Source organism: Sphaeramia orbicularis, chromosome 24, assembly GCF_902148855.1.
Source record: "Sphaeramia orbicularis chromosome 24, fSphaOr1.1, whole genome shotgun sequence".
Lineage (NCBI taxonomy): Eukaryota > Metazoa > Chordata > Actinopteri > Kurtiformes > Apogonidae > Sphaeramia > Sphaeramia orbicularis.
Window position 1 is genome coordinate 20,825,909 of NC_043979.1, and position 144,179 is coordinate 20,970,087.

At 34.5% G+C, this 144,179-nt stretch overlaps 4 protein-coding genes across 7 annotated transcripts; 2 read left to right on the forward strand and 2 right to left on the reverse strand.

The window, feature by feature from the left end:
- Positions 1 to 2,801: 2,801 nt before the first annotated feature.
- wdr21 (WD repeat domain 21) lies at positions 2,802 to 11,706 on the reverse strand. The gene is made up of 13 exons (XM_030128553.1): positions 11,297 to 11,706; positions 11,048 to 11,169; positions 10,802 to 10,959; positions 10,460 to 10,542; positions 9,029 to 9,131; positions 8,731 to 8,874; positions 7,482 to 7,531; positions 7,263 to 7,342; positions 7,000 to 7,092; positions 6,714 to 6,811; positions 5,317 to 5,493; positions 3,968 to 4,082; positions 2,802 to 3,526 (listed from the first exon to the last, which is right to left on the reverse strand). Exons 1-13 carry the CDS (start codon positions 11,395 to 11,397, stop codon positions 3,291 to 3,293), a joined length of 1,560 nt encoding a protein of 519 aa, XP_029984413.1. The 5' UTR covers positions 11,398 to 11,706; the 3' UTR covers positions 2,802 to 3,290.
- Positions 11,707 to 12,043: 337 nt separating this feature from the next.
- Positions 12,044 to 55,643, forward strand: dpf3 (double PHD fingers 3). Of its 4 annotated transcripts, none has more exons than XM_030128554.1 (12): positions 12,044 to 12,296; positions 30,334 to 30,494; positions 31,331 to 31,438; positions 33,549 to 33,682; positions 33,875 to 33,970; positions 34,091 to 34,163; positions 34,652 to 34,693; positions 36,405 to 36,560; positions 40,571 to 40,699; positions 48,210 to 48,322; positions 51,314 to 51,395; positions 55,125 to 55,643. In XM_030128554.1, exons 1-12 carry the CDS (start codon positions 12,265 to 12,267, stop codon positions 55,190 to 55,192), a joined length of 1,194 nt encoding a protein of 397 aa, XP_029984414.1. In that variant the 5' UTR covers positions 12,044 to 12,264; the 3' UTR covers positions 55,193 to 55,643. The 4 variants fall into 4 exon arrangements, with proteins under 4 accessions (XP_029984414.1, XP_029984416.1, XP_029984415.1 ...); XM_030128555.1 differs by having other exon boundaries at positions 12,050 to 12,296; positions 36,405 to 36,542; XM_030128556.1 differs by lacking the exon at positions 34,652 to 34,693 and having other exon boundaries at positions 12,047 to 12,296.
- Positions 55,644 to 63,029: 7,386 nt separating this feature from the next.
- On the reverse strand, positions 63,030 to 72,571 carry leg1.1 (liver-enriched gene 1, tandem duplicate 1). The gene is made up of 8 exons (XM_030128559.1): positions 72,274 to 72,571; positions 72,057 to 72,143; positions 68,864 to 68,937; positions 68,681 to 68,782; positions 66,570 to 66,688; positions 65,100 to 65,241; positions 64,890 to 64,986; positions 63,030 to 63,181 (listed from the first exon to the last, which is right to left on the reverse strand). Exons 1-8 carry the CDS (start codon positions 72,569 to 72,571, stop codon positions 63,030 to 63,032), a joined length of 1,071 nt encoding a protein of 356 aa, XP_029984419.1.
- Positions 72,572 to 81,603: 9,032 nt separating this feature from the next.
- stx7l (syntaxin 7-like) lies at positions 81,604 to 109,021 on the forward strand. Its single transcript, XM_030129206.1, has 10 exons — positions 81,604 to 81,653; positions 85,813 to 85,906; positions 86,022 to 86,091; positions 88,406 to 88,496; positions 88,606 to 88,743; positions 92,809 to 92,855; positions 95,106 to 95,196; positions 95,330 to 95,402; positions 97,797 to 97,879; positions 108,436 to 109,021. The coding sequence occupies exons 2-10, from the start codon at positions 85,822 to 85,824 to the stop codon at positions 108,529 to 108,531; spliced, it is 774 nt and encodes a 257-aa protein (XP_029985066.1). The 5' UTR covers positions 81,604 to 81,653; positions 85,813 to 85,821; the 3' UTR covers positions 108,532 to 109,021.
- Positions 109,022 to 144,179: the final 35,158 nt, after the last annotated feature.

Sequence of the window (144,179 nt, forward strand, 5' to 3'; positions counted from 1 at the left end):
ATTTTACTTTTTTGCTCTAAAACATAGAGGAAAGTTTGGAGTTGACATTATTTATATATTATTATGTTATTATTTCACTGGTCTGGCTCACTTCAGACCAAATTTGGCTGAATTTGGCCTCTAAACTAAAATGAGTTTGACACCCATGTTTTAAAGGACAGTTTGGTAGATGTAAACATTTTCATTGGATAATTTTACTTTTTTCACTCTAAAACATAGAGGAAAGTTTGGAGTTGACATTATTTATATATTATTCTGTTATTATTTTGCTGGTCCGGCCCACTTCAGACCAAATTTGGCTGAATTTGGCCTCTGAACTAAAATGAGTTTGAACCCATGTTTTAAAGAAAAGTTGGTAGATGTAAACATTTTCATTGGATAATTTTACTTTTTTGCTCTAAAACATAGAGGAAAGTTTGGAGTTGACATTATTTATATATTATTATGTTATTATTTCACTGGTCTGGCCCACTTCAGACCAAATTTGGCTGAATTTGGCCTCTAAACTAAAATGAGTTTGACACCCATGTTTTAAAGGATAGTTGGTAGATGTAAACATTTTCATTGGATAATTTTACTTTTTTTGCTCTAAAACAAAGAAGAAAGTTTGGAGTTGACATTATTTATATATTATTAAGTTATTATTTTACTGGTCCGGCCCACTTCAGACCAAATTTGGCTGAATTTGGCCTCTGAACTAAAATGATTTTGAACACATATTTTAAGGGACAGTTTGGTAGATGTAAACATTTTCATTGGATAATTTTACTTTTTTGCTCTAAAACATAGAGGAAAGTTTGGAGTTGACATTATTTATATATTATTATGTTATTATTTCACTGGTCTGGCTCACTTCAGACCAAATTTGGCTGAATTTGGCCTCTAAACTAAAATGAGTTTGACACCCATGTTTTAAAGGATAGTTGGTAGATGTAAACATTTTCATTGGATAATTTTATTTTTTTTGCTCTAAAACAAAGAAGAAAGTTTGGAGTTGACATTATTTATATATTAAGTTATTATTTTACTGGTCCGGCCCACTTCAGACCAAATTTGGCTGAATTTGGCCTCTGAACTAAAATGAGTTTGAACACATATTTTAAGGGACAACTTGATAGATGTAAACATTTTCATTGGATAATTTGACTTTTTTTCACTCTAAAACAGAGGAAAGTTTGGAGTTGACATTATTTATATGTTATTATGTTATTATTTTACTGGTCCGGCTCACTTCAGATCAAATTCAGCTTCATGTGGCCCCTGAACTAAAATGAGTTTGACACCCATGTTTTAAAGGATAGTTAGTAGATGTAAACATTTTCATTGGATAATTTTACTTTTTTCACTCTAAAACATAGAGGAAAGTTTGGAGTTGACATTATTTATATATTATGTTATTATTTTGCTGGTCCGGCCCACTTCAGACCAAATTTGGCTGAATTTGGCCTCTGAACTAAAATGAGTTTGAACCCATGTTTTAAAGAAAAGTTGGTAGATGTAAACATTTTCATTGGATAATTTTACTTTTTTGCTGTAAAACATAGAGGAAAGTTTGGAGTTGACATTATTTATATATTATGTTATTATTTTACTGGTCCGGCCCACTTCAGACCAAATTCAGCTTCATGTGGCCCCTGAACTAAAATGAGTTTGACACCCCTGGTTTAGTCTCAAATATCTATATCACCTCTTTAAGGACAGCAGTTTAAGTCATTTGAACAGCTGAAGGAGCATTTTCAACTCCCCAACACAGACTTTTTTTTAGATTCCTACAATTGAGGAGTTTTTCAACAAAGCACAAAGAATGAAACAAAGTCCTGCAGTCCACTGGAATTGAAGATTTCCTGATAAGATTACAGAAAAGATGCAAAATTTAAAAACTTGTTTGCAGTTTTTATAAACTCTTTGTTGATACGAGCCAAGGAAATTCATTAAATATAAAGACGAGATGGGAAACTGAACTGAATTCAAACATTTCAGTGGATACTTGAGAAGAAATATGTACAGAGGCAAACTCTCTAAGTAATTAAAGCTTATGGAAAGAGTTTAAATGGAAGTTGGTCACAGGTTTCTTCCAAACACTAAATCTAATGTCAAAACTTAACCCAGGAAGTTCGAGTCGTTGCTGGAGAAATCGTGGTAATCTAAATGCCAATCATTCCCACATATTTTGGACTTGCCCTGAACTTAAAGTATTCTGGGACAACATTTTTGAGGCCCTTGATGTAGTGTTTCATCAAAAACACTACATCACACACACTTATCCTTTACATATTTTTATTTGATTTCTTTCCCCTAAAGTGTACTTTCTTTTTCTTCAATTTTCTTTTTTCTCCTCAATTTACTGTTTTATAAGCTGTTTCTTTTGACACTGCGACACTTGCTGACATCTTTATATGTTAGAAAGATTTGTCTTTGGAGAGATGTGAAAATGTATTTGAAATTGTAATGTAAACACAGACATGTACAGTTGTGGAAAAAAAATTATTAGACCACCTTTGTTTTCTTCAGTTTCTTGTTTATTTTAATGCCTGGTACAACTAAAGATTCATTTGTTTGGACAAATATAATGATAACAACAAAATTTGCTCACAAGAGTTTAATTTCAGAGCTGATATCTAGACGCGTTCCATGTTTTCTAGATAGTAACTAAAATAACTTCAGTTATTAAATCAATACCTATGGCACTGTACTGCCAAAAACAGTGCTTTTAGGCATTCCATGTTTTCTTTTCTGTCTGTTTCAGTCACATGATACACACAGGAGTTAGGACTTAACTTGCATAACCATTGTTTTTGATGACTTTTGATGGTCTAATAATTTTTTCCGCAACTGTATATATTGTATAAAATCCAAATAAACAAGTTAAAAAAAAATACACACAGACAAAACCTTTACTGAATTTTGTAATTTCACTTATATTGACAATAAAAATGTTTAAACAAGTCAAACGATTGCTTTTCATCACATTAAATAGAACGTCTATGTCCTGAATTAAAAAAACTCTATTCCGTCAAGTGCACTTCAAGGTGAGCTTTTAGAATGGTGTAACTGTGCCTCCATTTTATCTGGGTACAAAAAAGCAAATATTCACCTGAGACTTCACTGTAACTTTCTGAGGTCAGCGTTTTAGACATAAACTGCAGAGTGCTGCTGTTTCTTTAAAATCCATTACACTTTTACCAAACGTTTTCAATTATTAAACGCAGAGTTTATTTTCAATTCACTGCTGATATTCTGAATAAGGCAAAAAAAAAAAAAAAATTCAGTTTGTAGTTTTAGAACCTGTGTCAAAGTAGAATTCCCTGTTGTTCTCCTTCTTCCTGGTAGTCTGTGTTGTATGGGAAATAGTACAGGTCATGTTTGACAGCCATGAGCAAACCAGGAAGACCCCTGCAGCCCCCCAACTTGGAGGAGAAGACGATGCTGGGGATAGTATCGTTGGCTGCTGGGTGTGGTGATGGGATGGTCCTCAGCAAGTGGCCGTCCCTGAGGCTCCATATCCTCGTGTAGCAATCCTGACCCACTGTGGAAACGACACAGGAGGAATATGTTCAAGATTAGTCTGCTTCATTTTCTTTTCATGATAAAAGGGTGACTTTGAGAAAAGAGAATAGACTTTATTTGCCATTTGCACAGATACATAGCAGTATAGGCGCATTGGAATTCTTGTGCGTTTTCCCTCAGTCAGAAAAAGGGAGCTTGACAAAAAGTAAAGATATAACAAAAGAACAGAGCAGATACAAAATATAAAACTTAGCTAAAACCTACAAGAAAACAGTTATTGCACTTACAGCTAACAAGTTATTGCACATTTGAGTTAAAGAAAAAAGTACTGTAACGTATAGCCGGTTATTGCACATTAGATTTAAAATACTAGGGACAGATCTCTAAACCGCACTGGAATACAATATCATGGCTGTGATTTTTAAAAAAACAAGATGGAGCATGTTTTGTCCTCTCCTACCTGCCAAAACAAGCCCCTCTGGTTCACTGACGTGGACTGGAAGGTAAGCGTGTTCATTATTGTGCCCTTTGTACTGCTGCACTGGCTTGGTCACCCGCACATCCCACAGCTTTATCTATAATGAAGGAAACCACACAAGGTCAAATCAATAGTAGTATCTGTGGCTTAGGTTACAGTAAGATTTTGAGGGTTGGTTTGAGTTACTGGCTGTGAACATATAGTGCAGGAGTGTCAAACATGCGTCCCGGGGGCCAAAAACGGCCCTCCAAATGGTTCAATCCGGCTGACGGGATGAATTTGCAAAGTCCAAAAATCATACGAAAGACATTAACAGTCGAAGTTGTCATCGACTCTTGACAAGTTGTTTTGATCATAAAGTTAAATGCTATATTTGTCATTTCCAGATGCCTGTTAGTAAATATTTTGTTCCTTTGTCGACCCACTGCCGTCTGTAAGTTGTAATGCACAAGTGTAAATGATAAGCTGAGGCATAATATTGTGAAAATGGCACTTATTTTTCTTAAGAAATTTCAGGTTGATGATGATGAATATGTAATCAGTATCTGTTTTTGTCTCGTCGTACTTGTTGTCATATCTTTCACATGTTTGGTTATGTTTTCAACAGTAACCACTTAGCTGGCTTGTCCCACTGTCTTGTCTCGTCCTGTCCCTGTACACTTTCGTCTATATGTTGTTTTTAAATTGTACGGCTTTTAATCTATTCTTGTATTTTATCGTTTTTATTTGGGTTTTATTTATTCTTCTGTATAGCACTTTTTTTTGGTTTGTTTTTGTACAGTTTCTATGTGTTTAAATCTATTCTGTATTTTATACTTCTAGTTGGTTTTAATTTTTCTTCTGTACAGGACTTTGGTCCACTGCAGTAGTTTTAAAGTGCTTTACAAATAAAGTTGGATTGGACTGGATATGAGCCCCCCTCTATGTATGTGTATACAAGCAAGGAATGGATGAACATGTGAATATTAAGTTGGAGATTATTACCTAAACAAAAGCTGTAATTAAAATTAAAGATGTCCTCTGAAGAGGGGTATTGGTGGTGGGTAAAAAAAAAAAAAAAAAAAAAAAAAAAGAAATTTCAGGTTGTTCACATTTTTCGTTTGAGGACAGTGTGTAAATGTAAACATTTTCAAACAGTTATTTTCTTTTTTTTTTTTTTTTTAAACTAAAACAAAGAAAAAAAAATTGGAGTTGTCATTATTTCTTAGTTTTATGCTATTATTTTAATGGTCTGTCCCGCTTGAGGTCAAATTGGGCTGTATGTGGCCGAAGTACTAAAATGAGTTCGACACCCCTGGTCTAGTTTCTTGTTTTTATGCTATAATCCTGACCTGGCCCATCATGTCAGCAGCTAACAGGTAGTTCTCATCCTGGAGGACGCGGACCGAGGTGATGGCTGACTCTTGTTGGAAGCGACTGGTCTTCCAGGTTTGACTCCTACGGACACGCTGCCGTAGGTCGATGCTAAAAATCCCCCCTGAGCGGCAGCCGTTAAACAGCACAGGGACCTGGGAAAAGGGAGGTTGTTTACCGTCAATGATTGTCCTTTCTTTGGTTGCCCTTGGTTTCAAAATCCATTGTGTAGCTCACTTCCAGTGAACACAGGAAGTGACATTCATCCTTTAAGATCATTCCAACACCACATTTTTCCTCCATGATGAATAAGTTTGTTCAGGATTATGAATAGAATTCCCAAAATTAGGCTGGCCAGCATCATAAATATTCTGGGAAATCTTAGCTACATTTATGTCACTGACCCTGGTGAAATTGGGTCAACTGACCAGCTCCATCCAATTTCCGAGAAGTCTCTACTACAGGCATCAACCTGAGCCAGTTCTGGGAAATCTATAATTATTCTATCTGAACCATCATGCAGTTCCACACCCTAGTTCAAATATCTCAAGTATTATCATAACTTGTGCAATAATCAATGCCATTATACTGTTAAAAATGCCATTTACACCTACGTTTATATACAATTTGAAGAAAATATAGTCATGCAGTAAAAAAATTTTAAAAATAGAACCAGTTCTATCCCAAAGCTAAAATTTTGTGCACATCTTGAAACATATATGAAGACATGGTAAAAATTTCAAAATTTTCATTAAGTGGCCACATGGTAATTTGGGTGCTCAAATAAAGAGTATTTTTGTGAAAAATTGAAATCGACCCATTTTATTCATTTCCTTAGAGCAACACTTTTCATTGAAATGTAGTTTTTTTGCAGTATATTGTTGCATCTGGACCATAAGAATCCATGCAAAAAAAAATTAGGTCTCTACATTCATCCATTATGGCACAGTGCAAGCCTGAAGAGAGAGGACATTTGGAAGAATTAGCCTTTTCACCTGATTTCAAGGCCTCATGGACCAAACATGAAGACACCTACAATTGTTTTGATGGAAAATATGGTCTTTTCAGGGGGATTTCACCCCAGACAGTAAGTTTCAGCAGTGTGGCTTGAATACCTAAGGAGATATAGCTCCTCAAAGTTGGCCGAAAAGCAACTTTGCAAAATTAAAAAAATAAAAAAACATTAATTTTCAAAGGGCTGTATCTCCTAAACTATTACAGATATGACATTCAAATTTTGGATGTGTTCGTTTATCTGGTAGGTGAACAAGTGTGAATTTTTTCAGAATTTTCTGAGGGGGTCATGTGGGACACTTTCTGAAATCTGGTTGATTTGGGATGGAATGACCCTACTTTAGTGTAAAAGACGACTCACCCTCCGGGCAAAGTGCTGAGCCAAGACATCACTGCTGACGTTGTACGTCTGTGTTCGGCCAGTCTCTGCGTCTTTCAGTATTACCCTACGTGATAGGCCTGCCAACACATGGAAAAACAGAATTATCTTAAGTTTACTTACCAGATCTTGTGTCTAAATAAAAAATGTGGTTTAGATTTTTTTTTTTTTTTTTTTTTAACTAGTGAATAGCCATAGCCAATCAAGCTCTAACCTCAGCCTAAGCAATGATTTCTTTTGGATTTGATCTGAAAACCATTGGACTCACCAGAGCTGAAGGTTTTGTCAAACTGGGGGTTGAAGCACCAAGCACAAGACCAAGCAGTAGGTATTTTAAAGCTACACAGCATCCCTGGCTGATCTGAGGGAGAAATAAAGCAGAGAAAATATAATATATTAATCAAAAGACCAAGTATTTAGTTGAAGGTATTTCATAACAATCATAGTGACTTGTAGATCTAGAGTGATAAAATGCAATAGGATAATACAAATTTTGCAAAATGAAAAGAGAAAAAAGGTATTTAATTTAACCTGGGCTGGAATTACTGAAAAGAGATGCAGGAAGTAAACTAACGCAGCCTGGAGTGTCTGCCGCTCCCACCAGGCAAAGTCTGACAGACGCTCAGTCAAAGGAAACACAAGCAGTGACATTAAACATTCTTATGCAAAAATAGAAAAGTTTACGCAAACAAAACTTTTTCTTTCTAAAGAGTCTTCTTGTTTTGCTATACTTGCGCTGAAAAAGGATACAATACATGAGAGTCTGGATAGTTGACGGAGGCCCAGCAGATGGAGTTCACCTGAAACACATTTAGACATCCATCACAGTTAGCAATGTTTTTATGCAACACATTAATGGTGAAGTATGAAACATTTTAAAATACATGACTTAGATGGCAAAAAATTTAATATTTTTGTTCCAGTGTTATGGGTGATTTATAATTTTAGTCTATTGCTTTCTGGTTTCATGAACTGAAGCCAAAACATAATTTAAAAACACTCTTTCCTTATTAAAAGTATAGGCCATACAGGATCAGAAAAACACATTCACAATTAATACAAGAAAACAGGTTGTATCTTGATTTTTTGTTGTGACTGAGCTCTCTAAAACAATGACCTTTTATTTTTTAGATTTAGACATTTTTTGTGATTTTCAGGAAGCCAAAAACCTTGAATAATCAAATTCATTCGATTTACTGCCCAGTCCTAGTGTAGACTTATCCAGTGACGATGTGTCTGAATCCTCACCTTTGACCTTCTGTCAGTGTGAGGTGGCATATTTACCTACAGAGGCCTGCCTTCTGTCTGTTATTCTACTTTCCTCTTGTTTTACCGTGTTTGTGACGACCATGATAGTGTGAAGGTTAGCAAGTATATTTGTATAGACAGCTGAACAATATAAAAATTAACTGTCACTGGTCTCTTTCGGCTGCATAAAGGGTTCCTACAGGTTTCTACATGTTAAATTTAAGACTTTTTAAGACCTGTTTAAGACTACTTAGAACAGAATTTCATGCCCGTTTTAATGCCATACTGACAAAAATTTGTGACTCCTAGAATTTAGGAAAATGTATTTATTTACTCCAACGCCTTGATTCTCATAGTTCCGGGTCATTTCTGCAAAGTTAGTGATACTTGGTTCCTAATTTCAGTATCAATTATCGGGTTGGAACGGGTGGAACTGAGCAGACTAACGTTAGTTTCTTTGCAGCTTGAACATTTCCCAGACACATTTAAACACAATACAGTAAATCAGTTTATAGCAACATAACTTAAGACCTACCATATCAAATTTAATACTTTTTGAATACTTTTTTAAGGTATTAAGTGCAGATTTGTAAATTCAAGACTTTTAAGACCCCACGGGAACCCTGTATATATTGCCTCTAGTACACTCCTCAAGAATTTTGTGTAAGTTTGAACCGTATGTGTTTATTTGTGGTTTTACAATATAACTGCTGAGAGAGAATCAGGCCACAACATTTTGTTTTTCTCCCACCTTGCGGTTGGTGAAGTAGACATTGTCACACATTTCTGCAGACAGAGAGCCCTGACTGGTGCCACTGAAGTTCATGATGCCGTATTTACAGCCTCCATGTGAGACGTCATTTACTGTGAACACTCGCTCACAAGCTGAATCTCCCTGAGGACAAGCAAGAAGACAAGGAAGAAGGATTTTATGAGAAGGAAAACTTTCTGCTCTTTTTTCTTTGATTTTTCCGGTTTTAAAAGATGCGTTTCCACACAGCGTACATTAAAAACCACAGTAATCACAGGAAAGTGTGATGTGTTCTCACCACTATGACTCTGAAATTGTCAGTGTTAGGGCTGCTGTTGTCAGTGCTCTGGATTTCTAGTTTGTGGCGTCTCATTCCACTGACCTTCACTTCATGAACCAGCCTGGAGACAAATAGTAACCATGGTTACAATGAGAACCACTATATGTAGACAATGCACAAAATGTAAATCTAGCCAATCAGATTTATTGCAGGTTGGACTTTGCGAAGGCTGTCCTTTGTCACTGATTCTGTTGGTAGAATTTCTAGGCACAGCCAGGGGGCAGAGGGTGTCCACTTTGAAAGCCTCAGGGTGCATTTCTGCTTTTGGCAGATGATGTGGTGATGTGGTCTTGGTGGCTTCAACAAATACAAACCTCCAGCTTTCACTGGGGCAGTCTGCAGCCGAGTGTGAAGCAGCTGGGTTGAAGATCAGTACCAAATCTGAGGCCATGGCTCTCAGTCAGAAAAGTGTGAAGTGTGCTCTTTAGGTTGGGAAAGAGTTGCTGCCCCAAACAGAGGAGTAACTCTGAGTCTGGTTCACGAGTGAGGGAAGGATGGAGTTGGAGATAGACAGGGGGATACTGATGCAGACACTGCATCAATATCTGTTGTGGTGAAGAGTGGGTTAAGCCAGAAAGTAAAGCTCCTAATTTACTGTTTGATCTATGTTCCTTCCCTCACCTATGGTCACAAACTGTGGGTAGGATAACAAGATTGGGGATGTAAGTGATGGAAAATATTTTTTTTCCGCAGGGTGGCTAGGCCCTTAGAGATAGGGTGAGTGCCTTGACAGGAGCCAGTTGCGGTGGTTTGGGCATCTGGTAAGGATGCCTCCTGGATACCTCCCCAGTGAGGTGTTTTAGGAAAGTCCAACTGGGAGGAGACTCCAGGTGAGACTAAGAACATGCTGGAGGGATTGCCTGTGTACCCCAAGAAGAGCTGGAGATGGTGGCTGAGTAGAGAGGTCTGGGCTTAGGCTGCTGCCCTCAGACCTGAATAAACAGACGATGGATGGATGGATGGATAATAAATAAAGTGACACATCTGGTAATGTGGCTGAAGGGATTTGTAACTAGGTCTGTCACTGTAAGCATTTGTTTATTTATAGCCTATGCCATTAATGTTATTCTTTCAATTGCATGTAAATTAAATTCACATAGCTTAAATCTAATTGTCTACTGTCACCAGTCTTATAGTATGTGTTCATACTATATATAGTGGATGTTTTTGCAATGCCCTCCCGTCAAAACATATTAGCATCACTATTAGTGGCCGCAAACCAGCACTGTTTCAAAGGAAATTCACTCTACACATGCAGAACTGATTATCGTTACCGTTAGAGATTGTATTTCACTTGCGTTGTACTCTATAATGTGTTACAGCTGTTAGTATAGAAAAAAAAACCCTGTATGTTCATCTTTGCATGTGCAGGCAGCAGTGACACCGTACCTGCAGTAGGAGTTGTCAGGTAATAAACCAAGATGTCTTTTCTGTAGCAGCAATGACGTGTTCAATCCTGCTCTCGGTGCTTTCTGAGGAGACAGCAACATGAGTCTCTTTATCAAACAACCAAACCTCATGCCAAGACTTTAGCATCTCTCTGTAATTATTTTTTAACCATAGAGAATGATTGTTTCGTCTGCTGAAATAATGAAAACTAAACCCAGCTGTGTTGTTAGGTGCTGTGATTCTACAAAGTAAAGCTTTTTGTTCAAAGGCAACTCCAATTTAGCCATTTTAGTTGTTATTTATAATGCAAAAAAAATATGGAAAAAATGAGTTTCTACTTACTTTTCTGAGTTTTTCATCTTCTGCAAGCATCCTGGTTCTCTGCTTCTCCCTCTCTTTTTCCTGTAGCTGCTCTCTGGTCAGTGGATTACAGTTATTGTGCCCTGGCAAAAGTCTGAAATACCGATTTTTCTCTGGGTCAAAGTAGAAACCTGGCAACTCTGGCAACAGGACAAGGACAAGAGGGTTCTATAAATGACAGGTATGATGGTTACAAACTGAATAGGAAGCATTTACTAGGTGTAGTACCTGGTGCGGCACTGTTGGCAGTAGAGGAAGAAGAGGTAGATGAGGAGTATGAGGAAGAAGTGGAGGAGGAGGAAGCAGAATGGTGTCCATGTCTCCCCTCAGAGGCTTCATCCTGACCATACCTACAGCAAATTAAACAACACTTCATTACAAACCCAAGAAAAAATGGCAATTCATGAAGCAAGTTATGTCTGTCACAAAGCAATCGCACTGATTTCATTCATGGAGTTGAAAAGTAGGAAAACATACCACTGCTGCTCCTGTGTGGACCTGTGCCGGTTGCCTCTGTGCCATCCCTGGCGTTGTGTACCACCTTGTCTCCTGTACGGTTGCCATTTCCCCCTCTTCATCCTGTTGGTGAGAGTTTTGATAAGCTAAAGAGTCCTCTCACCACAATGTTCAGCGTTATTCACCTGTGTGTGAAGCTAGCAGAGCAGCCTGTTTACTAGTTAGCTTAGCTACCAAGTTATGTTTAGCGCTCATGAGCTTACATTCGCCTTCCCACACATTTTTAATTGCTAGAAATATTACGAATGTTTTAATGCCTAAACAAACACAGATTCCGTTATAGGTGACAGCCTTTACTGTCTTGTAATAATGATATGACGCTGTAGTTTTACGCCGTTTGAGCGAGCTTGTGGACACTGGCAGTCCGCCATGTTGTCCCGCCCCTACGTGATGCTCATTGGCTAATCGCTAACAATGCTTCATGACGCATCAGTCATTCATTGGCTTCTTTTATGTAAATTTATCAGACTCGCTTCAGAATGATAATGTAGGAATTTAATGTTTATTTTATGGATTCAACGACGCTGAGAATTAACTCAATATATATATTCGCAACACATCGTGCATTTTATTTGACAAACATTATGATTTTATAGGATGGTACGTTATTTCAGAACAGACAACAAACCCTATATCCTAAAACAGAGCCACGATCAGAGAATAAAAAATGACAGAGGTGTGTTGTTTTTACAACAAAGGCTGAGTCTATTTTTATTTTATGAGGTTATTGGCATTAAAGGTTATTGCTGATCTGAGGACCGGGACATTGATTTTGACAGTTTTCACTGAAGCCACGCCTAACTTCTTGCTCCTGGTGTTGTATTGGTAGGGAGCACAGTGCCCAGGACCGCATTGGCTGTTGTGTTTTTTTCATAAGGGTCCCAAACTACACCGAGATTTAGAATATTGCGTTACAGCCCTACAGGAAAATGGCGACTGTCATTCATAATCCTTTAAAATCGTAAGTAAAATTTTAATTTTTTTGAATTTTTTGTATAAACTGACTGCATGCATTGATTGTGCATATGATTTTACATAGAGAGATCAGCGCGTTATGATTAAAAAAAAAGCCTATATTCAACACTTTGCCATGCACGGACAATGTCTGTGTGTGTTTTCTGCAGGTAGGTTGTGTTGCCTACTTGCGGGGTTGTGTAATACTAATATAAAAGCATGCATTCATGCTTTTATTTATCTCCGTCCCGCGCGTAAATGTCTGCACTCACTCCCATGCACTTGGTTTTACGTGGACAAAAAGTTGCCATTGTCCACATCGTGCTTTGCAAACAGGGTATACAGAAGTTTGCATGCGGGACTCTTTGTCAGCGCTAGACGGCTGAATTTGCATAGATAAATTCATGCAATTAATGCCACAAAGCGCACATTGAGAGGACGAGCTGGCTCTGCGCAACTAATGCTGTTCCTGCAACTGTCAAACAGATAAACACAGACAACAGCAGAATTCATATTGTATATGAGTAAAAAATTTTCTTGTAGTCTACATGGAAGAAACCTACAAAGTAAGAAGGGGGATGGAATTCTCCTGAAGTTAATTAAGGTTAAGCAATGTAAGATCTTGACAGTTTAGTGTGTGATTTGCATCTCCAGAACCTTTTTCTGCTCTGCATTCATCACAACCAGAACTTTCACCTCAGACCGCAGACATCACTTGACCAGGCTATTGTTCAGATATCACAAATATACTGAAACAAAGTTTGCACTCAAGGCAGTTTTTCAGTGATGTCAATCTTTGTGTGTGCATGTACACACACACAAATGCTTCCAGCTGACCAGCTTTGTTATTAATTAAAGTTATATATGTTTTTCTCCTTCTGATTCATATAAATCCTGATGGAAATGGGGTTAAAATATTCATAATTTAGATGTGGCTCACTGTGTTCTTGTTGCTTTGGGAAACAGATAAACACACAGGATGCTTGAACATACAGTAGATGATTACTGTCTGGCATGAAATTGTCTGTGTGGCAAACATTGTTTTCCGGAGGGCAGATTAGACAGTAGAGAATGTAGATATATGTGTGTTTGTTTTGTGTGTGTATGCTTTTCTGTATGTAGAGCAGCAGATTATAAGCGTCCCAGTATTCTCTTGGGTCCATCTGTTGAGAGAAGAGGTACTAGGAGAGAAGGGATGATGATGATGATGATGATGATGATGGGGCACAAGGAGAGACTAAGGGAGGGAGCCCCATCTGCCCTCCATCTACAACAGCTATGACAACCCCCCCCCCCCCAGCCTATTTTACCATCCTCTGCTAAAAACCAAAGACAATGCGTGTACATGGTTGTGTATGAACAGCAGCCAGTTTTAATTTTTAACCACTGAAGTGAGTGAGTGAGTGACCCATAAAGTGAAGATATTTTGGACCGTCTTGCTTCAGATGGAACTTTGAAATGATTGTTTAGGGGTTAAGACTTCAGTATATCTTCAGTATGGTGTTCAGACTCTTAATAGTTAAGGTTAGTGTAATGGGACACTGAATGCTTACAATACTGAATGACTTGAACAAAATAAGAAGACACCACCTACAAAAAAAATACATACCAGAGGAAACGGCATGTGAAACGATCATGAGACGACTAAATATTTAAAAAACACAGGATTTATGAGCTAATGTCATTAGTTTTTATCATGGGAAGTCCACTTTCTAGGCAGCACAGTTGTCTTATTCTATCTGCTTGAACAATAGGGCTGACTTTGTCATCTGTCCTCAGGATGTGGCTGGTAAATCATATGCAGTCAATAAGGACGTGGTAATAATCTAGCTCACTCTCTTGGCTGTGTTGAGGTCTGAAAGATGAATTACAACCGTCAGCAGCTGGCAGTAAATACATCTTGCTTTCTAGAGTCATTCAGTCATGTTAAACTGTGCATATTTACTTGATTTATTTATTTTTTTTCTGAAAGGCTCCTTTGTGAGGCAGAGTGGAATGTGTTTTCAATGAAAAGCTGACATGAGAAGTATCCAAATGAGCAATGTATGTTCAAAGATGTGTTAAATGAGCATACCTTTACTTTTACTGCCTTTTATTTATTTATTTATTTATTTTAAATAATAATAATTATGTTTGGATTTATAATGATCCAGAGAGCTCAGGTGGGAGATCATTTGGCTGTGTTTGCATAAGGATTAAAAGGACTCGGGCTGAGATTTGGGGAAATGTAAGGGAGATTGGATTGGGGGGGGCAAGCGTTAGGGGTTGTGTATTTTTGTGTGTATTTATTGTACGCGTGGGTGGTTGTGTAGCCATGCGCCCTTCCCCCAATTTGCGTGAGAGGGAGCGTGAGTGAATGATGGAGGGGTAGGTAGGGTGGGGGGGGGATTGTCTGTCTGGGTGTATTTACTGCATACATTTATACTACACCCTCAGCGCAGGGGCGAACCCTGGCCTTTGTCTGTCCGAGCTCAGGCAATGGGAATGTCCGGGGTTTCCAGGCACGGGGAATTAAATGGCCAGAAACATTTTTTTTTTTTTTTTTTTTTAACAGAAAGCTCCATGCAGTGACTGCTTTTTTTTTTTTTTTTTTCTCTTTCACTGTTATGCACATGGAACTGGCACATGTTTTTGTCCTTATGTTTTCTTTTTCTGCTGTGTGTTTGAATAGGAGGGGAGTAGAAAGGTGAGATGTGAATAGTCTCCACACAGAAACAAACAGTGTATTATGCAAAGACAACACGCAATTCTGTATCCGAGACATGTTTTCTCAGTAATACCACGCTGAGTTGAAGTGACTTATCGTTCAGTCCACGTCTCCAGCTTCTTTACCTCCCCCTGAGCAAAACAACAGCGGCCGCATCTGAATCGGGGTTTCTCCTCTCTTGCACCCTTTCCTCTTTTGCTGCCCCTCCACCCCAAAACACACACACACACATACACACACACACACCCATGCACTCTGCACCTTTCCCTTTCATTCCCATTGTGTGTCTGTTTGCGCACGGGCAAATGTGTGTGAGAGTGCGCTCGTGCGTACACATATCCATGTGTTTGAGAGAAAATAATTGTGACAGGGTTTGAAAGGGAACACGTGTGCCCCGGGACATATCGGACCCCTCCTCTTCCCTCCCACTCTGCCTCCTTGACTCCTCCTCCTCCTCCTCCTCCTCCTCCTCCTCCTCTTGGTCTTCTTCTTCTTCATCTGCTTCACCCAGTGTGCCATGCCTACAAAATCCCACAAAGATGTCTATCAGTGTCCACATGCTGTAGCCCTGCACCTGCACTTGCATTATTATCTCTGCATATTTTCCAGCTACACTTCAACCCCAGTATCAGTGTTTGCCCAGTTTGCCATATAAACCTTAATTTTCTTTTTCACTCCCAGTCATGTTTGTGAAAGAACATCATATCTGGATGAGCTGAAGAGACATGTATTGTGACAGGCTTTTCCATTACCTCTGGCTCAGTGATGCATGAGATCCCCCGCTCAGAGGTGCTGCGCCTGTTAAGTTCATCATCTCATCTTTGTGATTTTTCAGTTTGTAGAAAATATGCATTTATCAAATTATTCATATTCACATATTTTGCAGTTAGAGATGTAACAATATGAAAATTTCATATCACGGTTATTGTGACCAAAATTATCATGTTATCATTATTATAATGGTATTGTTGAAATTGTGCTCAAAATGTTCAAAAAGTACTGATACACACACTGAAATAATTTAACCAAGTTGTATTTTGGAAAAAAAAAAAAAAAGCAACAACAAAAAAACCCAAATAAAATAATCTGCACAATGTACCTTCTGTTGCAGAAACATTCAAATATTAACCCTTTGTGGTCTGAGTCTATTTTGGCTGTTTTTCAGTCCTTTTGATTTTGCCTTTATATACTATATAAACAAATGTTTACTATACACATGTTTGGGATCTTTTTTTTCAGCACAACTTCATCTATCTCATCTGCCTATTATTTTTTTCAGTTTAACCTACTATATCAACACAAAAGGACAAAAAAAAAAAAAATCCAATTTGAAAAATGTATATAATTTATTGCATAAATAACACAAATATACTTAACAAACCTTCTCAAAGACTTTAAAAGTCAATATTGGTTCCAAATATTAGGTATACATAATTAAAATTGTAATAAATTAAAACTATACTCAAGTATTTGACATAAAAGCAGATCTTTACATAGGCGTTTTCTCTGGAAAGGTGCGGTAATCAAACACGGTTATCATGATAATTAGAATTTAAACGGTAATACTAACCGTCTGCAATTTTACTGCAGTTTATCATTATATCGGTAATCGTTACATCCCTAGTTGCAGTTAATATGCTACTCGCTGAAAGAGGCAGTACTTGTTTGTTGAAGTTGCTAGGCGCTGATATGTTATGTATCATCCACTTTTTAGAGCAATAATACCTCAACGACTGTTTTAAAGTAGCTCAAACCATAGCAACAACAGTGAAGGTGTCATTATGGCCAATGAAGGCAAATAGAGCAGATCTAACCCTTTCATGTATACCTCCAGGCAAACGCGACTTAAACAGAGGAAAGAAATGTGAATCACGTGCTAAATATAATACCTAGAGTAATGGAAGATGAAAATGTGAGAGGTATGACAGTGATTTATAATGTCAATGATGAGTTTTCAGTGATTAACTATTCACTGTAGGGAAAGAGGAAGAGAGAATGCTGTGAGTAATAAGTAACTGATAGAAAAGCGTAGCAGATAAGAGAAAGATCGATGAGGACAAATGACAGCAGACGCCCCAAAAAGAAAGGCTGATTAAAAGAGCTTCCATTCTCCCTCTGCTCTTCACAGGGAGGATTAAGCCTAAGTTTGAATATTCATCATGTCCATAAGCTCTTCTTTAGGGACTGACTGAACTGAGGCTTTGGTAGTACGTCTGACCCTCCTGGCTTACCCAAAATGCAGTGCAAATTAAAGTAGCACCTCAGCTGTCTACTGTTGTTCTCCTGTGGCTGTGATAAATCATTCATGTGCACCTGTGAGGGTGACAGCTATTGATGTCCAAACAAGAGAACACACTCTCCTCTCCTCTCCTCTCCTCTCCTCTCCTCTCCTCTCCTCTCCTCTCCTCTCCTCTCCTCTCCTCTCCTCTCCTCTCCTCTCCTCTCCTCTCCTCTCCTCTCCTCTCCTCTCCTCTCCTCTCCTCTCCTCTCCTCTCCTCTCCTCTCCTCTCCTCTCCTACATATGTTCATCTGTATACAGGGGTTGGACAAAATAATGGAAACACCTTAAAAAATCAACAAAATATAATTTAATATGGTGTAGGTCCGCCTTTTGCGGCAATTACAGCCTCAATTCTCCGAGGTATTGATTCATACAACTTGTGAATTGTTTCCAAAGGAATTTTAAGCCATTCTTCAGTTAGAATACCCTCCAACTCTTTTAGAGACGATGGCGGTGGAAATCGACGTCTTACTTGAATCTCTAAAACTGACCATAAATGCTCAATAATGTTGAGGTCTGGGGACTGTGCCGGCCATACGAGATGCTCAACTTCATTAGAATGTTCCTCATGCCATTCTTTAACAATTCTAGCTGTATGGATTGGGGCATTATCATCTTGAGGTGAAGGTGTTTCCATTATTTTGTCCAACCCCTGTATGTCAGCCCTCTGATGAACTGGTGACACGGCCATGATGTAGTCCACTTTCGCCCAGTCATAGGCACCCACACCCCCTGCAGGGGTATAAGAAAATATCAGTATCGCAATATATCGCAATATTTCACTTCACGATACTGTATTGATATTTTTAGGTATTTATTCAGATACAGACATGCCTGACGCTTATTTTTGTTTTTTGTTTGTCAAGCTGTCTTTTCTGTTGTTTGTTTACTACAAAAGTACTGTTGTGATATTGCAGGTCATAAATGTAGTTTTTTGAAATTGATAACGGTATTTGTTAAATAATGGATACTTCAAGCATCCTAAAAGCACTTTTTACCATCTGAAAGAAGCAAATGTTTGTTTTTTTTTATTGTGAATGCACAAAAATAATGTTCTGATGTTGGATGACTCAGGGACTGAACACTATGCATTTTTTTCCTCAATAGAATACGAACATTTAAGCAGGATCTTAAATTGTAATGTCTGTAAAACTTTATTTATTTATTTATCTATCTATTTATTTATTTGTGTGTGTGTTTTTTTGTACTGGTGAAGCTGCATGTTAAAACTTTATTTATCCAAATGCTGCACTATAAATTTTTCCAGGAAATAATCTTTAAAAAAAAAAAGAAACAAAACAAAAAATATCGCCTTGTTAACAAGATTGTGATATATCGCGATATATCGTATTGTGATTTGTATTGTATCGCGAGTCTTGCCAATACACACCCCAACCCCCTGACCCTCTCAAGGATTAAACTGGTCAGAAAATTCATGAATGTATTAATTACTTCTTCTAGGGATGCAAATTATATATTAATCCATTAATCATTAGTTGGTTAATCTTATAGATTAATTAGCGATTAATTGATAAGCAGAAATTTTCCTGAGAACCTGAATTTCTCTTTCGATAGGGTCTATAAGAATAAAAGCTAAATATTATTTATATACTTTATGAAAAAAGCATGTCACATTCCTTAATGATTGATTTATTGTACCATTGGGGATACAGTACAGGCAATGACATTTATGTAGCAGAACTAAATAAATTCTACAGAGAAATTCAATAAAATAAATGGATCTGAAGCAGTTTAGAAGAAATGGGGATTTCTGACTTTATATCACTACCTGACACGATGGAGCAAGATTTCAGCGGTTTTGAAGTTCCATATGGTTTGATGGATGCGATCCCAGTGCCAGTTCTGTTGTCAGACTATGTATATGTTTTTATTTAGCTAGTTACAGGACAGTGTGTACTGGCATCAGTTGCAAAGAACAACATCCATGCACCAGATTTAGCAGAAAAGCTAATTTCCGTCTGTTGTCCTGGACAAAGGACTAACATAATAAAACATCACATAGATTACGAAGCACTAATATATGTGCATGAATGTCCCAAAAAAATACCATTTATTTAAAAAATAACTAAATAAAAAATGCGCTCTGAGGTCTTGATTACCATCCATATTAGAAAGAAACTGATAGATAGTGTCATCAGCATGAATGTGATTTTGTTTGGAGCAACATCTGCCCCCATTTAAAAAAAAAACAAAAACAAAAGACTGAAATGTGAAACAAATAGTCCCCTCTCTCACAATGATGAAGTGAAAATGATTGTATAATCTAAATCCAGATTTGGACTATCTTTGAGAAGGGCTGTGATATAGGCTACTGTAGTAGAGACCTACAGACAGATCTAATTGCAGTTCTCTTGCATGGTGAGGCTAATGATGTGTTTGTTCAACCCCCCAGCATACTTAAACAGCCATTGTTATACTGATAATAGCCAATAAATAGACGCACTCGGAGAGCGCAGACCTCCGCCAAGGCAGATCAGTGCCCCGGATTTGGATGAAAATTTCAGGAAATGTTGATACTGGCACAAGGAACAAATGATTAAATTTTGGTGATGATCGGGGGTGGGGGGGACCACGGGGGCCCACTGACCTGCCTTGGCAGAGGTCTGCGCTGTCTTTTCTAGAAAAGCACTCGGAGAGCGCAGACCTCCGCCAAGGCAGGTCAGTGGGCCCCCGTGGCCCCCTGATCACCACCAAAATGTAATCATTTGTTCCTTGTGCCAGTATCAACATTTCCTGAAATTTTCATCCATATCCGTCCATAACTTTTTGAGTTATCTTGCACACAATCATACAGACAAACCAACGCCGACAAAAACATAACCTCCTTGGGGGAGGTAATGATAATAACCGTTATACCTTTGTAGCCCTAATGGGACTTTTACTTAAAGAGTACCTGTACTGGTCATGCTTACGACCTTAATTGTGCTTTGTGAGTATTATATGTGATCTTTGGAAATTACAGGTACTCCAGTTACCCTTTAACAATGGTTTTGTAAATCAAGCTCATTTCCACTACATGGTACAGACTCAACTCTGGTACCAGGTACTATTCCTGGAGGCCGTTTCTATTACAGCAGTGTTTTTCAACCTTGGGGTCGGGACCCCATGTGGGGTCACCTGGAATTCAAATGGGGTCACCTGAAATTTCTAGTAATTGATTTAAAAAAAAAAAAAAAAAATTTACTAATAAAAAATATATGGTGAGTTGAGAGAGACAATCACAATGCATAAAAGACATGACAAAGTGAAGCTGAAACTGAAGCACTGTGGTTCTGTTTATCTTTCAAATGTTCATTGTTATTATATACATTTTTCAAATCGGATTTTAATATTTTTTGTATTTTTTGTCCTTTTGTGTTGATCAAGTAGGTTAAAGTGAAAAAATGATATGCAGATGTTATAGATGAAGTTATGCTGAAAAGAAAGATAAAAACATGAGTATAGTAAACATTTCTTTATATATTATATAAAGGCAAAATCAAAAGTACTCAAAAATGGCCAAAATAGGCACAGATGCTGCAACTCTTTCATAATTCATCGTAAATCCATGCTCGACTGGCTGTACATATCCTGACCAAGGAAAATAAAATTCTCCCTTTGTGCAGTAATCTACACCTGGCTTTTCTGCCTCCGTCCATAATAATATACATTATATAGACTTAATGTCAACTAAAATTTGCATTTATTTGCAACATATTATAGCAAACTATTACATGATCAAAAGCAAATTAATTTTAACAAAAAAAGTCTCCATTTTGAATGTCTGGGGTCCGCCGGAATTTTTGATGTTAAAATGGGGTCACGAGCCAAAAAAGGTTGGGAACCACTGTATTAGAGGATAGTACTGATTTTAGAGTACCTGGTTGTTATAGCGATGCTTTTACATTTTTTCAGCTTCTCCCAGCATTGCATGAAAGTCCTTTGGTAACCCTGTGCTGTCATCTGCTCTGAGAGTCGCTAATAAACTTGTTTGTTGCGTGTTGACCCACAAAGCTCATGCTGAATCTTTTCATCGGCCGCCAAGGACAGAAATGTCTGAACCTCCTCAACTGACGATGGTGTCGTTTTGCGGGCTGTCATCATGGATGTATTTAGCCTACCGGTATATTAACTGTCAACTTCTGTATCTGGTTTGTTAAAAATGGTGGGCTGCACATTGATGAATCAGTGACAACTCTCTGACCAATCAGTGGTTTGCAGTGTTTACATGTCACATTTTGGTATCTCTTCACCTATTTTGGAACCTCGGTCGAGCAGATACTAAAAAACTAATACCAGGTACCAGATTCCAGGTACTTTTACGTAATGGAAACACAAAAAGGCCAAGACAAGTAGTTCAGGGGCCATATTTAGCCTGAATAAAGGTAAACGACACGCACATCCAAAATTAGAGGTGTGCAGGATCCCAAAAAGTAGACCGTGAGAAAATAAAGGAAGGTCCGCACAACCTGTGAGCTCCCAAACCATTTATTTAGTGACGTTTCGGGCCGAGGCCCTTCATCAGACTGAGGACAGAAACTTACACAGGTGTCTAATCACAATACGTGACCCGCGTTATACGTCATAACAGAAAAAAGTCTATTAAAACTTTTCAAACATATGATCAATTATACATGATCAAGAGTCAAACATTTCCAAGTGTCCACAAATACAAAATACACAGGTGTTTTATAGGCAGTGTCCGACCACAATAGCACGTGACATGCAATATATGTCATCTTAGAAGAGCAGAAAATAACTTATTAAGCCTTATCATACGTACAGTCAATCATAAATCATAAAGTGTTTCAAATGTCTACAAATATACATAATTTTTAGTGATCAAACTGCTTTGCACTCATATTTATAAACAGATATTAATCAAATTTCTACAGGTCCATGTAGTTATACTGTCCATCTGAATGTGGTGACAAACACCACAGCATGTGTGCACAGTTCTTATTGACAAAAATACAAGAACAGATTTACAAAAGCAAAAACAAAAGACAAATTTTTTTTTAAAAATTAATATTGGGCAACGTTGAGATACATCCAAATAGACATCTAAACTACAGTGTTGGAGTGAGGATATATATACTACATACACTGGAGTGAAGTGGTCTATGTGAAGATTAATTTTAGGAACGTGTAAGAAATGTCTATAAAAATGGTCTGAGATCAAATTCTTCATTGAGGCCTTTGGGGTTAAGTGTATCTAAAGTATAAGCCATATTTAGCCCAATTTGATCTCAAGCGGGCCAGACCAGTAAAATAATGACTTAAGAACCTCTATATAATGAAAAATTCAAGTTTTTCCTTTTTGTTTTGGTACAAAACCCCCCAAATTACATATGACATACAGCCTATATAATGCTGGGTGTCTCCTCTTTGTACCTGGAAACACTGACCTGTAAGTAATTATTGTGAGCTGATGAATTTGCTCCATGCCTATCATCGCTGTTGTACAGGGTGGGGAAGCAAAATTTACAATATTTTGAGGCAGGGATTGAAAGACAGTGTATGACCAATTAGTTTATTGAAAGTCATGAGAATTTATTTGCCACAAGAAAATTGACATAATAGAAAATGTTTTTATTCTGTGTCCTCCTTCTTTCTCAATAACTGCCTTCACATGCTTCCTGAAACTTGCACAAGTGTTCCTCAAATATTCGGGTGACAACTTCTCCCATTCTTCTTTAATAGTATCTTCCAGACTTTCTCGTAATACTTTTGCTCATAGTCATTCTCTTCTTTCCATTATAAACAGTCTTTATGGACACTCCAACTATTTTTGAAATCTCCTTTGGTGTGACGAGTGCATTCAGCAAATCACACACTCTTTGACGTTTGCTTTCCTGATTACTCATATGGGCAAAAGTTTGTGAAAAGGTATGGATAATAGTGTTAGGTATGATTATGACATCAATATATGTTTGGTTTCAAAACAATTGACGTAGTGCCTGCTGAGAAAAAACAACTAAATGTTCATTGTAAATTTTGCTTCCCCACCCTGTATATAATGACAAGTTCAATTTTTTCGTTCTTGTTTTGGTACAAAAAAACCCAAATTACATATGACATACAGCCTATATAATGCTGGGTGTCTCCTCTTTGTACCCGGAAACACTGACCTGTAAGTAATTATTGTGAGCTGATGAATTTGCTCCATGCCTATCATCGCTGTTGTACTTTTCTGCGATAAGATTGACCATCAACCAGTCACACAAGGCTCCACTGTACTAGTATGGGAACAATTGAGACAATCACAACGGTATACACAGGCAGAGAAACACATGTACACACACAGCGACTGCAGATTCCATCAGTATCCAGGAAGCTGCCGACCGAGCGGAATGTGCTCCCGAACATTCAAAACTCCACTTACATAAGCACCGTCATTAGATCAGGCATACAGTCGAGTAAGTGGATACAAACAGGAGTACAGTCCACGATGGGTGATTCCAGTTGGGGCCTGGGGGAGGGAGGATGTCTCAGGACATGCAACCCATAGACAGATGGTCTTAGAGGCATGTAAATACACACATACACACTTAAGCATACACATGAACACACCACATAGGCAAATGCACATGATAGCATGGCTAACAGGACAAGCAGGCACGAACACACGCTTATGTAAGGATTTACGCAGCTGCCTGGGGACGTTATACAGACACTTTGCTGCTGGAAATAGGACAGAAACATACATGCAATATGGAATGACACGACACTAGGGAAGGGGAAAAGAAATCCAGATGAGGAGTCATGGCTGTAGGTCTACGCAGTGACAATGAACACTTACCTTTGGGAATGTGAGTTATGTGACAGGTTTGGAATGGACTGGATTAGCATCAGTGCTGGTTTCCCATAAAGTAAAAACATGTATTACCTGAAAATCCAGCTGCATTCCTCATTTCTATAGGTCAGTCTCCTGACAAAATCCCCCACCAGCAGCTCACATATATTTTAACCCAGGTGTCATATTGTGTAGACGCAGCCACGACAGGTTTATTTGACTAAACCAGACAAATTGCATTGTCTGATTTCTGATTATGTACCATTAGCTGAGAACAGTCTGTGTGTGTACTAGGGATGTAACGATTACCGGTATAATGATAAACCGCGGTAAAATTCCCGAAAGTTAGTATTACCGTTTAAATTCTAATTATCATGATAACCGTGTTTGATTACCGCACTTTGAACACAAACTTGATATAGAAAATGGTCCAACAATGGCGATAATGTGCCATCTTTAATGCAAATTTGTATGTTTGGCATTCACTGTTTTAGACTCATGTTGTTCAGGTTCCACATTTAGACCAGTATGAGCTAAAGTGGATCAGAATCAGTCAAATAAGAACAGAATAAATGAAAGATAATGACAAATACAAATGTTTCTCACACCATTACACTAAAAATACACTAAAGTATACAAAAATATGCAAAAATACATTAAAAATATACTAAACTACACTAAAAATGTGTAAAAATACACTAAGATACACAAAAAATATGGAAAAAGACAATAAAAACATACAAAAGTATACAATGAATATGCAAAAAATACACTAAAGTATACAAAAAATATGCAAAAATGCACTAAAAACATACTAAAGTATACTAAAAATAAGCAAAAATACACTAAAGTATCCAAAAAATATGCAAAAATACACTACAAACATGCCAAAGTATACTTAAAATAAGCAAAAATACACTAAAGTATACAAAAAATATGCAAAAATACACTAAAAACATACTAAAGTATACTAAAAATAAGCAAAAATACACTAAAGTATCCAAAAAATATGCAAAAATACACTAAAAACATACTAAAGTATACTAAAAATAAGCAAAAATACACTAATGTATCCAAAAAATATGCAAAAATACACTAAAAACATGCTAAAGTATACTAAAAATAAGCAAAAATACACTAAAGTATCCAAAAAATATGCAAAAATACACTAAAAACATACTAAAGTATACTAAAAATAAGCAAAAATACACTAATGTATACAAAAAATATGCAAAAATACACTAAAAACATGCTAAAGTATACTAAAAATAAGCAAAAATACACTAAAGTATCCAAAAAATATGCAAAAATACACTAAAAACATACTAAAGTATACTAAAAATAAGCAAAAATACACTAATGTATACAAAAAATATGCAAAAATACACTAAAAACATACTAAAGTATACTAAAAATAAGCAAAAATACACTAAAATATACAAAAAATATGCAAAAATACACTAAAAATATACTAAACTACATTAAAAATACGGAAAAATACACTAAAATATACAAAAAATATGCAAAAATACACTAAAAACATACAAAAGTATACAATAAATATGCAAAAATACACTAAAGTATTCAAAAAAATACGCAAAAATACACTAAAAAATACTAAAGTAGACAAAAGATGTGCAAAAATACACATAAATACATATCTTTAACACACATTTGCATTTTTGATGTTTACATGTTAATATTTGAATGTTTCTGCAACAGAAAGTACATTGTGCCTATTATTTTATTTATTTATTTTTTTCTAATTATTTCAGTGTGTGTATCAGTACTTTTTGAACATTTTGACCACATTTGACCACATGACCGATAATAATGATAACTGTGATAATTTTGGTCACAATAACCGTGATATGAAATTTTCATATCGTTACATCCCTAGTGTGTACTATATTCAATTTCCCATAATCCTCCACTCCCTTCTCAGCTTGCCCCACAAAGTCCAGGGAACTGGGTTTTGCATATATTGTATTATCTTATCTATACTGATCTCTGCACTGATTTGACAGTTGGGATGTAACGATTACCGATATAATGATAAACCGCGGTAAAATTGCAGACGGTTAGTATTACCGTTTAAATTCTAATTATCATGATAACCATGTTTGATTACCGTACTTTTAGGGGAAAAGACGCCTATAAAGATCTGCTTTTATGTCAAATATTTGGGTATAGTTTTAATTTATTACAAATTTGATTTTATATACCTAATATTTGGAACCAATATTCACTTTTGAAGTCTTTGGAAAGGTTCGTTAAGCATCTTTGTGTTATTTATGCAATAAATTATATACATTTTTCAAATTGGGTTTTACTTTTTTTGTGTGTTTTCTGGCCTTTTGTGTTGATATAGTAGGTTAAAGTGGAAAAAATAATAAGCAGATGATATAGATGAAATTGTGCTGAAAAAAAAAGATACCAAACATGGGTATAGTAAACATTTGTTTATAAAGTATATAAAGGTAAAACCAAAAGTGCTCAAAAACGGACAAAATAGGCTCAGACCACTAAGGGTTAATACTTGAACGTTTCTGCCAACAGAAGGTACACTGTGCCGATTATTTTATTTTATTTATTTGTTTATTCATTTTTAACATACAACTTGGTTAAATTATTTCAGTGTGTGTATCAGTACTTTTTGAACATTTTGAGCACAATTTCAATAATACCGCGATAATAATGATAACCGTGATGATTTTGGTCACAATAACCATGATATGAAATGTTCATATCGTTACATCCCTATTTGACAGTAATTCTCAGGCATTTGTTGCTGTTTTCTTGTCGATGGGGTTGCAGCAACTTCCTAAAGTGAACACAGTTTTATACCTTTCATTTATTTTTCATCATTTCTTGTTTTTTTTCTCCATATTCAAGTGCATTTTCCGTTACCTGCGTCCTCTTTGGTTCGTTCCTATTTCTGTCTCATCAGGATAGGCGATCCCTGGCCCCCATACTATTTCTGCTCACTCCAACCCCTCTCCTTTCTGCCCTCCCCCTCTGCCTCCTCCACCCACCCTCTGCTCCCTCTACTTCCAAACACTGCACATCTTTGTAAGATTCAGTGTGACCAGAGAGCTGGTCTTTGTCCAGCTTGGCATTCTTTACATTTCTGTGTAGAGAATCCTCAGACTATCTAAATCTGCAGACCCAGTCAGAACAACAACATGACTACTAGGCACATTAATATACACATGCACTGGTTTGCAGGTGAGACTATAAGAAGATCCTGCTGGTTTGTAAGACCAGTGACACCCTTTATAACTTTTAACAGCCAAAATAACTAGGCCTGTAACGGTACACAAAATTTTCAGTTCGATACATTTTCGGTTTTCAAAGCCACGGTTCGTTTTTTTGTCGGTTCGGTACGGGAAGAAAGAAAACCCCTCAAAATGTCTATTAATGCATTTAGGATTTTTTAAACATTTTTCCCCCAATTTTTGGAGACAATAGAATATAGAAAAACAGGAATAATATAATTCTGCTGCTGCAAATCAAATAGAAAATAAAATAAATTATTAATATTACTAAATGTATTTTAAACATTTGTATTGCACTTTTCCCTGAAAGATAGTTTCGAATAAACAAGAAAAATCTAATCACAGTTCTGTCAGTTCACATTCTGCATAAAAATAACCAAAAAATTCCACATGAAGTGCAACATTAACAAGAGGACAAACTGGTATTCTGTTTAAACTGAAGAGAAACTTTGACAACACAATGAACCAAATTATTTATTTTAGGACAGAGAACAAACTGTTTAAGACACTGTGTGTATTTGTGTGTGCCTGTGTGCACAGGGTATTATTATTATTATTATTATTATTATTTTTTTGTCAGAACCGGGGGGTAGGGGGGGCACGCACCTGGGGGTGTGGTCCATAACTAACGTCACGAACGCTGTCGTGAAACGAAAGTGAAACTTTACATACTTTCAGTGTTCTATTTATTCCTCTATTATACAGCGTGCATGATAGACAGACAGACAGAGCTAGTGTCAGTGTTTTAGAACTACCGTAGTTCCTAGGGGCCAAACAATGTCCGTCTTATCAGCGTCTCTTTTCTCGTTGTCTTTCACCTGAACCTGAACTGATCCAAACTGGACTGTACTGATGGTGGAGGGTCTTCAGTCTCTTCCCTCCAGGTTCACATCCTATTTGTTGTTTTTTTTTACCTTATATCAGCTGTTATTTCATATTTTGGGTCAATGTGTGCGTCCTTCCATATGTCCGTGTGAAACTTGCACGGATTTAAAGTTCCACATCGAACGACATCTTTCGTTCCTTTTTCTTTTTCTCATCATACTGTGCCGTTTCGGTACAGCTGTGTACCGAACCGAACAGGTGTGTACCGAAACGGTTTGGTTCGGCACGTGTACCGTTACAGGCCTAAAAATAACATATTATGATGTGTAATTCATGGGTTTGGAGTCCCTTTGGAGATATTCTCCTTTACAGCTGCCTCAAAGTAACTTCATAGTAAACTGTACCCATGGATTATTGGCTGGTTCAGATCATTACCTCTGGAGCTGAAGCATATGTGCCCTTGCATATGGTTCGGGACAAGTCTTCAAATCCCACCACAACTGCTCCTTCTCTGGTCTTTTAATTCAATAAGTAATATTCTGAGTATTCTATTGAATGTGAGCAGAAATGGATGTTTCATCTGCAGCAAAAAGTGAGATAAATCTGGTGTGATCTGTCTGCCTCCAGTAATCTAAGGTGCAGAGGTCTTGTCTTTAGACTGAGACTGTGGAGATTATTGATGGGCCACATCCTGATTTATACGTTCTTGATGGCCAGTAGTGTGTGTACGGGTGTGTGTAGCCCATTTGTTGTGTGGGCTTCGATCTGGCACTCTCACTCATATATCATTTTGACAGGATAAAACATTTCTTCTATTCCATTGATTCCTGGTTGTTTCCGACTCCACAGACCTTTATGCTCAGCCTGTTTCTTTTCAGCTCCTTTGTCTTCATCGTCTTTCTGATGTGTGCACTATAGTCAGGCAATACACACATTACATACATTGAGGCAATTCTGCAGAGAAGTCTGGGCCTGTTATATTAACCCTTTCATGCACAGTGGTCACTCCAGTGGACAGTTCTTCTCCAGCTGTTCTCTTGTTTATTCATGGGTTTTGTTATTTTAGTTTCATATCAGCCAACACAATACATAATACACTGACATTGATAACGTTACTGTAACTTTGCTGTTCTTGATAAATCTGATCTAACATGTTTGAGTGTAAATCAGTTCCTTGTTATCGTTATTAGACTGTAATTAACAACAAAAGTTGTTTTTTTTTTTTTTTTTGCATATTATCTCCATGAAGTGACTAGTATTGGAGTTCGCTACAAACAAAGAGTTAAGGATATTTCTTTTTTTTTTTTTTGGTCATTTTTGCCATTTGTAAATAAAACTATGTCTGGTCATTAAAAAAAAAAAAAAGTTTCAATTCAATTCACACACAAAAAAGTAAAATGCCTTGTACAAGAATCTCAACTGAAAAAAAAAAATAGCCCCAAAAATTAAAAATATCCATAACTTTTTGTTTGTAGTGTGTGTGTTATAATGTGAGAAAACATCAAATTAGCAGCATTTAATGTTATTATTTCATAGTTTTCACACAGTGTATCCGTAAATACACGTTTCGTTGCTTTAAAAATTAAACGCACATTTTTGCAACTCCGTGAAAAACAGCTTTATAAAAAAAAAATAATAATAATCTCATTGTTTTTTAAATGCCTAAAGAGGAATAAAGAAAAAAATCTTGATTAACGTTCTCATAATTCATGCATGAAAGACTTAAGCAAAAGAGTTCACCCGGACTGAACAGGCCCGCTCATGCTTGATTTCCAAACCATACAAAATCATTAGCTGCCCAGTACATGCTATTGCCATTACCCATAAAAGAATCTGAGCATTTAGCTGATAGGGCATTAACAGCAGGAATGACTCAGCGCATAGAAAGCAGAAATCAAAGCAGCATGCTGCAAATAGCTTAGATCAATGCCAAAATAAGACTGTAATGTGACTTGTGGGTAATCTGAGTTCAATGTAGTTTTTTTTCTTCTCAGTTTAGCTCAGATGTTGAATCAATTTGACGTTTTTGTAGAAGTGAGTGACATGGAATTTTATAAAACTGGTGCATTACATTAAATAATCCCAAATATATGCCTCTCTGTCACTTTTGTGTGTTCACCTGTCATATTCTTTATCTCTCTGACTGTTTGTGTTTAGGCTTGGTGACCAGTTTTATAAGGAGGCCATCGAACACTGCCGCAGCTACAATGCCCGCCTCTGCGCTGAACGCAGCGTACGGATGCCCTTCCTAGATTCGCAGACCGGTGTGGCACAAAACAACTGCTACATCTGGATGGAAAAGCGCCACCGGCAGCCAGGTTTTTGAGATTATGCAGAAGATCTACTGGATTTATGTTGTACTGCTGATATGTTTTAATCTAGACAGATCTGGCTTTTGTCTGTATTACAAGTCATCGCCACTCCTATGAAAATACATGTATATGGATAAAAAAAAAAAAAAACAAGTCAGCCTGTAGCACTTGCTGACTTATCCCCAGACAAACAGTCAAAATGCATCCTGCACATCTGGGTCGCCTTTGCAGCCAGAGGGAACAATCTGCTCTTTACTGAGAGCTGGACACAAATAGCCTGCTCTCCATCTTGTATGCAAAGCCCTTTAGGCCACACCCTATACTTTGTGGCAGACCTAACTCACATTATATGCATTTATTCTGGGTTTATCCTCTCCCCCCCTTTTTTTTTTTTTTCGATATTTTCTTGTCTTGTTCAGGCCTACTTTGACTGTGATCTGTTATGCTAATGGAGGAATATGATAAAAAGCATTGTCACAGAAATATTATGCATTCATTAGATACTGATGTAAGCATATTACTTTCATTAACTTGCAAAGAAGAAGTGAAAAAACAACAGCGAGCACTGAAAAACACACGTAATGAGTGATGAATCAGCTCATGGAGACTGACAAAAATAGCAGGATGTCTCTAAATATAAGGACCATTAGCCTGAGCAATGAAATCAGGACATATTAAATGTCAGGAAAACAAGGCCAGTCCACTATGTGTGTGTGTGCGTGTGTGTAGAATGGTCTCAATGCATGTTTTGTTAAAATGTCAGGCTTGCCAGTGGTTGTTAAAGCTCTTCCTGTGTGCCTGTTTCCCTCTCCGTATATGTATGTGCATGTATGTGTGTCTAGGCCAAGCAGCTGGACAGATGTATACCTACCCTGCTCGTTGCTGGAGAAAGAAGAGGCGACTCCACCCTCCCCTGGATCCCCAGCTTCGCCTCTGTGAGCTTCGACTGGGTAAGACAAACAACACACCGTGCAGCAGCGCATTGATATGTATGCAGCGGCCGACGCGGTATTGACCTATAGCCTGATGCGTCCTCCGTCATACTAAAACATGGAATTGTCATCGCTTAAACCTGCTTATACGTCATGTTCGGGCGCTCGTTACTCTTGTGTAGCTACACAGGGCTGAAGGCGTGTTGAGTGGCGTTAATGTTCGCTATCTGACCATCTGGCTCTGGTTAGTGCGTCTCTCTCGGCCAGGTCTCCAGGTTCATTCTCTCCCCTGAATCAATGCTTTCTCTCACTGTTCTCTGGCAGTGCACACACATACACATGAACACACATGCATAAACCCACAAACACCCCCTACACAACTTTGCATGACTCTCCGTCTCTATTGCAGCACAGAAGCACCCTAACTGGGCCTCTATAATCATTTGTCCATGAGGCATTAGAATGTAAGTGAGTCTTATGAGGTGGAAGTGTATGCCTTTTTGTGTGTGTGTGCATGTGTGTATGTGTATCCATGTGTGAATATGTGTGTGTTATAGGGGATTTTAGCAAAGGAATGCCCCAGGAACCCGATAAGGGGGTGAAATAAAGGAAAGTCTTTGTTTCAGCTTTGCCACACCATTGTTTCCCCCTCTATGTCTTCCAGACGCAATATAATACCCAAGAGCCTTCCACTGAGAGCAATTCAGCTTTGAGCAGAGGACAGTCTTTTTCAAAAAAAAAAAAAAAAAAAAAAAAAAAGAGAGAGAGAGAAGAAAATCCCCAGAGCAGCAACCAACCAACCAAAACATGTACAGGAAAAGAAAACTAGCAACACACTGTAGTTAGCAAGGGTGGAAAGTCTTTGTAGTTAAGGGTGAAAGAGTAGAAGTCTCTAGTTTTGTTTTTCACAGATCCAATTGTGCAGTTTGGCCCAGATATCTATCATAACACGACAGAGGAATGTGAGTGCTCCCCTCTCGGGTTTTTGGAAATGCTTTATGTTTATTTAATGCTTCCTGAGCAGAGAGGTTTGTCTGTGTGCGTGAAGATACACAGAGGCTCTGTCACAGGGTTATTTTAAAGTAGAAAAAAAGGCTGAAGGTGGTATTTAACACCCCATTTTTTGTAGATTTGCTTGTATTTCATGTCAGCAGCTGTGCTAACGTCTAATGATGTGTCAAGAGTTATGAAAAAATGCATGAGAAAATGCACAAGAGGGCAAGGACACTCAGGGCGTTTTACATATTAACATATTTCTTTCCTTACACTGGGTATTATTGTCTTTAGGGGGTGATAAGGTTGGACTTGGAGGAGACTCTAATTAAAATGGGTTTGTATGAGTGTTGGTCCAGATAACGCTGCAAAAAGAGAATGCATTTTCCTAACATTTAGCTCCACATACGCCCTCCTTTCTTTGCCCCAGTTGAAAGAGATGCAGGGATCAGAAATAGGAAGGACGACTGGTGAAGGAGGTGTGTATGATAAGTTACCAAGGGACGAAACACCTTGTCAGGGTTACACATGTGGATAGAAAATGAGATGAGGAAGACGAGGCGGGAATAGCAGAGACACGTTCAGTAGATGCAGCAGCTCTGTATTCAATAAGATTTTGGGCCTCAGTAGACCTGCTCAGTTCCTGTCTTTTCTTTCACATCCTTACTTTCATCTTTTTATTAGAGCTCAAAGATGAGGACGAGGAGTTAAAAATCACTGCAGGTCATCTCGGCGGAAATGAAAAGAGGGGTAGGGAAAAAAGATAAAGTAGATTGGAGGAGGCAAGAAATCAGTGAGTGTAAGGTAGGAGGGGTCCTTTAGGGCTGGAAGCTGTGTTTTTTTTTTTTTTTTTTTTTTTTTTTTTTTTTTTTGAGTATTAAACCTTAATTGATGTTGAATCTGGCAGCCAACCCTGCCACTGTTACTCACACTCAGTTTTCATCCCACACAGTGATAATATAGACATGATGTCCACCCTGATACTTTGATTAACTTCACGGGTAAAAAAAATATTATGTGTTTGCATTAGTAAGAACATTCTGACCCTTTCTTCCGCCTCCAATGCACACACACACTTGACACCCTATGTTTTTTTTGTCCTCTCTTTTATTCTCTGCTGTTCTTACCTCCTCAGAAGCTGAGCTGGCCCCTAAGCGTGAGGGGCCCCCAGGGGAGGCCACAGCCTTGGAGGCCCTCCTGAGGGGGGATAGCCTGTTGGAGAAAAAAAACAGCATCAGTAAAGAGGAGGAGACCTTGCTGGAAATACAGGTATTAATTCATATTTTTTATTATTTAGACGTATGACTAATTAATTTGTTTTTTGTTGCAACGGCTGTAAAGGTAGATGTGGAAATATCAGACAGACATTTTAATTTCAAACCTTTTACATGTGTACACAGTTTGATTTGTCTTCTTTTTTCTCTGTGTGTGTGTGTGTGTGTGTGTCTGCTCTCTCTGTAGAGAGTTTTGGAAGCAGATGAAAATGGAGACGGTTTCCATGATGATGAAGACTTTGAACTGGATACTCCAAAGAGAAAGAACAGGAACAGAGCCAAAGTGAGTGTCCTGGATACAGCACATTAGCAGTGTTAAAAAATTAAGTACTGTGACTTAAAATAAATCTTTAATTTTTATGTGCATAAATATCAGTGGAGTTTTGGTGAATTTTTCTTTCAGAACAGAGGATCAAGTCGCAGGAGGACAGAGGCTGTTAATAACGATGACCAGGACAAACCCTACGTCTGTGACAGTAAGACAAGCAAATATTCGCCTCCGCTGTATGTCCTGTGGTTTCATGTGATCTCTACCACTATCTTGTGCTTTGAACGTTACATCATGAAAATACCAAATCGGTATCACCTAAGGCTCACTGTGACAAGTGCAAAAACCAAGTATGTATGACCTGAAACCCTCTCATTTCTTACCACTTTAACATTCTTAAGAAATATATTTAGAAAAACAGAGAAGTCCTTTTCTCTCCCATCTGTCAGTGACAGGCCTCTCCTCTTATATTCTGAGAGCAGTTCTCTGCAGCATGAAGAACAGTTTGCTGTTAATCCAGACCTGACTAGCATGCTACTTTTGTACTTGGACAGAATTCCCCAGGATTGTTTTGTCATGGGCGCAAGGATAGAGAAAGCTGTGCTGACGGAGCCTCAAACAAATGTACCTCATCCTCATTTTGTGTCTTGTTCTGTCTTTCTTTTATTGTTTGCTTTTGTGTCTTCTCTGTTCCAGATAGATACAAACAAAAGCATAACTCAAAAAAGGCTGAAGAAGGTATCTGAACCTGTCGCCATCTTGTCTTTCTAGGTGCTCCATGAACTGTCTTTATGACTGGCTTTTTTTGTTTTTGTTTCCTCATGCATCTGGTGTGGGAATGACTGACTGAATGCTAATCCTTTTTTGAGATACCTAATGCTTTAAATGCTTTTTGCTAGTCCAGGCATCCCTTTCTGAATTCAGTGCAAGCATTGCATGGCACTAACGCTCCACCACATGCCTAATGCTCGCTTATTGCAGGGCATGCGCAATTCAGAAATTAAGCAGCAGCTTAGCATGTTTCTCAGGCCACTCTAGCTGGGATGTAGCCATTGTAGAAGTCTTTCCACTAGGAGACACTTTTCTGAAAATCACGATTTCTAACTACTGACAGTAAGAACTCAGAGAGATAATGAGGGAGTGCAGTGTTATGGTTAAATGTCCATAATGGTTACAGTTTTTGTAACCCATAAAGACCCTGTGCTACTTTTATGGCAGTTCCCTTCTCTATATTTAACCTTTCTTAAGTGATATATGACCATATCTTGTAATATCATCCTTTTTATTTTGAGTTTTTTTCAGTATAAACCACATTTTTTCCTTATATCTAATTCACTGATATGTAGATGTTCATAAAAGCTCAAAGAAAATTTAAAGGTTATTATATCAAAACAGAGAAAACTGAAGAAAAAGTGACCTTTTCTGCAAAATACATCATTAACTGATTGTCAAAACAGGTGTGTCCATCCACTGTCATTGATACAACTCCATGGGTTTTACTGGTGAATCGATGTTGTAGAAGATGACTGTGTTTCCACGTTCACTACAGAGCCTCTAAACATCCAAACGGGTCATATCTGACGACCATGAAAAGACGACAAACTGAATTTAACACCAATTATTCACATGTATTGATAGGATTAGTGGATCAGCAGGTATTAAACAGTTTATATCAGTAGATGGTTTTGGGCAGCGGTGGATGTTTGGGTCTTTATGGGTTAAAACTGTGGCACAAAAGCAGGACAGACCTACAATAGAATGACGAACTTCCATGATGGCTACAGCTTTAATGCATTCACTGAAGACCTGTCAAAGATCCAAAAACTGTCGCAATACAAGACTAGACAGTTTTATTTATCATAAACACACATGCTGCTTTTGTACAAATCTTACTTTTTATATATTAGATGGATCACTTCATCACAGGAAAAAAAAAAAAAAAACTGTTACTTGATAAGCTTTTTGTGGTGGTTTGCCTGTGCTAATCAAACACTTAAATAGCTAGCTTTTCATTATTGTAACCCTAATAAAATATTTTAACAACCATTACTTAAAATATTATGGTCTAAAATTTTTGTTTGCCACTGTACCGCACATCGCCTATGTTGTGTTTGCACTTTGCTGTGGTCAAAACGTTAATAATATGCTGCCATTTTTAATATTCAAGCCGTTTTTATTGAAACTACCAGTTTTGTATGTCATCAATTAGTAATTCTCTGTGTATTCAAATCTAAATCTACAAGTTAAATCAATGTCAGTTCTACATATATGAGTCGGGGTTTGATTAAAAAAAAAAAAAATGTAGGTGTAGAGCCAATTTTCTGCTATAACCTACACACATGATGATAGAGGCCCCAAACCATCAAAGGTGTGTACTAATATTGACCTGGAATATCTGTATTTTGTAAAATTCGACATGTTTCTGAACACATTTATGTTTTATCTATAGTCTGTGGAAAGCGCTATAAGAACCGACCTGGCTTGAGTTACCACTACACCCACACCCACCTGGCAGAAGAAGAGGGAGAGGAGGAAAAAGAAGTGGAGATGGCCCCGTCCCCCCCACACAGCTCAGACAACCACAAACGTAAGACGCACAAACGCAGTACGTCAAAACATTATTGGCTTCATTTTTATCATTATATTTGTACTAGTTGTGTACTAGGAGTGTATTCAACACTGTCTTTAGAACAGGGGTGTCAAACATACGGCCCTTCAAAGGTTCCAATCTGGCCCGTGGCGTGAATTTGAGAAGTTACACTTTGAAAAATGACTCTGACGATATTAAAAGTTAAGGGTTTGAAACTCATTTTAGTTCAAAACTCGAAAATTTCATCAATATTATGCTTGTTACTAAATGTTTTGTGCTTTTGTAGATCGACTGTGATCTGTAACGGATGTGTATGAATTAGGGCTGAAAGATATATCGTTATCGTATCGATATCTAGATATGAACATTCAAGATATTAATATCGAAAAAGCAACGATATAAACGATATAGATTTCTGCAGTAAAAAAACATTTTCTGCAGTAAAATGTTTGATTTGTAATTTATTTATTCGTACTTTATATTAATATTGATGACTGGCAGTGAGTTCTTATAAATAAAACTGCACTTTCCACAGTCTTTAGTATTATGATGTTCGTATTTTTCTTAAAAATGCTTGGTTTTCACCGAACTTGTAGTCATATCGTTTCGTATCGATATCGAGATATCTGGCATGAATATAGAGATATGAAATTTTGTCCATATCGTTCAGCCCTAGTATGAATAATAAGTTGAGGCATAATGTTTAACCCTTTCGTGCATAGTGGTCACTACAGTGGACAGTTATTCTACATCTGTTCTCTTGTATATTCATGGGTTTTGTTGTTTTAGTTCCATATCAGCCAACACAGTGGACTCTTATGCATCATCCAAAACACTGCAATTCATACCATTGCTGTAACTTTGCTGCTCTTGATAAACCGGATCTGCACTAACATGTTTTAGTGTAAATTAATTGCTAATTGTTATAAGACCGTATTTAACAGTTTTCTTAAACAAAAAAGTTTTTATTGTTTTTTTTTTTTTTTTTTGCATATCCTCCTGAGATTCAGCAATGCATTTTATCCTCTAAAGGGGACAAAAGTTTGACAACTTAAAAAATACTGTCCATTACAAAGGACATTCCATTAAAAAAATAAATTAACCCTTTCATGCACAAATTATGAGAACCTCAGTCAAGATTTTTTTCTTGAGTGTTTTTATTCCTCTATAGACATGAAAAAAAAAAAAACAATGTGATCGAATTTTTTTTTAATTAACCTATTTTTCATTGAATTACAAAAATGTCCACTCAGCTGGACATCATGCATTTCATTTTAGAAGCAAAGAAACATGTATTTACTGATATACTATGAGGTAAAAACATTTTTAATGCTGCTAATTTGATGTTTTCTTACATTTTAACAATACCTGCATATAGATAATATGCAAAAAAAAAAACCCAAAACTGTTAATTACAGTTTAATAACAATTAGCATTTTTTTTTACAGTCATGTTACTGCAGATCAGATTTATCTAGAACAGCAAATCTACAGTAATGGTATGAATTACACTGTATGGGACGATACATAAGCGTCCACTGTGTTAGCTGATATAGAACTAAAGCAACAAAATCTGTAAGTATATAAGAGAACCCTTTTGAACAGCTGTCCACTGTAGTGACCACTATGCATGAAAGGGTTACTAAAAATAATTTTTAAAATGTATCTGAAAAAACTGTTGCATTATGCAGTTTCCAATCAAGACAAATTTTTAATGTAAAAAAGCTAAAACTGTGAATTTCCTGGGTCTCAAGAGGATATTATCTCCATGAAATGAGTAATAACTAATATTTGAATATGATAAAATGTGAGAAAACATCAGATTAGCACTCATTAAAAATGTTTTTATTTCATAGTTTTCACACAGTATATCACTTTCTGATGATGAATTTTAAATACATGTTTCTTTGCTTTGAAAATTAAATGCATGGTGTCCAGCTGAGTGGAACTCCATGAAAAATAGGTTCATAAAAAAATTCAATTGCATTGCTTTTTTCATGCCTAAAGAGGAGTAAAAACACTTAGGAAAAAAGTATTGATTAAGGTTCTGATAATTCATGCATGAAAGGGTGTTGAAGTTATTCACATTTTTTGTGGAATGATAGTTTGTAAATGTAAAGTATCATAATATAACCCTTAAAGACCGATAACTATTTTTTCACAACTTCCTATATATTTTTTGTCTTTCCCATGTGATTTGTCAAAATTTATTATAATATTAGCCTCTTGTGTAAATCATGTATTTTCTTATATTTAATTTATTGATAATGTAGATCAGGGGTCTCAAACATGCGACCCGGGGGCCAAAATTAGCCCGCCAAAAGGTCCAATCTGGTCCGCGGGATGAAGTTGGGAAGTGCAAAAATTACACTGAAGATATTAACAATCAAAGGTGTCAAACTCATTTTAGTTCAGGTTCCACATACAGACCAATATGATCTAAAGTAAAATAATAGCATAATAACCTATAAACAGTGACAACTCCCTTTTTCTAGGTTCAACTGGACTAGTTTTGCTCTTTTGTAGCAAAATTAGTCCAGTTGAACCTCGAAGATCTACCAAGAAGAACAATGACCTGGGGAAATGAGAAACTGAATGAGAAATTGTTCTTATTTTAGTTCCAAACTCCAAACTTTTAACAATATTATGCTTGTTTCCAAATGTTTGTGTAACATTGTACGTAATGCACATGTACAAATGATATATTGAGGCATAATATTGTTAAAACTGTGCTTAATTTTCTTACAAATTTCATTTTTTTCAGGTTATTCACGTGTTTTTTGTTAAAGGATAGTTTGTAAATTATTGCACTAAAACAAAAAGAAAAAGTTGTCATTATTAATAGTTTATGATACTATTACTTTACTGGTCTGGCCCACTTGAGATCCAATTGGGCTGAATGTGGCCCCTGGAAGAAATGAGTTTGACACCACTGATGCTGATAGTCTTAACAGCTCAGAGTATATTCAATGGTTATTATATCAGAACAGAGAAACTGGACAGAAACAGACGAAAAAGCGAGTTTTCCAGCAAAATGTATCATTAACTGAGCATAAAACAAGTCTATCCATCCACTGTCATTGATCCAACTCCATGGGTTTTACTGGTGAATAAGTTTCAGAAGATGACAGTGTTTTCATGTTCACTACGGAGCCTCTGAACGTCCAAATGGGTCATATCTGATGACCATGAAAAGATGACAAACTGCATTTTACCTCAGTTATTTACATGTATTGATAGGATTAGTGGATCAACAGGTATTGAACATTATAGATCAGTAGATGCTTTTGGTCAGTGGAGGATGTTTGGGTTTTATGGGTTAATTTAATTTTTTGCACTAAAACAAAGAGAAAAATTTGGATTTCTTATTATTTCCAGGTTATTGTGCTATTATTTGACTTGTTCGGCCCACTTGGGATCAAATTGGGCTGTACGTGACCCCTGAACTATCCCACCACTTTTCCCTAATCATGTATTTACAACAGTTCCACCTCCTGACATTAGTATAAGCTGCAAGTACATAGTTAATCATAGTCTCACCAAAATAATATTATTCTTATTACTTTATTCCCTACACACCCAAAAAATAAACCGGAGAAAACACGCCATAATTAAACATTTTGGTCCCATATCTCGTCAAAATCTGTATAAATTGAATTGATATTGAAACACATAAAACAGAACTAAACATCCTCTGTTGTATTTACTGACCTCTATTTTGATTCAGTGCATTTTCAACTCTGGGGTTGACAGTCTGAATGTTTTTTTTTTATAATTTTGTGTTGTGTTACACACATTCAGAATGTCCCGCAGGCTGTCATGGTCTTTTATCCTTTTCCTGTCCTTTATTCTACAATATTGCTGTTTTTTGTGGAATATATTTTTGTTTTTATTACTGTTTACTGTACATATCTACTATATTTGCCGTATATTCTACTGAGAGTGATAAATGCATATATGTGGTGATGCATGTCAGAACATCAGCGTGTGTTTTTCTCCTCCTCACACCTCTGTCCTTGCCGACAGCTCAGAAGGGTCCAGACGGTTCCATCATCCCCAACGACTACTGTGACTTCTGTTTGGGAGACCAGGACTCCAACAGGAAGACGGGCCAGGCGGAGGAGCTGGTGTCCTGCTCGGATTGCGGACGCTCCGGTGAGTCCCAAGTCTTTCACCAGAACCTTCATTTTCTCTGTTCATGTCAATATCTACTTACATCACAAATGATGGCTGGATTAGACTCAGATCAGTGGATTTAAATTAATGTAAAATAAGTGATTCCAGTGCAGTCTTAATATAGTTATATGGCAAAAATTAAAGGATATATTATTAAATATTATATTGGCTAAAATTTACTTAGAGGGTCAAATGAGTGGCCATTTTTGTCAAAAAATAGTTGTAAGAAATGCATAGAACTGTGTTGAAATAATGCTAATACATTTGTGCACAGACTACTGATATTATTTGACAGCGGAAGCTATATTTTCAGAAATATTGGATTTTGAATAGCACGTGTATGTGAAAACTTTTGCTGGTGGACAGACGTGACATTACCCATGATGCTCTGGTCAGTACCAGTACTTTATTAGTAATAAACTTATATACTTAGTATTGCTAATTCTCCTCTTATTCATAAATGTTAGTATTGTGGATCTAAAACAATAACAGCTGACACAAAAACACAAAATGTGGCAGTGGACGGATGTGACATGGTTGTTACGGATCCCATCATACTGATGCTCAGCAGCCATGTCACCGTTTCCACAAATGATCCCTGTGCAAAAACTAGGATCAGAATTATTTATTGTATAGTTTATCATCATACTAAAGAGGAAATAACAATATAGAATTGTTATTTCTTTATAAAAATGCTTATTATTAGAAAACTGTTGATTTAAAAAGTGACATGTGACTTTCTTAATGTATGTATTTGCGTAACATAAGCAGGATGGATCAGCACCATACTCCATATTGAACCTGTAAAAATAAAACATGTGATATGTAGTATATAATCTTGTAAGAAAAATTGGGGAATCTAAAAGAATAGAATATTTGTTTTTCAGGTAAATTCAGTTCAAATATAACTTGGCCATTTGTGACATGAAAATATAGCATTAATTGTGACGAAATTGGACATTTTTGAGCTGAAAACATAGTTCATATGACCATCAACATGTTGAACAGAACTGAAATCCTGTCAATTTGCATAACTTGCATTTACCAACACAAAGTTCCTTTGGGGATTCACTTATATTGATTTCTTATGCACAAACACATAAATAAGACCCCTAAGCAAATTTTAGCTGATATTAACAATAATATTAAATAGATTGATACTCTAATTTTTGGACTGTTAAGGTGAAGATAGCCCACTGGTGTTTAAGTTGGCATCAAGAAAATTAGCCTTATCATGTGCAGTAGTAACTAAAACTAACTAGAATTAACTTTTTTCCCTTGTTTTTAGATAGATAGATAGATAGATAGATAGATAGATAGATAGATAGATAGATAGATAGATAGATAGATAGATAGATAAGCTTTATTTCAGACTCATGGTCCACATTAAAAAGCAAATGGATAAATATAAACACAATAAAAAACAACACAAAAAAGCCCTCTATACTTTCAAGAGGCAGTTCTTTATACAAAGTTGAAATTAATATAAATTGTAGTTATTTTTACGCTTTAATTCTTCAGGCACAGAAACCTACGTATTTACATTGCTGCAGCTTCTTTAAATCCGTAAAAAGGGGTTATATTTTTATGTGTTATTAATTTAATAATGTAAATACTTTCTATTTGGACTGAGCCAAACTGGCTGTTTCCTCTCTTTTGCTAAGCTAAGCTAACTAGCATTAGCATTAGCTTCATATACATATGACTTACAGGTGCTATAGCTATATCCTGTCACATGTTGCACAAAGTAAATAAACATACACCCTACAGCATTAGTTAAATAATGATTCAGGTTTTTATTTTATTCATACTTTAATTTGTTTACTGAACATTTCATTTTTGTTTCCCTTTTTTTTTCCATGTGTATTCCTTGCTACCTCCCTGTAATGTTTATCTTTGCTACATGTACTAATGATCACAAATATGATGCAGTTTAAGACTCTGTTTCATGTGTTAAAACTATTTAATAATATTGTGAAGATGGTGGGGGGGGGGCACATCTTGAGTTTAGAAGTTGTCCCATAAGGTTTTACATCAGTGTATACTATTAATAATAAAATAAAAGGGGTTTTTCAAAATCAAATTGTAATCAGTCAATAATTGTTGCAAGTAGTTTCCATCCAAACCAACCTGATGGCGATCTGATCAGATGTTTTTGGTGTGCAGTGAATGAAGGTTTGATGTTGCTACTGTGTCTTGTCAGTGGGTTGTCAATGAGCCTGGGACCATGAGACTAGAGAACCAACTGCCTCTGTGCGATATTTCATCTCAAAAGTTTTCATGGATTCATACGACCTGCCGCTTGCTTCCATCCTGTATGTTTCTCCTTGTCAGCCTTGCCCCATCGGTAAGGAGTTCTGCATTTAGACGACATGCCTTTACTCTTTTTTTCTAAATTTTTTTTATTTTGCTCCGTTTTCATGTATTACCCTAAGGCACAGGTGTCAAACATGCGCCCCGGGGGCCAAATCCAGCCCACCAAAGATTCCATTCCGGCCCTGCAGGATGAAAGTGCAAAAATTAACCTGAATAGTCCAGATTGTCAACATCATTTTGGTTCAGGTTCCACATACAGACCAATGTGATCTCAAGTAAAAATAACAACACAATAAACCCATAAATAATGGCAACTACAAATTTTCTTTGGGAAAAATTATGTGGAAAAATTTCAAGTGAAAAAAATAAGATTACACTGTGAAAATATTTGCATTTACAAAACTATTCTTTCACAATGAAATGCAAATAAATACATAAATAAAAACAAAGATGAACAACCCGAAATATGCAATTTGAACAATATTCTGCCTGTTACTAAATGTTTTGTGCATTTATAGATCCAATGTGGTCTGTAGTTGTGTTAATAATAAATAATAAGAGATGGAATATTGTAGAAATTGTTAAAATTTTAGTTCCAAACTCCAAAATTTTAACAATAGTCTGCCTGTTACCAAATGTTTATGTAACATTGTGTGTAAATGTATGTGTATAAATAATAAGTTGAGGCATAATATTGCTAAAATTGCATTAATTTTTCAAATGAAATTTCAGTTTTTTCATGTTATTGACATCTTTTTTGTAAAATGTAAATATTTTCATAATGTAGTTGGGGGGGGGGGGGGGGGGGGGGGGTTGTACTAAAACAAAAAGAAAAACTTGGATTTGTCATTATTTATAGGTTATTAAGTCCTTATTTTACTGGTCTGGCCCGCTGCAGATCAATTTGGGCTAAATATGGCCCCTGAACCAAAATGAGTTTGACACCCCTGCCCTGTGGCATATTTGGCTGCATTTTGGTTTCTTTTTCTTCTTGTTTTGTCCACATTACCCAAAGTGGCTTCTACTGGATTCCTTAGTAACAACAGTTCAACCCTGAACACAAAAAGAGCAGGATAAATAATTCAGCAGTGAAATGTTTTCATGCCACAGTAGCATTAGTTACAGCTGCAGGAGTTTGTGGCCTTGTCTGTGTTGCTCTGACACTGATGTTTTCGTGGTAGCTGGAAGAGGAGGAGTGAAGAAGGATGGGAGGAAGATGAGTTTTCTCGAAGAGTTGTTCGGCAGCACGTCAGACAGCAAAAACACCGCGTTTCATGGCTTTGAAGATGCCAAGCTGGAAGACATTTTGTTTTCAGATGATGATGCTATGGCTGACAGCTGATAACAGTAATATTTGGGGTGTTTTTGTGTTTAATATTTTACATGAGGGAAACACTAAAGGACTTGGAATACAGTGGCTCACCTTGAAGGCACCTCTTTGTGGAAAGGTTTACTCTGAACTCTGGGAAGAGATGCAAGTTACTGTCATAAAAATGCACCAAAAAGCCTTGTTTTTTGAGGGAATCTGATGGACGCTGCTATTTTTTCATACTTGTGTGGATTTTCCTGTTCAGTACATTTTCATAATCAAAAAGAACACGTGTCTTTATTTGCATCAGATAACCATGGACAAAACCTGTAAAGTTTGGACTGAAAAGACTGACTGTAGACCAGGGGTGTCAAACATGCGGCCCGGGGGCCAACTGCGGCCCGCAGGATGAATTTGTGAAACGCAAAAATTACACTTAAGATGATCACAGAAAATTTTGTTTTAGGTTTCACATACAGACCAGGAAAAATATTATCATAATAACCTATAAATTCTTACAACTCCAATTTTTTTCTTTTTGTAGATGTAAATATTTTCATGTAATTTGCCTGTATTTACACTAAAACAAACTATAATTTCACAGAAAATGTAAATATCCTGAACAAATATGAAAAACCTAAAATGTCCGAAGAGACGCAAGTGTAATTTTGTTAATATTCTGCCTGTTACTGAATATTTAGTGTATTTGTAGATCCACTGTGATCTGTAAGTTGTAATGAACATGACGTCAATGATAACCTGAGGCCGAATATTGTTAAAATTGCACTTATTTACTTAAGAAATTTTAGGGTGTTCATGTTATTCACATTGTTTTAAAGAACAGTTTTTAGATGTAAACTTTTTCTTCATGTAAGGAAAGTTTGGAGTTGACATTATTTATATATTATTATGTTATTATTTTACTGGTCCGGCCCACTTAAGACCAAATTTGGCTGAATTTGGCCTCTGAACTAAAATGAGTTTGACACCCATGTTTTAAAGGATAGCTAGTAGATGTAAACATTTTCATTGGATAATTTTACTTTTTTAACTCTAAAACACAGAGGAAAGTTTGGAGTTGACATTATTTATATATTAGTATGTTATTATTTCACCGGTCCGGCCTACTTCAGACCAAATTTGGCTGAATTTGGCCTCTGAACTAAAATGAGTTTGACACCCCTGCTGTAGACGCGACAGACTTGAGTTTTCTGTGACAAAATAAACATGAATGGCCTCTAATGTGGCAAAGGGAGGAATGCACATGGACTCTAAAGAGCAGAGATAAGAGTCAATCAGTAAATATTCCATCGCTCCTCTCTTTGTGTAAGGTTATCATACACTGTGATTAAACGCCTGCTGTAAGTGGACTCCATTTAAGATATTAGACCATGCATCAGACTGATAAAACTAACTCATCCTTTGCTGTAATTCCTCAGTTTTAATTGGGGAGAAGGCAGACAGCAGATGAAATCCTTCTGCTTTAAATTCCGCTCAGGCCATGTTTGTCTTTTCTCACCCACTGGAGGCTCATAGGAAATGCCTTAAAGTGTTTCTGGCTGTTTTCCCACTTCTGGCATAAATCAGTTCATCCTTGATTACGGCTCATTCATGGCTCATTGATACCCCATTGATACCCAGGTGATGGAGATAAATGTGAGCGTGACGCACACTATGGGGATGATATAAAGGGTGTGGATGTGTAAAATGTTATCACAACAGGGACCGTGAAGACAAGTTACCAAAATATCAGTTGATGAAGGTTGTCAGAGTAGATTAATGTGAAGATGAAAATATAACTCAGCGGTGTTTTCCTCTGCACATATCACTGCTTGTGCTTTGCTTCTCACATATAATCATTTGTCTTTTTTGTGGCTACATAACCGTTCACACTGCAATTTTATTCAGCTGCATAGACTGTCAAGGGCTGCAATTACAGCCGTCTGAACCACAGGCACAGGCTCATTGTAGCAATTAATCTGAATTATGATAGAAATAATAAGGATTTGTTTCTGTATAAAACTGTTTGGCACTTTTTTTTTTTTTTTTAGGCAAATGATTAAAACTTGGACAACAAATCAATACAGTGCTCTAAAACGTTATGAGATCATTGGTTTTACTGTTTATACTTTTATCTGTTTGTTCTAGAAACTGCTGTAATCGTTGTCCAAATTCCAACTGAAATAAACATGTTTGATTTCAACTAGGATTTATTCATGTAAAATAGTCAAAATAACAAAAAATGTATTAGTTAACCCAGTGTTTTTCAACCTTTGGGTCGGGACCCCATGTAGGGTTGCCTGGAATTCAAATAGGGTCGCCTGAAATTTCTAGTAATTGATTAAAAAAAAGACAAAAAAAAAACTTACTAAAGTGGCAAGGTTTCACTGTAAAAGGATCGACGTTAATCCAATGCTGCTAGTGGATATACACCCCAGGTGAACCTCTAAATAAGACCCTCTTTCCTCCTCATTTTAGTTTAACCCCTTGAACGCTGGTTTCAGATGTTTGTGGTGCAAGATTTTATCAGTTTGAGAAAGAACAGACTGTACCACACAACTTAAAAAAGGGGATTGGGAGCAGTTAATGCAGGGTTTTTTTAACCTTAGGGTCGGAACCCCACATAGGGTCGCCTGGAATTCAAATGGGATCGCCTGAAATTTCTAGTAACTGATAAAAAAAAATGTTAAAAATTAAAACTTACTAATAAAAATTTATATTATATAAAGGGTGGGGAAGCAAAATTTACAATGAACATTTAATTGTTTTTTCTCAGCAGGCACTACGTCAATTGTTTTGAAACCAAACATATACTGATGTCATAATCATACCTAACACTATTATCCATACCTTTTCAGAAACTTTTGCCCATATGAGTAATCAGGAAAGCAAACGTCAAAGAGTGTGTGATTTGCTGAATGCACTCGTCACACCAAAGGAGATTTCAAAAATAGTTGGAGTGTCCATAAAGACTGTTTATAATGGAAAGAAGAGAATGACTATGAGCAAAACTATTACGAGAAAGTCTGGAAGATACTATTAAAGAAGAATGGGAGAAGTTATCACCCGAATATTTGAGGAACACTTGCGCAAGTTTCAGGAAGCGTGTGAAGGCAGTTATTGAGAAAGAAGGAGGACAAATAGAATAAAAAGATTTTCTATTATGTACATTTTCTTGTGGCAAATAAATTCTCATGACTTTTAATAAACTAATTGGTCATACACTGTCTTTCAATCCCTGCCTCAGAATATTGTAAATTTTGCTTCCCCACCCTGTATATGACCTAAATGTTGTGTAACATTAACGTTTATTTGCAACATATTATAGCAAACTATTACATGATCAAAAAAAAATTAATTTTAGCCAAAAAATTTTTTGTAGTTTTGAATGTCTGGGATTGCCAAAAATTTGTGATGTTAAAATGGGGTCTCGAGCCAAAAAAGGTTGGGAACCACTGAGTTAACCACAAAATAACACAAGGAAAACAAGTTAATATTCATTTTTAATAACATAATTTTAAAGTATAATATAGGGAGTCTTCAAAAATAATAAATAACCAAAATCACAGCTTTCATGTGTCTTAGCATGCATGCTTTGGCAAAACTACAATGCAGCTTGTCTCTATTTGATGGCTTGTGACTAACCATCTTCCTCTTGTTTTCACTGGGTTCAGGTCTTCACATTTGAAGTGGTCTCTTACTTTTTTTTTCCCCAGAGCTTTATATGCATTAGTTGCAGCGTTAAGCACTTCTTCTCCCACACATTTCTTAACTATTACACAGCAAGAGGCTACTGACCTGCTCGGTAAAACCTTGCTTTCTTCCCTCTTCACTTTTCCCGTATGTCCTCACTTCCACCCACAGGTCACCCCACATGTCTGCAGTTTACTGAGAACATGATGCAGGCAGTGAGGACATACCAGTGGCAGTGCATCGAGTGCAAGTCTTGCAGTCTGTGTGGCACGTCAGAGAATGATGTATGTATAGCGACAGGGAAGGGAGAATTATTTATATCCTGTGTGGCTCCACAAATGTCAGCATTTATATGTTGTTACGAGCTTCCCTTTTTATGTTTTCTTTGAAGCTTACTGAATTTGACTTGATTTCTTTTTAATGACACAGCATTTCTGCAGCGAGCGTTCACCCTGTCACAGCCAGTAAACACAGGGTGCTTGTGCAGGTCTTAAAAGTCTTAAAAAATGCTTAAGAAATGCTGTTTTCCAGACCTTGAAAAGTCTGGAACTTTGTGTTTAAGTCTTTATAAAATATGGAAAAAAGTTTCCCCCAAAGTCGAATTTTAGAGTATGTTCAAAGGCACATAATCTTGTGAGATAAGAAATACATGAGGAAAACATATTAGTTTTGAATATGCAACAAAAAAAAGTAAGCCTACTTTAGTCCTTAGAAATAAATCAGATTGCAAGAAAACATGAAAAACTTGAGTATTAGATTCCACTGGTCTACAATTTTTTAGAAATGATTTGCTTCAGACATTAAATGTGCTAAATGTTACGTATTTTAATAAGATTAATTGGAAAATGAATGACAAAAGTGCCGGTTTGCTGATGTTTTCAAGGTATATGATAACATATATATTGGTTTCTGTACATTTATATAATAGTTTTATAAATCTTCTACTAAATAGAACCTGTAAAGTGAATGTATTCTAATGTGCAGACAGTGTTTTGAAGTAGATCTTGTAGCTCTGAGACAAATATTCCTTTTGAATCAAACCCATTCTCTCGTTAATTCTTGAATTTCACATTTTGACCCAAGGCTGTATCTTGGAAAGTTCAGCCAACCAACATTTTGACTTGACTTTTCTTTATCAGTGACTCTCATGTGGTAAAATTTCATTACTTTTATTCTGGAAGCATTTTCCTTGTAGACCAGTGTTCTAGGGCTGTCAAAATTAACGTATTAACACTGATTAATCCATCATCATGATTAATCTGATTTTAAAATTTTAACGCAATTAACCCATATGCAGGGCAGAATGACTCTGAACGTTTCTGGCAACGCATTTCGGCCAGTTTGTCCAAGTAGAGTTAGCGTCACGCATGAACAAATGGGTCGTTATGACAGGCAGCAGAATCAACCCATAAAAATGGAAGATGCTAAACAGCACGTTGGCCCTCTGGATGGAAATATGGGTACAATAAAAACCGAGACGGAACAGCTGTTTCAAGTTGTTTTGTTGAAACTGTTTAAAGTGGTTAATAAACATGTTAAGTGCATTTATATTCTCTTTTTTCTTGAGTCTGTTTGCTCATGCAAAATGAAACACGATTAATATAGATTAAAAATGAATGATATTTAATTGTGATTAATCGAAATTAACCCACTGCAACCCTGTGATTAATCTGATTAAAACATGTTATCATTTGACAGCCCTAATATATACATGAAAACAAAATATGACTTCATTTGCATATTTGAAAAGGAGTGTGAGGAAGTATAATTTATAACATTTATAAAAAAGTTGATATGATTTTGCTAATTGGTCGGTACTGGAATGATTCTAGTGAAGCTTGTTTGTGTGATATTCATGCACTTTTGTGAAATTTATATGATTTGAAAACATTTCTGTCAGTAAAACATAATGTACTGTTAATTATGCATTCATTTATTCATACATTTATTAAAATGACCTTTTCTACTACAGACAACAGGTACAGTCTCAACCAAAAAACTACATACACTGCAAAAATCCAAATCTTACCCAGTTTATTTTTCTCATTTCTAGTCAAAATATCTCATCACACTTAAAATAAGACATAATCACCTAAAGAGTAACTTTTCAGTGAGATATAACAACTTATTTTTAGACAATGGATCTAGAAAATCATGTTTCAAGAAATCTTACCAAGATAATTTTCACTTGTTCCATTGGCAGATTTTTTTTTTGCTTAATTCAAGATTTTTTTTGCTTAATTCAAGCCAACAAATCTGCCAATGGAACAAGTGAAAATTATGCAGAACTTGCTCCCTGTGAGCTTCAGGATCGATTTTAAAGTGCTTTTATTGGTTTTTAAAACTCTTAATGGTCTTAGCCCTATTTATTTATCTGATTTACTTTTAACATATGAGCCCTCTCGGACCCTCAGGTCCTCAGGTAGTAATCTCTTAACTGTTCCTGGAGTCCACACTAAGACTCATGGTGAGGCCTCATTCAGCATTTATGGCCCCAAACTATGGAACAGCCTACCTGAGGACCTGAGGTCCGCTGCGAGTGTTCATATTTTTAAAAGTAAACTCAAAACTTATCTTTTTAGTTTAGCTTTTAATTAAACCCTTACTGTAAACTTTACTTTGTTGCTTGTATTTTTATTTACAACTGCGGGACAGTGGGGGGTTTTGTTGTGAAGCACTTTGTGCTACATGTACCATGTATGAAAAGTGCTATAGAAATAAAGTTTGATTGATTGATTGTTTGAAATTTAGCAAAAAAAAAAAAATCTTAAATTAAGCAACAAAATCTGCCAATGGAACAAGTGAAAATTATGCAGAAATTTAGCAACAAAAAAAATCTTGAATTAAGCAAAAAAAATATCTGCCAATGGAACAAGTGGAAATTATCTTGGCAAGACTTCTTGAAAAAAGATTTTCCAGATCTATTGTCTAAAAATAAGTTCTTATATCTCACTGAAAAGTTACTCTTTAGGTGATTATGTCTTATTTTAAATGTGATGAGATATTTTGACTAGAAATGAGAAAAATACACTTGGTAAGATTTGGATTCTTGCAGTGTGAAGTCAAGGTCTTGGGGGGGGGGGGGGGGGGGGGGATAGCAGTTTTCAAAGTGAAATTTTAAATTGGATAAAGAGCAAGCACCCTATAAACATGGACTGTACTTCAATGTGCTTGATATTCTATTTGAAGTGTAAGAGTAGTTTTTTCTATTCCATATCACCTGCCCTTTACTGTTCATACATTATGAAACTGTTGCCTGTGTTCTGCCTGTACAGGACCAGCTGTTGTTCTGCGATGACTGTGACAGAGGATACCACATGTACTGCCTGAAGCCTCCGATGACACAACCTCCTGAAGGTAACTCAGCTCAGAGCCACTCTCTTAGGGCAGTGGTTCCCAACCTTTTTTGGCTCCTGACCCCATTTTAACATCACAAATTTCAGGCGACCCCAGACATTCAAAACGGAGACTTTTTTTGGGCTAAAATTAATTTGTTTTTGATCGTGTAATAGTTTGCAGTACTAAGTTGCAAATAAATGTTAATTTTAGACAACATTTAGACTATATAATGTAAATTTTTATTAGTAAGTTGTTTTTTTTTTTTTTTTGTTTTGTTTTTTTTAATAAATTATTAGAAATTTCAGGCGACCCCAGACATTCAAAACGGAGACATTTTTTTGGCTAAAATTAATTTGTTTTTGATCGTGTAATAGTTTGCAGTACTATGTTGCAAATAAATGTTAATTTTAGACAACATTTAGACTATATAATGTAAATTTTTATTAGTAAGTTTTTGGGTTTTTTTTTTTTTTTTTTTAAATAAAATTTGCTAATAAAAATGTACATTATATAGCAGTGGTTCCCAACTTTTTTTGGCTCGTGACCCCATTTTAACATCACAAATTTCTGGCGACCCCAGACATTCAAAACAGAGACTTTTTTTTTTGGGGCTAAAATTAATTTGTTTTTTGATCATGTAATAGTTTGCTAAAATATATTGCAAATAAATGTTAATTTTAGGCAACATTTAGGCTATATGACATAAATTTTTATTAGTAAGTTTTAATTTTTTATCAATTACTAGAAATTTCAGGCGACCCCATTTGAATTCCAGGTGAAAAGGTTGAAAATCACTGTTTTTAGCCTAAATGTTGCCTATAATTAATGTTTATTTGCAATATATTATAGCAAACTATTACACAATCAAAAACAAATTAATCTTAGCAAATAAAATGTCTGTGTTTTGAATGTCTGGGGTCGCCTGAAATTTCTAATAATTTATATAAAAAAATAAAACTTACTAATAAAAATTTACATTATATCGTCTAAATGTTGTCTAAAAATAACATTTACTTGCAACGTAGTACTGCAAACTATTACATGATCAAAAACAAATTAATGTTAGCCCAAAAAAATGTCTGTTTTCAATGTATGGGGTCGCCAGAAATTTATGATGTTAAAATGGGGTCACGAGGCAAAAAAGGATGGGGACCACTGCTATATGATGTAAATTTTTATTTGGAAGTTTAAATTTTTTATCAATTACTAGAAATTTCAGGCGACCCCATTTGAATTCCAGGTGAAAAGGTTGAAAATCACTGTTATATAGCCTAAATGTTGCCAAAAATTAACATTTATTTGCAATATATTTTAGCAAACTATTACACGATCAAAAACAAATTAATTTAGCAATTAAAATGTCTCTGTTTTGAATGTCTGGGGTCGCCTGGAATTCAAATGGGGTCACTTGAAATTTCTAGTAATTAATAAAAATGAAAACTTACTAATAAAAATTTACATTATATAGCAGACATTTTATTTGCTAAAATTAATTTGTTTTTGATCATGTAATAGTTTGCTTTAATATATTGCAAATAAACGTTAATTTTAGGCAGCATTTAGGCTATATAACAGTGATTTTCAACCTTTTCACCTGGAATTCAAATGGGGTCACCTGAAATTTCTAGTAATTGATAAAAAATTAAAATTTACTCATAAAAATTTACATTATATAGCCTAAATGCTGCCTTAAAATTAACATTAATTTGCAATATATTATAGCAAACTATTACACAATCAAGAACAAATTAATTTTAGCCCAATAAAATGTCTCCGTTTTGAATGTCTGGGGTCGCCAGAAATTTGTGATGTTAAAATGGGGCCAGGAGCCAAAAAAGGTTGGGAACCACTGCAATATAATGTCTGTTTTTATTAGTAAGTTTTAATTTTTTATTAATTACTATAAATTTCAGGCGATCCCATTTGAATTCCAGGCGACCCCAGACATTCAAAACGGAGACATTTTATTCGCTAAAATTAATTTGTTTTTGATTGTGTAATAGTTTACTATAATATGTTGCAAATAAAGGTTAATTTTAGGCAACATTTAGGCTATATCATGTGAATTTTATTATTAAGTTTTAATTTTTAAATTTTTTTTTCTATAAATTCTTAGAAATTTCAGGCAACCCCAGACATTCAAAACGGAGACATTTTATTTGCTAAAATTAATTTGTTTTTGATCGTGTAATAGTTTGCTACATACTGATACATTGCAATGTTAATTTTAGGCAAAATTTAGGTGATATTATGTAAATTTTTATTAGTAAGTTTTAATTTTTTAGCAATTACTAGAAATTTCAGGCGACCCCATTTGAATTCCAGGTGAAAATGTTGAAAATCACTGTTATATAGCCTAAATGTTGCCTATAATTAACATTTATTTGCAACATATTATATTTTAAACTATTACACAATCAAAAACAAATTAATTTTAGCCCAAAAAAATGTCTCTGTTTTCAATATATGGGGTCGCCAGAAATTTGTGATGTTAAAATGGGATCACGAGGCAAAAAGGTTGGGAGCCACTGCTGATAATGTAAATTTTTATAAGTAAATTTTAATTTTTTATCAATGACTAGAAATTTCAGGCGACCCCATTTGAATTCCAGGTGAAAAGGTTGAAAATCGCTGTTATATATCCTAAATGTTGCCAAAAATTAACATTTATTTGCAATATATTTTAGCAAACTATTACACGATCAAAACCAAATTAATTTAGCAAATAAAATGTCTCCGTTTTGAATGTCTGGGGTCGCCTGGAATTCAAATGGGGTCGCCTGAAATTTATAGTAATTAATAAAAAATCTAAACTTACTAATATAAATTGACATTATATTGCAGTGGTTCCCAACCTTTTTTGGCTCGTGACCCCATTTTAACATCACAAATTTCAGGCGACCCCAGACATTGAAAACAGAGACATTTTATTTGCTAAAATTAATTTGTTTTTGATCGTGTAATAGTTTGCTATAATATATTGCAAATTAATGTTAATTTTAGGCAAAATTTAGGCGATATAATGTAAATTTTTATTTGTAAGTTTTAATTTTTTATCAATTACTCGAAATTTCAGGTGACCCCATTTGAATTCCAGGTGAAAAGGTTGAAAATCACTGTTATATACCCTAAATGTTGCCTAAAATTAATGTTTATTTGCAACATATTATAGCAAAATATTACACAATCAAAAACAAATTAATTTTAGCAAATAAAATCTCTCCGTTTTGAATATCTGGGGTCGCCTGAAATTTCTAATAATTTATATAAAAAAATAAAACTTACTAATAAAAATTTACATTATATCGTCTAAATGTTGTCTAAAAATAACATTTACTTGCAACATAGTACTGCAAATTATTCTATGTTCAAAAACAAATTCATTTTAGCCCAAAAAAATGTCTCTGTTTTCAATATATGGGGTCGCCAGAAATTTGTGATGTTAAAATGGGATCACGAGGCAAAAAAGGTTGGGAGCCACTGCTGATAATGTAAATTTTTATAAGTAAATTTTAATTTTTTATCAATGACTAGAAATTTCAGGCGACCCCATTTGAATTCCAGGCGACCCCACATGTGGTCCCGACCCCAAGGTTGAAAACCATTGTCTTAGGGTTTCATATACATGGATGGAGGGCTAATAATATGTATATGTGTCTTGTACTTGTATGTTTGGGAGAAGTTCCATTCAGAGGCTATATATGGAGAAGAAGGTTTCAGCCTGTGTTTCTGTCTAACTTTCCACAGGGAGCTGGAGCTGTCACTTGTGTCTGGACCTGTTAAAAGACAAGGCCTCAGCCTACGGTGAGGCGTAACAGCCAGGACGTCTCAACACACGCATGCACTCAGTCTATATATTTGTACATATATACTGTATATAACTGTTTGACATGCCCACACAGTAGAAAGACTTAAAGCTTTTACTCCAGTAGAGCTGAACACAGGTACACACACACTCGAGCTTGTCTCTCTCACACACATACACACACACTGCAATGCGTTCGCAGGCTCAGGGCAGTTTCTTGTGTGAGGCGCAGAGATCCTCTACCTCTCATTTAGCCAAGCAACACTCCAGATGCAAACGGCATCAACATGCAATGTCATCCACAAGTCAGCCATTCAGTCGTTTCTCTACCTCGCCTCCCAGCAAATGCCAAGAAGCCAAAGCAAGATTGATACTGTGTTGCGCATAAAGTATGTACAGTATGTGAAATTCATGCTAATTTAGACCAAACATCTCGAAAAATCTGCACGGCGGCTGTTTTTTGTTTTTTTTTTCACGCTGTTTTCAATTTATTTCATGTGGAAAGTCATTTATTCCACAGTATTTGCTAAAGCAGCTCCCCCCCCCCCACTTTCTCTGTTCGAGATCTCCGTTGGGGGAACCTGAGTGGGTTTGACTGATGTTTGTTTAAATCTCCCCCTCCAGCTGTACTCCTCTCCTGTGTTTAGACTTTACAGTGACGTTCCTATTTTATATCTGGACAGACTCACTTTTAGCAACGCCATCATTCACAGATTTTGTCAAGCTTTGGAGAAATTTATGTCCAGTGCTAAGAGGAAATGGGATCATAAAACAACTGAAACTATCATTCCTTTTGGTACGTGGTAACATTTTTCATCCACATCTTTTTTTTTTTTTTTTTTTTTTTATCCTTTCGGTAACTAGAGAATCATGGTGCTCAGTGTAACATGTTGCAAAATATCCAGCATTTCTTGACAAAGACTGAAACATGTTTATATTCACTGTTATTTCTGTGTTTCTGTTATGGACATTATTGTAATAAGTAATAAAAACTTAATTCACTGTGTTCCTAAACACAAACTGACTAATTTGATCAACTAGTAATAATACAATGCAAGAATCTAAATCTTACCAAGTGTATTTTTCTCATTTCTAGTCAAAATATCTCATCACACTTAAAATAAAACATAATCACCTAAAGAGGAACTTTTCAGTGAGATATAAGAACTTATTTTTAGACAATTGATCTGGAAAATCTTATTTCAAGGAATCTTACCAAGATGATTTCCACTTGTTCCATTGGCAGATTTTGTTGCTTAATTTAAGATTTTTTGTTTAATTTTTGCATAATTTTCACTTGTTCCATTGGCTGATTTTTTTTTTTTTTTTTTTGCTTAATTCAAGATTTTTTTGCTTAATTTTCGCATAATTTTCACTTGTTCCATTGGCGGATTTTTTTTTTGCTTAATTCAAGATTTTTTTGCTTAATTTTCGCATAATTTTCACTTGTTCCATTGGCGGATTTTTTTTGCTTAATTCAAGATTTTTTTGCTTAATTTTTGCATAATTTTCACTTGTTCCATTGGCCGATTTTTTTTTTTTGCTTAATTCAAGATTTTTTTGCTTAATTTTTTGCATAATTTTCACTTGTTCCATTGGTGGATTTTTTTTTTTTTTTTTTTTTGCTTAATTTTTGCATAATTTTCACTTGTTCCACTGGCAAATTTTGTTGCTTAATTTAAGATTTTTCTGCTTAATTATTGCATAATTTTCACTTGTTCCACTGGCAGAATTTTTTTTGCTTAATTTAAGATTTGTTTTGCTTAATTTTTGTGTAATTTTCACTTGTTCCATTGGCAGATTTTTTTTTTTTTTTTTGCTTAATTCAAGATTTCTTTGCTTAATTCAAGCAAAAAAAAATCAGCCAATGGAACAAGTGAAAATTATCTTGGTAAGATTTCTTGAAATAAGACTTTCAAGATGTATTGTCTAAAAGTAAGTTCTTTTATCTCACAAGTTATTATGTCTTATTTTAAGTGTGATGAGATATTTTGACTAGAAATGCAAAAAATTCACTTGGTAAGGTTTAGATTTTTGCTGTGTATATTGGAACGTATGGAGCTATGTTGAAATAAATATAAACTGCAGCTGCATGTGGTTATAGTTAGTGATAAATCCAGGTAGTATAAGGGCATACAAAGTGATTGGACTTGTTTAAAAACTACAAGTCTGGTTTGGTTGCTCAGCTAAGATGTGACAGTTATCAGTTTACCAAACACATGAGAGGTCACAAATAATTTGCAATGTGCGAGTGAAATGTGTTTATTGTTAAACCTTCCACTCTTTGGCTCATAACTGTGTGGTGAAAATCTGAGAAAAAAATGGTATAGTGTAGGTAAAAATCTAAAATCATGCATAATTCTTCATGCAGTTTATTTTGTATCCTGGGCATTTTTATTACGTGTTGGTTAAGTGATATATTTGAATATTGGAACACAGAGCTTTCAATGCCTCCTCTTATAGTGTGGTTTTACACTGAGCAGTATGATGAAGAAGAAACACAGAGAATATGCTCAGAAATGTACAAATAAAACCCATTATGAATGCGTTATGTGCAGGCCTGGACAGGATATCACATTCTACATTTGTGCTTTGTTTTGTGAATTTGTGTTTGATATTGCTTTTTTTTACAGACAATCATGACCTAGTTTAGAAACATAATGTTATTGAGGACATACAGATGGATTTATGTGCTCTTCCAAGGTGGGCATAGTGGCCCTCTGTGTCTTCCTTTTTAAAACGTCTTTGCTGGTTTTGTTATTCGATTCCATCACCACACAGTGGTTAAAGGTGTTTGTTGTATTTTGTTAATGTAATGTTTTGTTTTGTGTTGAAATAAAGACTTTTTCACAAATCATCTTACCTTGTATCAGTGGGTGGGGGTGTAGTAAGAATGTACAAGGAATATACCAGGAATTCCATTCATCTTTCTGGTTGTGACACATGTTCTTCATCATTAGGAGAAATACAGTGCACAGTTTGATGCAGGAATTTAAATTTTTTGATTTTTTTTTTTTTTGTACAAATTTTTGAAAATTTATTCGTAGAACATTTGTCCAACCCATTTCTCTGACACTATTCACCCGATTTTTTTTTTTTTCCAAATTGAACACACATGTTTTTTACATGTGCCTTTCTCACACTTTTTTGCATTTTTTTGGTGGCATATTTTTAAAAAGTTTTGAAAAGAATGAAAGTTTAGACCAGGGGTGTCAAACTCATTTTAGTTCAGGGGCCACATTCAGCCCAATTTGATCTCAAGTGGGCCGAACCAGTAAAATGATAACAGTGAAAAAAGTACAATTATATTATGATCAAGTTTACATCAACAAAGTTTCCTTAAAAATTCTAAATAACATGAACAACTTGAATTGCCTTAAGAAAAACAAGTGCCATTTTAACAATATTCTGCCTCGGTTTATCAGTTTATCATTTACATGTGCATTACAATTTACAAAACATTTAGTAACAGGCAGAATATTGGTAAAATTGCATTTAGTTTTCTTAAGACATTGCAGTTTGTTCATATTTGTTCAGGCTATTCACATTTTTTGTAAAAGTATAGTTTGGTAATGTAAACATTTTCATGTAATTTTACTTTTTTACACCACAAAAAAAAAAAAAAAAAAAAAAAAAAAAAAAAAAAAAAATTTGGGGTGGGTCATTATTTATTTGGGTGGGGGGGGTCATTATTTATAGGTTATTATAATAAATGCGTGTTTCTTTGCTTAAAAAAGTAAACGAACGGCGTTCAGCTGAGTGGACATTTGTGTAGCACCATAGAAAACAGGTTCATTTAAAAAAAAAAAAAAGAACATTGTTTTTTTTCATGCCTAAAAAGGAATAAAAACACTCAGGAAAAAAAAAATCTTGATTAAGGTTCTCATAATTCATGCGTGAAAGGGTTAATTTGGTTTTGATCTTGTAATAGTTTGCTATACTATGTTGCAAATAAACATTAATTTTAGACACATTTAGTCTATATAATGTATATTATTCTGGACGGAGGCAGAAAAGCCAGGTGTAGATTACTGCACAAAGTGAGAATTTTATTTTCCTTGGTCAGGATATGTACAGTCAGTCCAGCTTGGATTTACAAGGCTGACAATTAATACTGAACAAACAAGAACTCAAACTATGAATTATGTAAGAGCTGCAGCATCTGAAACCGACCACAATGAACATTTGAAAGATAAACAGAACCACAGTGCTTCAGTTTCAGACTCACAGTTTGTCATGTCTTTTATGGATTGGGATTGTCTCTCAACGCACCATATATTTTTTATTTGGATTTTTTTTCTTTATTTTTATCAATTACTAAAAATTTCAGGTGACCCTACATGGGTTCTGACCCCAAGGTTGAAAAACACTGATCTGCAGCATGGATATACAGTACACTCAACAGGTTATAGGTTCATTATTCTCATAAAAATGATGTATATGTTGTGGAATCAACTGACAAAGTGGATTTGTTTGTTGAACTTATTTGTGATTCAATAATATGGTGGAACAGGACTAACTATTGGCCTTGGCCTCTTTGAGTGCCCTTCTGGTTACATACAGAATACGTCACCTCCACAGATTGAACATGATAAGTCAGAACCCACTGCCAAATACAGATCTGTGTGCACTTCCACTAAACTACCACTGGGGGGTGCTATTGGACTGCAGAACAGCTCCTGATAACACCTTCACCTCACTTCACCTCAATTACAACACACTCCAGAGTGTGTTTTTAGTGGCATCAGTTCTTGATTTTGGACACTGAGTCATGAACACATCACTGTCGACCAGGGGTGTCAAACTCATTTTAGTTCAGGGGCCACGTTCAGCCCAATTTGATCTCAAGTGGGCCGGACCAGTAAAATAATAACTGTGAAAAATGTAAAATTATATTATGATCAGGTTTACATCTATAAAGTTTCCATAAAAATCTGAATAACATGAACAACTTGAATTGTCTTAAGAAAAACAAGTGCAATTTTTTACAATATTCTGCCTCGGTTTATCAGTTTATCGTTTACATGTGCATTACAATCGCACAAAACATTTTGTAACAGGCAGAATATGGTAAAATTGCGTTTACTTTTCTTAAGACATTGCCGTTTGTTCATATTTGTTCAGGTTATTCACATTTTTTGTAAAAGTATAGTTTGATAATGTAAACATTTTCATATAATTTTACTTTTTTACACCAAAAAAAAAAAAACCCAGAAAATTTGGGGTTGTCATTATTTATAGGTTATTATGATAATATTTTACTGGGCTGACCTACTTGAAATCTAATTGGACTGTATGTGTCTGTATGTGGAACCTGAATTAACCCTCCGGTGTCCCATCCAGCAGGGCCCCTATTAAGCACCAAGTGTGCCATTTTGGCACACTTGTGGAATAATGTCAAAAATTTTTCATACAGTTTGTTTTTAATTCTTTTACGCTTTTTTTTTTTTTATATTTCATCAACTTGAGCCATAAATAAAAATACCAAATACTCAATAATTGTCACATTTTTTTAACCTTTTAAATGCTGTGTTTGTAATGTAAACAAACCATTTTTTTAGATGCAAAAAACACAAAAAAATATTTTTTTTCAATATACTACTTGAAAAGTGAATCACATATTATTTGATTTTTACATCCTGGCATATGTCAATAATTAACTCCAACACTGGTTAATTTGCATTATTATTTTTGGCGCTAGGTCAAATGTTCAAAAAAACTAGCATCTGTCAACAAGTGTGCAAAAATGCACACCTATGACTCAAACTATTAAATATTATATATTGATTTATTTTTCTGCTCTAATTTGATTTTATTTTGGTAAATAAAGGTCAGCCCTAATCATACATATCAAAAGATCATTTATTTTACATTTTTTTAACCCTTTAAATGATCTCTTTTCATCATGATGTCACTACATTTTTTGATGCAAAAAACACAAAATATGTTTTTTTTTTTTTCAAAATACTACATAAAAATTGGATTACATATTATTTGATTTTTGCAGCCCGGCATATGTCAATGATTAACAGCAACATTAACAACGTTAATAAATTAATTTAGACCCTCACCTCTCAAATGAAGCCCAGATATCAGTAAAAACAGGATTTATGCCTTAATAGCTTTCGGATCAAAAACAGTGGTTCTAATGGAAGAAATAGTGCGTTTTAGGCACACTTGGGAGACAGATGGTAGTCTTGTAATTTTCTTTTGTTTACAATGTGCAAATTTTAGTTGGTGGGCAGAATTTTAAAGATCATGCACAAATGAACAACTTTTGAATTCTAACCTTATTTAAATTGTGAAAAATAATTTGAAGTTTTTTAACACAAAGTGCAAAGTGTGCCTAAAAAGCGCACCTGGATACTGGAGGGTTAAAATGATTTTGACACAACTGGTTGTTAATATCTTCAGTGTAATTTTTGTATTTCTTTTTAATTATTATTGTTTTTTTTATATAATTATCTTTTTATTGAACATTATAAAATACATTCCACATACAGCTGGTACATAATGACTGAGTTTTTGTTTTTTGTTTTTTTTCTTTCTCTTTCCACTCTCCTCCAAATGTAATATCTTTTAAATTAAATATGACAATCAAAAAATAGAAAATATAGAAAAAAAAAAGAAAAAAAGAAAGGTAAAGATATCCTCATTCTTTTGCTTTAAATCAAATTAGGGAATGACCATTCCTTTCCAAGTACATAAATAAAATTATGCCCGGGACTTCGTGGTTCTATGCATTACACCTTACATTTTGCCCGGTTACACTGACAGAGTTTTACTATGTTACCAGTGCAGGGAATATATTAAACCAAAACAAATACACAAATATAATTGACAAGAACAAACCAAACCTCTGTAGCATGAACTAGGGTTTTTTTTTTTTTTCCACAATATACATCTCAGATAAAATCAGACCTAATTGGTTTTATGTACTCTATCCAGTTTTCCCAAATTCTTTTAAATCTATCCACGTCCAGTCTCAGAGAAAAAGTGAGCTTTTCCATCACGTAAATATTGTGTATTACCTCAACCCAGTCCTCAACCTTAGGTACCTCATTCTTCATCCACTTTCTGGTAATTGCTTTTTTGCTTGCAATCAGCATTATTCTATAAATATGTTTGTCCCCAGATCTAGAAAAGTTTATGTCCAGTTTCCCCAGATATAGTACCTCAAATGTACATGGAAGGTCTGCCTTCAGTACTTTTTCCATACAATTCTTAAGCTCCTGCCAGTAGCTACCAATGGAGAGACAACCCCAGAATACATGGAAATGGTCAGCTTTATCATCTCCACATAATCTCCAACAGTTTGTGTCATGATACTTTGTCTGTGCTGGTGTTCTAAAGAGTCTTATGATGTTCTTCCACCCGTGTTCTCTCCATGATAAGGAGCAAGTTGTTCTCCACTGCTGTTCATTTATCTCATCCCATTCATCCTCTGATATGACAATGTTTGCCTCGTAATTTTTGTATTTCACAGATTCATCAGGCGGGCCGGATTTGGCCGCATGTTTGACACCTGTGCTGTTGACCCTTTTCTGTCTTGTTTCAGTTTGTATGCTGTGAATTTGTTGCTGAAGTGCATTAAAAAAAGGCAGACTGATACCAGTGAGAGTTGGTTTCACAGTTTAGTGAGACAATCACTTTCAAAAGAGTGAACAGAACAATGTCATGGCAAAGTTAGGATTACCTTCTTTAAACTGTAACCTTCAAATAATTACATGACTATTTTTGCTTAATTGCACAAAAAGTACACATTGTACATTATAAGCATTATATACAAACTGTGTATTTCTTTGGTGTTTTTGTTCGTGTGTTGTGGAGGTCAGTGTCTGTTGGTCTCAGCAACTTGTACCCATTGAAGTGATGATACCCACGAAAGTGCTTGTAGCGAAGCCGGGATCCAGCAAGAGCTGCTCCAACATTTCTCTGCCTTTTTCTCTTGTAGTCACTGAACACATAGCGCTCTGCCATGTGGTCACCAGCCGGCCGCCTGGTACAACACACACACATAACCACTTATATTATTATATTATTCCTGATTTGCAATTTGTTTTATATCATGTTCAGGCTCTTTCTTATGATACCTGCACTTATGATACGCTACATGCACTGTAAAAAAAAAAAAAAAAAGTAAAAAAAATGATATTATTCCGGCAGCAGGGGTGCCGAAAAAATACTGTAAAATAACGGAAAATAACCATCTCATAAAAATACAGTAATTTTCCATAATTAAAATACAGTTTTTTGCCTTAAATTTACATGAGATTTTGCATTTTTTTTGGCATTTTAATGTTTAATAAAGAATATTTTCATGTATTAAAACAATGAAATTACCTATAAATATATATGCAAATAATTTTCAATGAGGCTAAGGTGTAAAATCCACAGATAAAAATTGTATTTGGACAATTTGCTTAATTCAAGATTTTTTTTTTTTTTGCTTAATTTTTGCAGAATTTTCACTTGTTCCATTGGCAGATTTTGTTGCTTAATTTAAGATTTTTTTTTGCTTAATATTTGCATAATTTTCACTTGTTCCATTGGCAGATTTTGTTGCTTAATTTAAGATTTTTTTGCTTAATTTTTTGCATAATTTTCACTTGTTCCATTTTTGCTTGAATTAAACCAAAAAAAAATCTTGAATTAAGCAAAAAAAATCTGCTAATGGAACAAGTGAAAATTATTTTGGTAAGATTTCTTGAAATAAGACTTTCAAGATGTATTGTCTAAAAGTAAATTCTGTTATCTCACTTACAAGTTATTATGTCTTATTTTAAGTGTGATGAGATATTTTGACTAGAAATGAGAAAAATACATTTGGTAAGATTTGGATTTTTGCAGTGTATATTGGAAAGTATGGAGCTATGTTGAAACAAAATTAAATTAATTTGATATAAACTGCAGCTGCATGTGGTTATAGTTAATGATAAATCCAGGTAGTATAAGGGCATACAGAGTGACTGGACGTGTTAAAAACTACAAATCTGGTTTGGTTGCTCAGCTAAGATGTGACAGTTATCAGCTTATCAAACACATGAGAGGTCACAAATAATTTGCAATGTGCAAGTGCATATTTTTTTGACTTTTTAATGTTTAATAAAGAATATTTTCATGTATTAAAACAATCAAATTACCTATAAATATATATACAAATAATTTTCAATGAGACTAAGTTGTACAATCCACAGTTTATCAGTGCTTATACATGTTATACATTCACAAAAATACATTTATTCAACATTTTTGTTGTGAAACCTCCCGTAATTACACAAGATATTTGTCAATTAACAAACAAGTCTTGTTAAACTTACAGAACAAATACTTCTTTAATGGTTGTCAGTAATTTTATCTCGTTTTATTTATTTATTTTTTTACAGTATTAAACTTTAAATTAACAGTTTAATCTCATAAATAGAAAATAAATATTTTTGAAACTACAATACATTTGTAAATGTATTTTAACTGTATTTTTCTATGAAAAAAAAAATCTTTTAATAAATGGAAATTTTACAGTTATTCACAGTTACAGTTGTTTCATGTTCTTTTACATATGATATGTAAAATCGCAGTCTATTTTTGTAATTTCATTGATATTTTACTGTATCTTAAAAATACAGGAAAAATCTGTAAAATAAATGGTAAAAATTCTGTTAAATTACAGATTTTTTTTTTACAGTGTGTGTGTGTGTTTATCTTACCTAAGAGTGTATTCATATTCTTCATCCAAGAGAAGATTCTCAGTGTGTGGTTCTCCTCTGTGCTCAGATCAGCGATGTTAGGTGGACTGTCATTCTCCTGGAAAAAGACATGAGACAATCAGGACAAAGATGTAAAAACAAACAAAAAAAAGAATACATTTGGTTTTATAGGAATAAATGATCAAATAAAGTTGCTTTGTTACCATGTACCTGTAAAACGCGTCCTGGCAGAGGGGTCATAAACTTCACGGCTCTCTCGATGTTCGATTGAAAATGTGCTGCTGCTACGTACTCTGCAGAGTTTAGCCAACTGTTAGCGAAAGTCACCTCTACAGTGGAGTAGGAACTCTGCCTGCAGAAAAGAGACAAAGGCATAGAGAAATACATACACTATACGGACAAGTATTGGGACATGTTGAATTCAGGTGTTTCTTTTCTAACAGGGGTCTGGGATACAAAACAATAATGACAAAATTATAATATAGTTTTATATAGTGATAAATGTCATTGCATTGCATTGGTTAGTTTGGTTTAAATTATTTTCTTTGCTTCCAAAATGCCTCAGAGATGGTTTTTACTTAATTTCTCTCAACGTCGATTTTTTTTTTTTTTCTTTTTTATCTATGACTATGATTTTAAATATTCTACCTCCTAAATTTCTAAAATAGTTTTTGTGCTGTGATTGTAAATAATAATTTTCTGGGTGGATGGATGGATGGATGGATGGATGGATGGATGGATGGATGGATGGATGGATGGATAGATAGATAGATAGATAGATAGATAGATAGATAGATAGATAGATAGATAGATAGATAGATAGATAGATAGATAGATAGATAGATAGATAGATAGATTAGACTAGATTAGATTTGATTAGACTAGACTAAATTACATTAGATTAGAGTACATTATATTAGAGTAGATTAGATTAGTCTAGATTGGATTCAATTAGACTAGATTAGACTAGATTAGATTAGAGTAGATTAGATTGGATTGGATTAGATTAGATTAGATTAGATTAGATTAGATTAGATTAGATTAGATTAGAGTAGAGAAGATTAGATTAGACTAGATTAGATTTGATTAGACTAGACTAGATTACATTAGAATAGAGTAGATTAGATTAGACTAGATTAGATTACATTAGAGTAGATTATTTTAGCTTCGATTAGACTAGACTAGATTATATTAGATTAGACTAGATTAGATTAGATTAGATTAGAAAAGACTAGATTACATTAAATTAGACTACATTATATTAGATTAGACTAGATTAGATTTGATTAGACTAGATTAGATTAGACTACATTAGATTAGATTAGATTAGACTAGATTAGATTTGATTAGAAAAGACTAGATTACATTAGATTAGACTAGATTATTTTAGAGTAGAGTAGATTCAATTAGACTGGATTAGATTTTATTAGACTAGATTAAATTAGACTACATTATATTAGATTAGACAAGATTAGATTAGACTACATTAGTTTAGACTAGATTAGATTAGATATGAATAGATTAGACTAAATTAGACTAGATTAGGTTAGACTAGATAGATAGATAGATAGATAGATAGATAGATAGATAGATAGATAGATAGATAGATAGATAGATAGATAGATAGATAGATAGATAGATAGATAGATAGATAGATAGATAGATAGATAGATTTATTACAGGCTGTTGCATGCTGCAGAGGCATAAGTTGAAGCCATCTGGGCTTTCCAGTAAAGACCGAGGAGGGCATCTTTCTTCTCATTGTCAGGAAGAGGAGACTCAGCTGCAGCCCTGAGACCCTTCAAACACAAAGGGAAAATATTACAAGTCATAAATCAGTATCTACAGTTTGCATGTGCTTCCTGGATGTTTTGCACTTTTATTGCTTTGCCATTGCTTTCATAGACAATATAATTTAACATTTAGAAAAGAATGTACAAATCATACTCAGTGTATGGATGAAAACAAATTTCTACAAAGCAACATCAATTATTTTAAATAACATGATGTAAAATAAGTGACTGCATAAATATTCACCCCCTTCCAAATGAAATAAAACAGAGATTAGCTGAGTACACACCATGAAGGCAAAACAACTCTCCAAGCAGCTTCAAGAAAAGGTGGTTTGTAACGGTAGAGTGTAAATGCATGCAGAAAAATACAGTAAAATCCTGGAGAGTGATCGGATTCAGTCTGTAAGATGACTACAACTTAGGAAAAGACTTATTTTCCAGCAAGACCAAGGTTATAATAGTTTTGGATTTTTCATTATAGTTTAGTTTTATTTAGTTTTGACTTTTTTTTTCCTCTAATGCAGTTAGTTTTAATTAGTTTTTAGAGCAGGTTTGCTGGTTTTTACTAGTATTCGTTATTTTCTAAATGCTTAGTTTTAGTTTAGTTTTAGTTTTTTTTTTATTCAAATAAATCCCAGACAGGACTCTGCTGCTTTCTCCCAACTTTAGTCTCCATGTTTCCAGGTAGAGTGGGGACCAGAAGACGACTCTAAACCACAAGCGATGACAAGTGACGGACTGTTAAATATCCTATGGTGCCAGCAGCTAAAATTGCTTGAGGGAAATAAATTGATTTTATATCAATCCGACATTGACAAAGACGAAAACGAAGGGAATGTAATCCAGAATTTGTATCCGTTGTAGTTAGTTATGTAAACACACAATACAGTTTCAGTTAGTTATCGTTTTTTTTCTTTTAATTATAGTTTTTATTTATTTCAGTCAACGAAAATGTTTTCACAATTCTAGTTTTCGTCATTTTGTTAGTTTTCGTTAACGATAATAACCTTGGTGTACACTGAAAGGTACAAAGAAATGGTTTAAGGACAACATGGTGAATGTTCTGATGTGGTCCAGTCAAAACCCAGACCTCAGCCTAGTAGAGAATCTGGACTTGAAAAGAGGCTCAAGGTTCACGTTCAGTTTATATGGAACATGACAGAACCTGACTCATTTTCATTATTTTGTTTATTACTTTGATATTGAAGAGTTAAAGCCATGTTACTTTGAATTAATTAATATAAATTCAAACTGATAGTAATTGATTTAGATAGATTATTATAAATATTACATTATTTAACCCACTGTTGTATTGTGGGTGCCTCCGTCGCTACCACCACCTTAATAATACTAGTAAATTAGACTATTGGTATTATTAGTATATATTTTTGTGTTGTTGTTATTATCATTATCATTATCCTACTATAATGCATGTTTCGTGTCTATCTGGATCGATCAATGTTGCAGCACGGGAGGGTGTCATGCTATCATACAATGGCACCACGGGTACAATGCCGCTAGTTACAATAATTTTTATTTTCCCCTTCACTCTCCCCTCTCTTTTTCTCACTTTCATTCATACTCCTCTCTTCCCCTTTTCCCTATCGTCTCTTATCAATCTATATTATTTAGTTGCTCTTTATATTTATTATATTTTTCATTGTAATATGATGTTGTCGTTGTTGTTTGTCATTAGTCTGTCATTGTTGTTGTTGTTGGTTTGTTTATTTGTTTGATTTTCCTTTTGTTTATGTGTTGTTGTTGTTTTTCTGTCCATAATGTCTTGTTAACTATCACTAATTAAAAAAAAAAAAAAAAAAGAGTTAAAGCCAAATTATACCGACCATAATTATTGTTTTTTTAATCAATAAAAGAGTAAAACATCCAAAGTGTTATAGACAATGTATATTCATTAGATCAATACAAGACTCTATATTTGTTTTTTATAGTAAAACTTGTAATGTGTGCATGCATTTACAGTGTGTGTATTAGATGTACCTGATAAAATTTATCCCAATTATCAATGGCATCGGGGAAGCGAGTTTTACAGTCATCATAGGTGGTACAGTAGTCTTCTCCTGCAGGCTGCTGCATCTGGACCTAATAAAATGACATTCATTGTTAAAATCATCAGATTTAACATTTGTGCGTATTTAATTTTTATTTTATTTGTACACATACGGAAACTCCTGCTCCAAAGAAGCCCTGCTGTGCACCAGACAGGAAGGGTATGACAGAACCAAAGTAGTTGACACCTGGAGATACAAGCAGTCAGGTAGAACAGTAGGTATGTTTGTTTGTGTGTATAGATAGATAGATAGATAGATAGATAGATAGATAGATAGATAGATAGATAGATAGATAGATAGATAGATAGATAGATAGATAGATAGATAGATAGATAGATAGATAGATAGATAGATAGATAGGCTTACAAAGGCATAGATAAATAGATACACTGTACGGACAAAAGTATTGGGACATGTTGAATTCAGGTGTTTCTTTTCTAACAGGGGTCTGGGATACAAAACAATAATGACAAAATTAAAATATAATTTTATATAGTGATAAATGTCATTGCATTGCATTGGTTAGTTTGGTTTAAATTGTTATCTTTGTTTCCAAAATGCCTCAGAGATGTTTTTTACTTAATTTCTCTGAACATTTATTTTTTTTAAATCTATGACTATGATTTTAAATGTTCTACCTCCTAAACTTCTGAAATAGTTTTTGTGCTCTGATTGTAAATAATAATTTTCTAGATGGATGGATGGATGGATGGATGGATGGATGGATGGATGGATAGATAGATAGATAGATAGATAGATAGATAGATAGATAGATAGATAGATAGATAGATAGATAGATAGATAGATAGATAGATAGATAGATAGATAGATAGATAGATAGATAGATAGATAGATAGATAGATAGATAGATAGATAGGCTTACAAAGGCATAGATAAATAGATACACTGTACGGACAAAAGTATTGGGACATGTTGAATTCAGGTGTTTCTTTTCTAACAGGGGTCTGGGATACAAAACAATAATGACAAAATTAAAATATAATTTTATATAGTGATAAATGTCATTGCATTGCATTGGTTAGTTTGGTTTAAATTGTTATCTTTGTTTCCAAAATGCCTCAGAGATGTTTTTTACTTAATTTCTCTGAACATTTATTTTTTTTAAATCTATGACTATGATTTTAAATGTTCTACCTCCTAAACTTCTGAAATAGTTTTTGTGCTCTGATTGTAAATAATAATTTTCTAGATGGATGGATGGATGGATGGATGGATGGATGGATGGATAGATAGATAGATAGATAGATAGATAGATAGATAGATAGATAGATAGATAGATAGATAGATAGATAGATAGATAGATAGATAGATAGATAGATAGATAGATAGATAGATAGATAGATAGATAGATAGGCTTACAAAGGCATAGATAAATAGATACACTGTACGGACAAAAGTATTGGGACATGTTGAATTCAGGTGCTTCTTTTCTAACGGGTCTGGGATACAAAACAATAATGACAAAATTATAATATAGTTTTATATAGTGATAAATGTCATTGCATTGCATTGGTTAGTTTGGTTTAAATTGTTATCTTTGTTTCCAAAATGCCTCAGAGATGTTTTTTACTTAATTTCTCTGAACATTTATTTTTTTTAAATCTATGACTATGATTTTAAATGTTCTACCTCCTAAACTTCTGAAATAGTTTTTGTGCTCTGATTGTAAATAATAATTTTCTAGATGGATGGATGGATGGATGGATGGATGGATGGATAGATGGATAGATAGATAGATAGATAGATAGATAGATAGATAGATAGATAGATAGATAGATAGATAGATAGATAGATAGATAGATAGATAGATAGATAGATAGATAGATAGATAGATAGGCTTACAAAGGCATAGATAAATAGATACACTGTACGGACAAAAGTATTGGGACATGTTGAATTCAGGTGCTTCTTTTCTAACGGGTCTGGGATACAAAACAATAATGACAAAATTATAATATAGTTTTATATAGTGATAAATGTCATTGCATTGCATTGGTTAGTTTGGTTTAAATTGTTATCTTTGTTTCCAAAATGCCTCAGAGACAGTTTTTACTTAATTTCTGTCAACATTGATTTTTTTTTTGTTTTGTTTTATCTATGACTATGATTTTAAATGTTCTACCTCCTAAATTTCTAAAATAGTTTTTGTGCTCTGATTGTAAATAATAATTTCCTAGATGGATGGATGGATGGATGGATGGATGGATGGATGGATGGATGGATGGATGGATAGATAGATAGATAGATAGATAGATAGATAGATAGATAGATAGATAGATAGATAGATAGATAGATAGATAGATAGATAGATAGATAGATAGATAGATAGATAGATAGATAGATAGATAGATAGATAGATAGATAGATAGATAGATAGATGCAGTGTATAATAGTTAAGAAAAAGTTAGATTAAAAAGAAAGTAGAATTAGTAGACAACATGTGTTTTCTACCTATCACATAAAAACATAAAAACAAGTAATAAACATAATAAGAAACTGTATAATATTTTAACATTCTGTGAAAGAATATACTACTACACTGGACTTCTAATAAACTCTCTACTATTTCTGGATGGAGGAAGCTAATACTGGAGCGCATTCCGCCTGACTTTTTGACATGTTTGGCACATTCTAAGCTCGTCACACTCAGTCGCATTTGGAAACCCTGCTGGACTATACTGAATGAAATGTGTCCTCTGTTCTGTCTCGAGCTTTTATTTGCTCTTAAATGGACTTTTTTTTATCATATTATATAGATATGAATGTGATGGGAATCTATCTCTATGCTGGCTGTAAACCTCTATTTTTGTTTTGATTGTGGTGCTGAGCTTTTGTTTTTTCTTTGTTTTCTGTTTTGAAAAATGAAAATTTAATAAATATATTATTCATTCATTCATTTTCTGAACCTGCTTTATCCTCACTAGGGTCGCTTGGAGTCTATCCCAGCTACTTATGGGTGAAGGCGGGGTACACCCTGGACATTTCGCCAGTTCATCACAGAGCTGACATATAGAGACAATCACTCTCACATTCACATCCATGGGCAATTTAGATTCACCAATTAACCTATCAGTGCATGTCCACACAGAAAGGTCCCACCCCCCCGTCGACTGGTGTTAGAATCAAACCCAGGACCTTCTTGCTGTGAGGCACGAGTGCGATCCACTGCACCACCGTGTCCCCCATATATAAATGCATCATTAAAAAACAAAAACAAAAACATAAAAACAACAACAAACAAACAAACAAAAAAATTGCATACATTGCGTGTTTGTCATACTTACAGCCCCACCAGCTCTTAGGAGATATACACATAGTATCTCCAGTTTGCAGACCACAAGTTGTAGCACCAGTTGGGTCAGCGAGACGCCCTACAGAGACGACACATTTTCAGTTTGGGAGTGAGTCACTGAAATAAAAGCTACTGTAAGTTTTAAATGATTCACTGTATCAAGAAAACTATAAAACAAACTAAACTGACTCCCCTATATTTCATCCTACCTGATGTTAGCAGCCATCCAAGCTGCAGTGGCAGTCCCCAAACAGGGCTTTCTGTAGGACCTGGTCCCATGACTCCCAAAAATGGGTCCGTAGCAGCTATGATGAGCCGATAAAGGCTCATACGATGAAGGTAGTGCCAGGCATCAGGATTCAAAATGCCATTCTCAACTGGCAGGTCACCTAATTGATCAGTTGCATGGGCCCACATGACGGGCAGGCCACCGTCTTCAACAACGGCGGCGTTGCTAAAAGACACTGTACATGCCAGTAAGAGGCAGAGGACCGCCGGACGCAGCATGGCTGAGGAGCTGGACCTGCAGAAAGAGAAGTTGAGAGTTACTGTCTAGACTGAGAGTTGGCAAAGAGATATGAGGCTTTTGTACTTCCAGCGTATCTATTCTGACCCCCGCTAACCTGCATGAGTAAACACATACTTTTTTCAGTGGAGCCTTATTTAAAGATAGATCAGAGATTGTGTGCACAAAAAGTATGACCAAGTTAATCAAAGACAGAAAAGTCAATAGGCTATGAAGTTGAACGCGGGCAACGTGAGACAAAAGCACTCAGTCACCTCATGAAACACACTTTTCCGACAAAGATTAATTTTACATTACATGTAAAACACTGCCCTGCCCAGAAAACAAACAAACAAAAAATGATCATCTGCTTTTAACTAAGAAAATAGTTCGGATCATTCCATTGGATAGCTAGAAAAGCACCCCGCTAAGGCAGATCGATCAACCCCCTGATTACCACCAAAATTTAATCATTTGTTCCTTGTGCCAGTATCAACATTTCCTGAAAATTTCATCCAAATCCGTCAATAACTTTTTGAGTTATCTTGCTAACAAACAAACAAACTAGAAGCACTCGTAGAGCGCAGACCTCCGCCAAGGCAGATCAGTGTCCTGGATTTGGATGAAAATTTCAGGAAATGTTGATACTGGCACAAGGAACAAATGATTAAATTTTGGTGGTACTTGGGGGTGGGGGGCGGGCCACGAGGCCCCACTAATCTGGCTTGGCGGAGGTCTGGGCTCTACAAGTGCTTTTCTAGAAAAGACAGCGCAGACCTCCGCCAAGGCAGATCAGTGGGCTCCCGTGCCCCCACCCCCACCCCCAGTCACCACCAAAATTTAATCATTTGTTCCTTGTGCTAGTATCAACATTTCCTGAAATTTTCATCCAAATCTGTCCATAACTTTTTGAGTTTTCTTGCACACAAACAGACAGACAAACCAATGCAGACAAAAACATAACCTCCTTGACGGAGGTAACAAACAAACCCCGATCAAAACATAGCCTCTGACATTCCTTGGCGGAGGTAACAAACCCTTAACATGAAAAACACAAATAAAACTAGAAAAGCGCTCGAAGAACGCAGACCTCCACCAAGGCAGATCAGCCCCCCCCCCCCCCCCCGATCACCACCAAAATTTAATCATTTGTTCCTTGTGCTGGTATCAATATTTCCTGAAAATTTCATCCAAATTCATCCATAACTTTTTCAGTTATCTTGCTAACAGACAGACAAACAGACAAACCCCAATGAAAACATTACCTCCGCCGTTCCTTGGCGGAGGTAATTACTACATTGATTAATATTTCAAATTCAGTTTTTCAATTCTATCTGATGCGGTAGCTTCTCATTTCTTCAACAACCATCAGTTTATTATGAAGCATAAAGACTGGACTGTGGATCAGTGGAAAACATCATGTGGTCTGATGAGTCCAGATTGACGATGTTCCACAGTGATGGATACATCAGGGTGGAAAGAGAGGTAGATGAAGCAATTACCCATCATGCTTAGTGCCTACAGTACAAGCCTTTGGGGGCAGTGTTATGGTCCGGGGTTGATCTATTTGGTCAGGTCTAGGTTCAGTAGTCAGCTGAACCTGAAGATACTGAATGACCAGGTCCGAACATCGATGGATTTTTTTCTTTCGCTGATGACACAGACAAGATGACGATACCAGGATTCATCTGGGTCAGATTGTGAAAGAATGGTTCAGGAAGCATGGGACATGGAGTTGTCACCACAGAACCCTACTGAGGATAAAAGAGACGGGTATGGCTGAAGATTTTACACAGTGGTCAGACTCTCCAATCATCAAAACAAGACAAATTAATGCAACTTTGGATGGAAATATATCTTGCAACATCTACTATGATTTTGCATTAGCATTACAACTGCATAACATTATAACTGCATCCTGTCATTAAAGCGAAATATGTGTATTACACCAATTATTTTAAAGTAATTAAATCCTGAAATCAAGACCTGAATAGATACCCATAACAAAATAGGACTGTCCTGTCAGCAGTGATGAAGTCCCAGTCCCAGTTAACATCAGTACTATGAACTCAATCTACTGTTTGCTGACATTGTTACAGAATTCAATAGCCAAACATAACCCTGGGTTCTGACCTCATGTGAACCCTGAAACCAAAAGATAGGACTGACCTTCGAAGATCTGCCATTCCAACTTTCAGCATGTCCTGTACTTTGAAAAGGTCTAAAAAGGTCAGTAGGGTTTGTCATCTTTATGATCTTGTTCTTACATCTGCCAACATAAATCCCATCCTGAAGGCGAACAGTATCTGTGTTCCTGACTTTGGGTCTACAGACAAACTCTGAATAAATGACAGATATTGAATTGTGCATAACTGCAGACTGTGTGCTTAACCCTTTCATGCATACTGGTCACTCCAGTGGACAGCTATTCTCCAGCTGTTCTCTTGTATATTCATGGATTTTGTTGTTTCGGTTTCATATCAGCCAACACATTGGACGCTTATGCATCATCCCATACACTGCAACTGAAAACATTTCTGTAACTTTACTATTCTTGATAATCCTGATCTAACATGTTTGAGTGTAAATCAAGTTCTTGTTATTGTTATTAGACTGTAATTAACTTTTTTTTTTTTTTTTTTTGTGTGGCATATTATCTCCATGAAGTGAGTAATGACTAGTAATAGAGTACAGTACAAACAAAAAGTTAAGGATATTTCTTTCTTTCTTTTTTTTTTTTTTTTTTTGTCATTTTTGCCATTTGTAAATAAAACTATGTCTGGTCATTAAAAAAATGTGTTTCAATTCAATTCACACACAAAAAAAGTAAAAAGCGTTGTGCAAGAATCCCAACTGAAAAAAAAAAAAAAAAAAAAAAAAAAATCCCAAAAATTTTAAATATCCTTAACTTTTTTGTTTATAGTGTATGTTAAAATGTGAGAAAACATCAAATTAGCAGCATTTAATGTTTTTATTTCATAGTTTTCACACAGTATATCAGTAAATACCCATTTTTTTGCTTTAAAAATTAAACACACATTTTTGCAACTCCATGAAAAATAGCTTCATAACAAAAAATTCTCATTGTTTTTTAAATGCCTAAAGAGGAATAAAGAAAAAAATCTTAATTAATGTTCTCATAATTCATGCATGAAAGGGTTAAACTCCCTGAACCTCGGTGTTCTAACAGCTGTGTTCTGCTGCAGTGACATGGTTCACTGACCTTTTACCTCATTGATGCAAACATTCAACCATCAACCACCATTTGTGTTCATTTGCAGTGTTGGGGAAGCTACTTTGGAAGCGTAGTTGGTAAAACTACAAGTAGTTCAGCATGGCAATAGTTAAAAAAAACTACATTTCTAACCCTGGAGAAATGTAGTTTTAGCTACTACTTTTGATTTTCAGTGTTAAATTGAGAATGTACATGTGGTGTATATGAATGGCGCTGGTGGGAGGGTTGTCCATGATAGTGACGACCACATGACAATAGCAATGATCGCATATCTGTGAAGCATTTGAGTGCTATATCAGGACAAACCAATCAGAGGCAGTGTTGGCTGTGACGTCATGACATGATCATACCTTCAAAGCAATTCAGGATGAAAGAAAAAGGGACTGTTTTGGGTTCAATGGTGAAATACAATTTATATACAACAAAATAAAAATAAAAATAAAAACATTGCTGTTTGTCAGTACTCTGTCGTTGTTGTTTTTGGTATGTTTGTTTATTTGTGTGATTTCCCCTTTCTGTCTTGTTGTTGTTGTTTTTCTGTCCACATTGTCTTGCTAACAATCACTGATAAAAAAAGAAAAAAAAAAGAAAAGAAAAGATGGAATGCCTAAAAGCACTGTTTTTGTCAGTACAATGCCATAGCTACTGATGTAAGTACTTAAGTGTTTTTGGTTTTTATAAAGAAAACCATGGAAAATGTCTAGATATCAGCTCTGAAATTAAACTCTTATGAGCTATTTTTGTTGTTATCATTATATTTGTCCAAACAAATGTATCTTTAGTTGTACCAGGCATTAAAATGAACAAGAAATTGAAGAAAACAAGGGTGATCTAATCATTTTTTTCGGCGACTGTATGTGTATTACTGCAACTGTCATATAGCATTACCATGGCAACACTGATGGAACTGTGACAACAAACAGATCAGGTCAGGTTCTGTCATTAATAGACAGTATGTTCAATTATTCCACTTCAGTATTGCATGATAAAGTAAAGTGTTTGTAATAAAGCAGTTTGATCTCCAAAAAATAAAATACAATTAAAAAATTTAAATAAATAAACAGATAAATAACTTAATTTTATGTTGTTGCCCAAAATTGTAGTTTGCAAATTGAGTAGTTAAAGTAAAAAAAAATTACCCAAAAAGTACTTGAACTACTTTACATGGCACAAAATATTAATGTAGTTTAACTACCAGCAAGTTACAGCAAAATGTACTTTAACTACATAGTTCAACTACATGTAGTTTAAGTCTTCCCAACACTGTTCATTTTCTAAGTGACACATATTGTGAACATAGTGACTTTATGATTTAATCTTTGCAGGTTTAACATACGTTTATCTTTGAAATCTACTTATCTAGAACAGTGGTCCCAGTCTTTGTCATCTTAAGATATAAAACTCAATTCTTTTTCTCCTCAGGACCCAAAATGACATAAAAATGAGCTGCCATGTCTACATTTTTACTGACTTTAACACCATCAAACAGCGCTGAATTAAATGCCTTTTGCTGGAGTGACAGATAAATCAAGATGACGTCTACAATTGCTTCCAATGCTGAAAAATAATGTCAGCTACAAACTAACAGACATTTGAAAAGAAGAAACATTAACAAATGCACACAAAACTGACTGACTGACTTTGCACCGTCGATACAAAATATCAAACTCTCTTTTAACTGTGTTTGTCTGTTGTTGTATCATTTGTGTGGTTTTTGGCTTGTAACATTAATAGTATAATTTTCATTTTGTTATATCTTTTACATTGTTCTTGCGTGTTTCATATCACTTTACATCATTTCAGTCATTTTAATATTGTGACATCTTTAACCCTTTCATTCATACTGGTCACTACAGTGGACAGCTGTTCTACAGCTGTTCTCTTATATATTCATGAGTTTTGTTGTTTTAGTTCCATATCAACCAACATAGTGGACACTTATGCATCATGTAACTTCGCTGTTCTCGATGAACCATCCATTTGAGTGGACATTTTTGCAACTCCATGAAAAATAGGTTCATAAAAAGCTGTCAGTTACATTGTTGTTGTTTTTCATGCCTCAAGAGGAATAAAAATGGGGGGGATCATGATTAAGGTTCTCATAATTCATGCATGAAAGGGTTAATGTGCTTCTCAACCTGTTATGTGCGTCACAACTCCTGTTTTAATTAGACAGTTTAAGTAAAATATCATATTCTGGTTGTGTATCATACTTTGGTATTCGGTAATTAGATAAACACAACTTTGCAACTCATTCTGGGATCCAACCCTAAGAGAAGGAAAGCAGAACCAAACAAGTCAAAAAGTAGGCAAAAAGTATGATATAACACAGGGGTGTCAAACTCATTTTAGTTCAGGGGCCACATTCAACCTAATATGATCTAAAGTGGGCCGGACCAGTGAAAAAATATAAATAATAGGATAAGAACTTATGAATAATGTCAACACCAAAGTTTTCTCTATGTTTTTGAGTGAAAAAAGTAAAATTCCGTAATGAAAATGTTTACATCTACAAACTATACTTGAACATAGCATGAACAAATATGAACCTGAAAATTCTTAAGAAAAATAAGTGCAATTTTAACAATATTACGTCTTAGTTTATCATTTATACATGTGAATCACAACTTACAGATCACAGTGGATTTACAAATGCACAAAATATTTGGTAACAGGCAGAATACTGGTAAAATTCCAAAGACTTCTCTTAAGACATTTCCGGTTGTTCATATTTGTTCAGGTAATTCACATTTATTGTAAAAGGATAGTCTGTAAATATAAACATTTTTGTGTAATTTTACTTTTTTTACACACAAAAAAAGACAAAAATTTGGGTTTTTCATTATTTAAAGGTTGTTATGATTGTATTTTACTGGTTTGACCCACTTCAGATTGAATTGACCTGAAATGATTTTTACATCCTTGATTGTTAATATCTTCATTACGATTTTTTCATTTCACAAATTCATCCGAGGGGCTGGATTGGACCCTTTGGCAGGCCAGTTTTGGCCCCCGGGCCGCATGTTTGACACCTATGACATAACACATGAGTGGTGCTGACAGATGGAGGTTTGAGTGGAATTGTCTTTTTCTATTTCTTATGGTCTTGTGTAATTGTCTGGCTACACTTCGGAATTCCCTTACAATAGTATGATGGACATTGTTTCACTTTCTATTAAATGGGACAGTCAGACCCATATAATCTGCAAGACCTGCAGGGAGCACCCCCCAGTGTAGATCTTTGCCCTACTAACTTTTGTATTCTGGAAGTGTAAATAAAAACTACCACTATGCCCACAAACGTCTACAAGTACTAAAACAAACAATACATTGACCATCAGTGATTTCAAAAATACTTGAATATTCTGCTCCATTTTTACACAGCAGAGCCTTTACCTGTTATGTTTTCATTTTGCGTTTATTTGCACAGACATGCACAGTTCTCTTTATTTGAACACTGGTCTGGGTCCTGGTGTCGATGTGTTTAAGGTCTGTGTCCCTGCAGATGCATCTCCCACCTGTTCAGTCTGAGCTGGAAAAATCTGCTTTTCACTTTTATCGAATCAAAAAAACCTTCATAAAACTAATACACTTGTACACTGTAAAAAATGACTGTGGAATTAACAGAAAAAAGTTGTAAAAGTGCAACATAAAAGACCTGTAAGTGACAATACAATGCAAAGTTGTTTATTTGAAAAGATTTTTGTGTTAATGATTAAAATCAAATATAGCTGTAGTTCTTACAGGAAGAGTATGTGAACAAAACCAGATTTGTATGTAGAAATGATGTATTTCTATATAAATTGCAACAACATAATGTTGAAATCCCGCTCTGTCCTAATCAGTCCGTTTTGTCCTTGGGCAAGACACTTCACCCTCCTTGCCTCCAGTGCCACTCACACTGGTGTATGAATGCATATGAAAGTTTGGTGGTGGTCGGAGGGGCTGTTGGCACGAATAGGCAGCCACGCTTCTGTCAGTCTGCCCCAGGGCAACTGTGGCTACAGATGTAGTCTACCACCACCAGAGGGAGAATGTGAGAGCGAAAGAATAATGGGTCAATAATGCAAAGCGCTTTAAGTGACCAAAAAAGTGCTATACAAATCTAATCCATTATTAATATTATTATTATTATTATTATTATTATTATTATTATTATTATTATTATTATTATTATTATTATTATTATTATTATTAATAATAAAACTCAGGCAATACCTATGTAAAAACAGGATAAATTCATAAAGAAGAAAAAAACAAACAAACAAAAAACCCACTTTGTATCCACAGATTTCCCCCCTCCCCAACTTTATTGAAAATATATGGCTATACAAAACAGAGACATTTTGAACAAACATCAAGATGTCAAAAGGAAAAATCATTCCAACAAATAAATTAACATAATGCAAAGACTTACATACCCAAAAAAGAAAAGACAAATAATAATAATAATAATAATAATAATAATAATAATAATAATAATAATAATAATAATAATAATAATGATAATAAAACTCAGGCAATACCTATATGAAAACAGGATAAATTCATAAAGAAGAAAAACAAACAAACAAACAAACAAACAAACAAACAAACAAACAGAAAACCCCACTTTGTATCCACAGATTTTTTCCCCCCAACTTTATTGAAAATATATGGCTATACAAAACAGAGACATTTTGAACAAATATCAAAATGTCAAAAGGAAAAATCATCCAAACAAATAAGTTAACATAATGCAAAGACTTACATAGACAAAAAAGAAAAGACGAATAATAATAATAATAATAATAATAATAATAATAATAATAATAATAATAATAATAATAATAATAATAAAAACTCAGGCAATACCTATATAAAAACAGGATAAATTCATAAAGAAGAAAAAAACAAACAAACAAAAAACCCACTTTGTATCCACAGATTTTTTCCCCCCAAACTTTATTGAAAATATATGGCTATACAAAACAGAGACATTTTGAACAAATATCAAAATGTCAAAAGGAAAAATCCTCCAAACAAATAAATTAACATAATGCAAAGACTTACATACCCAAAAAAGAAAAGACAAATGATAATAATAATAATAATAATAATAATAATAATAATAATAATAATAATAATAATAATAATAATAATAATAATAATAATGATAATAGACTTTATTTGTAACACGGTTTTTATTCAGGGAATCTCAGAGTGCTATGGCAGAAAATTACAGATTAAAAAAATATAACGTCAACTATTATAAGCTTTCTTAAATAGATACGTTCCTCTTTTATGCTAATTTGACCCATGAGTCTTTAAAAAAAAAAAAAAAAAATAATAATAATAATAATAACTTAAAATATACAGATCTAAGAAAAATAAATAAATAAATATAGCAGAGGGTAAATTTAGTCCATTTTAAAGAATTCTTTATTAATTGTCAGAGTGTTTGTGCTTTTTTTGTTTGTTTGTTTTTGTTAATATATTTTTCAAATTCCATCAGAAACCCTGTATCCACAGATATATACATGACATTGATTCATCGGTGGTTTTGGTAGTCCTAAGTGCATTCTAATACCAGACTGCCCCCTGCAGGTAAGAGTTGGGAACATCAACACCACTGATCACCCTTTAAACCTTTCACTGGAATCAGCCTGTGACATAAATTCCTATCCAGTGTTTGTTGTGACAATCTTTTCCACCTCACTTGTTGTTTCTCGGTTTTCTTGTTTTTTTTTTTTGTTTTGTTTTTTTTTTTTCTTCCTTCCTTTGCCTGCTCTGCTCCAGACATCATGTGATGGGGGAGTGGCACAATATCAGGAAATACACCGCTGCTGCTGCTGCAAGTCACAGGAAAGGTAAGTAAAGTCAACACTTTAGTCCCAACTGACACGGACAAAAAGGACTGATGAACACTAGAGACACATTCGGATGGTTTAGACAATGTAATGATGCTGTTTGACATGAAGAAAGGATGAGATTTTATTCATATTTCTTTGCGATGGAAGGGGATAAATACTGAGATTACACTGCGACTTTAACCGCAACTTATTCCTCCTGCACACACTGACTTTTATTTTAATATGACAATGGAATAAACATCACAGAAACAGGTAAATGTAGGAGCTTTGTGCTGCTTTACAAGCTGCGTTTCTTGTCAAAGCTCCTGTGATTTCCGCATTTTTTTTGTGTGTGACAGCTGCTACACACACACACACACACACACACACGCACACAAACACACAGAAGGTGAAGGTGCGGCGGCTGCTTTATCAGACATGTTAAAGGCAAAGTTTAGGAAAGTACCGACAAAATGTGTAAAGGAGTAGACACTAGTAAAGACAGTTCCACATCGAATGGTCATTTCCATATGGAGTCAAACTGCACAGGAAGTCTGCATGACCAGGGTACAGACAACAGCCCTGTGGACCAATGAGAGCAGCCTGTGTGGAAGTGGGATCAGACTGAACACTGTATGTACACTGAGTCAACCCTGTTATTTAAGAGGTACGCTGAGTCAACCCTGTTATTTAAGAGGTACGCTGAGTCAACCCTGTTATTTAAGAGGTACACTGAGTCAACCCTGTTATTTAAGAGGTACGCTGAGTCAACCCTGTTATTTAAGAGGTACACTGAGTCAACCCTGTTATTTAAGAGGTACGCTGAGTCAACCCTGTTATTTAAGAGGTACTCTGAGTCAATCCTGACTCAAATAACAGGGTTGACTCAGTGTACCTCTTTAAATAACAGGGTTGACTCAGTGTGCCTCTTTAAATAACAGGGTTGACTCAGTGTACCTCTTTAAATAACAGGGTTGAGGCAGTGTACCTCTTTAAATAACACTCAGTCAACCCTGTTATTTAAGAGGTACTGTGAAACAACCCTGACTCAAATAACAGTGTTGAGTCAGTGTACCTCTTTAAATAACAGGGTTGACTGACTCAGTGTATCTCTTTAATTAACAGGGTTGACTCAGAATACCTCTTGAAATAACAGGGTTGACTCGGTGTACCTCTAAAAAACAGGGTTGACTCAATGTACCTCTTTAAATAACAGGGTTGACTCAGTCAGTGTACCTCTTTAAATAACAGGGTTGACTCAGTGTACCTCTTAAATAACAGGGTTGAGTCAGTGTACCTCTTAAATAACAGGGTTGAGTCAGTGTACCTCTTTACATAATAAGGTTGACTGACTCAGTGTACCTCTTAAAAAACAGGGTTGACTCAGCGTACCTCTTTAAATAACAGGGTTGACTCAGTGTACCTCTTTAAATAACAGGGTTGACTCAGTGTACCTCTTTAAATAACACTCAGTCCACCCTGCTATTTAAGAGGTACGCTGAGTCAGTCAACCCTGTTATTTAACCCTTTATAGGGCATTTGTAGAAATACTCTGAAATTCAAGATTTCTTTCTTAGTGTGTTATTGGAGGACATAAAAAGAATTTATTACTTTTGTGAAATTGTTTAATTTTTTTTATTGTTATGTAGAAAATCAAAGGTTAATGAAGTGACCATATTTGGTTCCTTACCCATAAGTGGAAAAAAAATCCAAGAAGTATACATAAAAATACAAGAAAAACGCATGTAAGGTGAAAGGAACATGTATTTTAGAACATTAGACCAAGTGAAGTGCTGATCCAGACCCCTGTCCACATGCACATTCTCCCTTTGAACATCATTCCTTACATTAGTACCATTACTTCATGGTACCTAACAAAGCAGGTACACTCACTGTTCATGCACAGGTGGACCTTACAGACCCTGTAGACCACATTGGACGTGAGATTGTTGACTCACTGTCCTCACTGGAACTCCTGCTGTCACTGTCTTGTAATGTATGTGGAAATTACCAAATATAGTCACTTGCCTGATGAAGAGTTGAAGAGGTACACTGAGTCAACCCTGTTATTGAAGTAGGTACGCTGACTCTGGGCTAAAGTGGACACCCCTCTGTCCCCTGTTATTTATGTGTTGTGCAGAGGGCCTTTGGGTCCATTTAGGGGACAGGGTAATGCTCCTGTCAGTGTACCGTCACAAAGATAAATGGTTTGGAAACAGTTCTATCTAATTCAGGGGTGTCAAACATATGGCCCGAGGGCCAAAAATGGGCCGGGCAAAGGTTTAAATCTGGGGCGCAGGTAGGGCTGTGCAATTAATCGAAATTCAATTACGATTTCGAATATTACATGCAACGATTACAAAAATTATGTAATCGAGAAAAAACGATTATTAATTTTGAGTTGTTTTAATTCACGCGCACGCAAGCTACCATGAGCTGCTCTGCCCCGCCCCCCTCTAAGCTCCATCTGCCAGCTAGCCGGCAGGTCCACCCCAAGAGGAAAGTTGTACCTAGCGGTCTGGAAAAATAGCAGGAGAATCACAGCAGAAGTGCTTGGTAAACAAAAAAGGCAAGTCAAATTCAATTGTATGGAATCACTGTGGGTTTGATGAAGAGCAAAAACCCATTACATGCAAAAAGTGTTTCGTAGTTGTGTCCGCATCGACCGGTAACACAGCAAACCTTTGTAACCATCTGAAGTTTAACCACCGCCACCTTTATCATGATCTTATGAAAAACTAAAACACATAAAAACAACTCCGTCTACAACTTCGTCTGCAATGCAATCTTCAGTCTCCGAATCTCTTTACGCTGCAACTCCCGTATTAACCTAACCCGAACCCGTATAACCCTAACGTGCGACTTCTGTAGATGGCTGATGTATACAGAAGACCTGAACTGAAACCTCATGGCACGCCACTGAATTTACTATGTTTCATACTACATTGAACATACTGGAATTTAAAATTTGCACTAAGCTGACGCATTTTGTAATAAACTACATCAACGCATTATATAGTAAATTTTCTCACATTATGTAGTAAGTTATTACAATTTGAGAAATTTATTACAAAATGCACTTGACACATTTTTATTTTAAAAAAAATGTAATAACATGGTTCATTATATAATAATAATCCAAATTAATATAATTTCAGAGCAATGTAGAAGTAATTAGTCACAGGAGCTACAGGTAATGTAATCAGAACTATAACCACACAGTTTAAAGATTAACCCTTTCATGCATAGTGGTCACTACAGTGGACACTTACTCTACAGCTTTACTCTTGTATATTCATGGGTTTTGTTGTTTTAGTTCCATTTTAACCAACAAAGTGGACACTTATGCATCATCTCATAAACTGCAATTCATACCATTACTGTAACTTTGCTGTTCTTGATTGGTGCTTGAGTGGAAATCAGTTGTTAATATTTATTTTTTGCATATTATCTCCATGAAGTGAGTAATAACTAGTATTAGAATATGTTAAAATGTGAGAAAACATCAGATTAGCTGCATTAAACATGATTTCATTTCACTGTTTTCATATCACTTTATGATATTGGGTTTTAAATACATGTTTCTTTGCTTCAAGAATAAAATTCATGGTGTTGCTGAGTGGACATTTTTGTAACTCCATGAAAAACAAAAAATTCAATCACATTGTTTTTTTTTGTTTTTTTTTCATGCCTAAAGAGGAATAAAAACACTCAGGAAAAAAAAAAAAAAAAATCTTGATTAAGGTTCTCATAATTCATGCATGAAAGGGTTAATTTAGCACATTACATTTTCCTGAAAATAAAAATGTGTCAAGTGCATTTTGTAATAAATTTCTCAAATTGTAATAACTTACTACATAATGCGAAAAAATTTACTACATAATGCATTGAGGTAGTTTATTACAAAATGCGTCAGTTTATTACATAATGCGGCTTTATTACAAGATAACGTGACATTCTTATAACATTTTGAATTTTTATTACATAATTGGAATTTATTACATAATGCGGCTCAACAATCCTGTAGAGAACAAAAATACATTGCTGTGTTTCAGGAGGATATTAAAGATCACACACCGCTGTTAAATGGCTACAGGGATTTTTAACTACAAATGACTGAAAATGTAGTCATTATTACTATATTTGAATTATATTTTGTTGTGTGTCGTCCTCGCAGTCCTCCATCATGGCCTACCAGGCGGGGTTTCCGGAGGAGCCCAGTGCTTTGGTTAACAACATCAGCTCCAACATCCAGAAGCTCACACTGCTGAGTAATCACTGCATTTCATTCACATCCTTAATGATCCCAATGTGTGAATCGTGCTAAATACACAGAGAGATCCCTTTGCATATAAACAACTCTTCCTCATTTTGTTTTCCTTGCAGCCTCTGAGCTGCAGAGGGCAGTATCTCAGCTGGGAACGGAGCAGGACACCAGCCAACTACGGCACACACTGTGAGTTATGACAGCTCAGATGGTTTGTGGGTCTGTTTAACCCTTTAACCCTTGAGACACTATTCCAGTCAAACCCGCTGCTGTGAATTTGCATCGGTTTCAGTGTCAGAAAAGCTGCTGGGAGTATGTGCTTGTGTTTCTTGTTGTCAGTGGTTTTGCTTTACTGTATGTTTTAAGGTCAAAACAGGGTGGAATAACAGAAAAAGACAAAGAGATGAATTGAAGTTTGACAGGTTTTCACTAAATAATTCACTCAGAATGTACATCAGTAAGAGATTTAGGATACTGAACATGAACTGTGAACTGGAACACACTGGACAACATGTATTTAAGTTTTGGCCCAGTAGTTTTTGAGCTCTTTTTTTGTAAATCAGTTCAGCTGCTTTTTGGCATCTGGTTGAACTCTTGACAGTTACACGGTTAAAAGTCAGTAAAAATACAGTAAAAACAATATAGGAAAATGACGACAACACTGCAAACAACAGACTTTTGAGATAAATTGTTGCATCCCCCATGGAAAAAATCACTTACTGTCTCAGAAAACAATATAACACCTTTTTGACTATTTTGGCAGCCATATTTAGACCATATTGGTACATCTCTTACACCAAGTACTTAGTGTAGTTATCTGTATTGACCAAGGTTATCATTGTTAACGAAAAGTAACGAAATGACAAAAACTAGAATTGTAAAAACATTTTTGTTAACTGAAATAAATAAAAACTATAATTAGGGCTGCTCGATTATAGGAAAAAACAATAATCACGATTATTTTAGCAATAATTGAAATCATGATTATTAAAAACGATTATTTGGTAACCTTAAAGTTGTTAATTTTTTTTTCTTGCAAAACAGTGTAAAATATACTATTTAAACATAAAGCTTTTAAACACTAAAACAAAGTATGTTCACTTGTGTACGAAACAAAAAAATCTTTGGATGCATATAAGTATACTGTAAATTCAAGTATGTTTCCTTTTGTAAACAAATAGTGCAGTGCAATTAAACTGCTGTAGAACTGTAGCAATAAAAAAAAAAAATCACATAAAGTGCAAATTATAAATTCAAGTATGCTCAATGTATGAAACATGGTTAATTTTTTATATATATATATATATATATATATATATATATATTCGGTGACGTGCCGTGAGGTTTCAGTTAAGGCCTTCTGTATACATCAGCCATCTATAGAATATGCATGTTGTGCACTACAATCAAATCATAATTGAATTTCAATTAATTGCACAGCCCTAACTATAATTAAAAGAAAAAAACGATAACTAACTGAAACTGTATTGTGTGTTTACAAAACTAACTAAAACTGATACAAATTAAGGATAAAATTCCCTTCGTTATCGTCTTTGTCAACGTCAGATTGATACAAAATTGATTTATTTCCCTCAAGCAATTTTAGCTGCTGGCACCATATGATATTTAACGGTCCGTCACTTGTGGTCACTTGTGGTTTCCAGTCATCTTCTGGTCCCCACTCTACCTGAAAACATGGAGACTAAAGTTGGGAGAAAGCAGCAGAGTCCTGTCTGGAATTTATTTGAATTCGACGGTGAGGAAGATAAAAGATATAAAGAAACTAAAACTAAACTAAAACTAAGCATTTAGAAAATAACGAAAACTAATAAAAAGTAGCAAACCTGGTATTGACCTTATGCACTGACTGTTTTTCCCCTCTTTTTTTATTTATTCATTCATTCATTTATTTATTAATTTATTCTTTTTGTAAGAAGGTTATCCTTCTTGCCTTGCTTATTACTGTTATGCCTTTTTATTTATATTGTTGGAATATTTTGTTTGTACACATTGCATATAAAAAACTGAAAATAAAATATTAAAAAAAAAAAAAACACTGCAAACAACAGTTAAAAAAAAAACGACAAGGAAAATGGTGTAAAAAAAAAAAAAAAAACGTCTAATTTTATAGCGAGTTGTTCTCTCTCACTGCTCTGTGCCTCTGTGCTCTTACCCCCATTCCACAGGCATCGGAGGGGGGGTACACTGAGCATGCTCAGATGTCTATGGAAAGAACAAGGTCTATTCTATCGGCATGTTTTGAAATTTATTCTATTGAGCAAACGGTTACATTTTTAGGAATATTTAAGCTATATTAAACATTCAGAACGTTCACCACAGACACGTCAGGGGTTAAAGGGTTAACTGATTTTTTTCTGTGGTAACGACCTTACTGTTCAGTTCAGTTTGAGTCCATCAGTTTACAGGTGGGTTATCAGTCCACATGACAACAAACTGAAAAAGATTTGATTCATGTTCTGTCTATTTTTTCCATGCCCTACAGGCAACAGAAACAACAGCAAGGTAACCAACTGGCCAAAGAGACAGACAAACTGATGAAAACCTTCAGTGCACTTCCAGTTGGTACTGATCAGGTACCTGCATTAACCCCAGTTATGCTCTGATTGCTGGTTTGGTACCACACACTGGGCCAACGACTTTGCATCTACGCTCCTCAACAAATGTATCCTGTGTGTCTTGCAGCGTCAGAGAAAGATACAAAAAGAACGCCTGTTGAATGACTTCTCTGCAGCCCTGAACAACTTCCAGAAGATTCAGCGCCAGGCGGCCGATAAAGAGAGAGAGTTTGTGGCCCGAGTCAGAGCCAGCTCCAGAGTGTCAGTAAGTATTAACCTGGGGTCAAGGGGGGTCAGGGAGAAGAAAGAAGGTCATAGCCTGATTGGCCTTCAGAATTATACATAAAATTATGATGCATTATTATGATATAGTAGAGTTTTTATTATTACTATTATTATTCTTTTATTTATTCTTTTATATACATATGTATATATTTTGGTTCTTTATGTTGTTTTTTGCAGTATCTTTATGCATGTACACTTTTTCTTGCACTTAATTCTGTTACTGCCTTGACAGTTGAATTTCCCTGTTGTGAAATCAGTAAAGTCTGATCTAATCTAGCCTAGTCCAGTGTAGTCTAGTTTAGTCCAATCTAGTCTAATCTAATCTAATCTAATATAATCTAATCTAATCTAATCTAATATAATATAATATAATATAATATAATATAATATAATATAATATAGTTTTATCTAATCTAATCTAGTCTAATCTAATCTAATCTAATCTAGTTTTATCTAGTCTAATCTAATCTAGTCTAGTCTAATCTAGTCTAATCCAGTCTAATCTAATCGTATCTAATCTAATGTAGTCTAGTCTAACCTAGTCTAATCTAATTTAATCTTGTCTAATCTAGTCTAATCTAATCTAATGTAGTCTAATCTAATCTAGTCAACTATAATCTAGTCTAATCTAATGTAATCTAGTCTAATCTAATCTAATCTAGTCTAGTCTAATCAAATGTTATGTAATGTAATGTAATCTAATCTGATCTAATCTAATCTAATATAGTCTAAACTAATGTAGTTTTATCTAGTCTAGTCTAATCTAATTTTGTCTAATCTAGTCTAATCTAATGTAGTCTAATCAAATCTAATCTAATCTAATGTAGTCTAAACTAATGTAGTTTTATCTAGTCTAGTCTAATCTAATCTTGTCTAATCTAGTCTAATCTAATCTAATCTCATCAAATGTAATGTAATATAATCTGATCTAATCTAATCGTATCTAATCTAATCTAGTCTAAACTAATGTAGTTTTATCTAGTCTAGTCTAATCTAATCTGATTTTGTCTAATCTAGTCTAATCTAATCTAATGTAGTCTAATCTAATCTAGTCTAATCAAATCAAATCTAATCTAATCTAATCTAATCTAATCTAATCTAATCTAATCTAATCTAATCTAATCTAATCTAATAAATTCACAGTAGAAGTTTGATTGGCTTCTTTTTAGTCAAAGGTCAGTGAAGGCCTCCTGGTTTCAATTTGAATTCAGGTTTAGTATTAAAAACTATATGAATAATAATAAAACCCAGACTGAGTGTTGCTGACACACTGTTGTCTGTTTTTTCATACATTTCCTCTCTTCCTGGTAACAAAACAAACATCTTCAGTCTGCAGTGTATCTCAGTTGTATTTTAAAGGAAAAGTTTGGAGGTTCCACAGGATAGATGTCTGACTTCACTGCGTCACAGTTTCAGTTCCTTAAAACCGTGTCTGTTTTAGACACCGATTCCCTTGGGGTAACCTGCTCGCCTGGCAACTCTGCTTATCTCACCGCACAGAGAAAGTATGTGTAGCAGCTGTTTGTGCTGTTAGGAAGGAACAGGCCCTGCTCTGTTACAAGTTTTCTCAGTCACTTTGGTGCATGCCTTGAATCATCTTCCATATTTTACATAAACCACTGATAATGTGAGAACTAGCAGAGGATTGCAGATCATTCTCTGTATGATTCTGAATGTACAGTTGCAGTTTGTTCAGATGAGGGCATTATATGATGTACAAAAGTAATGTGATGGTGTGAAGATTAAACTAATAATTTGGGGAATTTCTGATATTGTTGGAGGTAAAACTGTAAATCAGAGGTGTCAAACTCATTTTAGTTCAGGGGCCACATTCAGCTAAATTTGATCTGAAGTGGGCCGAACCAGTAAAATAACATAATATATATATAATAATATAACATAATAAACAGGAAAAGCACTCAGAGAGCGCAGACCTCCGCCAAGAGAGATCTGCCCCCCCCCCTTCATTTTGTTCATTATTTTCTTCATTTCTCTTCATTTTGTTTTTATATTTTCTTAATTTTTCTTCATTTTGTTCATTGTTTTCTTCATTTTTCTTCATTTTATTTTTATATTTTCATTTTTCCTCATTTTGTTCATTGTTTTCTTCATTTTCTTCCTTTCTTTTTTTTTTTTTTTCATTTTACTTGTTTTATATTAATTTTTGTTCATTTTGTTCAATATTTTCTTCATTTTTGGTCATTTTGTTTTTATATTTTCTTCATTTTTCTTCATTTTGTTCTTTGTTTTCATCATTTTCTTCATTTTGTTTTTATATATTTTTAAAATTTTTTCTTGTTTTATATTAATTTGTGTTCATTCTGTTCAATATTTTCTTCATTTTTGGTCATTTTGTTTTTATATTTTCTTCATTTTTCTTCATTTTGTTCATTGTTTTCTTCATTTTTCTTCATTTTGTTTTTATATTTTCTTCAGTTTTCTTCATTTTGTTTTATATTAATTTTTGTTCATTTTGTTCAATATTTTCTTCATTTTTGGTCATTTTGTTTTTATATTTTCTTCATTTTTCTTCATTTCATTCATTGTTTTCATTTTTCTTCATTTTGTTTTTATATTTTCTTCATTTTTCTTCATTTTGGTCATTATTTTCTTCAGTTTTCTTCATTTTATTTTATATTAATTTTTGTTCATTTTGTTCAATATTTTCTTTATTTTTAGTCATTTTGTTTTTATATTTTCTTCATTTTTCTTCATTGTCTTCATTATCTTCTTAATTTTTCTTCATTCTGTTTTTATATTCATTTTTCTTAGTTTTGTTCAATATTTATATTTTCTTAACTTTTGTTCATTTTGTTCATTATTTACTTCATTTGTGTTCATTTTATTTTTGTATTTTCGTCATTTTTGTGCATTTTGTTCATTATTTCCTTCATTTGTGTTCATTTAATTTTTAATATTTTCTTCATTTTTGTGCATTTTGTTCATTATTTTCTTCATTTGTGTTCATTTAATTTTTATATTTTCTTCATTTTTTTGCATTTTGTTCATTTTTTCCTTCATTTGTGTTCATGATGTGAGTCCACTCCTCCTTCTGATTGGACCAACCCCCCCCCCCCCCCCCGATCACCACCAAAATGTAATCATTTCTTCCTTGTGCCAGTATCAACATTTCCTGAAAATTTCATGAAAATCCTTCCATAGCTTTTTATCTTTGTTTGTTATCTTACAAACAAACAAACAAACAAACAAACACACTCGCATGCACACAAAGCAAAGCGATCACAATTCCTCCTCGTGGAGGTAAATATAAATAATGTCAACTCCAAACTTTTCTCTATGTGTCAGAGTGAAAAAAATAAATTTACATTATGAAAAAGTTTACATCTACAAACTATCATTTCAAACAATGTGAATAACATGAACAAACTGAAAAAAATAAGTGTAATTTTATCAATATTCTGCCTCCGTTTAACATTTACACATGTACATTATAACGTACAGATCACAGTGGATCTACAAACACACAAAACATTTAATAACAGGCAGAATATTAGTAAAATTATACTTACTTCTCTTAAGACATTTCAGGTTGTTCATATTTGTTCAGAATATTCACTTTTTTTTTTTTGCCAAATTATACTTTGTTTTAGTGTAAATACATGAAAATATTTACATTTTGAAAGAGAAACATTTGGAGTTATCATTATTTATATCTTATTGTGATAGCATTTTACTGGTCTTGAGATTTGAGACACTTGAGATTGAATCGGTCTGAATGTGGAACCTGAACTAAAAGGATTGTTCATATCTTCATGTAATTTTTTCATTTCACAAATTCATCCCAAGGGGCCGGACTGGACCCTTTGGTGGGCCAGATTTGGCCCCCGGGCTGCATGTTTGACACCTGTGCTGTAAATGGTTATGAAATGATCTACCCTTGCAGCATAAGTGAGGGTGGACTATTTAATTTATGCTCTTTTGAAGTGTAACATAATAAAATATACCTAGTAAGATTATTTCTGCTGCAGTATATAGATATGTAGTGGTTGTATTGTTATTGAGATACCTGGATTTCTTTGAACAGGTTGGCCAGCCTGAGGACGGCTTTGGGAATGTGCCCTCTTTCCAAAGGTACGTCAAGTATTATGAATGAATGAATGAATTTATTTTTGGTTTGTACATTAACCCTTTCATGCATAAAATTATAACAACTTTAGTCAAGATTTTTTTCTTGAATGTTTTTATTCCTCCTTAGGCATGAAAAAAAAACAATGCGATTGAGTTTTTTTTCTTTTCATGGAGTTACATAATGTCAATGCATTTCATTTTTGAAGTAAAGAAACATTTGTTTAAAACCCAATATCAGAAAGTGAGATGAAAACAATGAAATAAAAACATTTTAATGCTGCTAATCTGATGTTTTCTCACATTTTAACATATTCTAATGCTAGTTATTACTCACTTCATGGAGAAAATATGCAAAAAATAAACCTTTTTGTCTAACAAATAACAATTGATTTACACTAAAACATGTTACTGCAGATCAGGTTTATCAAGAACAGCAAAGTTACAGTAATGGTATGAATGTCAGTGTTAGGGATGATGCATACGTGTCCACTGTGTTGGCTGATATGGAACTAAAACAACAAAATCCATAAATATATAAGAGAACAGCTGTAGAATAACTGTCCACTGTAACGACCACTATGCATGAAAGGGTTAATCATTGCACTTAGTACAATAATTAAAATAAACATAAAAACCAAAAACGGAATATGCTGCAAGCCAAATCTTATTTTGTTTTGCCTATTCTTTTCACCTGATACACTGCTTATATTAAATTAAATGTGTACAGCATCGAGCATTCACACCAACAAAAACATATGTACCATCTCAATTCAATATTCCTAAATGATTTTAAACTTAAGGTATTTTTTTTAAAAACTCTGTCACTTAAATTACTTAACACATCCATTCCATAACCCCAGTCCATCTAGACTTCACATTTGTCCTCACTTTAGTCCATTCACAAATATAAAGATGTCTGATATTATAAATATCTTAATTAAAAAAAATCATGAATGGTATTTGGGACAATACTATTTTTTTTTAATCTCTCATCTTCCATATACCTATTTAGAAACAATTTTTTATACCTCTTTTTAACCCTTTCATGTACAGTGGTCACGCCAATGAACAGTTATTCTCCAGCTGTTCTTTTGTATATTCATGGGTTTGGTTGTTTCAGTTCCATATCAGCCAACACAGTGGACACTTATGCACCATCCCATAATAATACACTGATATTCATACCATCACTGTAACTTTGCTGTTCTTGATAAACCTGATCTGTACTAACATGTTTGAGTGTAAATCAATTGCAAATAAAAAATTAGGAATATGATAAAATGTGAGAAAACATCAGATTTGCATTAAAAATGTTTTGATTTGATGGTTTTCACACAGTACATCACTTTCTGATTTTTGCATTCTTTGCTTCAAAAATTAAACACATGGTGTCCAGTGGAATGGACATTTTTGGAACTCCATGAAAAATTATGAAAGTAGATTTGTTTCTTTATTGCTTTAACTAAAAAAAAAAAAATATTTTCAATAATAAAAAAAAAAAAAAAAAAAAAAAAAAAAAAACTTCAATAAAAAAAAAAAAATTTCGCTTCAAGAAAAAAAAACCCTTCTCAATCAAAGAAAAAAAGTGTTCAAATGCAATTTTTTGAATCTTAAATATTTTTTTTTGCATTCGTCTTATTTTAGTACTTTTAATTATATTTCTGATTATTTTATTGAATATTTCACCAGTTAAATCACCCCAAATTGCTTTATTTGACTTTGTTTTCTAGTAGTGGAATGAACCACAGTACATTAACTATGCTACAAGTACAAACCAAAAACAAATATTTTCAATCAAGAAAAAAAAATCATTTAGCTCAAAAAAAACCCAAACATTTCTATCAAAGAAAAAAAGTGTTCAAATGCAATTTTTTGGATCTTAAATATTTGTTTAATGCATTCAACACTTTTTTCTTTGATTGAAAAGGTTTTTTTTTTTATTACAAATGTTTTTTGGATTGAAAATATTTTTTTATGGTTAGAGCAATAAAGAAACAAATCTACTTTCACAAAAAAATAGGTTCAATTAAAAAATTCAATCGCATTGTTTTTTCATGCCAAAAGAGGAATAAAAATCTTGACTAAGGTTCTCATAATTCATGCATGAAAGGGTTAAATATATTTATGTTTAGACTTTCTTTTATCTCTTGCTCTAGATTGTTCCACAAAGACTGATCATTATGATCATTATAAACCTTTCTGTTAATATCTTCATTGTTTTTGTTCATAATATTGCATCACATTCGTCTGTAGTGATTCCCAGGTGCAGGCCCAGACTGAGGCCATCACTGAAGAAGACCTGAGGCTGATCCAGGAGCGAGAGTCATCCATCAGGCAGTTGGAGGTAAATGAGCATACACCAGCATGTACAATCATAAAACATCTATTCATGTGTGTGTTTTCTTCACCATTATGTCACAGTGACACATTCCAGGGTTACTGATATAATAACCATGTTGTTTTGTTGATTGGTTCAGTCTGACATCGTAGATATCAATGACATCTTCAAGGACCTGGGGATGATGGTCCATGAGCAAGGGGACATGATAGGTGAGTGTTTGGCATCCTGTCTTTTAATTTTAGAAAGAAATAGACCAGGGGTCGACAAGCTTTACAACCTTAAGAACCTTTTTTTTTTTTTTTTGTTACATTTTTTTATTTGGAAAAGCATGTCATACAAAACTACCCTTTCAGGTATAATTCAACATCCACACATCAAATTTGAACAAAGATGCTAATCCATGATTTTTAGTTGAATATAGAGCAAATAGAAAAAGAAAGAAAGAAAAGTAGGTGGGAGGAGAGGGCTTACTCCGCTACTTCATCAACAAGATAAAACACACTAAGATGTGTATGTTTACATCTACCTAAACAGAAATATATATCATATAAATGTTTTCACATAACTGATGTATTCAATTTACATCAATTACAGGTTTTACATAGTTTGTCCATTTTGACCAAATAGTGAAAAAAGATTCGCTTTGACCCTTAAAACAAAATGTGAATTTCTCCCGAGTGTAGATGTCCTGTATGATATTGATTGAAGAGTCATTTTTGTCTCGCAAAAAAAAAAAAAAAAGGAAAGAAATTGACTGGAACCATGAAACTTTTTTTTAAACCCATCTGCATTTTACCATGAGGTGGCTGCTCTGCTGTAGCCTATTTGTAATTAGTTTGCTATTTAACTTTGTATTTCCATTATAATAATGTAATGTCCGGTGCATTTCTGAAATTATACAACTACAAGAGAGAAAACATTCAAGATTTGTACATTTTTTTAAATGATGGATGCTATTTCCAAAACATAATTACATTGTGTAATGGAGAAAAAGCTCAACTTTCATGTATAGTGGCTTACTTACAAACTACGAACTAATGTAAATTGAGCATCTTGTATTTAATTTGGAAGAAAATAATCCATTTTGGTTTTTATGCTGTAAAATAATTATTTTATTCTATGTAAAGCCTGCACATTTTTGCAAATGGACAATAGGCCCATAACAATGTTAAAAAGTAATGACTCATTCAGTTCATTTCAAAATGTTCCTTATGTTTTTTGACCAGAGGAGCCATAGAGACAGGCTAAAGAGCCATATGTGGCCCTGGAGCCACAGGTTTCAGACCCCTGAAATAGACCTACTGGAAGCAAAAGCATACGGTACTGGGCAAAAGTCTTGGGTAGTGTTAATTTCGTCAGACGAGACAAGACAAAATATGTTTGTCAACATGGGTGAGGGCATCTGCGGTGACGCTGAGTCTCATCTTTGACAGATAAAGTGTGAAAGTACAGATGATTTATTATGAAACACTAGAATACTACATAAAATAAAGAATAGAAATGAAACCTCCTTTCCTTATTTTAAAGTCACATTAAGCAGATTTTATAGAATAAGAAGAAGAATATAGAATATTATATGTATTTATATTATACATGTATATGTGTTTTGTTTTTATTTATTTATTTATTTAATTATTTATTTTTGTTTTTATTAATATCTGGTATTAATATCTGGTAGGATAAGTTGTAAATCAGTATTATCATATTAGTGTATATAGGAAAAAGGATGTGTGATATTGTTATACTATTATTATTATTATTATTATTATTATTATTATTATTATTATTGATATTCATACAAAATAATAATTGCTATATAGTGATCATAAGGAATAGAAATTGGGGGTAGGAGTACATAAGTTTTTACTTCTTCCTACTCCTTTTCGAGCATGTATAATTTCATTTCATTTGTTGTATTTATTTATTTATTTATGTATGTATGTATGTATGTATGTACTTATTTATTTACTATTACTTTTATTTATTTAGTTTTTTGTTTGCTTATCAATCATTTATGTACCAGTACTTATATTTTGTTGGTTGATTTTTGTTTTGATTTCACTGCTGACATGTTCGAAATAAAGATTTCATTCATTCATTCATTTGTTCATTTTTTGGTCACCAGCTGAGAACAACTTAGAGACATTTTTTCATGACACTTGGTACAGATATTATTTCCCATTAGGTTAAACTATGATCACTTTTCATATAGTGTCATCACCAGGACTATCAGTACTTTGATGAATGATAATGAAAAATAGTGACATTTTCTTGAGCTTCAGCTGTGTTTCATGTTAAATAAACGAATACTACAATGACTTTACACCTTTTCATCAGACATTAGATCAGTTTAATGTTAGTAGTACCTTTGCGAGTGTGTGTAAACCTGATGCCAGCCTTTAACTGAAAGCAGAGTGATGCTTTTCTGTACATTTTGTGACGTGTTCATGGCTGGACATTGAACAGGTCATGTTAATTTTTCTAACAAAAACAGTTCCTGGATATTGCGAACTTCAAATGTACTTTATGTTGTGTTTATTTATCTAACAGAACAAATACTGACCTGGCATGTCTTTCTTTGACTGTTTGTGTGTGTTCTATAGACAGTATAGAGGCCAACGTGGAGAGTGCAGAAGTGAATGTCCAGAGTGCCACACAGCAGATGGCACGTGCTGCAGAATATCAGGTAAAAACACCAGAGGATAAAAAACAGATATAAAGACAGATATACAAAGAAAAGATCCAAGGAAAGAAACATTGAATGGAGGAGATGATTGATCAGCTGGTTCTCATGCAGCATTTATTTATTTATTTATTCATTTCGAAGATGTAAAGAAACAAGGCAAGTTTATTTGTATAGTGCATTTCAGCAACAAGGCAATTCAAGGTGCTTCACACAGGACATTGAAATACAACACAGGTGTCAAACATGCGGCCCGGAGACCAAAACTAGCCCGCCAAAACTTCCAATCTGGCCCGCGGGATTAATTTAAAAAAGTGCAAAAATTACCCTGAAGATATTAACAGTCAAGGGCATCAAACTCGAAAATAATTGCATAGTAACCTATAAATAATTACTCCAAATTTTCTTCTTTAACCCTTTCATGCACGAATTATGAGAACCTTAATCAAAATGTTTTCCTGAGTGTTTTTATTCCTCTTTAAGTATGAAAAAAAAAACAATGCAATTGAAAATTTTCTTCTGAAAAATAAATAAAAAATAAATAAATAAAAATTATTAAAAAAAAAAAAAAACATGCAAAAAATAATAATGAAAAAAAAAAATTCTTATGAACCTATTTTTCATGAAGTTGCAAAAATGTCCACTTAGCTGGACACCACACGTTTAATTTTTGACACACAGAAACATGTATTTACTGATAAATTGTGTGAAAACTATGGAGAGGGCTTGTGATTCTGGGGGTTTATGCTCAGGAGAGATCTACATAATGTTATCAATTCATGTCAGAAAAGATATGTAGTGTCTTAAAACTTTAATAAAGATATGCATAAAAAAAATAAATAAATAAACAATGAAAAGAACAACAAAACCCATGAATATACAAGAGAACAGCTGTAGAATAGCTGTCCACTGGAGTGACCACTGAGCATGAAAGGGTTAATATGAAAAAAAATAATATGACATTATTCCTGTAAATAATAGCAACACCAATTTTTTCTCTTTGATTTATTGCAAAGAACATTAAATTCTGATATCCTTTAATAATAAAATGTCAATAAACGTAACAAATATGAACAACCTGAAATATTTAAAGAAAAATAAGTGCAATTTTAACAAACGTTTTGTGCCTTGGTAGATCTGATCTGTAATGCACATGTATAAATCATAAGTTGAGGCAGAATATTGATAAAATTGTGCTTATTTTTCTTCAGAAATTTCTGTTTTTTTTAGATTACTCACATCTTTTTTGTTTTGGATAGTTTGTAAAATGTAAAAATTTTCAGAATTTAAGTTATTTAAGTTATTTTTTGCACTGAAAAATTTGGAGTTGTCATTATTTATAGGTTTTTATGCTATTATTTTACTGGTCCAGACCACTGGAGATCAAATTGGGCTGAATGTGGCCCCTGAAAGTAAATGAGTTTGACACCCCTGAAATACAACAAGGGAAAAAGAAACACATTTAAAATATTATAAAAGAAACATGTAAAAGGTGATTAAAAACGGCAAGTAAGAAAACAACACATAAAACCCAAAAATATAAAAACATACACAAATTAAAGTAAGAGTTGCAGTGCAGAGTTTTGAAGGAGAATATAAAATTTAAAAAGTCAAAAGCCTTTTAGTCAAAGGCAGCAGTGAACAGGTGAGTCTTTAACCTTGACTTAAAAGAACTCAGACTCTCAGCAGACCTGATATTTTCTGGTAGTTTGTTCCAAATATACGGAGCATAGAAACTGAACGCTGATTCTCCAGGTTTAGTTCTGACTTTTGGAACACAGAGCAGACCTGCACCAGAACACCTGAGTGGTCTGGATGGTTCATACTGGACTAGAAGGTCTCTAGAAGGATTATGACTAGAAGGATTTTGGGCCTAAACCATTTAGTGCTTTATATGATAGCAAGAGAAAAACAAAATAAAGCAAAACAAAGCAAAAAAAGACAAAAACAAAATAACATTTAAATGAACAGAATCTGTCTTCAAGTACATGCAAGTCTGAATTTTGCATGTTCAAAAGGGGAGTAGGAAGAAGTATAAACTAATCTTAGACTTTGGAAGCTTATAAACACACCATGATCAGGGTGCATTTGCAGGTCCTGAAAATCTTAAAAAGTACAGAATTTTGAAATGCTGTTTTCCAGACCTTGAAATGTCTGGAATTCTGTGTGAAAGTCTCTCATAGTTGAATTTTAGACTGTGCTCAAAGGCACGGAATACATGAGGAAACCATATAAAAAAACTTGATGTGATTTCACTAACCGGTCTGTACTAGAATGATGCGAATGAAAGTTGTTTGTGTGATATTTGTGCATTTTTAAGATTTTCATATGTTTTCAAAACGTTTGTCAGTAAAATATAATTTACTGCGAATTATGCATTCATTCGTTTATTAAAGTAAACTTTTCTACTACACACAACAGGTCCAATCTGAACCAAAATGCAAGTATAAACTTACATACAGTCAAGGTCTGGGGTGGGGTGGGGGGGGTAAACAGCAGTTTTGAAAAAGTCTGGAATTTTTATTTGGATAAAGAGCACCCACCCTGTATGATCCTTCCATACCACTGAAAAATTACACCCTTAAATTCTTAGACTACAGTGGTAGAAGTATTCACGTCTTTTATTTAAAGGGGTCATATTTTGCTAAACTCACTTTTATTAGTCTTCAATACACTTATTTGTGTATTTGGACCCTAATAGTTCCAAAAGTTTGAATTTGAACCCTCCAGGTGCTGCAAAGCTATTTTTATATTCACTAGCGGCATTGTACCCGTGGTGCCATTGTATGATAGCATGAGAGGCTAAAATTGCCCAGAATACCTCACAACATTTGAATACGGACATAAAATTGTGCCTAGTAGATAGTCAGGTAATGTTTCTATTCATTTGGCGAGTTTGGCGGCGATTAGGCCCGTGAAGGCTGAGGAAAATCCGTACAAATGCCCTCCCGCGGTGCAACATCGATCGGACGGACAATGTGCATTATACAGGGTGTCCCATAAGTCTCCATACATAGGAGACATAATACATTCCATGGTTCTAACATGTATTTCTTTATATTTCTTCTTTATAGTTCTTCAGCAGTGGAGGACACGCATTGAAATGTGTTCCCGACAAAATGGCAGTCATATAGAGCATATTATATAAATAAAAATGGTTTATGTCAAGAAACGTTTATTTTTCCTATGTATGGAGACTTTTGGGACACCCTGTATAGTAGGATTCCAGCAAAAATTGAGTGGATTTCTACAACCTGTTTTAATTCCTTCTTAATTTATTATGTCTATAATTAGTTACGTCATGACATTTGCACATATAAGGTCCAGACTTCCGACGAACGTTTCTCCGAGTACGACGTAATTGTTTGTCAGCAGCAGCGGTTGTAGTAAAAACTGAAATTATGTCCAAACTTCAAGCCAGTTACCTAAAATGTTCAGTTGTTGGTTGTATTATCGAACACAAGTGGTTTAACGGGACAGAGCAGCACAGTCAACAACCTGGAGGGGGCGGGGCATGAAGTGGCTCATGTGCATTTAAAAGGCCAGCGCTCAAAACGACCTTTCTGGTGTCATTACTCAGAAATAGGGTTGAAGATGGACCTGTTGAGTTTTAAAATGCATAATTCCATTTAAAAAAGCTAAATATCACTCCTTTAAGTTGGAATGTTCATGTTACACTGTGAGAATACAAAACTGGAAGCACACGATCAATATTAAAAAACAGTTTGGATAAAACTTTAAGTATTATCTACAAAAGTATGGAAAACTAAAGTAGCCACTGTGCAGTAAAATGGTGTTTATCAGTGTTCTCCTATTATATATGATGGTATTGGAAGTGTTAATGTGTATTTTGCATTTTATTACTATAAATCAGGGGTTCTCAAACTTTTTTACACTAAGGACCACTTTATTATAAATACATTTTCACAGACCACCTAACCAGCCGGCCAGTTTTCCACTCCCACCCTAAAAAAAAAACACTTTTTAAACAGTCTATATTACAATATTTTTATATTTTGTATATTACAAATTAAATCTGCAGTATATTACAAATGGTGCTAACGGCTCAATGGTAACAGAATGTCTGCGCCTTGTTGCTATCATTTGTTTCTCCGGCTTTTCTATTCAGTCACTGATCCACTGTCGTATTTTAGAACTGTTCAAGTCACTCTTCGTTTTGTTTTGTTTCTCTCTTCATTTCTGATTAGTTAGCTATTCTACTTCATTTCCACCACAATTCACAAGTCACGAGAGGTCTTTGATATGACAATAGGTAACCTAGGTAACCGAACTGTGTAGCGACCAAGGTTATTATCGTTAACGAAAACTAACGAAATGATGAAAACTAGAATTGTAAAAACATTTTCGTTAACTGAAATAAATAAAAACTATAATTAAAGCACAAAACAATAACTAACCAAAACTTTATTGTGTGCTTACAAAACCAACTAAAACGGATAAAAATTAGGGATAAAATTCCCTTCGTTTTTGTCTTTGTCAGTGTCTGATTGATATGAAATCGATTTATTTCACTTGAGCAATTTGAGCTAGCGGCACCATACGACAATTCACGGTCTGTCACTTGTCGTCACTTGTCATTTAGAGTCGTCTTCTGGTCCCCACTCTACCTGGAAACATAGAGACTAAAGTTGGGAGAAAGCAACAGAGTCCTGTATGGGATTTATTTGAATACGGTGGTGAGGAAGAGAAAAGATAGGACGAACCTAAAACTAATACTAGAACTAAACTAAAACTAAGCATTTAGAAGGAAATGAAAACTAATAAAAACTAGCAAACCTGCTCTAAAAACTAATTAAAATTAACTGAATTAGAGGGAAAAAAAGTCAAAACTAACTAAAACTAAACTGTAATGAAAAATCCCAAACTATTATAACCTTGATGGAGAGGGTGACGCAAAATGTGGGTTTGCACAGACAAATTCAATAAAAGTCTACTCTTAGGCTTATTTGGACTACATCTGATTGGCTTTTGATTTAGAAAACAATTATCTGTACTTGTAACTTTACTTTGGAAGTGATGAGAAGAGGGTGATTTGAGAAACACTGATATAAATGTGACTTTTTTATGTCATCCTGTCATGGGCCACTTGGGGGCGCTTGTGGCCCACACACTTCGACTATCACTACTACAGATGTTAAGGTTGAGCTCATTTTAAATATTTTACAGGGGTTGGACAAAATAATGGAAACACCTTCACCTCAAGATGATAATGCCCCAATCCATACAGCTAGAATTGTTAAAGAATGGCATGAGGAACATTCTAATGAAGTTGAGCATCTCGTATGGCCGGCACAGTCCCCAGACCTCAACATTATTGAGCATTTATGGTCAGTTTTAGAGATTCAAGTAAGACGTCGATTTCCACCGCCATCGTCTCTAAAAGAGTTGGAGGGTATTCTAACTGAAGAATGGCTTAAAATTCCTTTGGAAACAATTCACAAGTTGTATGAATCAATACCTCGGAGAATTGAGGCTGTAATTGCCGCAAAAGGCGGACCTACACCATATTAAATTATATTTTGTTGATGTTTTAAGGTGTTTCCATTATTTTGTCCAACCCCTGTATATCACTACTGTGCTGTTTAATCTACAGCAATGCATCATATTCTTTAACCTGTTTAACCCTGACCATATTTTCAGGGGAAAAACGACTCTGTTGGGTCTCTGTAAACTTAATTTGATTCTGATTTGAATTGATAAAGCACATTGTGACTCTGTCTGAGAAAAGTGCTCTATAAATAAAATTTACTTACTTACTTACTTACTTACTTAAAAAGACATACCCAAAGTAAATGAAGAATTACTTCACAATAATAAGGTTCATATGGATGTTCTTGGTGTCTATGGACATTTAGAGACCTCACAGAATCTATTCCCATTGTCTAAAATATTGTATCTATTACTATGTCTGAGTAAACTGTAACAAACTAAAAGAGAAATTGGAGTTTTTTATCCTCGCCTGTTTTTTTTCGGCTGGATTGACGATGTTATGCATAAATTAATTGTTCGTGTCGGAGATTTTTAATAGCGTATATTTCTCCCCACAAAGATTAAAAATCATGTTTGAACATTAAAGTTTGCACTAAAATACACTTTTGATGTACTTTTATTAACATTAGGGTTTAAACTTTGAGCAAAAGTTGAAAAAAACATTCATTGTCCTGATTTATTATATTTTTATAGTAGATGAATATTAATATAATTTTTTCAGCCCATGGGCGGGCTGATAGGGCTAATGGGATTTAAGGTCATTCTGTTTGTAGTGTTGACATCATGTGAGAATCACGAATCTGTAAAAAGTCAGTTTTTAGCTTTGTATTTTTCATCTAATCCAAGAATGTGTTTACCTTCATTCTGAGTCTTAACTTAAATCTGTACAAATCTGTATCTAAAAATGACTGCAGTCTGACAGAAGCTGAGATAGAGGTGATCAGAGTCTGAATGTGCAGCTTTGAATGTAACAGGAGTAGTTCAAGAACATCCGTATTTTACAGAATCAAAAGACACTCATACAGAATCATATGAAAGGGTTCGTTTGAGTTTTTGTCGAGGTTTTCACCACCAAATAAGGCCCACCTAAAAATCAATATCCATTCACTTGTGTGCTATATTTGAAATGTTTTTGGTGCTTTGTCTCATCGTCCTACTTTGCTTTCTAACGGTGAATGGAAGCCCTGAAGCCCCCCCTTATCTTGCAGCCTGTTTTTTTGTGTCACTGTGGTGTTTTATTCCATTATTTTGTATTAAAAGACACAGTAACCAGATCAAGGCAGCAGTTTTAGTTTGTGAGTTTGATCACCTCGATTTTTTTTGTATAATTATTATTTCTTTTGTTTTTTACACCTTAGTTTAGTTTAGTTTAGTTCAGGGGTGTCAAACTCATTTTAGTTCAGGGGCCACATTCAGCTAAATTTGATCTGAAGTGGGCCGAACCAGTAAAATAACATAACATCTATAACAATATAACATATAATGTATAAATAATGTCAACTCCAAACTTTTCTCTATGTTTCAGAGCAAAAAAAGTAAATTTACATTAGGAAAAAGTTTACATCTACAAACTATCCTTTCAAACAATGTGAATACCATGAACAAACTAAAAAAAATAAGTATATTTTTATCAATATTCTGCCTCGGATTATCATTTACACATGTACATTATAACTTACAGATCACAGTGGATCTACAAACACACAAAACATTTAATAACAGACAGAATATTGGTAAAATTATACTTACTTCTCTTAAGACATTTCAGGTTGTTCATATTTGTTCAGGTTATTCACATTTTTTGCCAAATTATACTTTGTTTTAGTGTAAATATGAGAAAATATTTACATTTTGAAGGAGAAAAATTTGAGTTGTCATTATTTATATGTTATTATGATAGTATTTTACTGGTCCTGCCCACTTGAGATTGAATTGGTCTGAATGTGGAACTTGAACTAAAAGGATTGTTCATATCTTCGTGTAATTTTTGCATTTCACAAATTCATCCCAAGGGCCGGACTGGAACCTTTGGCGGGCCGGATTTGGCCCCCGGGCCGCATGTTTGACACCTGTGGTTTAGTTTATTGTTTATTTGTCAGGGACATTGTACAAATACATAAATCTTAAAGAGAAGCAATGCTTTGCACCAGAGTTAGCTACACGCTACTTTCCATCTGCTGTGCACACACGATATAGAACATTTACATTACATGCAATACAAAACTAACCTTAGCTCATAATTACAATAGTTAAAAACTTATGTATTTATTTCAATTTCATGTTTCCTAAAAAATGCTATTTCATCATACTTCATTCCTAAAACACAGGTTTTAAAATCACACTTGTTCTAATTCATCAACCAGTAAACATGCATTACAAATATTTACCAGTGAATATATATGACACTATTCTATATTAGAAACATGTCAGTGTATCTCATGTTGGCACAGTTGAGAATTGACAATATGTTTTTTAAAATTTTGTGAATAACTATTCAGATCAATAGACAACTTCAGACTGTCCGTCAGCTGGTTCCATTGTTTGATGGTTTTAAAAGAAAAGGCCGACTGTGCAAAGGCAAAACATATTTTACATGACGTTGAGTTGTACTAAAAAGAGTACTAAAATTATGGTGGTAATGCTCCAAAAGACAGTGATGAGCTGAGATGTTTTCACCTACAAACACACATTTTGTATGCATTTATTGTTATTTATGTGAATTATCCCCAACATTGACATATTTCATTAAAAGTGAGTCATATTCTACAGTTCAGATTAGTGTTCAGTATCATTTTAAAGAGTTTAAGAAGGGGGAGAATTTGCGTCATCTCATGAAAGAAGAAGTAATACTTCAGTTTCTCACAAACATTCAGTGCATTTGGAGATCCAGTTTTCAAGAAAATCAACATTAGTAATATATAAATTAGAAGAGCAGAGTAAAAAGAAGAATATTTGACAGACAAGTATAGAATAGAATGAAGTTGAATAGCTAGAAATACTCATTTAACCCATAAAGACCCAGTGCTGCTTTTGTAGCACTTCACAAAGGATGTTTTTCTCTATATTTAACATTTCTTAAGTGATAAATCATCATTTATTTTTGAAATAATGCTCTGTATTATGCATTTTCCAGTAAAAATCAGGTATTTTTTAATATTTGATTTACTGATCATGTAGATATCCACAAAAGCTCAGATTAAACTTCAGAATCAGAATCAGCTTTATTGGCCAAGTATGTGAACACATACAAGGAATTTGGCTTCGATTTTTACATTGCTCACGACATACAGTTCCAACATGGACCCAGACAACATGTGGACCTAGATACAATATAGACGAACATTCGACTAGAGACAAGGACAATAATGGGTTGAGATTTACAGTGGATTTATAAAGTAATATGTACAGAGAACAAAAGTGGAGTTTTTAATTCAGTGAGTGGATGTGTGGATCCGGTCTATTAAAAATATATGTTTATGTATATATTATTTACAGTGGGTTTTACATTGTAATATGTACAGAAAGTGCAAATTGAAGTTTTTATACAGTGAGTGGATATGTACAGGAATACGGTCTGTAAAAATATATGTTTATGTATATATTATTGTAGTGCAAACAGTCAGAGTTTTTTTTACTTGAGGGTTATTGTGTCAAAAAACAGAGAAAACTGAAGAAAAAGTGACTTTTTCAGTGAAATCTATCATTAACTGAATGTAAAACAAGTGTCAACGATGGCTGTCATTAATCCAACTCCATGGGTTTTACTGTTGAATCAATGTTTTAGAACAGGGGTGTCAAACTCATTGTAGTTCAGGGGCCACATTCAGCCCAATTTAACCTCAAGTGAGCCGGACCAAAAAAATAATAACATAATAACTCATAAATAATGACAACTCCTATTTTTTCTCTTTGTTTTAGTGCAAAAGAAAACAAAACAAAAAAATCAAAAACATTAAATTATGAAAATATTTACATTTACAAACTATCCAGACAAAAAAGGATGTGAATTATTTGAAAAAAACTGAAATTTCTTAAGAAAATTAAGTGGTATTTTAACAATATTATGCCTCAACTTATACATGTACATTATGGATCAGTTCTATAAAGGCACAACACATTTAGTAACAAAAAGAATATTGTTAAAATTTCACTCAATTTTCTTGAGACATTTCAGGTTATTGTCGTTTTATTGTTAAAGGATCATTTGTTCATGTAAATATTTTCGAAATTTAATGTTAGTTTTTACACTTTAACAAGGAGAACATTTTGAAGCTGTCATTATTCATAGGCATTACGTGATATTTTTTCCACATTAAACCAAGAAGAAAATTTGGAGTCATTATTTATAGGTTATTATGTTATTATTTTACTTGAGATCACAATAGTCTGTATGTGGAACCTGAACTAAAACTAGTTCAACACTCTTGGTTGATTATATCTTCAGTGTAATTTTTACACTATCCAAGTTCATCCCACAGGCCAGATTGGACCCTTTGGCGGGCCGGATTTGGCCCACGGGCCGCATGTTTGACACCCCTGTTGTAGAAGATGACAGTGTTTTCACTTTGACTACAGATCCTCTGAACGTCCAAATGGGTCACATCTGATGACCATGAAAAGATGACAAACTGCATTTTACATATTATATTACTTACATGTATTGATGGGATTAGTGGATTAACAGATATTGTACATTTTAGATCAGTAGATGGTTTTGGTCGCTAGTGGATGTTTGGGTCTTTAAGGGTTAAAAGTTCATGAACCTCAAAGTGCAATTGTTGAGGAAAAGTACTTCTACCACTTTGCGCAGGTAAGTATGACTTCGACAAAGAGGTGTGAAGGAAATATAAAAATAAACGCCTGCGTCATGAGGTGATCTCATCGATGCTGTGGCTGTGAGTCATATCAAACCATCAAATAACCTGAGTGAAACACACTGGAGACAGGCCATGAGATCTAACATTACCTCTCTATTCAGATTCAGACCATAACTTTACCCTTTTTTTTCTGAGACGGCAATCATTTTTCCATCTTTTTTCTGTCCCCAGCGGAGCTCTCGGAAGAAGATATGCATCCTGGTGTTGCTGTTGGCTGTAGCTGCTGTCATTATAGGACTCATCATCTGGGGAGCTGTTAAAAAATGAGGCTTCCTCCTACATCTACGTGTCCTCTCCTGTTTAGTCTGGACCAAGGATGCAGCAAGAGTCATTTCCCTCCTCTTTGCATCCTACATTTTTTCACTCTCTACATCAGGAGAATTACTCAGACTGGCTCTAATTGATTTGATTCTATTTTTTAAGATTCCGCAGTCCTTCTTTTCAGGACTACACACTCCATCACTGTGAAACAACCACATTTAGCACCAGTGGCTTGACTGTTATAATCCGGCTTAACCGAATCGCATTGTCTGATTTTGACATGATAGGACATGATAGCTCTCTTCAACAGCGCTGAGAGTTCCCCTTTAGACGTGCAGCCATGAAGGCATCACTCTAACTTGCAATGAAGTAAACTGATGTAGACACTGCAAAAAAAATCTTACTAAGTGTATTTTTCTCATTTCTAGTCAAAATATCTCATCACACTTAAAATAAGACATAATCACCTAAAGAGCAACTTAACCCTCCAGTATCTGGGTGCACTTTTTAGGCACACTTTGCACTTTGTGTTAAAAAAAACTTCATATTATTTTTCACAATTTAAATAAGGTTAGAATTCAAAAGTTGTTCATTTTTGCATGATCTTTAAAATTCTGGCCACCAACTAAAATTTGCACATTGTAAACAAAAGAAAATTACAAGACTAGCATCTGTCTCCCAAGTGTGTCTAAAACGCACTATTTCTTCCATTATAACCACTGTTTTTGATCCAAAAGCCATTACGGCATAAATCCTACTTTTACTGATATCTGGGCTTCATTTGGGAGGTGAGGGTCTAAATTAATTTATTAACGTTGTTAATGTTGCTGTTAATCATTGACATATGCCAGGCTGCAAAAATCAAATAACATGTAATCCAAATTTTATGTAGTATTTTGAAAAAAACAACATATTTTGTGTTTTTTGCATCAAAAAATGTAGTGACATCATGATGAAAAGAGATCATTTAAAGGGTAAAAAAAAATCTAAAATAAATGATTATTTGATATGTATGATGATTAGGGCTGACCTTGATTTACAAAAATAAAATCAAATTAGAGCAGAAAAATAAATCAATATATAATATTTAATAGTTTGATTTATAGGTGTGCCATTTTGGCACACTTGGTGACAGATGCTAGTTTTTTTTGAACATTTGACCGAGTGCCCAAAAATAATAATGCAAATTAACCAATGTTGAAGTTAATCACTGACATATGCCAGGCTGCAAAAATTAAATAACATGTGATCCACTTTTTATGTAGTATATTGAAAAAAATATTTTTTTTGTGTTTTTTGCATCCAAAAAAATGGTTTGTTTACATTACAAACGCAGCATTTAAAGGGTTAAAAAAATGTGACAGTTATTGAGTATTTGGTATTTTTATTTACAGCTCAAGTTGATGAAATAGAAAGAAGTGTAAAAGAATTAAAAACAAACTGTATGAAATTTTTTGCCATTATTCCACAAGTGTGCCAAAAAAGGCACACTTGGTGCTTAGTAAGGGCCCTGCTGGATGGGATACTGGAGGCTTAACTAAACTTGTTCCATTGGCAGATTTTTTTGCTTAATTCAAGCAAAAAAAATCTACCAGTGAAACAAGTGAAAATTATCTTGGTAAAATTTCTTGAAATGAGATTTTCAAGATCTATTGTCTAAAAATAAGTTCTTATATCTCACTGAAAAGTTACTCTTTAGGTGATTATGTCTTATTTTAAGTGTGATGAGATATTTTGACTAGAAATGAGAAAAATACACTTGGTAAGATTTAGATTTTGTTGTCTGATTTCTACATGATAGACAACAGCGCTGAAAGTTCCCCTTTAGACGTGCAGCCATGAAGGCATCACTGTAACTTGCAATGAAGTAAACTGATGAAGGCAGGTAGGTGCTGATTACCTTTTATATAAGCTGCCATTATTGTTTAGTTTTGAAAAGCCGACATGCTAATATTTCTCTGCCAAATGGTTAGTCAAATGCACTATAGAGTATATACTGTTAAAAAACAAAAATTAGTACAATCTAGTCATGTGTTTTCTTATTCTAATATAGTTATTTTAATGACAGTTTTGGTTTTCTGTGTATTATTTGTACTTAAAGCTGTAGGTAATTGAATAGTAAATTCAATATTAAATTTGAATCAGTCATATACTTTTAATAAACGAAGAGTTACTGCATACTTTGATCACCCATAACATTATGACCACTGACGGGTAAAGTGGTATTAATTTTAACTATCTTATTCCAATGGGACCTGTCAGTGCATGGGATATATTAGGCAGCGAGTGAACGTTTAGCTCTTGAAGTTAGTAGCAGTAGTAGTAGTTAGTAGTATATTCGGTTGTTAATTACTATAAACGACAAACAAAAAACAACATATCCATTGTTCCATACACAATGTGAGCAAAAAGGTTTAGGCTGAAGTTAAGATTTATTTTGTCTAACCCTATTTACAATTAACACAATGTTTCCACATGAAAACAAACAAACAAAAAAAAATTGCAATGTAATCATTGCTAAATATACAACAGAAGAAAATACACATTTAATTTAATTCAGGTAAATCATGTCCTTATCTCAAGTACCAGTATTGAGCTGATGTAAAAAGAACAAAATGGGCAAGAATTGAGAAGAGTAAAGGATGGTAAAGTCACTGGGTCAGAGCTTCTCCAGATCTTGTTGAGCATTTCCATTATAAAGTGGTTATTGCCTACCAAACGTATCTAAAGAACAACTGGATCTCATCTACTATGCACTGCAAAAATCTAAATTCTCATTTCTAGTCAAAATATCTCATCACGCTTAAAATAAGACATAATCGCCTAAAGCAGGGGTGTCAAACTCATTTTAGTTCAGGGGCCATATTCAGCTAAATTTGATCCGAAGTGGGCCGGACCAGTAAAATAATAATATAATAACCTATAAATAATGACAACTCCAAATTTTTGTCTCTGTTTTAGTGTAAAAAAAAAAAAACCATTAAATTATGAAAATACTTACTTTTATAAACTATCCAAAAAAAAAAAAAAAACCCTGAAAAAACTGAAATTTAAATTGAAAAATGTAAGAAAATTTAGTGCAATTTTAACAATATTATTCCTCAACTTCTCATTCGTCCATGTGCATTATGGATCAGACACTAAGCACTTAACAACAGGCAGAAAATTTGTTAAAATTGTGCTTAATTTTCTTTAGACATTTCAGGTTGTTCATATTTGTTCAGGTTATTCACATTCAGTTGTTTCAGGATAGTTTGTAAATGTAAATATTTTAATAATTTAATGTTATTTTTTGCACTGAAAGAAAAAAAAAATTGTTAATTCTAGTTTTTTTTGTTTTTTTTGGCTTAATTCAAGATTTTTTTACTTAATTGAAGGTTTTTTTTTATTTTTTTGCTTAATTGAAGATTTTTTGGGGTTAATTCAAGATTTTTTTTTTACTTAATTGAAGATTTTTTTTTTTTTGCTTAATTCAAGATTTTTTTTTTACTTAACTGAAGATTTTTTTTTGCTTAATTCAAGATTTTTTGCTAAATTTGAGATTTTCTTTGGCTTAATTAAAGATTTTTTTACTTAATTGAAGATTTTTTTTTTGGCTTAATTCAAGATTTTTTCCTTAATTCAAGCTAATATATATATATTTTTGCTTAATTCAATTCAAGACTGTGGAATTTTTGCACTTGGCAAAAACATCCCAGGGGCCGAACTGGACCCTTTGGTGGGCCACATTTGGCCCCCGAGCCACATGTTTGACACCCCTGACCTAAAGAGTAACTTTCCAGTGAGATATAAGAACCTATTTTTAGACAAAAGATCTAGAAAATCTTATTTCAAGAAATCTTACCAAGATAATTTTCACTAGTTCCATTGGCAGATTTTTTTCCCCTTAATTCAACACTTTTTTTTTTTTTGCTTAATTCAAGCAAAAAAAAATCTGCCAATGGAACAAGTGAAAATTATTGTGGTAAGATTTCTTGAAATAAGATTTTCCAGATCAGTTGTCCAAAAATAAGTTCTTATATCTCACTGAAAAGTTACTCTTTAGGTGATTATGTTTTATTTTAAGTGTGATGAGATATTTTGACTAGAAACGAGAAAAATACACTTGTTAAGCTTTAGATTTTTGCAGTGTATTATTACTAGTTGATCAAATTAGTCAGTTTGTGTTTAGGAACATAGTAAATTAAGTTTTTACCACTTATTACAATAATGTCCATAACAGAAACACAGAAATAACAGTGAATATAGACATGTTTCAGTCTTTGTCAAAAAATGCTGGACATCTTGCAACATGTTACACTGAGCACCATTATTCTCTAGTTACCGAAAGGATAAAAAAAAAAAAGATGTGGATGAAAAATGTTACCACGTACCAAAAGGAATGATAGTTTCAGTTTTTATGGTCCCATTTCCTCTTAGCACTGGACATAAATTTCTCCAAAGCTTGACAAAATCTGTGAATGATGGCGTTGCTAAAAGTGAGTGTAAAATCTTGAAAATCTTATTTCAAGAAATCTTACCAAGATTATTTTAACTTGTTTCATGGGCAGATTTTTTTAGCTTGAATTAAGCAAAAAATAAATAAATAAATAAAAAAATCTTGAATTAAGCAGAAAAAAAATCTGCCAATGGAACAAGTGAAAATTATTTTGGTAAGATTTCTTGAAATAAGCTTTTCAAGATGTATTGTCTAAAAATAAGTTATTTTATTTCACTGTATATACATTATACATTACATTATACTGTATCTGAAACAAAGAAAAATAACTTTAACCTTTACATGGTTGTGGGATATATAGTAATATATAGCATATTTATGTAAAAACACCAACTAAAAGGTTAAATCAGTAAGTTATTTAAATAAACACAGTCTGTTGTTATTCACTCCAAAAATCTAAATCTTACCAAATGTATTTTTCTCATTTCTAGTCAAAATATTTCATCACACTTAAAATACGACATAATCACCTTAAGAGTAACTTTACAGTGAGATATAAGAACTTATTTTTAAACAATAGTTCTTGAAAATCTTATTTCAAGAAATCTTACCAATATAATTTTCACTTGTTCCATTGGCAATTCTTTTTGTTTAATTTGAGATTTTTTAGCTTAATTCAAGCAAAACAAAAAAAAAAATCTGCCAGTGGAGCAAGTGAAAATTATCTTGGTAAGATTTCTTTAAATATGATTTTGAAGATCTATTGTCTAAAGATAAGTTCTTATATCTTACTGAAAAGTTACTCTTTAGGTGATTATGTCTTATTTTAAGTGTGATGAGATATTTTGACTAGAAATGAGAAAAATACACTTGATTTTTTGCAGTGTGGGAGCATAACATTATTACCAACAATCTAATATTGTTTAGGACACCCTTTTTTTTTATTTTTACAAAACAGCTCTGTCGCGAGGCCTAGACTCCACCAGACCTCTGAATGTGTGTTATAATATCTGGATGCTGTTGTTCTGAGATTGGGATGTCCTTCCTGAGTCCATTTTTGGTCGATATTAACCACTGCAGACCCTGAACACCCAAAAAGACCTGCAGTTTTGGGGATGCTCTGACCCAGTCCTCACCAAAAGTCACTCATCGACGACACTCGATTCCTTATGTTGTTCATTTTGCTGCTTCTATCACATCAGCTGCGAGGATTAAATGTTCACGTTTTGCCTCATATATCCAACCCAGTGAAAGGTGACGTAATGAAATAATTATTAGTTCCAGTTCTCCTGTCAGTGGTTATACTGTTATGGCTGATCGGTGTTTATAATAGTCTTAAAAATGACTAGTGTGTTATTGTTACACTCCAGTACCAGCCGGTCACTTCAGGTAATTGCCAAGAGATTCTGTTGTTGAGTAACACAGTGAATTTTCTTATTAGTCTGCATGCAAATCAAGGATCAAAAATAATTATATATGCAAAGATTATAACATGTAAATATTCCGGGAAAGGGTCAAATAGTGTTTTAAAGGAACTGATCACATACACTTGTTTTCTATTTGCTCATGATCCCATTAAAGGTTGATGTTGTCAAAAGTCCTCAGTGAGTTTATGACCTTATGTCCTGAAGTCTAATCATTTGAACTGGATGAGGATTCTCTGGGACTGGCCTTTATTATCTGAGAAGGAGTGACAGAAGATCAGATGATGGTTTGTTTGTGAATGTTATCATGTCATTACCTCCTCACATGAAGAATCAACAAAAAAAAAAAAACTATAACTGAGAACAAACTATTGGTTGTTTCTCCTTTGCTGTTTGACCCAGAAATAAATTTATGCTAGTTTTTCATTTTTAAAGTGTCATGTGCTGAATAAATTACCTATGAGATTTTTTACATTTACAATTAACCCTTTCATGCATGAATTATGAGAATCTTAATCGAGATTTTTTTCCGGAGTGTTTTTATTCCTCTTTAGGCATGAAAAAAAAATGCCTAAAGAAAATTTTCTTATGAACCTTTTTTTCATGGAGTTGCAAAAAATGTCCACTCAGCTGGACACCATGCGTTTAATTTTTGAAGCAAAGAAACATGTATTTACTGATATTCTGTGTGGAAAACTATGAATTTAAAACATTTTTAATGCTTATTTTAGGTAATTCATTTATCAGACAGGGGTGGTTGTTTGTTTACCTGCTTTACTAGTTTGTCTGATAAATGAATTATTTACAAAAATTATATGTGGGAGACGGTATGAACCTTTACTAGACATTTTTAATGCTGCTAATCGGAAGTTTTCTCACATTTTAACATGCTAATACTCACTGCATGGAGATAATATGCAAAAAGAAAAAGATGGTTTTTGACTAATTTTTAGGTGGTTTTGGGGTCATTTTGGGGGTAATTTTTAGGTGGTTTTGGGGTAATTTTTTAGGTGATTTTTAGATGAGTTCTTTGGTGGTTTTTGGGTAATTTTAAGGTGGGTTTTTAGGTGTGTTTTGGGTAATTTTTGGGTGTTTTTTAGGTGTTTTTTTGCATAATTTTTAGGTGGTGTTTACATGGTTTTTAGGTGTTTTTTTGAGTAATTTTTAGGTGGTTTTAGGGTCATTTTGGGGTGATTTTTAGGTGAGTTTTTAGGTGGTTTTTGGGTAATTTCTGAGTGATTTTGGGGTGGTTTTTGACTAGTTTTTAGGTGGCTTTGGGGGTCATTTTTGGGTGATTTTTAGGTGGTTTTTACATGGTTTTAGGTGGTTTTTGAGTAATTTTTGGGTGGTTTTTAGGTGGTTTTTTTGCGTAATTTTTAGGTGGTGTTTACGTGGTTTTTAGGTGTTTTTTTGGGTAATTTTTAGGTGGTTTTGGGGTCATTTTGGGGTGATTTTTAGGTAGTTTTTGGGTAATTTTTGGGTGATTTTTAGGTGGTTTTTGGGTAATTTTTAGGTGGGTTTTTAGGTGTTTTTTGGGTAATTTTTGGGTGATTTTGGCGTGGTTTTTGACTAACTTTTAGGTGGTTTTGGGGTCATTTTTGGGTGATTTATAGGTGGTTTCTGAGTAATTTTTAGTTGGTTTTAGGGTAATTTTTGGGTGAATTTTGGGATTTTTGAGTAGTAAGTTATCATTTCTACATGAAAAAAAACAAACAAACTTTTAAAAAACAAACAAACTGTTAATTACAGACTTACAACAATAACAAGCACTTGATTTACACTTAAACATGTTACTCTAGATCAGGTTTATCAGGAACAGCATAGTTACAGTAATGATATGAATTTCAGTGTATGGGGTGGTGCATAAGTGTCCACTGTGTTGGCTGATATGGAACTAAAACAATAAAAGCCCATGAATATATAAGAGAACAGCTGGAGAATAACTGTCCACTGGAGTGACCAGTATGCATGAAAGGGTTAAAGTAAATTTTGTCAACACAAAGGTCTTAAAATGTCGCAAACACAACCAATAACCACAGTTTATAATGCCAGCTTGTACTTATCCAGTGGTGTAGAATGAGACAAATCATATATCTTTTCTTCAGATACAAGATAATATATGAAATACGTACACAGCCTTAAAAGACGCACAAAAAACTGAACGAAATGGGTTCTAACGATTAAAGTCACGAAATCAAACAGTGACAGTGAGACATTTTACAGTTAAAGTCACTGCATCAAAACTTTTTTCAAGGATTTTATTGTAGTTTGACAATTTTTTATGAGCTTTGGGTGAGGTGGTATTCCTGGATTCACTATAAACCTGAAGATGTTATGAAGCATATTCGTTAAAACAGAATGAAAAGGGCAGCAGATGGTGACATTAGAGTGCTTTAGTCTGCCTTCACAAAGATGAGTGATATCAGAGACAAATGTGATTTAAAGTCATATTTGTGTTTTGATCTAAGAAAACTTCATCTTTTTTTTTGTCTTCATAGCCAAAAAACATATTAAACTGACAATATAAAGTTAAATACAGTACTGTGCAAAAGTTGTATGTCACCATGAGGTTTGTAGTTTTTGCAGGGTTGGAATATGCATACATATATATTCATCATTCTCTTTTCCTCAGATACAAGAAAATATAGAGGTTTTGTACACAGTTGTAAAGACACACATAAAACCCGTGCTAAAAGTTAAAGTCACTATTTAGTGTGACCTCTGACCCCATGACAAGAAGCAGCACAAACAGATAGAAACATCTAACGTGTTGAATGAAACCTGGTGTAAAACATCAGCAATTAATGCAATAAATCTCATATTGTCTGAATAAAAGGGTTAAAGACATGTTAAGTGGAACTTTTGCTTTAACTGCTGTACGTCCTTCACATATATCCAGATTGTATCTTAACACAGGGACTGACAAATGTATATGTGTAGAACTTTGCTAGAACAGTGAACCTATGGTTGGCTTGGGACTTCTGCACAGTACTGTAAATCTCTGCCTTTTTCCTGCTTCCTGTCCTCCAGGTCAACGGTGTTCAGTTACACCTTTAGAAGTGACTTAATGCATACTTATTTGTCTTATTTATGTAGCCAGGGAAAATACTGCACTGGTTAAACTTTGTGCAAAGTGCTAACATTTTTTCATGCTGTATCATAACGCATCAGGCTGTTTCTCAGCAACAGCATTGTATTTTATACACCATACTATACAGATAGCACATGTTATCAAAGCTACAGCTAAACCCTATCAAAACATGCATCTGAGTAAATTACAATCTTATAAGTTTAATACAAGCTTGTAATTTACATGCTACAATCAATATTACAACTAGAAAAGCACTCAGAGCGCAGACCTCTGGCAAGGCATATCAGCCCCCCCCCCCCATCACCACCAAAACGTAATCATTTGTTCCTTGTGCCAGTATCAATATTTCCTGAAAATTTCATCAAAATCCTTCCATAACTTTTGAATTATCTTGCTAACAGACAAACAAACAACCCCCCCCATCACCACCAAAATGTAATCATTTGTTCCTTGTGCCAGTATCAATATTTCCTGAAAATTTCATCAAAATCCTTCCATAACTTTGGAATTATCTTGCTAACAGACAAACAAACAACCCACCCCATCACCACCAAAATGTAATCATTTGTTCCTTGTGCCAGTATCAACACTTCCTGAAAATTTCAACAAAACCCTTCCATAACCTTTTGAGTTATCTTACTAACAGACAAACAAACAGATGATGAAAACATAATGTAGAAAACATAAGGTAGTTATTATACATTTGTGGACAAAAGAGAGAAATTCTTCAAAAATGGTGATGAAGACATCCATCATGGCCTTGTTTACCACACAGACTGGGGGACATTGGTCTGAAGCAGCGATGAGATCAGGAAGCAGACGGGAGTTAGCTTGTACATGTCAGAGCAGACAGTGTTGGAGTTGGATCAGGAGGTGGAAGTAACAGACTGCTGTGACGCAGAAAGCCAAACTTTCCGTGGCAGAGCCAGAGTTGTGGAGGTTTTGGACATACTGTTGTAAATACATCACTCGGGCACAGGTTGAACTGGGCGTCAGTAGGACAGGGAATATTTGGGGGCAGTTTGCAGACAGAAGTAGCAGGTTACTGTGAAGAGCTGAGCAGGATTTTCCTTGTGGGCAGGAACGTCACAGCTGAGCAGGATGAGGAAAGTGTGACCAGGTGCAAAGTTATAGCAACAGAAGTCAGGGATGATTAGTTTAAGGTGGACTGAGATGTAAGGAACCATTAGGGTTGTTTTTCACTTTAAATGTCATGTTCCTTTACACTTACTTCACTGCCTCATTTAGGAAATACTGTACCACAGTCCAAACTCCAGGAGACAGGAGTCCAAACCAAGGTTCTAGTTTTGGATTTTTCATTACAGGGTGGGGAAGCAAAATTTACAATACTTTGAGGCAGGGATTGAAAGACAGTGTATGACCAATTAGTTTATTGAAAGTCATGAGAATTTATTTGCCACAAGAAAATTGACATAATAGAAAATGTTTTTATTCTATGTGTCCTCCTTCTTTCTCAACAACTGCCTTCACACGCTTCCTGAAACTTGCACAAGTGTTCCTCAAATATTCGGGTGACAACTTCTCCCATTCTTCTTTAATAGTATCTTCCAGACTTTCTCGTAATAGTTTTGCTCATAGTCATTCTCTTCTTTACATTATAAACAGTCTTTATGGACACTCCAACTATTTTTGAAATCTCCTTTGGTGTGACGAGTGCATTCAGCAAATCACACACTCTTTGACTGATTTCCTGATTTCCTGATTACTCATATGGGCAAAAGTTTGTGAAAAGGTATGGATAATAGTGTTAGGTATGATTATGACATCAATATATGTTTGGTTTCAAAACAATTGACGTAGTGCCTGCTGAGAAAAAACAACTAAATGTTCACTGTAAATTTTGCTTCCCCACCCTGTATAGTTTAGTTTTGACTTTTTTTCTCTAGTTCAGTTAGTTTTAATTCGTTTTTAGAGAAGGTTTGCTAGTTTTTATTAGTTGTCGTCATTTTCTAAATGCTTAGTTTTAGTTTAGTTTTAATTTTTAGCTTACGTAAGCTATTGTCGTCATGTGGCGTCTGTCGGCGTCGTCATCGTCTGTTGTCCATTACAAAAATTTCAATTGTCTTCTTCTCCGAAACTACAATTCTGATTGACTTCAAACTTGGTATACAGCTTCTTTATGATGATGTCAACAAAAGTTAGTGAAATTATTTCGATCCGGATCTGATTCTGGATTTGGTGCCACTTTGAAAAATTTCCCTATTATAACAGATAGGAAGTGGATCGATGCAATAACTCAGTAAATATAAATGATATCCAGTGTAAATTTCTACAGTCCAGCCCTGATGGGGAGATGACCAAAACATAATGTCCACATGCTGATCAGGATCTTCTTCTGGATCCGGGAACTTACGGAAAATTTAACATGGGCTCTTATGGGGAAAAATTTTCAATCGTCTTTTTCTCCCAAACTCCAGTTCTGATTGACTTCAAACTTGGTATACAGCTTCTGTATGATGATGTCAACACAAGGGACTGAAATTATTTCCATCTACATCTGATTCTGGATTTGGTGCGACTTTGAAAAATTTCCTCATTATAACAGATAGGAAGTGGATTGATCCAATTAATCAGTATCAGTGATATCAAGTTGGAATTTGAATTTTTTACAGATCTGATTGGAATATGACCAAAACATGGGCTATTTCTGTAATATAATAAATACACAGAACTGGGTGATGATAAATGGCATCTGGATACATTTCCCAAAGCTTTTAATTTGGACGGTAAGCTACAGGGCCATTGGTCCTATTTTTTCTTATCTTTTCTCTTCTTCTCCGTCGTATTCAAATAAATCCCAGACAGGACTCTGCTGCTTTCTCCCAGCTTTAGTCTCCATGTTTCCAGGTAGAGTTGGGACCAGAAGACGACTGTAAAACACAAGTGACCACAAGTGACGGACCGTGAAGTGTTGTAAGGTGCTGCTAGATATAATTGCTCGAGCGAAATAAATCGCTTTCGTACCAATCCGACATTGACAAAGACAAGAACGAAGGGAATTTTATCCATAATTTTTATCCGTTTTAGTTAGTCTTGTAAACACACAATACAGTTTCAGTCAGTTTTCGTTTTTTTTTCTTTTAATTATAGTTTTTATTTATTTCAGTTAACGAAAATGTTTTCTCAATTCCAGTTTTTGTCATTTCGTTAGTTTTCGTTAACGATAATAACCTTGGTCCAAACTGAACCTGTTGATGGGCGTCATTCTCATTTGGCAACACACAGGTTAAATGTGTCTCACACTGGTTAGAAGTATCTGCACAGATGCAGAGGGTTTTTTATGCAAGGTGTGGAAAATAACAAATAATGACAGGACTTGGACTCACAGCAGAGACCAGCTGTGGAACTCTCAGTCTTCTGTGAGGCAGAGAAAGTAGAGAAATATCTAATCTGGGCAAACACTGAGCTCACCAGTCGTCTAAGTCAGGGGTGTCAAACTCATTTAGTTCAGGGGCCACATTAAACGAATTATTAGGTATTGAGTACTGGATACAATTATTATCTATTTCCCACGGTTGTGTGCAATAAATCAGCAAAAAAAGAAAAGGAATGTTTGGACATTTTACTGTGTTGGCGCACTTACACCTGCACCTGTACACTGGTACACGCACAAGCTCTTCAGATCAGTGCGTGCAGATAATGATGAAGGAAGTCACTTTAGGGCAGGAAAAGGCACTGATCCACACCAGCCTGTGGATGTGGGGATGGACAGACTCGTCCACAGATGCACTATAACAGGGGAAAATACATGGAAAATGAAACCATCCCCTGTGGTCCAGCTGAAATAAGGGTGGATCCTCTGACTCCCTGCCATCAGTGAAATATTATTTTAACCCTTTCATGCATAGTGGTCACTACAGTGGACAGCTATTCTACAGCTGTTCTCTTGTATATTCATGGATTTTGTTGTTCTTTTTTTTTGTTTTGTTTTACACATATCTTTATTAAAATTTTAAGACACTACATATCTTTTCTGGCATGAATTGGTAACATTATGTAGATCTCTCCTGAGCATAAACCCCCAGAATCACAAGCCCTCCCCGTAGTTTTCACACAATTTATCAGTAAATACATGTTTCTGTGCGTCAAAAATTAAATGTGTGGTGTCCAGCTGAGTGGACATTTTTGCAACGTCATGAAAAATACGCTCATAAGAATTTTTTTCATTATTATTTTTTTTATGTTTTTTTTTTATTATTTTATTTTATTTATTTTATTTTTCTATTTATTTTTCAGAAGAAAATTTTCAATCACATTGTTTTTTTTCATGCTTAAAGAGGAATAAAAACACTCAGGAAAAAAATTTGATTAAGGTTCTCATAATTCATGCATGAAAGGGTTAATTTAGATAGTTAAATTCTTAAGTTTAATCACATATTAGTCGGTATTAGTTAGGATTCCTTTGTATCACTAGATTTCTTTGTTTCACTGGTGAGTGGTAAAGCTCTTAGGATAGATCACATCTTGGTCACATACTAAACTGACAGAATTATGATCACAGGACTTAGGTTTTACCTTAGGCACGTTCTTAAATACATATGCACACAGACAATTGTAAACAACAAGAGATAAGAGGTAAACACACTGTCAGTATGGGGTTTTACATAGAGTTGAGGTATCACATCTGCTTGACTTTAGAGTCACATGACACCAGTTCATTTTCTGTGACCCAACCCACCTAGCACAAGGGGGTCAGCCCATAGTTTGAAGATCAGTTTACAAGGATGATAAAAGTGATGTGCATTGGAATGTGTGGGTCCATTTCCCTGTTTGGGGTGTGGATCCTCAGCTGAGTTATATTTTGTTTGTGATCAGATCAAGTCGATAATAAATTTATAAAAATGAGACCGAAAAGAATCCAGACTTATTCTTGGAGCTTCCAACAAAAGAACACGTTATCATCAGTCTCTCATCTGCCTCCTCAGCACCTGCTTCTATCCCTCTTTCACAAACCAAATCTTCCTCATTTTCATCATCTTCTTCCTCTTCTTCACTTTCTTCCTGCTTCTTCTCTCTTCAGCTCTGACTCTCCTGGGTTCTCTACCATTCTTTCTTTTCTTTCATTTCTCCTTTTCTCTCCCTCAATTTTTTCCCAAAATAACCAGTAATGATGTTACTCTTACTTTTTCTTTTCCTTGTGGCCTGCAATAGAAAACAAACAAGTTGCTGTGAGTTTTCCTTAGATTATGACCCTGGGGCATAATTTGTCTTTTTATGTTTATATGTTTATTTGTGTATATTTTCCTGATGTGTCCCCCCCCCCCAGTCCTGTAGGGGTGCTGTGTCTGTGTTGTGTCCTTTTGTGTCATGCAGGAAGCTGCTGACTGGTGGACCCAGATGGACCGGCATATTGAAATGACCCTGGATCCAGCAGCAAATCCTCTTCTGTTCTCCCTGCCAGCTCCCAACCATGTATCCTGTGTGTGTGTTGTGGTCGTCAGTCGTCAGTTGTCATGTGTTCTATTGCAGGGGTGTCAAACTCATATTAGTTCAGGGGCCACATACAGCCCAAAATGACCTGAAGTAGGCCGGACCAGTAAAATAATAACATAAGCACATAGAAATAATATCAATTCCAAAATTTGTGTGTCTAACTTCTATGTTTTAGAGCGGAAAAAAGTAAAACTATCTGATCAAAATGTTTTACATCTACAAACTATCCTTTAAAGAAATGTGAAAAACATGAACAAAAATGAACAAAATGAAATTAAGGGAAAAAAAGTGCAATTTTAACAATTTATGCCATTATTTGGCCTCAGCTTGTCATTTTCACATGTTCATTACAACATACAGATCCCAGTGGATCTACAAATACACAAAACATACAGTAACAGGCAGAATATTAGTACAATTACACTGAATTCTCTTAAGAGATTTCAGGTTGTTCTTATTTGTTCAGGTTGTTCACATTTTTTGTAAAAGGATAGTCTGTAAATGTAAAAGTTTTTGTGTAATTTTAATTTTATTTATTTATTTATTTTTTTAGAATTAACAAAAGGAGAAAAATTTGTGTTTTCAGCTTAATGGCCGACAGGCTGTAAGCTACTGTCATCATGCGACGTCCGTTGTTGTCGTCTGTCGTTGTCTGTTGTCCGTTACAAAAATTTCAATCGTCTTCTTCTCCAAAACTACATTTCCAATTGATTCAAACTTGGTATACAGCTTCTTTATGATGATGTCAACAAAAGTTAGTGAAATTATTTGGATCCGGATCTGATTCTGGATTTGGTGCGACTTTGAAAAATTTCCTCATTATAAGAGATAGGAAGTGGATCGATGCAATAACTCAGTAAATATAAATGATATCCAGTGTAAATTTCTACAGTCCAGCCCTGATGGGGAGATGACCAAAACATGATGTCCACATGCTGATCAGGATCTTCTTCTGGATCCGGGAATTTACGGAAAATATAACATGAGCTCTTATGGGGAAAACATTTCAATCATCTTTTTCTCCCAAACTCCAGTTCTGATTGACTTCAAACTTGGTATACAGCTTCTGTATGATGATGTCAACACAAGGGATTGAAATTATTTCAATCCAGATCTGATTCTGTATTTGCTGCAACTTTGAAAAATTTCCCCATTATAACAGATAGGAAGTGGATTGATCCAATAAATCAGTAAATATCAATGATATCAAGTTGGAATTTGAATTTTTTACAGATCTGATTGGAATATGACCAAAACATGGGCTATTTCTGTAATATAATAAATACACAGAACTGGGTGATAATAAATGGCATCTGGATACATTTCCCAAAGCTTTTAATTTGGACGGTAAGCTACAGGGCCATTGGTCTGACCCATTTTAGATTGAATTGACCTAAAATTATTTTAACTTCTTTGATTGTTAATATCTTAGTGTAATTTTTGCATTTCACTAATTCATTCCAGGGGCCGGACTGGACCCTGTGGTGGGCCGGATTTGGCCCCGGGCCGCATTTTTGACACCTGTCTTCTATTGTGTCTGTGTTAGTTTGTAAATTGTAAATAGTGCTTTTTTCGAACAGTCCTAATTTTCTGGCAGGGGAGGGTGGCACTATTGTTTTCACAATTTTTCTCCTGTTTTTGTTTAGGGAGTTTAGGTTAGTTTAATGTATTTTATTTCTTGCATTTATTTTGGAAGAGCGAAAACTTTTTGTTTGTTGTTTTAGCTGAGCCCTCCCCAAATCCTCTTTAAGTTTTTTAATAATAAATATTTGGACTGTAGTACTGGACTGACTGGCGTGTGTGCTTGGGAGTTGGGAGAGGAGAAAAAAGAGCTTATAATGTATGTCTTGGTAAACCCCTAGGCTGGGACGTAACACTTACATCAATAAACAGAAGGTCGCTCGTCTAAATATACATTCCTTTCACCAAAGATTACTTTTTTTTTTTTTGCTTGTTTTCCCCAGAGAAAATCAAATCACTGATTGAATGTGGTCCAGAAACATAAGCTATGAGCATACACGGTAATACTGCTTTGTGTGCAGACAGTAGAAAACAGCAGAAACTGAGACCTGTTTGGGAACTAAACAAAATCAATCATTCCACTGGTAACATCACACCACCATTTTTCACAGCATGTTCAATAGAATAGATAGTCACAATGGAGTCCTGGACCTTTAAGGCTCCTTTATCCACAAACTTACACCTTTTGAAATAAATACTACCTAAATCATAGTGTGGAAGTTTGACAAAATACTTATTAACGCTTTCATGTATACTGGTCACTACAGTGGACAGCTATTTTACAGTTGTTCTCTTGTATATTCATGGGTTTTGTTGTTTTAGTTGCATACACAGTGGACGCTTATGGACCATCTCATACACTGCAATTCATACCATTACTGTAACTTTGCAGTTCTTGATAAACCTGACTTGCAGTAATATGTTTTAGTGTAAATCAATTGCTAAATTTGATTGATTGATTGTAATCTTTATTTCAAACATGTAGATAGTGAAATCAAACAAAAATCAACCAACAAAATATAAGTACTGGTACAGAAAAGGTTGATAAGTAAACAAAATAATAATAATAATAATAATAATAATAATAATGATAAAATAAATGAAATGAAATTATACACGCTCAAAAAGGAGTTGGAAGAAGTAAAAACTTATGTACTCCTACCCCCACTCTCTCTCTAATTGTTATCAGACTATAATTTGTGGTTTTCTTAATCAAAAAGGTTGTTCTTTTTGCATTTTATTTCCATGACGTGAGTAATAACTAGCATTAAATTATGCTAAAATGTTAGAAAACATCAGATTAGCAGCATGAAAAATGTTTTTATTTCATAGTTTTTACACAGTATATCACTTTCTGATAATGGGTTTTAACCCATTCATGCATGAATTACAAGAACCTTAATCAAGATTTTTTTTTTCTTGAGTGATTTTATTCCTCTTTAGGCAATAAAAAAAAAAACCATGCGATATATTTTTTTTATTAAGCTATTTTTCATGGAGTTGCAAAAATGTCCACTCAGATGGACCCCATGCATTTAATTTTTTCAGCAAAGAAACATGTATTTACTGATATACTCTGTGAAAACTATGAAATAAAAACATTTTATTCCTGCTAATCTGATGTTTTCTCAAATTTTAACATACTCTAATACTAGCCCTTACTCACTTCATGGGGATAATATGCAAAAAAAACACAAAAAACCCCCCCAAAAAAACAACAACAACTTTTTTTGTTAATTGCAGTCTAATAACAATAACAATGAACTGATTTACGCTCAAACACGTTAGATCAGGTTTATCAAGAACAACAAAGTCACAGTAATATTATCAATTGTAGTGTATGAGATAGTGCATAAGCATCCACTGTGTTGATTAATATGAAACTAAAACAACAAAATCCATGAATATACAAAAGAACAGCTGTAGAATAGCTGTCCACTGTAGTGAGCACTATGCATGAAAGGGTTAAATGCATGTTTCTTTGCTTCAAAAATTAAACACATGGTGTCCAGCTGAGTGGACGTTTTTGTAACTCCATGAAAAATGGGTTCATGAAAAAAAAATCAATCCTGTTGTTTTTTTAATCATGTCTAAAGAGGAATAAAAACACTCAGGAAAAAAATCTCAACTAAGGTTTTCATAATTCATGCATGAAAGGGTTAATTCATTAGATTAAAATAAAATGATGGCTGCCAGCAGGGGGCAGTGCTGGATTACTCACTAACTATCATGCTGTGCATTCACGTAGCACTGGAATATACATACATGTGACAAATTAAAGGAAAAAAAACAGCCTAAAACATCTTAGTAATATGTTGTGTCACCATGACATTGAATCTTCAAGTCTGTGAGCTGTACCAGAGTTTCAGAATTCTAAAAAAATGATATTCTCTCATCAGATGGTTTGATGATAGAGGTTGACAGTGCTGTCGAACATGTCAGCCCACAATCATAAGTGTCCAGTTGAGTTGAGATGCTGTGACTATGAATGACATGACATCGGAATTACATCATCATTCTGCAAGAGATCAATCCCTTCGACATAGAAATATTTCATGTGTCGACCACTGATGTCTCTCCCGCAGATCTAAAGGCCAATGTCACTGTTTTATTCACCCGCTTTTGAGCAGCAGTGACTGAAGCTGCAGCCATTGATGCCCCAAAAATGAACCCTCTTTCAACATTGATGCAATGCTCTTCGAAAACCAGAACAAAGTGGGCCTACTCAGCTTTACTCACAGACAGAAGATGATGAAATGTATTGTTTCACCTGTACAGACAGTACTTCTCAGAAATTGGATGGAGCTGGTAAGTTGACCAAATTTCACCAGGGTCAATGACATAAATGTAGCTAAGATTTGCCAGACTTTTTATGACGCTGGCCAGCCTAATTTTGGGAATTCTATTCATAATCCTGAACAAACTTATTCATCATGGAGGAAAAATGTGTTGTTGGATTGATCTGAAAGGACGAATGTCACAGAAGGACATCAGCAAGACTAACAGGCTTTCTGAAAATTGGTGATTCTGGGAAATCTTAGCTACATTTATGTCATTGACCCTGGTGAAATTGGGTCAACTGACCAGCTCCATCCAATTTCCGAGAAGTCTCTACTACAGGCATCAACCTGAGCCAGTTCTGGGAAATATATAATTATTCTATCTGAACCATCATGCAGTTCCACACCCTAGTTCAAATATCTCCAGTATTATCATAACTTGTGCAATAATGCCATTATACTGTTAAAAATGCCATTTACACCTTCATTTGTATTCAATTTGAAGAAAATATAGTCATGCAGTAAAAAAAAACATTAAAAATAGAACCAGTTCTATCCCAAAGCAAAAATTTTGTGCACAACATCTTGAAACATATGAAGACATGGTCAAAATTTCAAAATTTTCATTCACTGGCCCCATGGTAATTTGGGTGCTCAAATAAAGAGCATTTTTGTGAAAAATTTAAATCGACCCATTTTATTCATTGCCTCACAGCAACAGTTTTCATTGAAATGTAGTCTTTTTGCAGTATATTGTTGCATCTTGACCATAAGAATCCATGCAAAAAAAATGAGGTCTCTACATTCATCTATTCTGTCACAGTGCAAGCCTGAAGCGAGAGGAATTTGGAAGAATTAGCCTTTCCGCCTGATTTCAAGGCCTCATGGACCAAACATGAAGGCACCTACAATTATTTTGATGCAAAATATGATCTTTTCAGGGGGATTTCACCCCAGGCAGTAAGTTTCAGCAGTGTGGCTTGAATACCTAAGGAGATATAGCTCCTCAAATTCGGCCGAAAACGCAAATTTGCAAAATTAAAAAACAAACAAAAAAAAAAACAAAAAACAAAACCATTAATTTTCAAAGGGCTGTAAACTAAACTACTAAACTCCTAAACTATCACAGATATGACATTAAAATTTTGGATGTGTTTGTTTATCTGGTAGGTGAACAAGTGTGAATTTTTTTCAGAATTTTCTGAGGGGGTCATGTGGGGCACTTTCTGAAATCTGGTTGATTTGGGATGGAATGACCCACATCTGCATTCATTACATTTCTCCACTCATTTTGACTCACCAGGAGAATATCCATCCAGTATTTGCCCACTAGACAAAACACTCAGAGGGTAAATTTGTCATTAGAGTTACAATATGTGTTTTGTGATACTAATGGAATAAAAAAAAATGGAAACGAACCCCATTAGACTTTCATCAAAGCAGTCAATGATCCCTCCTTTAGCTCCATTCTATGTTAATTAACTTCAATCAAAGTCCAGACTGACCTTTGATGTGCTTGTTTACTTTCTAGCCCTTTTTAGCCATCACAAAAACGTATATTGGCTTAGACAGTAAAAGCCTGTCTTCTCTGGGATGCAGAACAGCTAATAATGATTATCATCAGATGGAGCAGTAATGGCTGTAGTCTAGTAGTGCAGTATTTTTTAAGTGAAATTGTATAAGCAGCGGCATTGGCTTCATCACTACTGAATCCTATTTTTAACCATCCACTCCTCTTCTATCCCCTCATGTCCTCTTGCTATTTTTGTCCCTGACTAAAGCCTAGAGGTCGCCTCTGGACCAGGATCTATTTCCATTTTGTTGTCTTGTATCTGCTCCAGAATCAATATTACCAGTGACCAAGGAATATGAGATAATCACCCAGAAAAAAAGTCTATATCAGTAGCATATGCATTTTCCTCTACACCAGAAATGTCAAACATACGGCCCATGGGCCAAAACAGGCCCACCGAAGAATCCAATCCGGCCCCTGGGATGAATTTGTGAAATGCAAAAGTTACACTGACTATACTAACAATCAAGGATGTTAAAATCATTTTAGATCAGGGGTCACAATTCAGTCTCAGGTGGGTTGAACCACTAAAATACTATCATAGTAATCTAGAAATAATGATGACTTCAAAGTTTTACTTTTGTTTTTGTGTGAAAATAATAAAATTACATGATGAAAATGCTAAGTGAATAATCTAAACAACCATGAACAACCTGAAATGTGCAATTTCAACAATATTCTGCCTGTTATTAACCCATAAAGACCCAAACAGCCATTGATCATCTACTAATCTAAAGTGTTGAATAACTTCTGAACCATTAAACTTATCAATATGTTGAAATAATTGATGTTTAATACAGTTTGTCATCTTTTCATGGTCATCAGATATTTGGATGTTCAGAGGTTCCATAGTGATGTAGAAACACCGTCATCTTCTACAACACTGATTCACCAGTAAAACCCACAGAGTTGGGTCAATGACAGTGGACAGAGATACTTGTTTTTATGTTCTGTTATTGATATCTTTACTGAAAAAGTCCCTTTTTCTGCAGTTTTCTGTTTCTGAAATAATAACCTTTGAAGTTACTGTGAGCTTTATTGAACATCTATAACACAGGTGTCAAACATGTGGCCAGGGGGCCAAATCCGGCCCACCAAAGGGTCCAGTCCGGCCCTTGGGATGAATTTGTGAAATGCAAAAATTACACGAAGATATTAACAATCCTTTTAGTTCAGGTTCCACATTCAGAACAATACAATCTCAAATAGGCAGGACCAGTAAAATATGATCATAATAACATATAAATAATGACAACTCCAAAAGTTCCTCTTTGTAAATGTAAATATTTTCATGTATTTACACTAAAACAAAGTATAATTTTGCAAAAAATGTGAACAAATATGAATAACCTGAAATGTCTAAAGAGAAGTAAGTACAATTTTAACAAGATTCTGTCTGTTATTATATGTTTTGTGTGTTTGTAGACCTGCTGTGATCTGTGAGTTCTAATGTACATGTGGAAATGATAAACTGAGGCAGAATATTGTTAAAATTACACTTATTTTTTCAAATTGTTCATGTTATTCACATTATTTGAAAGGATAGTTTGTAGATGTAAACCTTTCCATAATGTAAATTTACTTTTTTTGCTCTAAAATATAGAGAAAAGTTTGGAGTTGACTTTATTTATTTATTATTATGTTATTATTTCACTGGTTCAGCCCACTTCAGATCAAATTTAGTTGAATGTGGCCCCTGAACTAAAATGAGTTTGACACCCCTAATCTATAGGATCTGCGAATTAAATATAGGAAAGTACATGATTTACACTGAAAAATGCGAAAATACTGATGATAATATAACATTAAATGATGATAAATCACTTAAAAAAGGTCAAATATACAGAAAAATTTTGTTGGGAACTGCTGCAGAAGTATCACTGGGTCTTTAAGGGTTAAATGTATATTAGCAATCAAGGGTGTCAAAATCATTTTAGCTCAGCTCTCAACTGGATTGGATGAGTAAAATACTACTATAATAACATATTAAATAATGACAACTCCCAATTTTTGTTTTAGTGTAAAACAAGTAAAATTACATGAAAATGTTTACATTGGCAAACTATCCTTTCACAAAAAATGTGAATAATCTGAACAAATATGAACAACATGAAACATCTTAAGAGATATAAATGGAAAAAAGTGAGAAAAAAGTGTTCAGATTCAATTTTTTGGATCTGAAATATTTTTTGCGTTTGTCTTAGTTTGTTACTTTTAATTATATTTCTGATTATTTTATTGAATATTTTACCAGTTAAATCACCCCAGATTGCTTTATTTGACTTTGTTTTCTAGTAGTGGAATGAACCACAGTACATTTAGTATGCTACAAGTACAAACCAAAAACAAATATTTTCAATTAAAAAAAAAAAAAAAAAATTCAATCAAAGAAAAACACTGTTCAAATGCAGTTTTTCGGATCTTATGTTTTTTTGTTGTCTTTTTTTTTTTTTTTTTACATTCAAACACTTTTTTTCTTTGATTGAAAAGTTTTTTTTTTATTGCAATTTTTTTTTTTATTGATTTTTTTTTTTTATGGTTAGAGCAATAAAGAAACAAATCTTCCTTCATAAAAAATAGGTTCAATAAAAAAATTCAAACGTAATTGTTTTTTCATGCCTAAAGAGGAATAAAAACACTCAGGAAAAAATCTCAACTAAGGTTCTCATAATTCGTGCATGAAAAGGTTAATGTCACAAAAATGTAACTCAAACCTTGGACCTTGTCATCTGTGGTCCCTGACTTGTAATCCTCCAGTCGTGTGCAGGACCCCAGAGGGCAGCATTCCTCACAACAGCCTAGGAATGTAAACTTTACTTTGGAGTCCAGCTACAGTCCAGCAGCAGGAATGCAAAGAGTCTGCTGTCAAAATGTGTTCTCTGTGGTGAAGTCTCACTGAAAAAGAATTTTATAGAGAAAAAAAAAAAAAAAAATCATAAATAAAGATGAGGTACAGCTGGCACTGCTGAGATACACACACATACACACACATGACAACTGGCACTAGAACAGAAAAACACACTGGCGTGTTTTTGGGCTTTTAGATTTACAGGCCTCAGTGTATTCTGGTAAATATTGATGTTTTTCTGAGGAGGAAGCAGCTCTCGGGTATGTGACAGGATGTTCCACGCCAAGAGGAAACCGCTGCACTCACCTGCCGTTTCAAAGTTAAAATTTTGAGCTCTCACACTGAAGAAACCCTTAGTACACCTGTTTATTCCCCTGTACTGCACTGTAAACAAAAAAAAAAAACAAAAAAAAAAAACTTACTTTAAGACCTTTAAGGCTTATGCTTAATATGCTGGTGGGGATAACCAAGTATCCTATGATGTGATGTCAACACAGCACTCAGCAGCCACATATTTACCAGAGTGCATGTGCTTTTTATATAAAAGACACCAAAGGACAAATAACCAAAACATTAGTGATGGGACTTTTGGCTCTTTGAAGGGAGCTGTTCAATCAGGAGCCGTTCACTGAAAAGAGCCGTTCAAAAGACTGTCTCTTTTATGTTTTTTTGCATTATTTTGAAACGCTAATGTTTTAATGACTAAATAGGCAAGATGTGATGATTGACATTACATTTTAAAGGTGTTTAATTGGCATGGCAGTAAATATTAGCTTACTGTAAAAAAGAATAGTTAGTTAAAATGTGTGGGCTAAATACATGACATGAGAGGTGACATTAGGCAAATGCTGGAATTTGGCAAAAAAAAACAGCATGGTACATTATGTGAACTAGTCTGTAGCCAAAAAATGATGGCAAAAATAAAACATTTTCTTATGAAATAACATTTTATTCTCCTCAAAACAAGAATAATAAATGTGTGTAAACATATGGAAAAAAATTGCACAAAACACAACAGTGATTCATCACTGGAATTACTTAAATACCTGAACTGTAGTGCAATTCTCAGAACAAGAACAGTATGTTGGTAAATTGACAGGCAATCGGACACTCCCTCCTTAAAAAAAAATTTTTTTTTAAAAATGAACGGCTCTTTACAAAGATTCGGCTCCCATCGTTCATTTCAAAGAGCCGTTCAAAAGATTTGATTCGTTGGTGAATGTCACATCACTACAAAACATCAATACTGTCACTCTGATGCTTAAAGTGGTGTTTTTAGCGCAAACTTCAATCAATACAAGTAATTAATGTGGAAGGCATCTTGTCAGGCGCTGAGTCCACACAAACCCTACACCGTGTATGAAGTGTTCCTCAAAAAAACAAAACAAAAACAAACAAAAAAATCAATTAACCCATAAAGATCCAAACATCCACTGATGACCAAACGCATCTACTGATCTAAAATGTTTAATAACTCCTGATCCACTGATCCTATCAAGCCATGTCAATAATTAATGAAAAATACAGTTTGTCATCTTTTCATGGTCATCAGATATGACCCATTTGGATGTTCAGAGGGTCCATAGTTACCATGGAAACACCTTCTTCTTCTACAACATTGATTCACCAGTAAAACCCATGGAGTTTGATCAATGACAGTGAATGGAGACACTTGGTTTATGTTTAGTTAATGATATTTTGCTGAGAGAGTCACTTTTTCTTCAGTTTTTTCAGTTTCTGACATAATAACCCTCAATTTTAATTTGAGTTTATATGAACATCTACATAATCAGTAAATTAAGTATAGGAAAATACCTGATTGTCACTTAAAAAAATGAAAAACACAGAGGATAATATTATAATAGATGATGATAAATCACTTAAAGGTTAGAAATTGAGAAAAATCCAAATGGGAACTGCCACAAAAGTAGCACTGGATCTTTATGGGTTAAAGCAGGGGTGTCAAACATGTGGCCCGGGGGCCAAAACCAGCCCGCCAAAGGGTCCAATCCGGCCCCTGGAATGAATTAGTGAAATACAAAAATTACACTGAAGATATTAACGATCAAGGATGTCAAAATAAATTTAGTTAAATTCTATCTAAAGTATAAATAATGAAAACCACATATTTTTCTCCTTGTTGTAGAGTTAAAAAAGTAAAATTACACAAAAAAGTTAACATTTACAGACTAGCCTTTTACAAAAAATGTGAAAAACCTGAACAAATATGAACAACCTGAAATGTCTTAAGAGATTTAAGAGTAATTGTACCAATATTCTGTCTGTTAAATGTTTTGTGTATTTGTAGATCCACTGTGATCTGTACGTTGTAATGAACATGTGAAAATGAGAAGCTGAGGCCAAATAATGCCGTAAATGGTTAAAATTGCACTTTTTTTCTTGATAAATTTCATTTTGGTTCATGTTTTTCCATATTTTTTTAAAAGATAGTTTGTAGATGTAGAAATTTTGATAATATAATCTTACTTTTTTCGCTCTAAAGCATAGAAATTAGACATACAATTTTTGGAATTGATATTATTTATGTATTATTATGTTATTATTTTAATGATTCGGCCCACTGCAGGTCAAATTGGGCTTTATGTGGCCCCTGAACTAACATGAGTTTGACACCCCTGGGTTAAAGCATTAAGTTCAATATTTTGAGCCTGAATCAGAAGCAGTACTTCATCGTCCCATGTATCAGATAAAGGACTAGAAGCCTTTAGCCAATCACCTGCTAGATATCCATACAACACATTTTTCCAGAGGTAAAAACATATATTTAGTGATAAAACAAACAGGCTTGTTTATTCTGCTTTTCTTCCCTATTCAGAAAAGAAAAATAAATAAAATAAATCCTTTGAGGGGATAATTACTGCAGTGATTAATATTTTTCAGCTCCGACACATTGTTTAACCCATACAGTGTTACTTTTGTGTCAGTTTCCAAATGAATTTTTCTCTTTATTTAACCTTTCTTAAGTGGTTTATCACCCATGCTTGTAATATTATATTCCTTATTTTGCATTTTTTTCAGTCAAAATCAGGTATTTTCTTATATTTAATTCACTGATCATGTAGATGTTCATTAAAGGTCAGATTAAAAATAAAGGTTATTATATGAAAAACAGAAAAAACTGAAGAAAAGTGACTTTTTCAGTAAAATATATTTTTAACTGAATATAATCCAAGTATCTCCATCCACTGTCGTTGATCCAACTCCATGGGTTTTACTGATGAATCAATGTTGTAGAAGATGATGGTGTTTCCATGGTAACTACGGACCCTCTGAACATCCAAATGGGTCATATCTGATGACCATGAAAAGATGACAAACTGTATTTTACACCAATTGTTTACATGTATTGATAGGATTAATGCGTCAACAGATATTAATCATTTAAGATCAGTGGATGGTTTTGGTCACCAGTGGCTGTTTGGGTCTTTATGGGTTAACATTGAGTAGGTTCTCATTTCTTAAACAACCATCAGACAGAGATTTGTTAGAGAACATTGAGAGTGGACTGTTTCAATGGAAAAAAGGTCATGTGATCTGATGAGTCCAGACTGACTGAGCTTCAGAGTGATAGACGCATCAGGGTGAGAAAAGAGGCAGATGAAGCCTTGTGCCGACAGTTTAAGCCTGTGTGGGTGGTGTTATGGTCTGGGTTTGCTTCAGCTGGTCACATGTAGGATCAGAACATTATGTGGCCAAAAAATAATGGGGATAAATGTTGTGATTATTGTATACACTGTAAAAAAAAAAATGACTGTAGAATTAACACCAAAAAGTTGTAAAATTGCAACATAAAAAAACTGTAAGTGACAATACAATGCAAAGTTGTTTATTTGAAAAGATTTTTGTGTTAATGATTGAATCAAATTAGCTGTAGTTTTCACAGGAAGAGTATGTGAACAAAACCAGATTTGTATGCAGAAATTATGTATTTCTATTGTTTTTAGAAAATAAAACTGTAAATTGAAATACAATGTGTTACCATTTAAATTGCAAGACCATAATGTTGAAATAACGGCATATTTGCTTTTATATATACACATATATATATATATATATATATATATATATATATATATATATATATATATATATATATATATATATATATATAATAATTCAGATGCAAAAAAATTCAAAAGCAGAAAATTCAGATCACACATCCACGCTGACCGTCCTCCTGCATCGGTGTCACATGACCAACCTAACGTAACTCGATTGGCTGGCTGTCGGTTCGACTTAACATAGAATCATTGATTATCCTTGGTGTCCCAGATGTGTGATTGGAATTTTTTGCATCTGAGTTTTTTGTATCTGAATTTTTTGCATCTGAATTTTTTGCATCTAATTTTTTAAATTCTAAATTTATGAACATAGTTGAATTCAGAGACAAAAAATTCAGATACTTAATTTCAGTGCAAAAAAATTCAGTGCTAGAAATTCAGTAGTTTTTATAATTCAAAATTAAAAATCCATGACCTTGTACAATATTATACAGCAATAATCTTATTTAAAGCATTCAACAAATTACTACCAAGTAATATAGAAAAAAACTTCACAATTTGGGCGAATACTCATAATTTGAGAGGTTTTGGAGATTTCGTAATTCCCAAATTTCGAACCACTCGTAAACGCTTTTGTGTGTCTGTACGTGGTGTGAAACTTTGGAACAGTCTGGACATCCAACACAAGTAATGCCAAAATATCTACCGATTTAAACTGCTATACAAAAATTTTTTTGGAATTTTGAATTTGCATGTATTCTGTGAATGCTCGAAATAAACAAACAAATGAAATGAATGAAAATCTGATGAGACAGATTTACTTCCATACCAGTGTCTGTTAACTTGCTGCTGTTGTAATGCCTGTAGCTCCAGCCTCTTATTTCTGTCTCCTAGCTGGCATTTTTTTTTTTTTTTAAATGAATTATGGAGCTACAGTACCACTATATTTTCACGAGCCTGGGTGGGCTCCAGCCTAAAAACCATTTCCCACTCTGGGGTTAAAAAAGGAATCTTTTTCTCTATTTCCAATCTCCTAGAGCAGTATGTTCCTACCTATTTGTTCCCTGTAATTTGGCCTTGTGTGGTTTGAGTGCTCACCTTAAAACCAACAGCTGTATCCTACCTTTGACCTGCAGTCAGAAGGTGATTTGTGTTAATGACTTCCCTGAAGTCCTATAGCTCCTCAATCAGCAGACATATCTGAATGAGTAGATTCACCACAGAAACAGACAGTGCTTCAGCTTTTATCGAATGGCAACAATGGACAAGGAATGGAAACTTTCATCAACCTTCCACTCAAACCTTTTTGTTAGAACCTGTGTGAACTGGTTAAATACCATCCTGGTTTGCCCACAACAAATAATCTCCAGCATGTACAGGGGTGCTGTTTGTATAGAGGAACGTCACTAGTAGAAAAAATGCAGGAAGACAAACTATGATGACCTTGTCCGATGCAACAGACGTCATAACCTGAAGCCGCCTCACCGTTAGCGGGAATGAAAAATGAAGGATGGAGGCAGAGATGGCGGAAGGCAGGGAGGTAACTGAGGAATGAATGTGTGTCTCCTAGGTGGCCATGTTGTTGCTGTGGAAGGATGTGGGCACTGGTCAGACCACACACACATACACACAAACATACTAGCAGCAAGGCCTCACCAAACTCCTGCTCTGTTATTGTTCCACAGTGGCGAGTATTTAACTGTGGGGCTTCACCACGGTGGGACCAGTAGGAAGGAGTCTCGGTCAGTACGTTGGTTGGTATTTGATTCTCAGTCTCCATAATGGCAGGTAATAAATTGTGGCTGTTTGTCATGGTTGGACTGGAGGCATTTGGCTCCGGATTCGAAGTTCCTGTTGAACTGCAGTTACACTTAGAGGATCTGGATGAAGCAGGAAAAACATGCCAGTAGAGCAAGCTAGACGGCTTCCTATCCAAAGTGCATAATTTGGGATAATTAGGGAACTAAATCTACATTATTTTCTGCGTTTGTTTGGTTTCCATGGTGTGAACTATGTCCACTCTAGCACATTTTTACTAAGAGGACTGAGACCAGACTATAAAATATGCAATTATTCAAATAAAAATGAGAACTGTTGAGAATTAGAGGACTGTTACTCATTTTTATATGTGGGAAGTGTTGGAAGTTTTCACATCCTTTAGTTAAGCAAAAGCAGTAATATGACACTTTAGACTTTCACAAGTATCAGCAGTAAAAGCACAAGAATGATCCGTGTTTTTTAAAAAAATTTTTATAATAGTATTCACGCGGATAGATTAAAATATCAGCCAAAGTTTCTGAACCAGTGTCTGAGCTGCTGAGTATTAGTGCACATAGTTCATTAAAGGCAGTATTTGTACTTTCAAATATTCATGTAAATGTTCAGTATCATTGAAGTTTTTAGAATAAAGAGTTCTAATATAATACCTATGTCAGTGAATTATGTAATGTATTGTCATTTATGTGTAATTTTCTTGGAGGAATTTGTCAGAAATACCAGGACTAAAGCTTTTTATAGTGAACGGCCTGATCGCAATCAAGGGTACCAGAAAGGGTGCACATATAGATAAAAAATAATAATGCTCTATCAAAAAAATTAGACAGGCCATTTTATTTGTCTGATATTTCTCTTTTAAAGTCCAAAATATTTTTGGATTATGGTGTCTACTAAAAATTTGGCAGGCTTATACCCCTGTCAAATCAGAAATTATTCAGTGTACAGACACTCCAGCCTAATAGCCTCCAGATATACAACAGTTTCAGCACTCAGGATAATCATGCATTGTTTATTGCATAGATGTCGTGTCCAAAGCATGCGTGCTGAAAAATTCCATATATTGACAGAAACAACAAAATTAGACCCACATATTTTGAATATGGTGTACGGACACTACTTGGTGTACGGACTCTACAAGATTGGAATGGAAATCTGGCTTACCACATGGTCGCATCTCTGTTAGATCTGTAACTAAGTCTTCCTGGTACAGGAATAAATAAACATTTGTGAACAAGTTATAACAATATATCTATAAGGCATATACGCCATATTATTGATGGAAGTATATTGGTGTACGGACACTACATGAATTTTGGTGAACGACGCGCCATTGAAAACATGCGGTTCGACGTAAACATCCGTTTGACACGTTGCCAAATTTTCTGCAGCCAGGGAGCATACCAGAATCTGTCTAGTTGTGCATATTTAGTCATAATAATACTTAAATAACAGGTTCCCATTCTATTATTACAATTAAAGGGCTGTAAAAGAAGGGTTTTCAGAACAAAATGGTTGATTGTCTTAATACTGAAAATAAGAATTAATAATCAAACAGCTGTTCAACAAAAATGATCAATAAACGAAAAGCAATGTGATGTGTGTATTTTGTAATAAAAAGGACACAGGAGTTGAGTCGTAATTATTTATTATGTTACAAAACATTATGTACAATAATTTTGCTCTCTTATAACAATAAAATTGTGCACATGTTTTCATGCTCATTGGGTCGCCATTTTATCAGCTTTTATCTGATTTTCTTCAAATTTGGAGGATTGCAAAATCTAGTAATGAGATGGCCAAAGAAACATTTTGGGAATGGTTTTGGGGGTATCTTTTTGCAATACTGATTAATAACTGATGCAAATATAGTTGTACACCTTGATTGTGATCAGGACGTGAATATTATCAGGAATCCTATTTGCTGAGGTAAAAAGTGACATTCAGTGACAAAAAAGAAGACAAGAGTTAACACTGTTGTTGAATACAGTTCTACACAAATTAAAAGAATCAACATTGATGCTAAACTTGCAGTGGTTCTTTCTATATTGGTCCGTTGTGGCCTTCATATTACTTTTGCTTCATTTTGGGTCTTTCTTTAATTGGATGGTAGCAGTGGGTGCTCTGCAACAGTACAACAACCTGGTATTTTTACATTTTAAATGACAAATAATATATTTAAAGGAATTAAAATAGCTCCTGGGTAACCAGCACTGCCAACACTAATGTGTATTCTAGTGTCTATGGCAAAGATTCCAGTCTGGTCAAACAAATCCAGTACTGTACTAATCTCTGCACACATGTATTGTTTAAACTGTCTCGGTTAGTTCTATTGAAGTTTTTAGCTCAATAGTTTTTTACTTGTACTTTTTTGCAATTGCACAATTAGCCTATTTATTTATTTATTTATTCTTCTTGCTCTCTTTTTTCCCTTTCTATTCTTCTCTCCTTCTCATTCTATCTTTTATATCTTATTCTTGCTGTGGGAGAGTTAGTGTATTTTTAGAATGTAAGCCCCGTTTTATGTATTTGGCTGAAGCCGTTCAATCTGCGCAGACTTTCCTATATCTGTCATATTTAACGATTTTCTTCTACTACATTATGACTTAGTAATCTAAGTGATGTTTGTTATGTTAGTTGTTTGTCCAGGACAACAGATGGAAATTAGCTTCTCTGCTAAATCTGGTGCATGCATTTTGTTCTCTGTAACTAATGGCAATACACACTGTCCTGTAACTAAATAAATAAATACAAATACAAATTGTACACCAAAATATGAAATAAAATACCTAAAAGTATCGACAGAGTGTTTACAAAAAATACATCTCATATGTCAAAAACGTCAGTGTATATAAGGAGATGTAACCTGAGCATATATGTGACCACTAGAGGGAGTAGCGAGTCACTCTACTGGTCTCCTATGGTGTTGAAAATTAAAACTAACGCTAAATTGAAGATTAGACCCAATATGAAAGTGATGTAATGCTAAAAAAAAAAAAAAAAGAACCAGTGCAGCTCCGAAGTGAAAAAAATGTTGAATTTGCACCATTTCTTCCGCATTGGTGAGTTTGATTATAAATGGGTTAAGGTTTATAGTTAGTATGCTAAGTTGATATGGTTTACTAAGTTCTCCATATGCGGTTGATCCACAGTTCAGACTAAACTGTGGCAGTTCTTATTCTGTTTTTACTGTGGTTGACGTTTATAAGATACCCTGTCATTTTGACTGACTGGGCTTGATGTTAAAATTTGATGTTAATTATAATTTATAAGTGAGTAAACAACAGGCTTCAAAGTTCATCCAGTGAGTGACACAGTCTCTGGAGGCATAGCGTTCATTTTTTTGTGATATCTACGTAACTTTACTCTAACACTGCTGCTTAATTTTGCATCATTTGCTATGAATTAATCCATAGAGACCCAGTGCTACTTTTGTGTCAGTTCCCAACTGAAATTTTCTCTATATCTAACCGTTCTTAAGTGATTTGTTACCATTTATTATAATATTATCCTCTGCATTTTGCATTTTGTCAGTATATATCAGGTATTTTCCTATATTTGATTTACTGACCATGAAAACGTTCATAAAACCTCAGATTATAATTGACGATTTTTCTATCAAAAACAGAGAAAACTGAAGAAAAAGTGGCATTTTCCGTAAAATACATCATTAATTGAGCATTTCCATCCACTGTCATTGATCAAACTCCATGGATTTTAATAGTGAATCAATGTTGTAGAAGGTGATGATATTTTCACGTTCACTACGGAGCCTCTGAACGTCCAAATGGGTCATATCTGATGACCATGAAAAGATGACAAACTGTATTTTACACCAATTATTTACATGGATTGATAGGATTAGGGGATCAACAGTTTAGATCATCAGATGCTTTTGGTCAGTGATGGATGTTTGGGTCTTTATGGGTTAAAAAAACATGACTTAGGCAATTATGCTATGAGACTAGTGAATTATCAGTGCTACCTACAGTAACCCCCCCTTTAGGATTCAATATGAGACCTACTCGTGTTCTTACATGAGGTTTGTGTTGGAGTTGTTTGAAGGTAGCTGACTATTTCTAACCTTCTAACTTTTGCCACCCTACGATAGCAGAGGATAGACATCAAAGACCACATGAAGGTTTTAGCAGAGAAAATGACCTGAATCCTCACAGAAACCAGTGCACAGACTGATATCATCTGCCAGCGTTGGAGGAGCTCTACGTCACCAGGTGCTTCAGGAAAGTGACCAGCATCTGTGAGGGTCGTACCCATCTACGCCATCACCTGTTTGAACTGCTGTCATCGGGCAGATGCTACAAACACTTTCACACTTTCACACCTTCACACCTTCACACCCATACAACCAGACTAAAGAACAGTTCTGAATGAATCAGGTCAAGAAACTCTCTGCCCAACACACAAACCACCCCAACAGATACACTGTCACCCCCACTGCTGTGTTTTTAACTCATGTTTAAGATAAGATGAGATAAGATTAGATGAGGTGAGGTAAGGTAAGGTAAGGTGAGGTGAGATGAGATGAGATGAGATGAGGTGAGGTGAGGTGAGGTGAGGTCAGATCAGATCAGATCAGATCAGACAAGACAAGACAAGACAAGATAAGATACAATAAGATAAGATAAAACAAGATAAGGTGAGATAGGCTGAGATGAGATGAAATGAGATGAGATAATATAAGATGAGATAAGATAATATGTGATAAGATGATATGAGATGAGATGAGATAAGATAATGTGTGATGAGATGAGATGAGATGAGATAAGATAAGATAAGATAGGCTGAGATGAGATGAAATGAGATGAGATAATATAAGATGAGATAAGATAATATGTGATAAGATGAGATGAGATGAGATAAGCTAATGTGGTAAGATAAGATAAGATAAGATAAAATGAGATGATATAAGATAATATAAGATGAGATAATATGTGATAAGATGAGATAAGATGAGATAAGATAAAGTAAGATAAGATAGATAGATAGATAGATAGATAGATAGATAGATAGATAGATAGATAGATAGATAGATAGATAGATAGATAGATAGATAGATAGATAGATAGATAGATAGATAGATAGATAGATAGATAGATAGATAGATATGATTTTATTAATCCCACCATGGGGAAATTGCAGTGTTTACAGCAACAACATATAAAAAAAAAAACAAAGTGCAGAAAGACAAGCAGAAACATTCAAGAATAAAAAACAAAAAAATAAAAGAGAATCTGTTATTTATATTACTTGTTCAGTTCCTTTTTTTATCTGGATGTTAATGTATCACCCATGTTGTTATGTATAAGGTATTCACTGACTGCATGCTAAACTATCACACATATTTCTACTCATAGCCATATTTTTGTACTTAGTCATATTTATACAGCACATTTACTACCCTTAGTTCCCTTTTATTTAGATTTGTATATTAACTGTTTTTTCTTTATCTCATTGCACTACACTACTTGTGTTCTGCTATGACAATAAATCAGATTCTATTCTATTCTATTCTATTCTATTCTATTCTATTCTATTCTATTCTATTCTATTCTATTCTATTCTATTATTATACAGGGTGGGGAAGCAAAATTTACAATGAACATTTAGTTGTTTTTTCTCAGCAGGCACTACATCAATTGTTTTGAAACCAAACATATATTGATGTCATAATCATACCTAACACTATTATCCATACCTTTTCAGAAACTTTTGCCCATATGAGTAATCAGGAAAGCAAACGTCAAAGAGTGTGTGATTTGCTGAATGCACTCGTCACATCAAAGGAGATTTCAAAAATAGTTGGAGTGTCCATAAAGACTGTTTATAATGGAAAGAAGAGAATGACTATGAGCAAAACTATTACGAGAAAGTCTGGAAGATACTATTAAAGAAGAATGGGAGAAGTTGTCACCCGAATATTTGAGGAACACTTGCGCAAGTTTCAGGAAGCGTGTGAAGGCAGTTATTGAGAAAGACGGAGGACACATAGAATAAAAACATTTTCTATTATGTCAATTTTCTTGTGGCAAATAAATTCTCATGACTTTCAATAAACTAATTGGTCATACACTGTCTTTCAATCCCTGCCTCAAAATATTGTAAATTTTGCTTCCCCACCCTGTATTAGGTGCACGTGACAGTTTTTTTTTCCCTCATCTTCAGAAGGTGAGATTCATGGTTGAATGAGACTGAAACACTTTTTAACAGATTACTTTCAACTCGACTTACCGGACAACACGCAGACAGGAATGTACAGCCATTATTTACCAATCCTGGCCCTGAGCCCTTCGTGAATTATACCTGTTAATCAGCTGCATTGAAAGGCGTTTGACGTCAGCGGAGGACAAAGCTAACAGAACAAGAGGTGTGAAGAGTGTGTATGAGAGTGTGTTTTGAGGCTGTGGGGGTCAAAGGTTAAGAGGGGTTGGTGGGTGAAAGCTGCTTGGCAAACACAGCTTGCTGTCACAAACAAAGCAGATATATGAACAACCACAACTCTGTGAGAGACAGAGGAAGAACGAGAGGGAGACAGACAGATCACGAGAGGGAAAAAGTGAAGGAGGGAGGCCTTGGGTTTACTCACAGTGTTGTGATATGTTCGTCATGTTTTCACACCGGGGGGATTCTCAGACTGGTTGTTTCCATTTTACGGCCGGGCATTTACGTCCAGCTGGTTCACAACAGCTGAGTTGAGCAAAGGTAGTTCATA

Excerpts from the sequence above, each read along its gene's own strand:
- wdr21 (XM_030128553.1), bottom strand. The coding sequence starts at position 11,397 with ATGAAGAGGGGGAAATGGCAACCGTACAGGAGACAAGGTGGTACACAA. Across the intron at positions 7,093-7,262 it reads TTTCAGTAATTCCAGCCCAG|ATCAGCCAGGGATGCTGTGT; the intron begins GTTAAATTAAAT and ends TTTCTCCCTCAG. Across the intron at positions 6,812-6,999 it reads TGACAAAACCTTCAGCTCTG|GCCTATCACGTAGGGTAATA; the intron begins GTGAGTCCAATG and ends ATGTGTTGGCAG.
- leg1.1 (XM_030128559.1), bottom strand. The coding sequence starts at position 72,571 with ATGCTGCGTCCGGCGGTCCTCTGCCTCTTACTGGCATGTACAGTGTCT. Across the intron at positions 64,987-65,099 it reads TGCCAGGACGCGTTTTACAG|GAGAATGACAGTCCACCTAA; the intron begins GTACATGGTAAC and ends GTCTTTTTCCAG. Across the intron at positions 63,182-64,889 it reads GAATATGAATACACTCTTAG|GCGGCCGGCTGGTGACCACA; the intron begins GTAAGATAAACA and ends GTGTTGTACCAG.
- dpf3 (XM_030128554.1), top strand. The coding sequence starts at position 12,265 with ATGGCGACTGTCATTCATAATCCTTTAAAATC. Across the intron at positions 48,323-51,313 it reads GTGGCACGTCAGAGAATGAT|GACCAGCTGTTGTTCTGCGA; the intron begins GTATGTATAGCG and ends CTGCCTGTACAG. Across the intron at positions 51,396-55,124 it reads GATGACACAACCTCCTGAAG|GGAGCTGGAGCTGTCACTTG; the intron begins GTAACTCAGCTC and ends AACTTTCCACAG.
- stx7l (XM_030129206.1), top strand. The coding sequence starts at position 85,822 with ATGGCCTACCAGGCGGGGTTTCCGGAGGAGCCCAGTGCTTTGGTTAAC. Across the intron at positions 88,744-92,808 it reads GAGCCAGCTCCAGAGTGTCA|GTTGGCCAGCCTGAGGACGG; the intron begins GTAAGTATTAAC and ends TTCTTTGAACAG. Across the intron at positions 95,197-95,329 it reads CATCCATCAGGCAGTTGGAG|TCTGACATCGTAGATATCAA; the intron begins GTAAATGAGCAT and ends TGATTGGTTCAG.